This window comes from Lagopus leucura, unplaced genomic scaffold, assembly GCF_019238085.1.
Source record: "Lagopus leucura isolate 7727_CA_CO unplaced genomic scaffold, USGS_WTPT01 Super-Scaffold_100001, whole genome shotgun sequence".
Classification (NCBI taxonomy): Eukaryota; Metazoa; Chordata; class Aves; order Galliformes; family Phasianidae; genus Lagopus; species Lagopus leucura.
The window spans coordinates 37,799,745-37,943,923 of NW_024962262.1; the positions used below are offsets into that span (position 1 = coordinate 37,799,745).

At 38.5% G+C, this 144,179-nt stretch overlaps 6 protein-coding genes across 11 annotated transcripts in view; 4 read left to right on the forward strand and 2 right to left on the reverse strand.

Moving 5' to 3' along the window:
* Positions 1 to 3,149: 3,149 nt before the first annotated feature.
* TEX30 (testis expressed 30) lies at positions 3,150 to 8,603 on the forward strand. Its single transcript, XM_042867740.1, has 5 exons — positions 3,150 to 3,288; positions 4,042 to 4,272; positions 5,795 to 5,846; positions 7,366 to 7,574; positions 8,288 to 8,603. Exons 1-5 carry the CDS (start codon positions 3,271 to 3,273, stop codon positions 8,459 to 8,461), a joined length of 684 nt encoding a protein of 227 aa, XP_042723674.1. The 5' UTR covers positions 3,150 to 3,270; the 3' UTR covers positions 8,462 to 8,603.
* A 1,559-nt stretch (positions 8,604 to 10,162) lies between these two features.
* POGLUT2 (protein O-glucosyltransferase 2) lies at positions 10,163 to 20,060 on the reverse strand. The gene is made up of 10 exons (XM_042867739.1): positions 19,692 to 20,060; positions 17,733 to 17,938; positions 17,085 to 17,290; positions 16,267 to 16,344; positions 14,528 to 14,700; positions 12,623 to 12,860; positions 11,832 to 12,041; positions 11,289 to 11,378; positions 10,645 to 10,749; positions 10,163 to 10,431 (listed from the first exon to the last, which is right to left on the reverse strand). Exons 1-10 carry the CDS (start codon positions 19,868 to 19,870, stop codon positions 10,414 to 10,416), a joined length of 1,503 nt encoding a protein of 500 aa, XP_042723673.1. The 5' UTR covers positions 19,871 to 20,060; the 3' UTR covers positions 10,163 to 10,413.
* A 4,631-nt stretch (positions 20,061 to 24,691) lies between these two features.
* BIVM (basic, immunoglobulin-like variable motif containing) lies at positions 24,692 to 40,155 on the forward strand. Its single transcript, XM_042866393.1, has 10 exons — positions 24,692 to 24,922; positions 25,570 to 26,164; positions 27,668 to 27,794; positions 28,653 to 28,748; positions 28,851 to 28,955; positions 30,748 to 30,842; positions 31,544 to 31,676; positions 35,586 to 35,669; positions 37,481 to 37,577; positions 38,652 to 40,155. Exons 2-10 carry the CDS (start codon positions 25,675 to 25,677, stop codon positions 38,940 to 38,942), a joined length of 1,518 nt encoding a protein of 505 aa, XP_042722327.1. The 5' UTR covers positions 24,692 to 24,922; positions 25,570 to 25,674; the 3' UTR covers positions 38,943 to 40,155.
* A 552-nt stretch (positions 40,156 to 40,707) lies between these two features.
* LOC122177224 (DNA excision repair protein ERCC-5-like) lies at positions 40,708 to 54,468 on the forward strand. Of its 2 annotated transcripts, none has more exons than XM_042866386.1 (16): positions 40,708 to 40,831; positions 41,137 to 41,241; positions 42,261 to 42,436; positions 42,941 to 43,056; positions 43,149 to 43,241; positions 44,398 to 44,458; positions 45,322 to 45,465; positions 46,370 to 46,577; positions 46,842 to 47,774; positions 48,227 to 48,459; positions 48,795 to 48,914; positions 49,191 to 49,404; positions 50,242 to 50,386; positions 51,435 to 51,635; positions 52,427 to 52,511; positions 53,819 to 54,468. In XM_042866386.1, the coding sequence occupies exons 2-16, from the start codon at positions 41,154 to 41,156 to the stop codon at positions 54,350 to 54,352; spliced, it is 3,351 nt and encodes a 1,116-aa protein (XP_042722320.1). In that variant the 5' UTR covers positions 40,708 to 40,831; positions 41,137 to 41,153; the 3' UTR covers positions 54,353 to 54,468. The 2 variants fall into 2 exon arrangements, with proteins under 2 accessions (XP_042722320.1, XP_042722321.1); XM_042866387.1 differs by having other exon boundaries at positions 41,141 to 41,241.
* Positions 54,469 to 54,573: 105 nt separating this feature from the next.
* LOC122177225 (protein-lysine methyltransferase METTL21E-like) lies at positions 54,574 to 74,789 on the forward strand. Of its 5 annotated transcripts, none has more exons than XM_042866389.1 (6): positions 54,574 to 56,682; positions 57,708 to 57,785; positions 58,063 to 58,179; positions 68,887 to 69,044; positions 72,819 to 72,936; positions 73,845 to 74,789. In XM_042866389.1, exons 3-6 carry the CDS (start codon positions 58,110 to 58,112, stop codon positions 74,267 to 74,269), a joined length of 771 nt encoding a protein of 256 aa, XP_042722323.1. In that variant the 5' UTR covers positions 54,574 to 56,682; positions 57,708 to 57,785; positions 58,063 to 58,109; the 3' UTR covers positions 74,270 to 74,789. The 5 variants fall into 5 exon arrangements, with proteins under 5 accessions (XP_042722323.1, XP_042722324.1, XP_042722325.1 ...); XM_042866390.1 differs by having other exon boundaries at positions 58,066 to 58,179; XM_042866391.1 differs by having other exon boundaries at positions 57,708 to 57,730.
* A 62,207-nt stretch (positions 74,790 to 136,996) lies between these two features.
* Positions 136,997 to 144,179, reverse strand: part of SLC10A2 (solute carrier family 10 member 2) — a 9,715-nt gene continuing 2,532 nt past the window's right edge. Inside the window, exons 2-6 of the mRNA XM_042867383.1 lie at positions 142,794 to 142,912; positions 141,578 to 141,666; positions 139,351 to 139,526; positions 138,409 to 138,566; positions 136,997 to 137,344 (exon numbers count right to left, since the gene is read on the reverse strand). Coding sequence (XP_042723317.1) covers positions 137,211 to 137,344; positions 138,409 to 138,566; positions 139,351 to 139,526; positions 141,578 to 141,666; positions 142,794 to 142,912 — 676 coding nt within the window. The 3' untranslated portion in view covers positions 136,997 to 137,210. The remainder of the gene's footprint in view (positions 137,345 to 138,408; positions 138,567 to 139,350; positions 139,527 to 141,577; positions 141,667 to 142,793; positions 142,913 to 144,179) is intronic.

The following is a 144,179-nucleotide window of genomic DNA, read 5'->3' on the forward strand; positions in this document are numbered from 1 at the left end:
GTAGTCATATTCTACTTTCTCGTCTGCTCTCTGCCCTCTCCTCTTCAAACTTGTTGATTATAAATGATCCACACCTACAATGTATTGCTATCTGCAGTATTCCCAAATATCCTCTTCCAGACCACCAAAGACTTTGAAGTTGCTTTAAAAGCCATTTCTATACAATTTTATATCTGCTTTGACCCATTAATCCCAGCTGAGTTCTAGCTGATTGACGCCAGTACAAGATAGAAACAGCACTGTCAGATGACGCGTTTCAGCCTTACCTAAAGAGCATCTTGGACTGGTTACCACATGTTATTCAAATTTCTACTCACCTCTTTCATAAATTTTTCAACTAAAACTACAGAACACAAAGAAGTGGAGCAGTGATCATTGACGCCATACTATTGCTTTGCAAGTAGCTGTTGAAAAATGTGAAGCACGCTTGTAAGAACCAAGTTGATGGTAGAGTTGACAGGTGACATGATACTGAGAGGGTTGATAGAGTACTTTGGATAACAGGGTTGGAATTCAATGGTTTTCATAAATGAAATAAATGATCTGGAGAAATGGTAACTGTAGAAGATATGATAGACATCTGTAGCATGCTCAGGATTACACAGCCATTGCCTATGCTCTGACAATTGAGGAATAAATAAAAGGCTTTATATTCTAATCTAAGTGATTTTGTGTGAGTTAAAGGTAGAGAGTCATACTGTCATTTTCTGTATCTTAGAATGAATCAGTTTATTAATGGAAATGAAATTGGCCTAGGAACATACAGTGGGGAAAAAAATGTACTGAGTTCTCATGTTTAGGGTCTGTAACACTGCTAAAAATTATAAGTAGCAATAACATCTAAATAGGTAACTCATTTAGATTGCTGATGGCAAGACTGCAGGGGGTATTAGATTTTTTTTTTTAGTGAAAATTAAATGTTAAAGGGTCTTATATCTTGATGTTCTTATAATGTTCAAATAAAGGTAATCCTAGTAGTGACAATAGTGCTTGTTACCATTCCTAAATGTGCTTATTTATATGATTAAGAGCAATAGATAGAAACGGAGTGAAATTTCAGAATGAAAACACGTATGGAACAGAGTTTAGCATTTGCAGATTACATGAGCATGCCAAAAGTATTAATTCTTCTGATGCAGCAGTGGGAGCAGATAAGTTTGTTCCACTGTTTCCTAGCCAGGTCAGTTTACTGACAGCCAAGGAAAGAATAGCCAGGATTACCTTCTGCCAGCAATCCCCAGCTCAGTGTACCAATGAATTGTAGTAGCTGCTACTTGAAAACGAAGTGGTTGCATTTGTCAAAAAATAATGAAAGAACACAAAATCCCTCAAAAAGACCAAGAGAAAGGTATAGGGTCCAAAATTTGCGATTCCAGAAGCATATATTTTGATGGCACATCTCTACTCAAAGCATAGACCCTCTGTTTAGCATTACACTTACAAAGCCAAAAGTCTTCCCCAAGAGTTTGGTGTGGCTAATTAATGATAGATGCAATGAGTAAGCTGAGATTGCAATAAAAACAAAAACAATAAAACAGTGATGTATCAGTGTTTAATGAGCAAATCATCCAGTAAGCACAACAGCTTCTTTACTTACAAAATTACCACTAGTAGAAAAGATTTAAGTTCAGCTTGAGTAATTCACCTTCAGATTACTCTCAAATGAATCTCTAACCAAGAAGCTTACTGACTTTGTTGGCAGATGACATTACTAACTGCAGAAGATGAGCATCTGTGTGATGCAGTCACAAAATTTAACAAGTCCCAGGTTTAGATTCTGAATAATATCATTCTTTGATAAACAGCCACTGTTTCTTCAAACCCAGCTGTCCTTGGCATATCAAACCTGTCACGGGTTCCTACAGCTGTGTATATGTTATTATAACACACAACATACATTCTCAGTGACACATGTCAAACCACGTATCTGAAATAATTTTCATATTTGATGATAAACTTATATTATTGTGCATCATACATTGTTTTGAGAATAAACTTCTATTTCCAGAATTGATGTAAGGTTAAAGTTATGAAGTGAAATTCATATTTAAGCATGTAAAGAAAAATAGTCTAATTTTAAAGACCCCTGGTTGTGAACACTTAGATTTCAGAGGAATTACTGTGCATACTTGAAAATCAATCAGAATCTGCTAACATGTTCCCCTAAAAACACTGGAACCTAATCTTGAGTAGCTAGATGAGGAAGAGTTGCCTTATGGCACAAAATTTAATTTAAAACAAAACAAAACCATTAAAATTCTTACATGTGAATGTAAATCTAATCAACACATTCATTAAATATCCAGAAATTCATGAAAACAGAAAGCACCCATTAGAAATATATATTCGCAAGTATGAATCCAATATACATAGTTCTGATTCAAGTTCCTAGCCTCTGAAATATTATCAACCCTTGTGTCATAGTGAAGGATCCTTATCTTTCAGAAGGAAAGCAATTACAGAAAAAAGTGCAGCAAAACCAGCTCAGGATGACTGTACTCCCAAGGACCAGAGGCTACAGAATAGCAGCAGCCCTCCTTCCTCAGCTCGAGTCTGTACTGGATAATAAGCTAGCCTACCTTGAACATTGTGTATATGCAGAGAAGAGTTTTAAGTACTGTAATGAAGATGGGGTTAAGAAAATGATGGAGAAAATCAGAAGTAATCAGATACCAGATATGGAAAGCATAAGAAAACAGTTTTCCAGTGGGAAGGAGTTAAACGTGGAGAGACTTAACGCGATTAGTGTTCCACAAGGACTGCTCTAAAAACAGAAAGTTGAATTATCAAAAGCAGGGTTAAATAAGGTAGGTGGACTGAGAAGCTTAGACCAGTCAGGCTTCCTGCCTGCAGTTACAGGTGGACTTCTCAGGAGGACTAAATACCTGGGTCAACATTTAGTAACACCCAGCCGGCAGCACGGCAGCGGTGTAGAATCACAGAAGTGTTAAGGCTGGAAACGCCCTCTAAGATCATGAAATCAAACCATCTTTCTTTCAACACGAAAAAAACTACGGGGGGCCGTTCCTGCCCGCGGGCCAATCAAACACCACAGAACCACCGATGGGGACGGTGATGGGGGAGGCGAGCTGTCACTCAACGTGGGGCGGGATCACCTCAGGGACTGCTGCGCGCGCGCATGCGCTCTTCCCACTTCAGACGTGCGGCCGTTGGCGCGTGCTGTTGCAGCACAGGGCCGTTGTGCTGCTGTGTGCGGGTTCGTGTCTGTGCTGTAGGTTGGACTCTCCTCCTTTCCCCCATCGGAGAGGAATGAGCGGGCACGCAGAGGTATGGCCGGCCCTCCTCCCTCTCCTCTCCAGCGCCTGAGGCCCGGAGTTGTGGCTCTTGCCTTGACCCTTTGAAATTGGTGGAAAAAATTGAAAGGAGCGGTGTCAGGCTCGCGTATGCAGGAGCTTTGGGAGCAACGTCCCAGCAGAAGCGCTGGGCGTTCAGACCTCTGTCGCTGTCTGTGTATACAAACGTGACCACTGACAACCATGCGGTTCATGCGGCCTGCCCTCCGCTGGCATGCTGTGTATGCGTTCAGGTGATGAGGAAGCCACGTGGGTCACAGCACTGTGAAGCAGCAGGTGGTCACCTTCAGTTGTGGTCCCTCTGTCGCTCTTTGCCAAGGAGCAGTGGGCAGTGGTGATATTATGGCATGCTGTGGTGCAGAACAGGCTTTTCATCCCGGCTCCAGTTTGCTTTCCTTTATTTTTGAGAGTGTTAGTGTATATGGTGGCATGCGTGCTCTCCAGTCCCCTTTTTATCAGCTGGCCTTTCATATCACAGAATCAGAGAATAGCCTGGGTTGAAAAGGACCACAGTGATCATCTAGTTTCAACCCACCTGCTATATGCAGGGTTGCCAACCACCAAACCCGGCTGCCCAGAGCCACATCCAGCCTGGCCTCGAATGCCTCCAGGGATGGGGCATCCAGAACCTCTTTGGACAACCTGTTCCAGTGCATCATCACAATGTGCAGACTGGAAACATAATTTTTACTTCTTATTGAACTTTTTTTTTCTGTTTCATTTGTAGGTTAAAGTGAAAATACCTTTTGGAAACAAACAACTTGATGCTATCTTTAATGTCCCAGAGAAGAAATTAAGATATGGAGTAATTCTTACCCATGGTGCTGGAGGAGATATGAATTTCCCTCAGTTAGTCTCTTTGGCAGCCTACCTTGCATCACAGGGAATTCTGTGCCTGCGGTTTACTTGTAAAGGCCTTAACATTGCTTATAGGACTAAAGCTTACAAAACAGTTGTGGTAAGAAATGACCAAATTCTGCCAAAGATCCATGGATGTAAAGAGTTTACACATATATTTAAATATATAAATATATTTACATTCTTTCTGATTCTGAGTTTCTTAAGTTACCAGGAGAAATTAGTCAAGTAACAATGAGAAGATGAGAAGTGATAGTTAGCTGGTACAGTTAGCTAAACGGAGCAGTGACAATGTGCAAAAAGAGCAGGGACAATTCTCATATGAGCTCAAGGAGAGAAAGACGAGCTTGAGAAAAGTATTTGAAGAGAGCGAAGATGTTCTGTGGGAAAAATGAAAAAAATTGATTAGGGTGGAAATGGGAGGTAGATATTACAGAAAGGTTTGGTTGAGGAGGAGAGTAAATGAAAATATATGGCTTTAGGAGAGGTGTTTCAGAGGAAGGAAGCTGAGCTGGGTATTCTGGATCTCTGAAGGTTTGGGAATGAGAGAAGACTTCAAGGAGACAGATGCAGGAGAATTTGAGGCGAGAGATTGGGTGTAGTTGAGCGTAGCATATGAAATCCCTAAAATCTAAGTAGTCTTTGATTTCCAAATCAATTTAAATTGTTACATGGCCATATTCATCTATTTCTGCTGCTACTACATTATTTAAAATGTTTTTCTATACCTAGATTTTGTTAAAAATGAACAGTATTTTGCTGTATTTATATCAGCCTAGAGTCTCTTGTTCTGGAGCGTGGAGGAGGGAGTGGAAATGCTCCCCTGATTATCTAGCTACTTTTGCTAGGGTGTAAGAAGGTAGCTTGGGCACTTTGTATCTGGCATCAGACACTTCCGTTGTAGAACTAAGTTCAATTAAGGAATTAATTTGCATGATGTCGTTGTAATTATATTACACAGTTACATGTTACCTTGAAGTTGGACTTTGCTAGCTTTAATGTGGGTCTGTTTTCTATTATTATTTTTGTGTGTGTGTGTGTGTAAACAAGGTGTTGTTGTTGAGTTTAATGCTGATGTGTAAAGGTAATTAAAGGACCTCTATTAAGATAACATCCAATTAGTTATCACTTGAAAACAGAAAAAATTGTTGCTTAATTTTTTCTGTTCTGACTGTATCTTAAATGTTTTTTTTTTTTTTTTTTGTTGGAAATATGTTAACTTAAGCCTCAGGGTTGGATATTTGTATTACCTCATTTTTTTTTTTGCATTTTGCTGGACTAAGAGTATGTAGGTAGGTAAGCTGATACACCTAATACTTGAATCACTTAACATTTTGGTAACTTGATGATGTGTCTGAAATTTGCTGAGAGCTGTTTGAAATCTTTTGCTGAGAGCTAGTGTGAAATTGCTTGTTATATTTTTACTGCAAAATATAATGAGGTGATTTTTATGGGGAAAAAAAAAAAAGTAACTTCTAATAACTGTTCCTTGCTTAATCTGCAGTGCTGAAAGTGCTTGCCATTTTTGTGTTTTAGTGTCTGCAAACAAACCAAAATGCTCAACCTCTTAGCTGTCTTAATTTTTACTGTAATATTTCTTTCCTGTCGCATTTTTTTTTTAGGAATACTTAAAGCTTTCTGATGATTATAAGCTTTCAGGTGTCTTCCTTGCAGGTATGGTTTTTGTTATCTGTAATTTTCTTGTATACTGACTGTAATGAAAATGATCTGTAATTCCTCCATTCTTGGAGTCTGTCCTGCCTTGGTAAGAAGTGAAAGAACAGAAGTGGGTGACAGTTTTCAGTTTTCAGGAGGCACTGAGAGCTCGGTGTCTAGCACAGGCGCAAGCTGAAAAAACTGCCTGGTCAGTATTGCTTAGGCAGAGCAGTTCAGCTAGGAGCATCTTCACTTCACACACTCATTCTTCAATTGAATGCTCTGTAATCTTTGTAAATTGACTACAAGTCCACTGATTGCAGTGGGGACACATATGCCAAGGTCATTTAGCAGTCTGGATTTTGGTGTCCTACAAGCTCTTTAACTGATGGATGAGCCCAGTGGGTGTACAGCTTAGCTTGTCTCACGGCTGCTTTGAACACTGTTTCTTGGATCACAGGTGGGAATATCTAGCATTATCCTTTTAAATAATTTTTTTTTTTTTAAGTGTGATCATCTATTCACTGTCCTCATGATACTGGAGATTTCTTAGAAGGATAAGGAAAAATTCAGAAGACTATGTTTTGCAGATAGTTTGGGAGAAAACTTGCTTATCTCTTGTAACTTGCAAGGCTGTTCTCTGATAGAACTCTGAGTTCTCTGATGATCCCCATGGACTTTCCTAATTAAACTTCTTGGAGAATCCTAGTTAACTGGTAAACAGCTGTTTTCCCAAAGCAGATTTTGATGTATAATTCTAGTGGCAGGTAGAATATCAACTACATTGTGTGATAAAAGGAAATAGATGGGGGTAACTAGGAATAACTTGATACTGGAAACTTAGAATGTTGTCCGACTAAGCGAAACCAAATCTGCCCTGATGCAAGTTAATCCCACTGGAATCGACCACTTCTGACACTCAATTATAGAGCATTGTCAGCTCGTATGCTGCTTCTTTGAGCAGATATTTTGATATCCACTCAATGTTATTAACTGACCTCATGTTTACAAGTTCATTCTTTATTTTTATTTTTTAATCCTTTTTGCATTTAAGTTGAAATTTGTTGTGTGCATAGACACTTGTTGGACTAGTTTTGGTAATAAGGAGAATAAAACTTTGTTTTGTTCTATGATATTTAAGGCTGTTTGAAAAAAATCAATGGAAGGTAATTGCATTGTTGTTTGAAATTCCAGGGGTCTGTAGCGTAGGACCTCTTTCTCTCCCTCTCCTCCACCAATAGGAAGGGTTGCTGTTCTTCTCAGTATTACAAAGGATCCCTGTCCATTTATCCTTTTTTTTTTTTTTAATTTCTTTTTAAAATGAAATCATACTACAACCAGACAATTGTCTTCAGCAGAAGTATGTTAAATTTATAATTTGTACTTTTCATAGAGTAGATAAGTATACCTAGCATTTTGTACTACCAGTTCACTAAAATACATTCATTTTGATTGGTTTTATAAGTTGTTAATACTGAGAATGCAGATGAGGTGATAGTGAATATACTTTTTTCCTTTATTTTAACATGGGAGAAAGGCCGTTCCATGGGTTCACGAGCTGCTGCCTCTGTGATACATCAGCTTAGCCAGGAAGGTAATAATGATGACTTCATTCAGGGTCTGGTTTGCTTATCGTACCCTTTGCATCGACCAAAACTGCAGTCCAAGCTCCGGGATGAAGATTTATTATTTATCAGGTGCCCGGTGCTGTTTGTCTCAGGATCAGCAGATGAGATGTGTGAAAAAGTGAGTATCCTTGTAAATCTCTCCGTGACAGGATAGTGTGGAAGAACAGGAATGAATCTGAGTGATGTTTGTAGTGATATCCACAGCTGTAACTTTGATTAGCAATCTTCTCTAAATATACATCTCTGATGGAAGATTTAGGTAGAAAACTTCATCAGATTTTGAGAAACCTGAGCTGATTTCTTTTAACTTTAGCATGTCTGGATCATGCTTGATCATCTGCTTTAGGAAACTTACCTTTTTGTAAATAAATAATTCTGATTTTAATGTTTTGTCCTTTTTTAGTATGATAGATTTTACAAATTAAGCTGCACGTGGAAGGGACAAGTAATTTCCTGTTCTATTTCCACCATTTCAAGTCACTGCAACTGAGTGCTGCTATTGTACTAATCTGCCTTAGTCACATTTTCATGACATTCTTCTAGCAAAGCAGTTCTACCCACAAGTCAGCCATTTATGATAGTATTTTTGTTGAGAACAGGCGTGTAGTGATCAGAATGCAGTGTTTTTCTGTCTTAATTTCTTGCAAGGTAAATATCTTTTGTTCTTGAATACTTCAGCTTGAATTTGGGACAGTGTGTAATGTACATGCAAAACCATTTTGTTTTTAAAAGCTGCCTGCTATGTTTTGCATAGGCTAAGTGAGGGATGAGTGCATTCTACAATTAATAGCAGCTAATTTTCTAAATTTCTCATTCTTATTTGCCCTGTAGCAATTGTTAGAAAGTGTGGCAAGCAAAATGAAAGCCCCTAAAAAAATCCATTGGATTGATAAGGCAAACCATGGGATGGCAGTTAAAGGCCGAACAGAAGATGATGTCATGGAAGAAATAAATGTACAAGTTTTTTCTTGGCTTAGAGAGAATATTGGACTGGAACACAAATGACTTGCAGTGGTTGAGTAATATCTTCAGTTGGCTTTTCCAAAATGCAACACATCAGCTGGAGATGCGTTTTTGAAAGCAAATGTTTTCCAAGGACTAAAATGTAAATATTTTTTTATGAATGTAAAAAATATACAAGACAATAAAGAACATTTTAAAGGAAAGATGGAAAATCTATCTGGACAGTACTGTTTTTAGTAACTCCATTTGAAAAGTATTTAATATTTAATGTTCTGCATTACCAAGTAAATATTGTTGGTGTCTTTTATATATTCAAATATTATTTTGATACCAAATCTTTTGATGCCTTTATCAGCTGAATTAATACCTGTGAGCTGAAATGGCTGGTTGGTCCTGAGAAAAGCATCTTGATGCTGTCTTCTGAGGTGGTTGTCTCAACCCCATTGCTAAGAGTTCCCCAAAACTCCTCTGGTTGTGCAGCATTCTTATGGCTTTCAGCTTGCTGCTACAGTGCGACTGGCTGTGAACTGTGTGAACTGGCAGTTCTAACCTGGAGGTTCTTACAGGCAGATGAAAGTTAAGCATGTGAATCAGCTATAATAGACTTCTATCACGGAATGCCTCAAGAATGCTGATATCCCAACAATAACATGCAGTAAGATGGTACATATCTGAATGTTTATAGCTGATTTCTAAAGGAACATAAAATAGCCTTACAGATTTGAAGGTGGCAATGTTACAGAGAAAATAAATCCTCACTTTTGATGGGGAAGTTGTGTTCAAACTTGAGAACTGGATGAATTTAAACTCGACTTTAGATCTGTCAGAACAGAATTTGGAGATGTGGTTGGTATGTTCATAAGTTGAGCTCCTTAATATCTGTGGAAAAACAGCTCCCTTGGCTATTTTCTGTAGGAGGGGTGCTCCAGCCCTCTGATCATCTTCGTGGTCCTCCAGCACTTGCTCCATGTCCTTATGTTGGGGACCCCAAAGCTGAATCTAAGTATCTATCTCCCATTCACCCCCTTCTATATCCTCTTCCAAGTGATGCAGGAGAGCATGTTATGGAGACTGTCATTAGACCCTAACATTTTGACCCTTTGGCTTTACCACAGTCTCTCTCTGCCCTTGCTCCATGTTGGGTCCCTCCCATGGGATGCCATACTTCCCAAACTGATCCTGAGTGGGTTTCCCACAGGCTGCAGCTCTCCAGGCACTGTTCCAACACAGCTCCATAGCATGGGGCCCACCCTGCAGGCATGGTCTGTGTCAGCATGTGTCCCCACAGATGGCAGCTCCTGCCCCATTGAAGGCTTCTCTCCATGGGCTGCAGTCTGAGGCTGCTCCTGTGGGGACTCTGGTTTATTTTTGCTAGTCAGTACTCCATATTACTACTTTTTTTTTTTTTTACATTGTGGAAGCATCTTTGAAAAATCATGGAACTTAATTTTTGGATCTAATATGCATGTAGTGTTCTAAAGGGCTGTATTTTTCCTTCAGATTAAAAAAATACATTACAAACCATACAGTCATTGTCTTTGGGAATATTGCTTCTCTCAGAAGGAACAAAATGGTAGACTGAGAAAGACCACTTTGGATACATACAGTGGGGAGTAGATTTGCAGGTTTCATCTGGATGTTTTTGCAGAACATATTTGTAACTAACCTCACTATACTGAATATTCTGTCTCAGTTTATTGAGAGTATCTACTTGAAAAGTATTTCAGAAGCGTAACAAATGGCTGTTATAAACATGGTTTTTATTTAAAAAAAATATAAAAATTATAGTGTTTTTTTTTGAACAAGGCTCCATCACTATTGCATGATAAAAAGGAAATAGGTGGTGACTGGTTTTCTTCCATATGTAGATCATGACAGAGTAAACTTCATAATATCCACTGAGGTTTTAATTAAATTTTTCCTTCTTTCCTTAAGAAGTGATTTTGAATGTAGGTAAATACTCAAAAAAAAAAAAAAACCCACAAAACTTTCTGTCAGAGTTCGTCTTTGGTCTGTAATCAAAAAAGAATAAACATTTTTCAGTTAATTGGAAACTCAAATTTCAATTGCGTAGTCCTGAAAATGCAGTAATAAATGTTTCTAAAACATTAACAGCCTGGAAACTGATAGATACTATGTGAATATCGAGCAATGATTGTTCCAGTCTGGTTGAATCTGAACTAAATACATTCAACACTGTATATTTAACAATTTATGTGTTGTACCTTTTTTCTGTGGCAAGTGCAAGGAAAAAGGTCATCCTCAGGCTGCTGCACTTTCTCCATGCCGTCTCTGATTTTTGGCTCGCTCACTTGCAAACTGGAGTATTCCTAAGTTTTAGAAAGAAAAGTGACATCAATTCATAAACTTACTACATTATATACTCAGTTGTAAATAATGCAACAGCTTGGCTGAATAATTCCACAAAAATTCCAGAGCTCCACAGTCTGTTACTCCATCCACACTGTGACACAAAAAGAGTAAGGAGATACATAACTGTTGACAGGAACCCCTTTGGGTGCCTCGCTGCAGTTTCAGTATCTTGGTGCTAATGCACAGATATTTTCAGCTGTGGCTCATGGAGTGTGTGTCTGATGTGGAATTCTTTGATCATTGTAAGCAACATATTATTGCAGATTACATCAAGATTTATAGGATCTGATTGCTTCTCTCACATCATGCCAAAGCTTAAGGAGCTTCGTAGGAAACAACTGCAAACAATGTTTATACACCAACTGAAGTTCTTAATTGTTGCTGCGTGCCTTATGGCTTCAAGTACTGCATTGGCCAATTTTCAGCAGCTGTGTTGTGTGAACTCTCTTTCTGGGATTTCTATTTTTGTAGTGGTAGCAGTTAAAAATATACTTACCTGGAAAAGTTTGAAATAGTAGCAAAAGATGTGATCTCCCATGAGATTGTTTCTTGCAAATTCTTGTCCAGATTTTGCAATCTTTTTTGCCTGTCAAAGATAACAAAGGTTTTTCTTTTCTTGTTTTTGTTTTTAAACAATTCTGTAAAAATAGTTCTTTCGGGGCTCTTGCATTGATTCCAGAGTCATGTATAGCGTTGGCAGTTTAGGGTAACTTATCATTGGTATTTATCTAATGTTTAAAAGTCCCTGCTCTGAATTGTCCATGAAATTATAAATGTAAATCTCTTACTGATGAATGGAAAGCATCAGAAATTTATGCATTCTTAACTTCATAAGTAAAGAAGTCTCCAAAATACAGTATAGTTTCCAAACTAAGTGCAGTATTGTGTACCTTTAAAAAGTACTTTTGTGCAGTTGATGACACTTACTCTGATGTCATTTCAGAAGGAAACGGTAGGGTTTTTAAAAAAAATAAATGCACTTTTACTTCCTTTATTTTGTCAACAAACATTGCTGAGTACTTCTAAACGTGTATTTTACCTCTTCATCATGCTCTTTTGCCCACTGTAGTTTTTCTAGTAGATCGCTCAGGTCACTTTTAAATGGAATGTAGTGTTTCCATGGCTGCAGCTCATTATAAAAATGCTCATAGTAGATGGAGTCTTGCTTTAGCACTACACTGTTTCCTGCTAGTAGGTAAGGCAATCTATATGCTGCCACTGTGCCATCAATATTAATTTGGTATTTGTACTGGAAAAAAAATGACCATATGTTATTAACAGACAAGACTCAAGTAGCTTGGTTAGAGTGTATTAATCTGAGGGCACTGGTATTACTGACTTGCCGAGATTGAGAAATGTAGGATTGGCTAGGCAAGCACCAGTTTTTAAGTAGCTTTTGTTATTTAGTTTGGAATTCATCACAGTGCAGGGTACACAGAGATGCCCTCTTCATCAGTTAAGTTCTCCAGAATTCTTGGACGCTCATCCTCGGATGTGAGGGTAGATGTGCCACTTCATCCACTGATTTTCCCACTATGTTAGTTATGTTAGTAGTCCTGATCGCTGAATCAGGAAAAAGAAATAAAAAGGAACTTGGAGTTATTAGATTACAAAAGGTTCTACAGAACCTTCAGATGTAAATCAAATATAATTATTTGCAATCTTAAGAGCTACACATCAGTTAATCCCAGTGGAGGGATGCTTATTCATGCTTGTCATTGGTGTTGTGCTGAAAAAATAAAATCATTGTATTATAACTAATATTTACAAAGTTATTTGATAATGGGAAACACTGAGAAACTAATTCTACAAAAATGATTACTGGCTTACCTTAAAAAAATCAAAAAATGAAATGTGCTTGACAATGGGGCCATAAAGGTTCTCATCGTGTTTAAAAAAAAAGAAGTTTGTGAAAGCAGCATCTATAATCTCTGGATATTTTCTACTGAGCTTTACAAGTTCAAGCCTCTCTTTGCGGCTGTCACGTCCTCTCCAGAATGCTGTGGTATTCTTGTCTTCCCATGATGGGCCAGTATTTGCTTGAACTGACATCATATCCAGACTGACTCTGAAGGAGAAATAAATGATTTAATGGTGATGCCTCTGGAATTATTTTACATGTGATTTTAATTTATTTAAGTGCAGTTACTTGAAATAACGTAGGAGTACTAATAGGTAAATACCAAACATTTAAATAAGTCGTAAGTACACCCATATGTGTATTGTATCAGTAATTCTTACAGTGATAAAAAAAAGGTAAGGAATGTTCATAGTTCAGAGTTCATAGAATCGTCATAGAATGGCCTGGGTTGAAAAGGATCACAATGATCATGTAGTTTCAACCCCCCTGCTATGTGCAGTGTTGCCAACCACCAGACCAGGCTGCCCAGAGCCACATCAGCCTGGCCTTGAATGCCTCCAGGGATGGGGCATCCACAGCCTCCTTGGACAACCTGTTCCAGTGTGTCACCACCCTTTGTGAGAAGAACTTCCTCCTAATATCTAACCTAAACCTCCCCTGTCTCAGTTTAAAACTATTCCCCCTTGTCCTATCACTATCCACCTATGTGTACAGTCGTTCCCCCTCCTGTTCTTATGCTCTCTTCAAGTACTGGAAGGCCACAGCGAGGTCTCCCTGGAGCCTTCTACTCTCCAAGCTAAACAAGCCCATTCCCTCAACCTTTCCTCATAGGAGAGGTGCTCCAGCCTTCTGAACATCTTAGTGGCCCTCCTCTGGACTTGTTTCAAGAGCTTGGCATCTTTCTTTTGCTGGGGGCCTGAAGCCTGGATGCCATACTCCAGATGGGGTCTCACAAGAACTGATTAGAGGGGCACAATCACCTCCCTCTCTCCCTGCTGGCCACCAAGTTCACAGCTTTGTCCCAAGATGGTATCCAAGACAACACCAATGACAACACTGTGTGTGGAAAGAAGACCCATCAGCTGCCATGGAAAAGAGTGGCTAGAAGTGGATATGATTGCCAGACAGATGGGTGAGGAAGGGTAATGCAGTAACTGATAATGGTGACGAGGCAGCCATGATTAGTCCAAAGCAAAGTTTGTATGTAACTAGCTAAATAGAATATAAATAAATTACTTAAAAACCCCGCTGAATTAAAGCACAAAAACTGTGGGGGTTGGAAGTAAGCAAAGGTTAGAAACCCAATCTTAATGCACTGCTGTGATAAAAAGGCTAAAAATGACTAATGAAAATATCTTAGAAGCTAACTTCGTAGTGTTCCAACAACAGGATTGTTGTGATGGCCAGTTACTATCAGTAATCAGAGCAGGAGATAACAGATCACTTGTTGAGAATTCTGGCTACAAAGAACTATAAAAGACACAGTGTTCTAGAAAAATCAGGGAGAAAGAGTCCTGGCCACTGGTCAGCGTGTTCACTGAGGTGAAACAAAGGAAGCAAACAAAGTTTTCCCCTTAAAAATACACTCTAAGTGCTGTCTACAGTGACTTGAACACATCTAGACAAATGGTTATTTTTGAAATAAAAGTGTAATAATAACATTTTTTGAGTAAAAGAGAATGGTTTCATCCATGTAATTTATATTTTATATTATGCACAAATTGATTAATGCTAAGATAACTGACTACATAGCTACTGCCTAACTACAGTGTGCCAATGTCTCAATGAATAAATAAAACAGTTAATTTACTGAAAAGATGTTTTTGGAAGATCATTCACTATGAGCTTTGTGAACAACTTAAAAGATTTCTTACCGTCCCATAGTCTCCAAAACCGAATCTGTTAAGTCATATGTTGGCATGACAATGTCTTTTGATTCACTTGACCCACACCATGAGAATATAGGGTGCAGGTTCTGTGGGGGTTTCTTTTTCTCCAGAGGCCAATCCCCTAAGTTAACAAAAAACTCTACATCTGGCATTTTCACCTAGACAAAAGTAAAGGAGGTACAAATTCTCAAAATACACATACACATGTAAAAATAGAATTAAAACCTACTGCTGACTCCCCACCACATATACATATCTCAAAGCATTTCTCCTCTAAAAACACCCATGTTCTTCAATGCACAGTGGCTGGTTACAGTCTAACATTTCAAAATTCTTCTTTGACTAGAATAAGTTTCATTAATTTTCTTATTAAATTTACAGAGAAATTAATTGTGTGTTGAATATAAAAACCCTTGAAATGATTGATATTTTTCTCTAATGACTTAGCAGAGACATGCAGAAATTCTAAAGACAAAGACCCAGAACAATACTTCTTGTCTTCAGTACACATCCTGACAGAAAAGGTTTTGCATGCCTTCATTTCAAACGGGGTTGGCTATACTTTCTAATCCTCAGCTCTTAACTTCATTAGTACAGTGCCATCTAATGGTTATAACGGCCATAGAAAAGCGTTGCGTTACATTTCATCTACATCATAGAGTCATTGAATCTTTCATCAACTGACACCCCCAAATCCTTCTCTTCAGAGCAGCAATGGCTGCTCTCAAGCCATTCTCCTCCCAACTTGTATCTGCACTTGGGATTGCCAAATGCACAACCTTGCACTTGGCCTTGTTGAACTTCATGAGGTTGGTATGGGCCCATCTTTCAAACCTGTTCAGGTCCCTCTGGATAGCATCCCTTCCCTCTAGAGTGTCAACTGCACCACTCAGCTTGGTGTCATCTGCAAAACTGCTGAGGGTGCACTCAATCCCACTGTCCATGTTGCCTACAAAGATGTTCAGTAGCACCGGTCCCAGCACCGATCCCTGAGGAATGGTCAGTGACAGAACCATTCAACAGGCTAAATCTTTAGCACAATAGATTTACTGCCTTTCAGTGGCACTGATAGAATACTAGTTCTGAGCATATAGAAAAAATTACATTTCTTTCATTTATTTAGTCTGCTAATGTGTATATTTGTCATAAAAGAAAATTACACAACTTGAAAGAAACGTACTTGATTTTTGGATGATAAACCCAAGTTGTTCCATACCAATTGTCTTATCTTTCAAGGTGCTTTTGAAAACGTTTATTACTTCTGAATATACTTGTAATGATTAATTTTAGGTGAACAACTCTATATTTCAGTAGCTCCTGTCTATTTCTTTCCCTTTAAAGACAAGTGCTTTGTCTTTTTACAGTCAAAAATAATAGATACTGCTCAACTCTGATATCTTGACATTGCTGTTGCTACCCACATTTCTATGTGCTGAAACTTCAGCTCTACCATATTTTGTTAGTATGTACTCAATTATTTTTTTTTTCCAGATATTTCCTAGAAAAGAGTCTGTGCAGTGTTTTTTGCTTGAGTTTCTCCACATGCCACTAATGGGATTTTAGTGCTTTCCAACTTAAAGGAAAATTAATCTGATCTTATCCATTATCAAGAAAATAAGAGCTTTTTAAGGGAAACAGCAACAAATTATACTGAAGTATATTTGTTGAGCAAAAGTCTAATAAACTAGAACATACAGAATAAAGGACTATATCAATATACTCACTTTTCTTGTCAAAGAAAGAAGTATAGCATCCATGAAAATTCTGAAGCCAACATGTTCCCCATACGTCTTTATATAAACCTGAAAATAACCCAAATATTTTACTGATCTGATGTTTTCAACATCAGAGAATGGCTGACACAACTTATAGCTCTTTTAGTAACTTAGTTAACTAGTCAGACTGTACAGTTGATAGATTTATTAATCAGCTGGGATACTTTACAAATCTCTCTCTAATTCATGATGGGAAAGGAGTAGGGTGGAATGTTTTGCTTGTTTTTCTTGTTTTTGTAGACATTTTAGATCTGTCTCATGGGAACAGAAACTGGTTGCTGGTTTCTGTTGTATTCTATTGTTCTCATATCCATAACAAACTACTGAAGTAAGTACAGTTTTATTACAGAGAATTGTAGCTCTGATCTCAGTTGAGCTAGGTGGTATTTCTTCACCTCAGAGTTATGCACAATGTAGTCCACTGATGGATGATCATGACACTCCATGTTAATTGCAGAGAACAGAAAACAGAACTACTGTTTAAGAGACTTAAAGTTCTGTTCCCACTACTCATACTGATTGCTCAGAAAGTAATTTGCCTTCACTGTGCTTCTATTGTTTTAGTTGTAACATGGACAAAAAGCATTTTACAAAGCAGAACATATATTAATAACTTATATACAAACTGCAGGGACAGAGGAGCCATCAAAATAAGTTTCTTAAAGAACAGGTAACAAGAGGCCTTTCAGCTGGAAACAGCCAAAACGCCTGATTGTATCACTTGCCACCAAATCCTCACAAGTACCTCAGATCAACCCATACTGTACCTCATTGTCTTTGATGGTGTAATGACACAAGCTCTGTCTTTGTCCAAACCTCTGTGGGATTTCTATTGCAATCTTATCTGGATCAACAACAGGAAAATTTGCTAGGTCTCTTTGAATCTGTGGAAAGACCTGGGGACAGTTCATCTCTTCCAGCCATACACTGCTCTCTTCCTGAGGACAGTCACAGTTTTCATGGTAAACCGGTCCTGTTAGGAACACATTTAACAGGTTTTTTTCAGTAAGTCACAGTATAAAGCCACTGAGATCAGAAAAGAGAGTCAGGCACTGGGTGCTAGTACTTTAGGGCCAAATCTTCAGCAACTCTAAATAGACATGGGTTGTTGGCTTTTTTTTTTTTTTTTTTTCCTACTACAAGGGAGTCATGCCTATCTACATCAGCCTCTATATGAACCCTCCACATATACTTGCTTGGAATTAGATTCACAGCATTTGTTCCTTTTTACTATAGTGAATAGTACACATAGGACACTTACAAATAGTCCATAATTCCAATGGGATTTGATAGTCCTCAACATTTCCAGAGAAGTGCTGAGGCCCTGCACAATTCTATGTCCTTGAAAACACTCGAGGAGATAGTTTCTGAGAAAAAGCCACAATATGAAATCTAAGCAGTATGCTGCTTCTTACCTTTTAAAATATATGGAGACTTTGCAACATGTTTATCTTTGGTTTTGACTTCTATCTTCAGGCTTTTGTAGCTTGCATACATCCTATATCTCACAATGAAGGAACCATCTTTCCTGTCCAAAACTTGAACACCAACCCGAGTGAACTGTTCATCAGGAGCAGTGATCTTCACCTGGAATGCATTTTCACCTGGTGATGAAGTGAACCTACCAAGAGAATAAGCAAGAGCTTAAATAAGAAGCAAACACACAACAGTTTTCTTATTTTTCTCATTATTTTTAAAGTTGACGGGTTTCCAGTGACTTCACTGAGCACTAGTAAGTCTTTATCAGCACATCCTAATGTTTGCAAAGCAGGCATGATTTTCCTGAAGATAATTTTTGTCAGGTTACCTCAAATGAGTCATGCATTTTAGAAACAACAGGTATCAAAGCACTTCCACTCAGATATTCATGAACATATCTTGAAAACTACTTGGTGCTCTACATACTGAACAGTGTTGGAAATACTGGTCTTTGCTTTGAATACTTGGGAACAGAGTACCTTTAAAAATCCAGTGGAGAGTGGAGCTCTTGGTTAGTAATAGCTCAAATGTAAAATAAGAAGGTAGAGAGCACAGAAATAAATGGATCTTGGTGGATATAATAATATATATATATAATATATATATCAGAACAAGTTTCATTTTACCAGCTTAGCAGTACTGGTTTTGTTGTTGTTGTTGTTGTTTTTTTTCCCCATACAACTAATTCCAGTTTATTCCTTTTCCAGATATTACTTAGAGAAGTAAAGAATGAAGTTAAACATCTAATAAAATTTGCAATCCTTCATCTTTATGGAAGGTTGTGAGGGGAAAAAAGGGATATTCACAAATGCTGGTATTTTGGTAAGGAAAAAAATACTGTAGCAGGACCACATCATTCAATTATGTACTTGTCCAGACCTACAAGAGAGCTGCCAGTTCAATTGGAAATATTTGCTGTCCAAGATAAGTTGAATTGACAGCTGCCAGGCTTGTGAGGTCAGGACTTATCTCCTGCTGGAAGCTGCAGAAGAGGTATGGAGAACCTTGTCACATCCCAATACTGGGCTGAGATGTGGCTGAGGAATCTCTCTAGACCTAGGAATTGAGAAGTCTTGGAGCAATCACTATGGAATCAGAGTAATGTGGAGTCCATTCCTGTAAGGATACCTGGATAAAGCCATGCAGCCCTGCTTAGGAAGAAAATGAGAAGATACACCAATGAAATGGAAAGCCACATGTTTCTTCTGAACACTAAGTTTACCTACTTAATTCCTATGAATCATAGAATTGTTTGAGTTGGAGGGAGTCTTAAAGTCCATTTAGTCCAACTCGCTTGCAGTGCACAGGGATACCTTCAGCTTGATCAGGTTGCTCAGAGCCCTGTCCAGCCTGACTTTCAATGTCTCCAAGGACGGAGCATCCACCACCATGAAGTCACCTAATGATCTACAGCATACACCCTAAATGACTCTACTGATCTGGAGCCACCCTGTGTGAGAGAAACAGTCATATTTATCACAGTGGGATAGGCAGGACGCTCACATAGCTAAATTGTAAATTAAACACCCCAGTTACTGCTGTGTTTGATAAAGCTGATTAAATCGTAAACTGTTGCCTGGACCAAGGATACACTGTTTAGCATTTTAGGTTTTTTCATCTCATCCCATTGCTAGTATACGTGCAAACACATCAGAAGCTGCTTAGCTTGGGGAAGGTCACACCGCCACACGCCTGGTGTGGGGAGGTAAACGCTGGAGGAGGGCAAACAGAAAAACCCAGTTTTTCCCTCCTCGTAATTTATTTCATCATCTTGACCGGCAGCGGGAAGGCGGACGACTCCTCCGAGGTAACAAAGTAACTTTTCGACCCATCTCTCGCGCTTTTCCTCCCATCAGCGAAGAGCAAAGTCTGCGGGGAACAGCTGCCGCACTTACCTCCGCCCCTCGGTGTCCACGGCCTGCAGGTAGAAGTAGCGCGCGGGTAGCACGGCCTCGGCTCGCAGCCCGGGCCCCCATACGGCGCTGCGCTCGGCGCTCAGCCGGCCCCCGCCGCCCCCGGCAGCGCCCAGCGCGAGGACCCCCAGCGCCACGCACCACCGCCAAATGCTACACATTTACAGGTCTACCCCCGACAGAGCTGCACCGCCGAGGAGCCGGGGGAGCGCAGCGACGAGGGGAAGCAGCCGGGAAGGCCGGGACCCTCGTCCTTCCCTCACCGCCGCACCGGGGAGTTCCGCATGGGGGCGGGGAGGGAGCGGGACGCGCGGCTCCTGGTCCCCGCGCGAGTGGCTGCGAGAGCGGCCGGCCGGCTCTGCTCAGCGCAGCATCCCGCAGTGAGCGAAGGAGAGAGGGAGGGGGGCGGACTCCCGCCTCCTCCGGCGGCCACCCGAGCCGCGGGCGAGCAGCACTTCCCTGAGCGGCGCTGCTGGGAGATGTAGTCCTGCGGGGCGGCGGCGGACCGAGCCGGGATAACCCGAAGGTCCCGCAGACCCGCAGCGCCCCGAGCGGCTGAGCAGCTCTGCCGTGTACCCAAAGGTCGTCTCAGCGGAACGAGCCGGCTTTGTCTCTGCTTTTTGCGGTAGGTTCTCGGCATGACATATCGAAGTCGCCCAGAGTTTGTGCTGGCTATCTGGCTGCGGTGTGAGAAGTGAAAGAGTTTAGCGTCCTATAACCGGGCACAGCTAAGGACCGTATGGTTATGGAGTCACAGATTCGCACAGGATTGTAGGGATTGGAGGCCACTCTGGAGATCATCGAATCTGACTTAACCTGGGCAAGGAAGACTGAGCAACAGAGGAAAAAGTCGAAATTTCTCCAAATGGATGAGCTGGTGGATCAGACAAGCATTGGTAAGATGGTAGTGCAAAGGTGTAAGCACTGCTAAGGCACCAGGCACTGTGTATGTCCACTGTGCATAAGGACAGCTGTGCCAGAGAAAGTCACAGAATCATAGAACGGCACAAGTTGGAAGGGACTTCAAGGATCATGAATCTCCAGCCCTCCCACCACAGGCAGGGCCACCAACCTCCACATTTAATATTAGACCCTACCCCATACTTCATAACACAGTAATGAGCCACAAGTAAGACTAGAACGAATGAGATCCCGGTGGATCCCATGTTTGGGTTTCATAGGAATTGTGGATGTGGCATGTACTGCTTACCTGACTGCTGACTGTGTCCTCCATGATCTGGATCCACAAGTTTATCAGTATGAACAGCTAAACAGAGAGAACTTATCACATTCTCCATGTCTGAACAGTACCTTGTCCATTTTTGCCTCTGGAGGTGTTCAAGGCCTGGCTGGCTGGGATCATAGTCATCCTGATCCAGTTGGTGGCAACCCTGTCATCAAGAGGAGGATGGAACTGCATATTCTTTAAAATCCCTTCCAATCCAAGTCATTCTGTGATCCTATGATTCTTTAGAATATTTCTAAACAAACATTGAGTAAGGAAAACCTGGATTTCCAAATTAGGAAGACACCATGGAAAAGGTTAACAGGGTATTTAGCCTATCAGAGAAGTTTTTTTTTAGGGCTTGAAATGAGGCTCGAGAGGTTTAAAAATAATCCTCTGTTTCTTGAAAACGCTCATAGCTAATACCAGACGGAATGCAGAGCAGCTCCATTTGCACAGAAGAGCCAGAAAGAAAGCACGAGACACTGTCATTTTATATATACATATGTAACTGCATATGTATACACATATACTAAAATGATTTTTTTCTTTTGTCATCTAACCACGGTAATATTCTCAGAATGAAAGCTTTGTGGAAGAGCTTCAGTCACAAGAGATACTTACAATTTATCTTCATAGTTTTTCTTGTCTTAAGGCAAGCAATACAGAACACTGAACCTCATCATCAAAGAGTCTTGAATTTTGAAGAAATTTTACATTTTTAAATACTCCAAATATGTTTGTATATAAAAAAACCCATACATAATAAATCAGTTGCTTTGAGGAAATCACAGACCATGATTTTAATAATTTTTAATGAGCATCTTCATCAAAAGATGCCTTAGAAAAATTGTCAAGCTTTAAAAATATAATTTTAACTTCCTGTTGTTCCTATTGGCATGACTTCTCAGGATTGCATTCCATCAGCAGTTAAAGACTTCCAACCCCTAATCTAAAAATTGATGCAGGTTGCATTTTATGCCTGCAGCCATTTAGCTCCTCTCTCTTACCTATCTTTACCTTCCTGATGTATTTTGCAGACAGAAATCACACTCCTCCTCAGCTTATGCTCTGCTGTGTGAAAGAAGCTAACAGCCTTATATTTATTTTAAAATACATTTCATAACTGTAAAAATCAATGTACTGCCTCTTCTTGTAAGGAGGTACTGGTACATTAAGGAAAGCACAGCAGCAGTGTAGCAAAGGTGACACACTTTATCTCTTCCCTCCCTGTCCCCTCCCCTCCCCCTCCATCTTTCTCTCCTCCAGTTTTTCTTCCTCCATACAAATACAGCTCAGGGAGTCTGTGTGCAGATCTGACACTATTTGTCAGCACCCAAACAAGCTGTAAAATAAATCACACAAGCTAATTTTAGTTCTGGCTGGCAAAGCCGACACTGCTGCTATCCATATACTAATGCCTGTAATTTGGCTCAGAGAAAAATGTTTTGGAGGCAGAATTGTTTAACTCCTTCAAAAGCAGTTGGCCAACTGGGGCTCAACAGGCTTCCAGCTGGCAAGGACACAAGGGATTCTGTTCTCCAATCGAGGTACATTGCTTCTGGATGGAGCCACATAAAATCCTGAATTTGATACGGGTTTTGTTGCAAACTTGGATCTGCCAGCAAACATTATAAGACTGCTGCCACTTTGCTCTAATTAATAACTGAAAACCACCAATTAACTCTAGCCTTGGAGATTTGATTCTTAGTTCAGTTATTTGCAGCATTGCTCACAGAAGCTACTGCATGCGTTAGGGCTCTGTGGTTTGGGGGCACTATGTTGTAGTAGCACTGAATCTTGTCTCAGCAAAATGCTGTAACTTATGATCTGTTTTTTTTTGTTATTGTTTTGGTTTTTTTTGTTTTTTAATTATTCTAGTACATAGTAAGCCATGTAAGTGATCATTTAATGGTACTAATATTATTGTAGTATAGATAATTTTAAAGTAGTTGTGGCAGTGCCCCATTTTCTGCTTCCCTCCCCCTGAATTCACATCTTCAGAGTCACTGTATGTTGAAAATACAGTAACTGCTAAGAAGACCAGAGGTATCCTGGGTTGCACGAAAAAAAAAGGAATTAAATTAAGGGAGGTGATTCTCCCCCTCTACCCTGCGCTGGTGAGTCAACATCCAGAGTGCTGTATCCAGTTCCGGGCTCCTCAGTGAAAGAAAGACAAGGAACTTCTGGAGAGAGTCCAGTGGAGGGCCACAAAGATGGTTAGGGGCCTTCAGTATCTCTCTTATGAGGAAAGGCTGAGAGACCTGGGACTGCTCAGCCTGTAGGAGACTGAGAAGGGATCTTATCACTGTTGATAAATATCTGAAGAGCAGCAGTCAAGTGGACAGGACTGGACTCTTTTCAGTGGTGTGCAGCAACAGAACAAGGGGCAATAGGCACAAACTGAAATACAGGAATTTCCATAAGAATACAGGGAAAAACTTTACTGTGAGGATGACAGCGCAATGGAACAGAGTGGTGGTGGAGTGTCCTTCTCTGGAGATAATTCAAGACCCACCCAGATGCTTTCCTGTGTGACCTGCTGTAGGGAACTGCTTTAGCACTGCGTTGGACTTGATGATCTCCATATGTCACAGAATCACAGAATCACAGGGTTGAAAGGAACCTCAAGGATGATGAATCTCCAACCCCCCTGCCACAGGCAAGGCCACCAACCTCCCCATTTAATACTAGACCAGGCTGCCCAGGGCCCCATCCAACCTGGCCTTGAACACCTCCAGGGACGGGGCATCCACAACCTCTCTGTGCAGCCTGTTCCAGCACCTCACCACTCTCTCTGTAAAGAACTTCCCCCTGACATCCAACCTAAATCTTCCCTCCCTCAACTTAAAAACATTTCCCCTTCTTCTGCAGCTATCAACCCTTTCAAAGAGTTGATTGCCCTCCTCTTTGTAGGGTCCTGTCCATTCTACCCCTACAATTCTGTTATGTGAAATATTTCCAGCACCTCCAGACACCGCTTTCTGAAAATCTTTTGTACAGTTTTCTCGAGGCACTGCAGTCACATTTGTGCTGCGCTGATCTCACTGCAGCCAGAGAGAACTAGCAGGAGCTTGGAACAAAAGGACAGACTTGGATGTCTGCACCTGGCTCACAGCAGGAACCCACGGCTGGTTTATGCTCCTACACTTTGAGATGTGAAGATTTGGCTGCTTTGTAAGACTGAGACAAGGGCTCGCCATCAGCATGCTGCACTTCAAACCGATGCTGTCTTAGGGCAGCAGGAGGCCGCGAGGCCGCAACCCAACTTCTGAGCTCAAGCACAGGCGAGCGGCCTCCACCGGACGAGACCACGAGGGCGCAAACCCGGGGGACGGCGGGGGGAAACCGGAGCTGCGGAGGCGCTTCTCTCCGGCACCGAGGCTCTGCCGATGCTCCTCCGGGAAACACGCGGGCGGCTCCGCCGTGCTAGCCTCAAAAGCTCGCGGCATCAGCAGCGAGGACGCCGCAATCTGCCCCCCCGGCGTGATGCGGCAGGTGGTGCCGCCCGACGGCGGCGGCGGCGGTGCGAGGAGGCGAGGGGCGGCGGGGGCGCAGGTGGGCGCTCGCCGTGGTTTCCCCCCCCCCCCCCTCCTCCGCGTCGCGCATTGCGTTTGTTTCCGGCGGGCGCCGCGCAGGTAACGGGCCGGGGCCGCACTGCCGCAGCCTCACGGCCTTTCCCCTCTTTGGCCCTCTGTCCTCTGTGCAGCGGGCGTTTCCGGCGAGCCCCGGCCCCGCGGTGGGCCCGTCCTTTTCCGCTCGCGGCTGTTAGCTCTGGAGCCGAGTGGAGGCGGCGCGGCCTCGCTGCGGTTGTGTCGCTGCCTTCTGCAGGGCAGCGCCGGCGGTTGTTTGCGGGCGCGTTTTGTGGCACGGGAGGGCTCGAACGCTGTCGGCTGCGCTCCGTGACCAGACGTGGGGGTGCGGAGCGGAGCTCAGCTCCTGCCTGATGCAGGGTTTCCGTCTGTGGAGCGTGTTTGTGCTCATACGTGTGAGTTGCTGACATGATGCATAGCAAATGCAACCGACTTGCTTGTTAAAGACTGATAATTGAAAGCCTGATAAATTAGGTTTTGAGAATTCTTAGCTATCAACAAAACCTGGCACTTTTCTTCTGCACTTTTTGAAGAATGACAGGCACGCTGAAAATAAAAGGGAGCCCTTCGTAGTTGTATAAGAAAAGCAGTGAACTGGCTGGTTCCAGTGCTGGCAGTTTGCAATAAGCAGAGGTAATCGGCCATGTAAGCTTAAGCTTTGCTTGCCTGAGAACTATGCAGAATTCTTCCAAATTCAGTGACCTTATGTTTGTTTGTGATTTGTCCATTTGTTTAAGTTGTTTTACGCTATATCCATGAGAGATGTTGTGCCCTTAAAGGAGCAGAAATGATCAGGCACAATTATACGTGTATTTACTCATGATGTTGTCATCATAGCATCACTATAGCATGTGCAGTTGATGCTTCAGCAATAATATAAAAAAAAAAAGTACAATTTCTAGAATTCTGGCGATGTTTAGGAGAAGACACGATGTGTGTTTGGGTGTATCTTGAAAGATGTTTCAGGTTTGTTGGGATATGTGTTTAGAAATAAGCCTGGTGTGCGTTTTTAAGTTGACTGCGACCTCTTGTTTTCTTTCAGATACCTCAGCTTGCAGTAGCAATGGAGGCAGCGTTGCAAACTATGTGGTAATTAAAAATAGACAAAACCATTCCTTGCAGTACAAGACACTTCCAATATTATTCAATGCCTCACATCTCAGAAGATGAAAAGGAGAATGGTTCTGGAAACAATGGAAACACTGAAAAGAAACCTGGGAAGGAATCCTCAGAAGCTTCTCTTCGTGATCCTATAAAGTCGTACTGCATCTCAGATGCCTCAACTGTTTCTTTGGTGTCCAGGGGAGATGGACATTACCCATGGGGATGTCCTGTGACTCATACACGAGAGAAATTTTATACCATTTGCTCAGACTATGCTTTTTTAAACAGAGTAACATCTATTTGTAAAAGCCCAAGTGCTTCAGTTAGTGCCTGCCTGTCAGGCAGTGCTGCCTTAAATGTTGGAAATAACACACCTAGCTTGCTGGGCATTCAAACTGGTGCTTCAGAGATAATCTACAGTGAAGATGCTAACTTGGAAACCTTGTCTGGCAGCCTTGGAAAGCTTCCGCTGGCATGGGAAATTGACAAATCAGAATTCAACAGCGTGACTGCGAATCATAAAAACAAAGCAGGTGAGATGGTGATGTGTGAGTGGTAGAGGAAGAGTTGCTTTTCAGAACTTGCTTGTGAAGGGGCATGGTTGAAACATGTATTTCTTGATGGAATGCTACAGGAGAGCCTGTACATCATTTCAAACAACTTGCTCATCAGCAAAAGAGAGAGTGAGGTAGGAGGAGTGAAAGCCAAATGTAAGTGGCCATCAAACAAGACTGGATTGTTCTTAACTGTGTGTGGTGGCTTTGGTGGCTCTGGTTAGTAGAATCTGATGAATTTTGCAGTGTTTATTTTTGCCTGTTAAATACAATTTTGTCACTTGAATTGTTGCCAGGTACTGCAGAGGTATGCTTGGAAATTAAAGGTGTGCTTTATTCATTATAAGAAGAAAATAAGATCATTATAGGTATCTAGGAGAGCAGTTTGTTTCTGTAACAAAATTGTATATGTTTTGATTCTCTGTATGTATACGGTGTTAAGGAGCCAGTTCCATTACAACTGGCTTTACTGCCACCTGTGTTCTTTCTCTCAGATTGCAGCTGTGAATCAAGCACCCATATCTGCATGGTTTTCTTTGTTTTGTAATCCCTCTGCTTACCTACAGCTGCCTGTAGCTTCTTTTTTTTTCCTTCTGTTTATTTTTTTGTCCTGATGACTAGCTAGTTAAATAGCTGTATTATCCACCTCATTGTGGATATCCACAGTTTAGCAAAACGTGAACATTTTTAGCAAATTTCTGTTGTATTTTAATGTGTACAAGTAGTATCATCAAATAAAATTAAGAAGCAATGATTACATCTTGCCAGATGGTTAATTTAGCCAAAAATAAAATACATGTAGTATGCTTTATTTGGATATGGTGGCTTCAGTTGCTGTTCCACTACCTTAATGGCTTGAACAGGATGTATTATTCTCTCTGACTTTGCCCGTAAGCTTTCATCAGAAAGAGTAGCTGATTGTGAAAAGTAAAGTAAAAAAATATATATATACTTACGGAGATAGAGAGAGATGGAGATATATATATATATATATATATATATATATATATATATATATATATAGATTATATATATATAGATTGGCTGTGAAAAGCAAATGTTTAATTATATTTTCCTATACATTTAATGTTATGTGATGGGAAGTTTGTGTTAGGCTGTCTGTTAGTCTGGCAACATATTTTCAGCTTTCAGAGAATGTGTTTCTGGGACAGCTGATGTAACTCAGAGAGTAATCAGATTGACTGCTTTCTCAGATTAGTTGAGCAGATCATTTTTAATTCTCTTAAAAAAAAAAAAAAAAAAAAAAAAGTTTCTTATGTAGCAAATGGGTTCTTCAGTATTTACAGGCCCTTTGAAAGTCTTGATTGGCTATTTGACCCTTCATCAAAGTGTTTAGTCCCAGTTTGCAATTACACGGCCAGCATCTGTTGTTTGAGGTGCGTGCTATTTCTAACAGTACTTAAGGAATAAGATATAAAAGGTAAGCAAGGTATTAATTTGTTTCTGAAATCTTCTTCACAGGCAACATGAAGAAACAAGTGGCAAAGAAAAAGTCCTCAGACAAAAAAAGCAAACAGTACAAGGAGTGCCCTCAACTCTCTGCTCTTGAAGATGTGAAGGAAAGGAAAGTGTTGGACCTTCGAAGATGGTAGTATTTATGACATGTATTTAAGATTATCCTCATGCAGTTTGTTGGTAAACACTGTTGCTTATTATCTAAAACATCTTAAAAATCTCTTAATTGTATTTTACTAGAAAGACTGCATAGACTGTGTGCGCTAAGCATGTGTACTCTAAATCTCATACTTTCTGAAAGAAGGAAAGAATGAGAGCTTCTCATCTGCAGAAATCCTAAAGCTTTTCTCATTTCTGTAAACAACTTTTTGTTTTAATCTGGAATCAATTTATGTGGAAGTTAAGTGCTTAAAGCAATGGAGGTTCACTGGCAAGGTCAGGCAAAAACTAACTTCAAGTATAGTACTTATTTTTCTTTTAAGTTTGAAATGCTAGGTAAAAATCTGTCAATTCTATACAGTCTTTGTATACTGTGTGAACACAGTTAATTTAATGAATTCATCTGGTTCTTACCATATGTCTCTTACATCAGGGAGTTGGAATTAGACTAGAGAATCTGCAACCCAGAATGTCATTTACTGGCAAATGGTTGGAAATGCAGTTTATTAAAAATCTGTATCTTTAGAAAACGTGTATAGAACTTGTTGTATATCTTACAGGATCATTTGTACAGAACTTCTGTAGGGCTGTTAGAAATTTAGCTACTTTTTATGAGATGGGGTAGTAATATCTGACAAGCATTAGTGAATTTATTAGTTGTTTTTTTTTTTTTTTTCCTGAAAGGATATGCTTTTCTGTAGAAGTGAAGTAAAAGATTTAGTGTAGCCTGGTCCCTCAATGGCATGGCACAAAGCAAAGAAGTTCACGTTGCTCGTATGTGTAACTGGATCAAGAATGTTTACTGATGCATTTGTTGTTGCTGTTGATTTAGGTATTGTATTAGTCGACCTCAGTACAAGACTTCTTGTGGAATTTCTTCATTAGTGTCTTGCTGGAATTTCTTGTATAGTACACTGGGGGCTGGCAGGTGAGTCACACATGGACACCCATTTTCCTCTAGAGAATCTAAAATGTGGTGTCAATTACTTTATTAAATAAAACTTTTTTTTTTTTTTTTTTTTTCCCTCAGTTTACCACCTATTACTCAAGAAGAAGCTTTGCATATATTGGGTTTTCAACCCCCATTTGAGGAGATTAGGTTTGGTCCCTTCACTGGAAATACAACTTTAATGAGGTATGCTCAGTTCTTTTGATGCAGCCAAATAGTTATTACATGGAAAACTAACATGGTATAAACTAAATCACCTAAAACACCTAAAGATATAGAAGCAATTCATTTATTAAGAAAGGAAAGAAGTTGTGACTGGCGTATGTTAGATCATAGAGCAGCAGAGCATACATGGGTGCTCTGGGAATGTGTGAAGAGTTTTTGTAATAGCTGTTATCTATGATGTGATGTTACACAGATCATGAGAACATAAATTAAAATGTTTAATTTTTTTAATTCAGTTTGATTAGTGGATGCGCTTCAGTGAATAAAATTCTCTGGTTAGGAAATTTATTGGCTCTCATTTTCCTGTTTTTGAAAATGCTTGTTAAGTGCTTATTGGTATCATTAAAGCAGCCTGAAATGACACTTGTTTTAATAGTAGCTTTATGTAAAAAAATAAAATTGAGACTTCAAAATGAGCTGAGTTAATTTGTTGCTTTGCTGCAGCAGAACTCTTCAGGATGAGTTTGAGGGGGAAAGATAGGGCTGAAGTCACAGAAGTCCTGGACTTTTAAGTTCTCTTATTTCTGCTCTGCTGCTTTCTGATCTTGAGGAGTAAGGTCTAAAATCTATGCCCTTTCTTTGTTTTATGGAACTCAGAAAATCTTTCACAATTAAATAAGACTATGAGATTTGAACGTCTTGAAAAGGCCTTGGTGTGTTACCCACATGCCAAAGACTGAAAAATTTTTGTGTAAGATTGAAAAATTTTGCAGTTTTCTTAATAGGTCTGTGAATCATATTTCATCTAGTTGATATTCTTTAAAGGCAGTGTGTATGATTTGTCACAGAATGTGGGTGCTGGATTTGAAAACGTGGCAGCAGTCTGTTCTTAAATAGTGGCATACTGTCTAGATTATTGAAGTGTCGTGAGAACTTCCTTCTCTGACTGAGAAGACTCAGACCCAGTTGTTTTTTTTTTTTTTTTTTTAATCTCTTAGGAATATGTCAATCCTTACAGAACAAGCTTAGAGTACATTCTGCCACTTTATGTTAACAGTCTGTACAGCAGAAAGTGTAACTTGGCGTTCTTCTTTCTTTTTGCCTGTGAGTGCCCTAAATGCTACAGAAAAGCACTTTTTTAGTGTTTTTTCCTAGACAAATAATTTTTAAACATATGGCTGACTGGAAAACAGGAGGGCTGAGAGACAAACCCAGCCTAACATAATTTTGTGATTGAGATATTATCTTGGGGGAATATGAATTTGAATCCTCTAGCGTTGCAAGATGAAGTGAATATCTGAGACAGACCTGCTGTCACTTGCTGTTGTGAGGAGTTCTGGCACTGGACTCATGTAATGCTTTGGGAACATGACAGAAGCCCAGTGTGATATGCAGGAAGTCCTATTGAAGTCTCTTGTCTTCTAATGTTTTAGAAGATTCCCACTGTGTGCCTTACAAATCATGGCTGGAACTTGGCAATACAGAGGTTAGGCCTTTCTGAAGGCTGAATAACTGAAAATTAGGTGCAACTGGCATGAACAGAATAGGGCTAACATTCCTAAATCCAACGCTTTGCTGATTATGCGTTCCATAAAGGGTCTGAAAAAGCAAAGGAGAAAGCTCTCAGTATTTATTTACCTTCCTAGAATGATTTGTTTGTGTTGTGGTAATTTGCAGTCCATACACTAGTGTTACAGGTACTTAGTAGCACCCTGTAACTTCTTTTCTAAACTGTCAAGCAGGGAAGTGAGAAAAAATAAAATTGCATTTAATAACTGTTGAGTTACTGCAATCTTTAAACTTATTGTTTCAGATGGTTTAGGCAAATAAATGATCACTTCCATATCAAGGGTTGCTCATATGTTCTTTATAAACCTCATGGAAAGAACAAGACAGCTGGAGAAACCGGTAAGTAGCTAATCCTAAAGCATTCACCTTACTGTATCTAAATTGAAAAAAATCTGCAATGTACTGCATTTGGCAGGGCAAATTATTTAGTGCTTCTGTTTCAGGTAAGCTATCAAATATCCTGTCTGTAGAATTTTAAAGTAGCCAGGTTTCCTGGCTGCGCTTTCTGTAATACTGGAGAAGCAGCAATTTTTTAATTATTATTTCAACATTTTGGAAATCTCTGTATAAAGATTTAGAATGTACAGCATCAGAGTATTAATATAATAATTAAACGTTTTGTGCTTCTAAAAATAATTTTCTGAAGTTGTATTCATTGGTAGTGATGGTTGTATACCATGATAATGATAGGACAAGGGCGAATGGTTTTAAACTAAGACATTGGAAATTTAGGTTAGATATTCTGAAGAGATTTTTCACTCTGAGAGGTGGTATGATTTTGATGTATTTGCAGACTTTATATTCCATTTCCTTAGCACAGTCTGTGGAAGATGTTAACTTTTTTGTGCCAAGACAGAAATAAAACACTAGGTCAAAAGTTTTGAATCAACGTTATTTTGCATGTCCCTGTCAGAGCACATACTTTAATTTAAAATAAGTGATGTAACTATTTTGTAGTAGGAAGTACAGCTTTGTTGTTGCTGAATATGCTATGCTGGATCGAAAGCACTCTGAGCTGTAACATCAACTTTCTTTTGTAGCTGTGGGGGCCCTTGCAAAGCTAACGCGTGGACTGAAAGATGAATCAATGGCCTACATCTACCATTGCCAAAACCACTATTTTTGTCCAATTGGATTTGAAGCAACCCCAGTAAAAGCTAGTAAAGCATATAGGTAAGATTGGATGCTTATACTTATTTTAATGGAGAAATGTACAGGAAAAACTTACTGCAAGTTGATATCAGTTTTCTCCTTTAATGGTATTGTGTATGTTGTGAAAACATTTGTGTCCGAACTAGCAAAACACTCTGTATTCTTAAATAAATGATTTAAAGCTAAAAACAACTGAGCAAGCTAGACTGAGAGAACTTAAACAAAACCCATCAGTGGTAGTTAGAATCACTTAAAGATGTCTATTTGTATGGAGTAGTTATTTACAGGAAGGACAGTTAGCAAGTCTGAAAAAAAAAAAAAAAAAAATCCCAAAAACAACAGACTTAAAAGCAAGGTGAAAGTGCATATATGACTTAGGGACTAGAAGTAAAAAACTTTGAAGTGGTACTAATCCATTTTGGAGCAGACATGATGAAATCTGCAAATGCTGAAACAAATATTTGTTTATTTTGAGAACAGGGGATCTTGTAGTACTGTGCTATTGTGCTTATGTATGTTTGCAGTGTTGACTAAGAACGGTGACAAAATTAGAGTGTAAAACTTAGAAAAATAAGTAAAACTTTCTGAATAATTTGTTACCAAGAATCTTGAAAAGAGGGATGGTGAGAAGCTTGAAGAAATTTCTGTCATAGTATGTTTGGCTTTTATAAATGACTACTGTAGTGCTGAAACACTTCTTGAAGAGAAGGGAAAATGTAATATGACAATTGTTTTAGAATAAAAATATGATTTTAATTTCAGATTTGTCAGTAATTTGACATTGCTCAGGATAAAATAGTGGAACAGTCAGTATGAGTTTCAGTTATATATAGGTTTAAATGGAAAATGATGGCATTGAAATTCATACTTACATTAGGTTAAATTCTGTGTAAAACCACAAATTTCCTCAAGATTGACATTTTTCAGCCCTAGCAAACTTCATCTGAGACTCTGTAATGTTATTAACTTGCTACTTTATGATATACTGAGAGTAGTTTTTCTTCTTTGTGCATCATTTGCAGAATCATACTCAAATTGTTATTCCTGTCTCTAAGTTGTGGTTGTCTCAGGTTGTGAACAGTATGTGTCAGAGGTTTTCTTGATGCACTTTAGCAAGGTTCATCTGCTGATCAGTATTTAGTAATGGTATCAATGGGCATAAGAAAACAATCTCTGACAAAATTAGCAGATCCCAATAGCAGGAAATAAGATGTAATGAAGAGTGTAAGTCACTGGTGTGAGGTGAGCCTCAGTCTTGTACTTGGCTTACCAGCCAGTCTTTGATTTGGCTGTGTTGAAATATGTAGTGTCACGTCAGGAAATGAAGAAATGTTAACTCCGCTTTTAGAATTTAGAGTGGTAGCTGTATGGTGCAATAAAGCATAATCACCCGAATCTAATCTGTTCCCAATGTAAGGCTGTAACCAAGGGATTAATGAAAATTTCTATAGTCATAGAGCTGAAAAAGACCACTGAGATCATCTAGTTCAACTGGTGACCCATCACCATCACGTCCTCTAAACCATGTGCCTCAGGGATGGTGATTCCACCACTGCCCAGGGCAGCCTGTTCCAATGGCTCACCACTTCTTTGGAGAATAAATTTCTCCCAGTATCCAACCTGAAACTTCCTTGGTGTAACTTGAGGCCATTACTTCTCATTCTATCACTGTTACCTAGGAGAAGAGGCCAATCCCCATCTTGCTACACCCTCCTTTCAGGTAACTTTATAGAGTGATGGTGTCTCCCCTGAGCCTCCTCCAGAATAACAATCCCGATTCCCACACATGTTCCTTTCGAGTCTTGATCTCTGTACCCTTCACAGCTTCATTGCCCTTCTCTGGTCATACTCTGGGGTCTCAGATGTCTTCCTTGTAGTGAGGGACCCAAAACTGAACGTAGCACTCGAGGTGTAGCTTCAGTAATGCTGAGTAGAGAGGGACAGCCACCTCCCTAGTCTTGCTGGCTTATCTATTTCTGATGCAAGCCAGGATGCTGTAGGCCTTCTTGGCCACCTGGGAACACTTCTGGCTCATGTTCATCTGGCTATCAACACCCCCAGGTCCATTTCTTCCACACAGCCTTCCAGCCACTCTGCCTCAAGCCCAGAGCGTTGCAGGGGGTTGCTGTGACCAAAGTGCAGGACCCAGCACACGGTCATGTTGAAGCTCATACAATTAGCCTCAGCCTGTTGATCCTGCATTTCTAGATTCCTCTATAGGGCCTTCCTACTCTCGGGTAGATCAACACTTCCTCCCAACTTGCTGCCATTTGCAAGCTTCCTGAGGTTGCATTCAATTCCCTCATCAGTATATGAACAAAAGAATATATAAGGTGGTTGTGGGTTTTTTCCCATGCTTTTATTTTTACTTTTTTTTGAAGTTTCATACACTGACATGCTATGTGGTGACAAGGGTGGCCCAGTTTGAAGTTCAGCACATTAATCTACTTAAGATTACTAAACAGTTAATGACTTGCTTACTCCATCACTTACTAAGAGTATGCACTGGAAGAACAAAGGAGTTAAAGTAATAAATAAAATGTGCAAATTAGATTGAAAGTGCAGTTAAAAAAAAAGTGGTGTGATCCAGTGAGTGGAAATTTCTGATGCCTTGTAAATCTAGTTTGAGTTTACGTTGCTTAGTAGTGAACAAAAGCAGTGATTATAGTATTTTGCCCATGATTGAAATGGATTCTCAGTCACTCCGGTTATTGTTTTTAAGTCAATATCGGATTTCTTTTTCTTAACAACAGATCTCTCCTAAAGATGTAATATGAAGTAATGAATTCAAGGAGCTTTTACAGTCTTATTTTAGGCTGGGGCTCAAACCATAGGAGCATCCTGTTTTCTTTCTGTCTTCTAACATCTTGCTCTGAAAAATCATGTTAGTACCCCAGAGGTGCTGGCATTAGATTTGGTAGTAATTCTTGTATACTTTTTTCTAGTTATATAACTAGAAAAGGTTTTTCTAGTTATAGAAAAACTTTTGATTAACTGTAATACTAAAAGACCTTTAAGCTTCAAGTGAAATGGGTAGATAGATTGCTAGGCTGAGCTTAGAAGACAGTTCTTAGGTCAACCATAGACTTCCTATGATCTTAGGTTGCTGGATTTGGACTCGGGAGACCTGGGTTCAGTTCCCAGTTCAACCACAGACTTCCGTTGTGATTTTAGGTAAGTCAATCTATCCTGTGTCTCAGTTTACCAAGTGTGGGATGATGGAGTACATTGTTACTTTACAGGGAATGTTAGGAATAAGTAAGCAAATAGTTGCAAGCAGTAAGGCCGTATACTGTTTATTACCTAGGCAGGAAAAATGTCAGCTTTTGTTACTGTTGAAACTGAAGTAGCTTTTCATTGGATAATTACACACGGGGAAGTCACAGGGCTATGTATCTCATCTGTCTGCCCTAATGCCTGTCACGAACTTTTCCTGAAACAGTTACTACAGGCCATGAATTTCTGGAAAGTTGCTCGCAAATGTGAATTAGTATCAGTTGAGGGCTTGGTTTGCTTTGTTTTTATAGGTTAGGTGTTCAGGATAAAGTGACTAACATTAGGAGTTATTTTTCTATATGTTGCCCTATTTCTTTTAATAATAACTGTTGAGGGGCTGTAGTTTAAAAATGGTGGAAGGAGCTAATTGATGGCTCTGTCAAAACTGGGGGGTAAAGTGTTTGTTCCCCTCTCACATGGCTCATCACAACTCTTGTATTCTTGTAGGTATGTTTATATTTAGATCTTACACTGGATTGCCTTTCAACTGAGTAAAGCAATTTTGAAAATCTGTCTTTTCTCTGAATAGTAAGCAGTAGTATTTCTGTCTTGCTTAGATATATATAACATTGTAATTTATATGGGTATTTTAATCTTTCTTCCTTTTTAGTATGCACAGTAAGTCTTACTAGCATTATATCTTCTATTGAACAGAGGTCGTGTTTTGCAGCAAGAAGTAGAATACTGGATCTTAATTGGAGAGCCGAGCAGAAAACATCCAACAATACACTGTAAAAGGTATGTTATTTCATAAGAATTTTCAAGTTAGGCATTTTTAAAGAGCAAGCAATTTGTATGTTAGTGGTCCTTAGGAGATACAGACTTTTCTGCTGAATTCATTTCTACTGAATGAATATACTGTAGTTTTAAGTGAAGCGGTTGCTTTAATGGGAAGCTTCATCTTGACTTCGGGGCTAGCTTTGCAATTTTAGATGTGGCAGGACAGAGGAAAACCAAAGTCTGTTTCTCTTAGATGTGACAGCATATTAGTCAGGCAGAGAAGACACGTAGTGTGCCTGCAACCATATCAGATGTGATTTATAGGCTGTGTGAACCTTGACTGAGCACTGGACGTCTCAAGATCTAGTTTAGATGTAGGTACAGCCTGTGATCTGCTGCATCATTAGTTTATGCATACATAAAACCAATATATTCATGGTGAGGTCTCGTTTGTAAGAAGTTGGTGAGTAAACTAGTTGCACAGACTAGGACAGCTAGAGGGTTCTGTATTGAAGTTTCCTTGATTTAATTCATCATGGCAAATGTAACTGTTAAACAGTTTTCTCAGCTTTATTTGATGTTCTATTTTGTAGAGCTTAGTATTAATATCTGGAAGGAGAGAACAGTGCAAAAGAATACTATTTCTCAGGAAAGAAGTTCCTTAGCCAAAACAAAAATTTTAACAAATATGCTCTGCCATGCAGGCCAGTTTATTATGCAGTAGGGTTTATTTAATAAATTAGGAAAAGAACTGCTGGGAGGGCAAGGAAGTCACAGAACTACTTTTTCTTTTCTTTATTCTCTCAGTTATTTTGAAAGAGCTTATCTGATATAGATAGACGGATCAATCTGAGTACCTAAAACTCAGTTTGTCTTTTTCTTGGTTTGTGATGTGACTGTCCACAATTGTGAATAGCTGCATGTTTTGGACTGCTGAGATTAAGTGCAACAAAACAAAAAAATCACACTATGTATGTGTTTCCTTTATTGAGAAGCATAATCCTATGCATCCTACTGACAAACATTGTCCTGTGGTGTATGAACTACAAATGGGAAATGCAAACTCATTTAATACAATAGATGTCACCATGGTAAAAAACCAGTAATTCCTCAGTCCCACCAAGAGCTAGCAAAAAGTTCTGTGTATTAGGTAGGATGGGGAAAAAGGTTGGGACAGAAATCTGTTTTCTGAACTTGGAAGGTGATATAAAAGAGAAATGTGTAATTTGACGTTTGAAGAACTGAAAAAGTGATATATAGACATAAAGATGTGTAAAATACAGGGATAGTTATTTGCACTGGTCTAGAAAGAGCTATGAAATTGTGAAGAGCTGAGTAGATGGGGAATGATTGAATTAGAGGTGGGACTTGAACAGAATGGAAGTGTGGGTTATGGGTAAAACTGTCTAGTAGAAACATTTAATGGATGAGGAAAACAAGGATTTGACTGAAATGCAATGCAACAGCAAAAGGTATGATACAGTAAAAGGAACTTTTCTCTTTGCCAAAAGTACATTTAGCTTCTTCCTTTCAAAAAGTTGGTGAGTTGGCAAGCAACACAACAAATGACTTTTGATGCAATTATTCGTTTTGGAAGCTATTAACTAAGAGCAATACAATATCTGTGAATGCTTCAATTTAAAAAAATTAAGTTTTTATATCTAACTTGATGTCTCTAATACAGAGGTGTTTATATTTTACACATTTGTTTATCTTTAAATTTCTTGTAAGACTGGTTAAAACCTCAGATTTCTATTCTTCTGTGTGTAAAGGAGGAGCATGGTTTTGAGGCTTCAAATTCTCAGCAGAGTAGTAATCTTATTTTGTAGGTGGGCAGATATTGTCACTGACCTAAACACCCAAAATCCAGAGTACCTAGATATTCGACACCTAGAGAGAGGACTGCAGCATCGGAAAACAAAGAAGGTAAGGCAAATGCTATTTAGAAGGAAGAAAATTTGTGATAAATTTTGGCAAACCTGTTCATACTTAAGCAGTTAAAAACTTTTTATGAAGTGATTGCAGAAGGAAAAAGTCAAGTGTGCGTACTCACATGCAGTCATGAATGTTTACTTGCAGAACAAGACATGATTTAACAGTAACCTGGCATATGCTAGGCTGTCTGCCTATACCATATGTTTGGTAAAAATATTTAACCTTTGTTGGCTTAAAATGAAGCTGCAGCAAGTATGGAAATATTCTATAGATAAATTATAGACTGATCCTCTGAATCCTCTTGATGCTCCATGTAGTCTGGAAAGAAAATACGGTAGAGTATCAGACAGAAGAATACATGTGCATCTGTTAACTTTATTTATTGTTATGTATTATTTATGTATCGTAACTATATATATTACTGTATTTCTTTCTATAGATAAGCTTCTATCTTGTGTGTGGGAGAGGGGACTCTTTTTAATTTGCAGGTTGAAAGTCTGACATAATATGCTGGAGAGATTACTTGAAATGTGGTGATATGGAAGATGGTGTCAGCATGATGACAAGAGACCAGAACAGACAATTTGTGTGAAGATGGCTGGAAAATAAAAGCACTAACAGAACATAGGTTGTGTTAGCGATAGTTTGTACTAAACCATGAAGAATGAAGTGGATTATTTAAAAAGATAAGAAAGAAAACAGATGAATCATAGACTGACCAAGGCTGGAATACGCCTCCAGGACCATCTAGTCCAACTGTCCACCTACCACCAATATTTTGGCACTAAAACAGTAATACGTCTAAACATTTCTTGAACACTTCCAGGGATGGTGACTCAACTGCCCATTCCAGCACCTCTGGGAAATTATCAGAATTGATTGAGCAAAGTTTTTTGTTTTGTGGGTATGCTTTTGTGTTGCTATAGTTGTTGGTTTGTTTGTTGCTGATTGATTGATTTATTTTTAAAGAATTCTGTTACCTGAGAATATCTTTATTTCAAATATCTACTTAAGCACAAAAGCACATTTGTAATTTATAACAAAGAACTTTTTAAATTTTGTTAGGTTGGAGGAAATCTTCATTGCATCATCGCCTTTCAGAGACTTAACTGGCAAAGATTTGGTCCTTGGAATATTCCATTTGGAAGTGTCAGACAGGATAAGCAATCCCTAACACAAGGACAAGGTATTGCCAAATCTGAAAGTGAAGACAATATCTCTAAAAAACAACATGGACGACTGGGTCGATCTTTCAGTGCTGGTTTCCATCCAGAGTCTACATGGAAAAAATCTAGTCTTCGTGAGAGAAGGAACAGCGGGTATCAGAGCTATAATGATTATGATGGAGATGATTAGAATGAACTTCAGGTAATAGAGTTTATACATCAAAGTCAGTTTTAATCAACACAGAGTAGGGGTTTATTAGTCCTAGGATACATATGAATAGAAAATATGGTATAAAATACAGCTTTGTAATCCTTAGATCAGTTATGAATTATACGGTTGCAGTGGATGGCATCTGATACATGAACTGACAGATAAGCACAGATTATTGTACTTTTGTAATCAAAAGCAGATATGACAGCTAAATCAATCACTTACTTTGAAATGACTATATTATATCCTGATCTGTGAGAATAAAACAGCAGATTGAAATTAGCCAATGCAACAGATTTCATTGAAAATACTTGATATTCAGAAGCATGAAAATGTACTATATGACTTTATAAAAAGGCTTATACTGCATATGGTATAAGGATAAAAGTAAACATTTGCCTTCCTTTTTAGCATTCCATTTTAAGGCTGCTGATATCCAGTGAAAAGAAAGAAATTACATAGGTTAGAAAACCTTGTCAGATTAACAAAATGAATGTATATTCTCAATCTAGTTGTCAGTAGAATTCTCTGAGTCAGATAATGGTGTTTTGTAGGTAGATCCCAGTTACTTTTCCCATAGTGAGATACCTGTTTTAGACTGAGAAGAATTGCTGGTGGCAAGGAAGGTTTGAAGAGGGTCATTTACTGCTTTTGCTCTGTGGATACAGTAGCAGGTTTCCTATCCTGTGAGCTCTGGTGAGCAGTGACTGCGTAACACAAACTTGTGAAAATCAGTTTTATAAAGCTGCATTTAACCTGAGCCCAATGAGCTGGCTGAACGGAGTGTTCTGCTGGCAATTCTTTTCCTTGTTCAGTCTTAAAACTGCTGCTGTTTTTGTGCTGCTCTCTTAATTTTGTATGAAGGTGATGCAAGTGCCCAAAACTGCTGGCAGCCCTTATGATATACCTCTATGCCAGCAAACAATCCATGTCTTTTCGGGTGTCCACGTGCAGTCTTTTTTTTTTTTTTTTTTTTTTTCCTTTTCTTTCTGGTTTATTCAATTGTTCGCCCAAATGCATCTCGATGGTTGTAACTTTGTGTGCAGACATTCATACCTGCTCAAGGATTTTTATTTTTTACATAAAATGATTTGTCACGTAATGCAGGGTTTTTGTAGGTTGATGCTATTGTTAACCAAAAATGGGAGGGAGACTTTTGGACTTCTGTTCATTCAATAAAATTTGTTTTCTATTTTGTCTTGTTTCTTTTATCTTGGTAAGATACGTTGACGGAAGACTTTCAGGAAAATAGGTAAATGAAGGATTGGATTAGCATACAGAATCATTAAGGTTGGAAAGGACTTGCAAGATCATGAAATCCAACCACCAGCCTGCATGCTGGGAGACACACAGTTCTTGAGCGCCTTCAGGGAGGGTTACTCCACCACCTCCCAGGGCAGCCTGTGCCTGCACCTCAGCACTCTTCCTAAGAGTTTATTCCTTCTTTCCAGCCTGTTTAGCTGACTAACCCTGGGGTCAGGACTGCTTTGCGTGCTCAGAAGGCTGCATACCCTTCTGCTACTTAGCATCCTACAGCTTTCAAGCTGATGGTTGAACAAAGCTCTTGAAAACGTAGGCGCTTTCCAGGTGAAAACTTCTGCATGCTGAATTTAGACGGGGAATTTAACGCTTTAAAAGGTTGAGCTCCCTGTCCTAGCGAGAGCCGTATAGGGCGGTGCCGCCCCGCCCATCGCAGCGCCCTGCTCCACCCCGCCGGCTGCCCTTCCCGGCGGGCAGCGCGGCAGGGCGGTGAGCACGCATGCGCACTCCGCAGAGGGAGGCCGGGAGGCCGTGGGGGGGTTTCTCGGCTTAGATCGTGTTCCCCTCTCGCGTCGGACTCCGCCCCCAGACTCTTCCTGCGCCGCCAGGTGAGCGGTGCTGCGCGCCCTGAAGATTGTCCGTAGGGCGGCTCGGTCTCTCGCTGGGGTCAGACCGGTTGGGGGGTACCGGGCGGCCGCGGGGAGCGCAGACCCGTGTCGCGCTTGACCGACATCTGGGGGTTCTCTGGTGTTAAACCCTGAGGGAGCCATCCGAAGCGATGGGACGGCGTTAGCGGCTTCGGGTTATTTGTGGTAACAATGTTCTTGAGTTTTCGGTGGTAAAACTCCAGCGGTTCATTCGGTTCTTGGGTTTTATGCTTTGAATTGTGCCTCATGGACTCTTCTCTCTCAAGATAGCTAAGAAAGGACAATGGGAGTTCAAGGGCTTTGGAAACTGCTGGAGTGCACTGGAAGACCTATAAACCCACAAATACTGGAAGGAAAAATTCTTGCTGTTGGTATCCTTTAAAGTAAGGCTGAGGAGCCGAATTTGTAAGAGAATTTATTCAAACCACTTCACTTAATTCTATACAAACAAGTTTGTTTTGTTTTGTTTTTTTTTTTTAATTATTTTAAATTGTGACAATACTTTGATATTTTGCCCTTCTACTATGTACTGTTGAGGCCTCACCTGGAGTACTCTGTCCAAATGTGGAGTCCTCAGCACAGGAGAGATATGGACCTGTTCGAGTACATCCAGAGGAGCACCATGAAAATGAACCAAGGGGTGGAACGCCTCTCCTGCGAGGACAGGCTGAGAGAGCTGGAGCTGTTCATGTTCGTGAAAAGAAGGCTCCAGGGAGACCTGAAAGCAGCTCTTTAGGGAGGCTATAAGAAGGAAAGAGATAGACTTTAGCAGTGTCTCCTGCGACAGGACAAGGGGAAGTGGTTTCAAACTAAAACCATTTTCAGTGGGATTTAGATTGGAAATAAAGAAAAAAGTTGTTATGATAGGGGTAGTGAGTGAAGCAGTGGAATAGGTTGCCCAGAGAGGTGGTGGATGCCTCATCCCTGGAGACATTCAAGATCAGTCTGGAAAGGGCTCTGAGCAGCCTGACCTACTGTAAGTGTCCCTGTTCCTTGCAAGGAGTTGGACTAGGTGACCTTTAAAGGTTCCTTCCAACTCAAATTACTCTTTGCTAATCGTTTGTAACTTCTGTATGAGCTTTCCTGTCATATAAACTTGGTTAAATACTGGGAAAATGTGAGAAAGATGTGGAAATAAGTTATTCTTCTTTTATTTATAAACATTGCTGAGGAAATAATGCTTGCTGCACAGCAGTTTCAATTTTGCTTTTTGTCCAGGGCAAGAGAAGCAGGATTTACTCTCTGAAGTTCACAAATATATGGATAACAGTGGGTTCAGTAGGCCAAGCATGGAACAGCAAGCCACTCGGTCAAATTTGCACTTTATAGAAACTGTTAACATGCAATCTTGTGTCTATATCATATTATCTCCTCTTAACCATTCTTTAAGATATCAGTATTTGGTTGAACCAGGCAATAAAGGGAGTCAGAGATCGTCATGGTAATACTATACAAAATGCTCATCTCCTCACTCTTTTTAATCGACTCTGCAAGTTGCTGTTCTTTCGAATTCGGCCTGTCTTTGTTTTTGATGGGGAGGCACCACTTCTGAAGAGACAGACCTTGGTATGTACCTTTTCTGAGTCACTGCAATATAAAATATGGTGCATGTCTGTTGATACTGAGTAGCCATTTTAAAATTCCTTGGATTCTGTTTATACTTCTCAGCCATGAGGGTGGGAGGGCTTGAAGCGCGCTGTTGTCCAGATGTTCTTCATAATCCCAGTCTTTGTCAGCTTTTGGAGCATGCAGCTTCTCCCTTTTGATTGCTATATTTTCAGGTTTGATTTTCACACCTGCCAGATTGTAGAGAGGTGGATGATGGCAAAAGACTGACTTCTACTTCAGAATGGATCTGAACATGACTCTTACAAGCATTTGTACCCAGAACCTGAAAAACACTGCAGTCCCACAGAGGCCACTGACCCAGACTTAGAGGATTTGAAGGCTATGCCTATGTAGAGTGAGTTAGGAGTTGCTCATAGGCTCAGCATGCAGAATTATAAGTGTTGTTCGCTCAATGCATATCTTCAGCATCCAGCAAAATTAACTGGTGTTTTTTGTTCACAGGCAAAGCGAAGGCACAGAAAAGAATTGGCCGTCAGTGATTCCAGGAAAACTGCAGAGAAACTCTTGAAAACATTTCTGAAGAGACAAGCTATCAAAGCTGCTCTTTCTGGCAAAAGGCAGGAATAAAAATTATTTTGCCTTTGTTTATATGTGGCAGCTAAGTTTTATGTAGCTAAAAATCATTGTTGTCCTCTTTTTTTTCCCTAAGCAATGAAGCTTATCCCAGTATTTCACAAGTTCGAAGAGAAGAAATTGATGATATTTATGTATTGCCCTCTTTAGAGGATGAAGAGAAAAACAGGTAGGTAGAGTTAAGAAAAATAGCTTAAATGATTATAGTAAAATGAGATAAGAATATAAGATACTGTTTTTGAAGTTGTTGGAAGATTTTTGACCCATATGATTCCTTAATATGTAACATATCTTCAGTTTGTGTTTCATTTCAATTTCTTTTTGGACAGATTGGATTGTAGCTTGGATCCAGAGGCCTTCTAGTTGTTTATTTTAGGGTAACTAATAGAACAAGCTTTCAGCCTGTAGATTAGATTTCTACCCTGAATTCTTGTTGAGGGCAGAAAGTGCTCCCTCGCTTTCTATGTCTACATCTATGAGAGTAAATGAACCTGACTGTTCAAGTGGGTAGCTGGTGTGTGACAGCTGGATGCTGGTTATTGTCCCCTCATCCAGTGGTGTAGATGCACCAAGCAGAAGTAGACGTATTTGTCAAATATGTGACATCTTAAGTAAGGGCAAGGGAGATGATTGACCACCACTGCTTTGCCTGTGTGAAGCCCCATCTGGAGTACTGTGTCCAGGCCTGGGGTCCCCAGTACAGGAGGGATGTGGAGCTGTTGGAGTGGATCTGGAGGAGGTCCACAAAGATGATCAGAAGGCAGGAGCACCTATCCTGTGAAGAAGGTTTGTAGGAGCTGGGCTTCTTTAGGTTGGAGAAGGCTCTGGAGAGACCTAATTGTGGCCTTCCAGTACTTGAGGAGAGCTTACAAGCAGGAGGGGGCTGACTTTTTAAATGATTTGATAGTAACAGGGTAAGAGGCATGCCTTTAAATCCAAAGGGGATCTAGGTTAGATGTTAAGAAGAAATTTTTTATGCAGAGGATGGTGATGTACAGGAACAGGATGCCTGGGCAGGTTGTCTTATCTGAGGAGGTGTTTGAGACCAGTTTGGATAGGATCCTGGGCAGCCTGATCTAGTGGGTGGCAACGCTGCCCACAGCTGTGGGATTGTAACTAGATGATCTCTGAAGTCCTCTTCAGTCTAAGCTATTTTATTTGTGTGTGTGTACTTTGCTGTTGTGTGTGTGTTTTTTTTTTTTTTTGTTGTTGTTGTTGTTGTTGTTTTTTTCCAAGTGTCAGGGAGGGAAGGCTAATATCCTTTTGCTTAAAATACACATTTCATTTACCTGAGGAAATGTCTTTTTTCTTGCTGTGATTTTTAGCTCAGAGGAGGAAGAAGAAAAAGAATGGGAAGTAAGAATGACCCAGAAAAAGCTACTGCAGGTGAATACATCCTAATTCCCTTGTTATTGTGAACTATCCTGTCATTTAAATGCTATACTTCTTTAAATAAAAAAAAAAGTTTGAGTTTGATGGTATAGGTGTTACTGTAGCATTACTGACCAAGTAAGCAAGGCGATTTTAAGAATGCCATGATTTCCTACAAATCTAAAAGCATAAATGGAATTTTCTTCACTTGAACACAGCAGAATAGGAATTTTTATGGCTTCATTTTGAACTACTTTCTCTGGAATAAGAGTGTGTCTTCTGTAATATAAAAAAAATGAAATGTGTGCATTTTTTCATGTGTTTATGTGCAGATAAGCAGCATATTGAACAGAATTTGCATACTTACCTGAGTACAGAGTGACGTTGAAATGCATTGGTTTTCACAGACAAACTCTGTATTCCTTTCTGATGCACTGATCTTAGAGGAAGAGGAGAAAAGAAACACTTCAGCTAAGCAGAATGTGTAACGAATTGTAAAATTATTTTTTCTTTCAAAAACAAACAAAGAAAACCAACATTAAATAAACTCTCTTGGAAACACTTGTCAGTGTTGGAGGTAGTTTGCAAAAAAAAACCAAAACAACCAAACCTCTTTGGAAGGATAAAGCCAGGCTTGCTGAGGCTCTAAGACTGTCTTCTGTGATTCATGCTGAATATATTTTTATGGAAAGAATGAAACCAAGTTTTAAAGTTGTAGTTTATATAGAGTGCATCAAACAGTATAGGAAATGATAACAAAGATTTTATAAGTGTGTTTTTTTTTTTTTAATTTGAAAGGATGATGAAAATATTTCACTGTTTTTAGGCTGTCATACAAAATTAGTGTATATATTTTTCCTGTTTTTTTTTTTTAATAGGAACAATTATTTGAAAACCCTCATGCTATAGATATAGATTCAGAAGATTTTAACAAGCTGCCTCCAGAAGTAAAGCATGAGATCTTGTCTGATATGAAGGAACTTACTAAACGAAACAGAACATTATTTGAAGCAATGCCAGAGGTAATATTTAAAATAGCGTCAAGCCATTGTGGTGGTTCTATTACAGATGAATCACATCTGGAGAGCTTTACTCACATACTCTATTTAATGAGAAATGTTATGATAAGGGGGAAGGAAAAGCAAGCAAGTAATGACTCCTAACAGATCCTTCCCATGTGTGCATTCAGTGTCCTATCTCTTGGTTTCTACTAAAATTGCTAATTTGGTTTGGCAAGAATGAAAAAAGCATGCTGTGTGTCATCCCTCAGCAGCATTATGCCCAATGTTTCAGTTACAAGGAACCTGCTGCTAATGCGGATAAGTCAGGCAGAATGAGTGCAGCTTGGATTACAAACCCCCAGATTGTTAGGGGAGCTCACAACTGCAAAAAGACCTGCATGTTTGTAACTTAGATGTGATACCAAAGCCATTCTGAGATGAGTGGGGAATCCTACAGTGCTACTTGTAGAATGGCTTTCTGGAGCACAAATATTTTTAAATTACAGTATCAGATGAAATGATAGCTTGTGCCTCAGTGCAAGCTAAGCACCATTTTGTGGTGGACAGCATCTTAAAAACCACCCACATGTGGATTCTGTTATAATTGCATTGTTGTTAAGATGGGGACTAGTTCTGTTAGCCAGCTCGCTTTTGTTGATCACATCATTTAGAGCTCATTGTGTTTAACCAGCACTCAGAACTCCTTAATGGTATCTTTTAGAATTCTGTTGTGTATTGCAGCAGTAATAGCACTGTCACTTGTGAGTGCAGCAGTCAGTAAATGCCAAATGTTGCCTACTTAAAGGAAATAAGAAAATACTTCTATTAAAAGGCTTTCCAGAGCATGGTAATTGTGCTTGCTTTAAAGGTGCAGTTAGTGTCATTTTTTTAAAAATTGACTTGGATTCTTTTTTTTTTTATTAAGGACTCCAGTGACTTTTCCCAGTACCAGCTTAGGGGTTTGCTTAAGAAGAGTCACCTCAGTCGGTGCATAGAAAATGTACAAAAAGAGTTGAATCAGCAGCACTCGGGTCAAATCCAAACACAATATGACAATGAAGGTGGTTTTGTGAAAGAAATGGAATCTAGAAGGATAATCTCTGAAGACTCTTCTCACTATATCTTAATAAAAGGTATGTCAGGTCTTCACTTTATAAAACCTTTTATTCACTGTGTGCAGTCTGCAGCTTTTAATTTTAAGAAAAGACCTGAATATTGTTTACAGGTGTATGTAGTGAAATTTACTGTACTGTTAGACATAATTGACTATGATTGGCAAATGTAGAAAACTGGCTTATTAATCTTCAAATGATGGGTTTTTTTTTTTTTTTTTCTTATGTAGTGTGGAATGCTAGTATAAAACAGCATTTTATCTTAAAAAAACCTATTTTTTTCAGGTTTTCAAGCAAAAGAAGATGCTAGTAAAGACTTGGAAGCTACTGCAGGACCCTCATCAGAAAGGTCTGAATTGAATAAAATAAATGAATCTCCAACTAATGCAGAATTAATTGCATCTGACAAGTTGCAGACAGACAAAGATAACAGTGTAGTCACAGCACCACCCTCTCCCCAAACATTGCTTGCTATCCAGGCAGCAATGGTGGAAAGCAGCTCAGAAGAAGAACTGGATAAAGAACGACTAAACCTGACTCGATCTGTAATGGAAGAAGGCAGTGTGTCTCCAAGAACACTGCGGGCAATTCAGCAAGCTCTGAATGATGATGATGAAAAGGAAGAAGTTGTTACTGTTAGAGCTGATAGAGTGCAAACAGAAAGGTCAAAAGCGAAGGATTTTCTTCTTAGTAGCTCAGATGAGGAAGATCAGATTCCTGAAGTGAAAGAGGATAAAGAAATACTTATATCTACAATTCATTCATCAAACCAAGCAATTGTGCAGGATATTGAATTTGGACAAAGGAGTCAGGAGTTGGGAAAAAATTGTATTACACCCAAGGGCACCAGTATGTCCACAGATAAAAATTACTCTTGTGTTGATGATACTGAAAAAGGGAAAGAAGTTGTAGACACAGAATTAAATGGTTCAAAAATAGACTCAACTTATTTGGAAGACAAGGATGTGAACTTGTGCATTCAGAAGCCAAGCTGTTCCTCTTCACAAGCTAGTACAGGGCCTTCGGTTCACAGTGAAACAGCAGGATTTTCTAAAACCGAGGAAAACTTGAAAATTTGTGAAATTACAGAGGAAGTTCATTCACAAACAGAAGAGAGTATATCTGAGGTACAAAAGGAAACTGAAATTCTTCCACCAACAGAAGGTCCTAAGGAGGGAAGAGAAGGGACATTACAGTCTGAAGACAGTGATTCTGATGGTATGTGCATTTTAATTGAGTAAAAAGATAAAAAGATAAAGCCTTACTGTATTTGAAATCAATTGAATTTAACCTTAACCTTGTAAGAAATGCTTTTAAACAGATCTATTCCTACATGCACTGGAATTGGGAAGAAAATCTGAGCTATATTTTCCCTATAGTGTCGTGCCTGGGTACACAATATGGAAAAGCAGGAAAGATTGTTTTTCTATACCTTGAACTCGATTAACTTAGATGTGGATGGTTAACTACTTTGTTTGTTTGTTTCACAGTTCTTTTATCTGTTTATTTCATATAGCAAAAGCAAAAGAACAACCAAACTAGCAAACCCAACCACAAAACAAAACAAAACAAAAAACATACCAACCCACTGCCCCACTAAAAAATAAGTTGAAACACGTCTTTTTTTAAACAAACAGCAAGAAGCTGAGCTCTTTGTTCTCCCCTTGTAGGAAGCTTCATTGAAGTGGACAATATGATTAGTAACGAGGATGAATTTTCTACTGAATATGATGAGAGACTGGGTGATAAAACAGCACTTTCGGAAAGGGAGGAAGATGGACATGATATAGTCACACAGAACTTGCTGAATGATTCTGATGAAGTGCAACTGGCAAGCAGTCAGAATGCTGAAAAAGAAGATAATATTAGAGATGCAGGAGATGAGTGGCAAGACATCAGTTTGGTAACTTTGATACTTGTCTAAAGCTGATAGTTAAGTGCTATGTCGCGAAATACTTTTGAAGGAAGACCATCATGGAACTTTTTCATAACTGTAATATATTTATTTAAATTCTGTAGGGGCATTTTTTTAAAGATGACAATTAAACAATACCTGAAATCAGGAGAAGTGTCCTGATGAGGAGACTTAGGTATGATCTTATAATTTACCGCATAAGAGAAGCTATGACTGTTTCCCGACATGAATTAATGGAGCTTATACTACTAGTTGTGGACATAGGTATTATTAGATAAAGTATAAAATGGTTGAAATGACCAAAAACTTGTTTTATTTTTCAGGAAGATCTAGAAGAATTAGAAAATGACCTTTCTGCTGAACAGGAAATGCTTCAGTCTCAAAAACAACAGCAGGAGCGTGTTGCTTCTTCTGTAACAGGGCAAATGTTCTTGGAAAGCCAGGTAATTCACTGAATCATTTCAGTTTGATACAATATAAGACATGCCCTCCCACCCCTACAGTCAAATGTTTTCCTTTTCTTCCTACTTAATTTTTTTGTATAATTAAAATAGGAGATTCTCAGTCTCTGTGCCTAGTACTTTTTAGTGGAAATTAGGATTTGCTCTGAAATATTAAATACCTCCTAACTGTGAAATTGGCTTTTTCTGAGTCACGTATTAGTATATTACAATCCATTTTTCAGATGAAGTATTAACTGTTTTGTCTTCATCCTACAGGAGCTTCTCCGCCTATTCGGCATTCCGTACATTGAAGCTCCTATGGAAGCAGAGGCACAGTGTGCTGTATTGGACCTCACTGATCAGACCTCTGGAACAATCACTGATGATAGTGATGTTTGGTTATTTGGTGCACGGCATGTTTATAAAAATTTCTTCAGTCAAAACAAATATGTGGAATATTACCAGTATGTTGATTTTCAAAACCAGCTGGGTAAGGGCCAGTGACTGTAGATACAATCTTTGATAAGACACTTTTTTTTGCCTTTTTTGCCTTTTTTTTTAATCTTTCTGAAGTTGGATTTCCTACAGAAACAGATAACACATGCATAAAATGCAGTGTTCTTTGGAAAGTCTCTAAAGACATTCAGTTGGATTGCTGTTTTTATTGCCAGATGGAAATTTATTTTGGATATGTTGACACATAACAATTAAAAAGGGATCCTATGTACTATGTAAGAAGGTTTTTCAGTTAATATTGACAGCTGTTTCTTCTTATTGTTCTTGAACTTCCTAATCAGATTCTTGCTAATTATGATGAACTGTTGAGCTTTAATGTTATGTAGTATATTGAAGAAAATATGAACTAGTTCTGCATAAACAAGACAATAATAATAATAAAAAAACAACCTATAACTCTTTTTAAAGTCACTCTGATCTTTGAAAGATCACTCTATGATCTTTGAAATCATATTTTAATACCTTCAGTATGGGAAATTCAGCGTGCAGTGGAAAATGTATCTCTGTTTTCTTTTCTCAACAAAGAGAAGGCTATTATTTTACTTATTGTTACTTATCTTAGATATGCCACTGTAGTTTACTTGAGAAGAGTAAAATAGCAAACTGTGCTTAATTAGCAAATGCAGCTATGGTGCTTGAGGTAGCAGTAGTTTATTAACACTGCTCTAGAATATAATTTAGCAAATCTGGATGTTAATGCATGTATATTTCTTTTGTTATTTGTCTTTCAGAAAATACAGTATTTTTAATTTGTAAGGGAACATATGAGGAATGCGGTGGCTGTATTTGGTTTACACTCTTTCTTTCACAGGGTTAGATCGAAACAAGTTAATTAATTTGGCATACTTGCTTGGAAGTGACTACACTGAGGGAATCCCAAATGTTGGCTTTGTAACAGCGATGGAGATCTTAAATGAATTTCCTGGACATGGATTGGAACCTCTTCTAAAATTTGCGTATGCTTTGCTGGATTTTATTGTTTTTCTTTCATATTTTTCTGTATTTTCTGGTCAATATACTTTCTGCTCTTAAGTATACAACAAAATGTGTGACCATCATCAAGGAGGCTAACTGAACTATAAAATATGTAATCCGTTGTATCGGTACTTGAAATGGCAGGTAATCAAAACGATGTGTTGATGCAGCAATTACAGCAAGACTAGTGAAGACAATAGAACAGCTTTAAAACTGTGCAACTGCCTCCAAGTTCATTGCAGAGCTGGATCCCTAGTGGAGCCAAGGTTGTTTCTCCCTGAGCATGTGAGAAGGTGCTGTAGCTTGCCCATAGAGAAAAGAGACTTGATGACCTGGAAAGAGACAGACAGGTAGGCTGTGGGGAAGAACAAAGTTTGAATTGTGCCAAGCCAATTGTATTGGCCGTTGTGAGAATCACAGACTCCTAGAATCTTTTCGTTGGAAGGGACCTTAAAGATAATCCAGATCCAATTCCCCTGCTGTACACAGAAGCACCTTCCATTCCTGGAGACATTCAGGGCCAAGCTGGATGTGGCTCTGGGCAGCCTGGTCTAGTCGTTGGTGGCCCTGCACATAGCAGGGGGGTTGAAACTGAATGATCTTTGAGGTCCTTTTCAACCCAGGCCATTCTATGAATCTGTGATGCCACTAAACCAGGTTGCTCAGAGTGGTTAGAAGTTTGTTTTTTTGTGGTTAGTGTTTGTTTTTTTGATCTCTGGTTTTTATACCAAAAACACTCCAAAGAATGATTGTTACATGTGGGGTGTCCTTCCCTTTGGCTTCTAAAGTGGAATCCAGGTAATGTTTGCTACCTTGGCTGACAATGGCTGTGTTTACTGTATGTCTTGTCCTTTTTACTTTCAGATTCTTATGCCCTTTTGGCCATTATCATTTGAAAATCTCCTATCTCATATCTTGCAGTAGCTGAAGTAGGGAGTCTGATTAAAGCCATTTAAGATAACAAAGTGGCTGTTGGCAATTCAAGTTACATTTTATGGGAACAAGTGAATACTTTTCTCTGTTTTTCAGTGAGTGGTGGAACGAGGCTCAGAAGAATAAGAAAATCAGACCTAATCCACGTGATACCAAAGTCAAGAAGAAATTGCGGGAGCTGCAGCTTTCTTCAGGTTTCCCAAATCCAGCAGTGGCAGAAGCATACCTGAAGCCTGTGGTGGATGAGACAAGGGGCTCATTCACGTGGGGAAAGCCTGATGTAGAGCAGATTAGAGAATATCCTTTTACTATAAGACAGGAATTGCTAGCTAAAAGTACTCAGCTTAAAGTTCATATGGCTAGCTAGTGCCTCAATAACAGAGTGTTAAATTCTTAGCATCTCACTGGTGTGATGGACCTCCTTACCCCCATCTAAATGTACTTTCCTACACTGATACTAACTCTGGAATTGAAAAAAAATGTAGATATATGTACATGGCATTTGAGGCTGTGCTGCCCTTCTGCTTCACTCTGACTTACTGGTCTTACTGCTGAACTGACTAACTTGTGACATTATAATTCTATAACTGTACTGTCACAAGTAGATTTCAAAACCTGTTTATTCACCACATTCTTTGCAATAATGCCATTTCTTGCAGCAGTTGTAGCTTGAGCTGCAGTGAATTGTTGAAAAGTGATGGCAACGCATACAGAGTTAATAGTGTTTTAAACAGTAAACCAAAATTCCAGTGTTTGTAAATGTAAAAATAAGGTTTATTTATAGATGTTGTGTTTTATGACAGTGCTGCATATCCAAAATGCACTTTTTCTTTATGAAGACATGCTTTTGGAAATGCTGATGTTAGAGTTCTGTACCTAACAGAGATGTAATGTCATGATGGAAATACATAGCGTAACATTAGAATCATCCACATAACTTGGCTTTAATAACTTAAGATATTTTCTGTTTTTGTAGTAGTAAAATCTCTGAAGAAACTTTCCTCTAGGCATTGGTTATTTGCGGAATTTCTATTTTTGTGTTTACAAAATAGTAGCAATAGCCATTTTTGTTCCTTAGCTTTCTGCATATTCTGTAAAGATCACTTTGGCTGGACTAGGGCAAAGACAGATGACATCCTTTTGCCTGTGATAAAACAGCTGAACTTGCAACAGGTATGGTACAGAGCAATGTATACCTTAAGGCTAGCTGGAAAAATGTAAGAATCATTTTGAAATGAACAGCAAGGCTATATGTTTCTCAGAAACTGGGATTTGGACATTTTATATCTTAATGTATATTTATATTTTAAAATCTTTAAATGATTCTCTAGATTTTATTTCTTTATGATCGGGTTTATTGTGAGGCATTCTACTTAATTTCAGTGGTTGCAATTTTCATAGTTGATACAAAGCTTTATCACGTACCTACCTCAAATCCAGGTTGCAGGACATAAATAGAACTACAAGTACCTCCAGTACATTTAGTGCTTTTAAAAGACACTATATGGAATCTTAAAATGATTCATAAGAATGCCCCTAAGATTTTAGTGAAGATTTTAAGTGGAATGGACCATTGAATACCACACTCATTCTGTAAGAGGAAGTGCGGAATGAAGCATTTATCAAGAGCCCCTTTATAATATTATTGTTCTTCACCAATAAATGTGCTTTGAACTTTCATACAACTTAAAAGTGAATAGTGGTGCATGCTGTGATACTCTGAAAGTCAGTGATAGAATGGTTTACTCGTATTCTTTTCTTCTGCTATCAATGAGATATAGTCTACACCAATCTTTTAGGCTCTCTCTGTCAGTCAAAGGAGTGAAAAGTACCACAAAACAGGTTAAATCCATATACTTTCAGACTGACTAGAGCAACCTGTGGAAGCATCTGTCTCTTAGCCAATTTTATGGATAATATAGAGGACTAGCATAGTTTGTACAGCAAGCCTAGTTGTAGTTAACAGATTCATTGTGTTTGACTTCTAGTTCTACTCTCAAATCTGTAGCAGCACGTGATACAATTCCATTCAAATGATAGCATTTTGTTGCAGTAGCGTATGCAGATACAAAGTGCACTAACAGTATCCCCTTAATAAACATTCTGTTGTTTTAACAGCTTGCAGCTTAGCACTTTTTTGCAAGGATATACTGAAGAACACTACAGAGATTCTCTGTATCAGGTTTTAAAATAGAACTGTGTTTCTACGTAAAATCACACGTGCAATGTTAATGAAAAAGTTCACTCATTTTGCCCTTAGTTTCTATCAAAGTTCTCATTGCATAATTTATAATAAAGTGCAGTTATTACTGGAATCATGCATCTTATTATCTGTGTGCATTCTGATTTCGTTAGTCTTTATCCTGCTTTAATTTATAATGCTTTGTACTATAACTTAGGTAACAACTAACTTTCTGTCACAAAAGCATCCAAAGCTGTTTCACTGTTTTTGTTGTTGTTGTTGTTTTGTTTTTTAATAGACTCAGCTTCGAATTGATTCGTTCTTCAGATTAGAACAACATGAAAAACAAGCTATTAAAAGTCAGAGACTACGCAGAGCTGTGAGTTGTCTAAAGAGAAAGGAAAATGATGAAGTTTCAGAGGCTACTGCTGCTATGGAGGAAGAACTTAGTCAGCACAAGGAAAAGAAAGGGGAAAGTGCTTCAGGCTGCACAGATCATCAAGGCATAGTGACAGAAATTCAAAGTGGAAAGAAAAGAAGGCATTCAGATTGCAGGAAAGTGCATTTATTTGGAGGTGGTTTTGTTGGGAGTTTGCATCTTTCAGAAACTTCTAGTGACTCCTCAGCAGAAGAATCAGAAAACAGAGATTTAGACAAAAGAAGGAAAATTGCCTCTAAAACAGAGACAGCAGACCACAAAAAGAGCTACAGTAGCTCAAGTGGTGAGGATGAAGAACTGGGAAACATGATTTTGGTGACTGCCAAACCTGTATTTAAGGGCAGAAAACAAAAATCACGGAGTAAGGGAGGAAGAAAGAAGAGGAGGTCTTAAAGGAAAGAAGTCATAAAAAAGCAGATTATGTAAATGGGCTTTATTACTTAAACTCTGTAAGTATTCTGATGATTTTTTTGGTATAAAAACAATAAATTATCCTTATTAATCATGCATTTGTCATGAATTGTCTTTGTGTCCAGAATTTAAATAGGGATTTTAAACAAGAAAAAAAAATACTTTCATCACAATTGCTCATAAAAGCTGTATGCTGGACTTAATGTAACTATAAGTTTAGGCCCAAAATTGTATCTATTCATTTGCATTCTCACTGAGATAAAATAGCTATTAAAATCACATGCAACCTGTTGCACCCTGAACTTCACACTTATATAAAACCTTAATGACTTAATTTATTTCTAGGTATTGAGAGAAAGAAAATAAGTTCTATTAGTCTCGGTTCCCTTATTCTCTGCATCATGCCTGCTCAAAGTATAATGTTGATTATTGAATCATTTATGGTACAACATTAACCATCATAATATGTCATGGAAAATAGTACAGTAGAGTAAATTTGATAAGCAATTATAGATTGTATGTTCTGAATGTAAATTACATGTTAGACGTGGAATTATTTGAGCGTAGCCACAGACAGCATTTGTTTCCAAAAGTGATGCTCAGAAGTAGTATGGAGTTTTTCTTACAAGTCCCTTAGATTTTGCCTTAGAGCATTTATGTGGGCGTGTGTGAAATATTTCCATTTGCTTTCCTGCCCAAACCCTTTGGCATATCAGTTGCTCCTTCTGAAACTGTCTTAATTCAAGCCAGATTTTTTTCTTTATCCTTATATCTCCACACAGCAGGATTCTGTCAGCCTGCACCCCACCCTCTACCCAGCACTTCCCTGCCCACCCTTGCTTTAGTTTCATCCTTGGGGAGGATTTTATTAAAAGTGCAGGGGATTCTTCCTGGAAAACTACTTTCTTGCTAGTGCTTCAACAACCCAGCATACAGATCCACTGGTTGCAGCACTCTTGTCAGATTATTTTATGAGATAAATAATTTGCTAGATCCAGACTTTCTTTTTCTCTCACCTCTCTCTCTGATTATAGAACTTATTTATAGCTCCTGTGGGTTAAGATGGAAAAACAGCGATTGCTGCCAATCACACACATGTTCTTACATTACATTTTAGTCCTTTTTGCTTTTTGATCTCTCAGTTATTATTTTTTTTGTAATTCCTCACTGTTTCATTGCCTGAAAGTCAAAGTCCATGCAGCTAAGTTGTGAAACATCAGCCTTTCCTGGAAGGATGAAGGGTTGAGGTTCACTAGGTAGGATTTGGTCCTTCTAGCTGCAAAGAGTCTAATGTATAATGGAGTGTTTTCTGGGTGAAAAATATCCCTTTTTCTGGGTGAAAAATAGTACTTTCGTAAAAGATTGTCACATTATAAGTATATTCTCAGTCTGGACAGCCAGTTTACAGCTTTATTTTGCAGATTACTTGAGTGTTGCTGTTTTAACTTTAAAGGGTAGATTAGGCCTTGTTTAATAGCTTCTAGATGTAGAAATATGATAAGATACATCTTTGATTTCTGTAAGGCTTGTTCAGTATTCTTGTATAATAAATTATTATTCTATGTCACCAAGAAACATCAGCTGAGGTTAAAATTTGGCTGAAAAGTGGTGAAGTAAAGAGGTAGTTTCTATCCTGAATAGATTGTATTCTAAACAAAGAGAGGTCTTAAAGTTACCTCCATTTGTTCCAGTGGCACTAAGTGATTGCAGTCTGCTGAGGAAATCTACATCTTGTTTATGTGGAAAGAGGAGTGATGCATTTATATTTATGTACGTTGACAGCTGTCTGAATTGAATATTCAACTGTAGGTTTTGTACCTTGCTGCTGCTCTGCATTTTTTTTATGAGTATGTGTTTGCATATGCACAAAATGCACTCCTGTTTTGTAAATTGGCCCTTTGTGCTTGGAAGAAGCCTTTGTCTGTAAAGAATTACTTTTTGTTCTTCAGTTACTTTTTAGTGACAATGAGAAGTTACTAAAACAACCTTGCTACTGTCTTGTTACTGCCAAAACTGTTTGGAAATTGGTTACTTTTTTGGTTGGAGCTCCCCTAACTAGGTACCTACTGCTGTTATGAGATCTTCTGTGCCCTTACATAAAATAGCCATGGTGCCTTGTGCCTACTTTGGGTTCCTGCTGCAGCTGTCAGGATTTATTACTGCTGCTGGTGTGGGGATGTTGGCAATATGTAATGCACACTTCAGAACTTTTCTATCTGGAACTGCCTGGCAGCTAACTGCGAAGCAAACAATTTGACAAACAAGGATTTTTGTTGAGTGTGATCACCAGGAAGATAGAAGCAGAGATTTAGGTAATGTTAACTGAAACACAGTCAATGTGGCTTGCTGTGTGTTTTACTCCAATTATTTTCTATCATTTGCCTTTCACTCTGTAAGTCAGTAACTGAACTGTTCTGCACCTGTGTGTTTTTAGCTGCTGGTAGTACTACTGAATTAATATGCTGAAGTCAGACGGGTTGTGTAGTTCTGTATAACTTAGAGTATTTTTGGAAGGGGAAAAGAGTGCACAGAACTAAAATAAATAAATAAATAAAATAAAAAATTTCCTTTAAGACTGATTGATCTTACAGTACAGCATTGCTTGTACTTCAGAATACTGAAGGACTGATAATCAACCCATTACTTTCATCTTCTAAATAGGAAGAAAAGTTGTCTTTTTCATACTTCTGAAGTAGATGATAAGCAGATGAATGTCTGTAACACTGCTTCACACTCATTTCTAATGCTCCTTGGTGTTCTGAATATAGACTCAATGATTTTCAGTTCTACTCAGCCTACCTTCTCTGTTTCCCACATAATGTTGTTACTATTGCAAAGTTCATAGATAAACATAAATGCAGTAGCAGTTTTTTTGTTGAATGTGCTGCAGTACTGTGTAAAAGCCAGCTAATTTACTTTTCACCTTGAAATAGGTTAATGCCTGCTGGCACTGCTGCGAAAAGTTTTAACCCCTCTGCCTTTTGTAGAGTAACATTAGCAGTGTATCATGTATGCTTTCTAACAAGACAGGGTTGTTCTGTGCTATTCACTCATCCTATGAGTGAATCCTTTTTTGATAATAAAGCACCAAGAATTTGAGAACACTGGTTGTCTGATTTTCTGCAGATGCTGAACATCGAGTTGTTCTTTTTATATCACACTATGCTGCAGCTTCTTGTTTAAACTTTGCCCAGTCATGCTTTCCCTATTACATTTTTCTGTGTATGTTCTGTATCTGTACATTTGCACATACGTGTTCTGTTTTGTGTATTGTTAATAGGTCCTGCTTCCTACTTGTGTACCACTTTTGCTAATTGGTTATTCCCTTCCTTTTCAGGCTAAATCAAACTACATGAGCTGGTACAATTTTTCTTTTCCTTCAGAAATTAGCTGCTACCTTCCCATTCAAATACTCGTAAGCCTTCTAATCTTGATTTGAATTGATTCTAATTTTTAACCACTCATAAAATAATTTTAAACATTTATCAAAGCATTCTTTTTCCCCAATGTATGTTTTTCCCTCTTTGAGAGTAGAAAGCTAAACTTGCTTGCTACTTCTGACTCTTGAATGCTCTGATATTCATATTTGTACATCTTAATACAAGTAACATAGCATATCAAATGCAAACTCTGCATGTTGTTTAGATGTTGCATTGGGAAAGAGGATGTAAAGCAATTTTATCCATTTTTAGCAGGTAGGCAGGCTTGTGCTTATCTGTCGGTGGTCTTCTGGCTTAGTATGGATTTGACATCGTCACAACATAATCATCTGAATAATGAACAGAGAAGAAAATTAGAAAGACAAGCAGGTAAAGTGTGTATTATTCTTTTCTTGTTATGCTCAGGAATTCTGTTAAGTAGAAGGAACAAGGCACCTTGCTGACAGTGAGCTATCTTACTTATTTCTCCTGAAGAATTGTGTTTATGGCACTTGTAGAGAAAATGCAATAGATAGCGCTGTTGTAATATTCTAGCTATGTAGTAAATAACTGCTATGCCAGCAGTCTTTGGTATGGTGATTTCCTACCAGTGTCTGCCAACTTGCCGCAGCTATTTGCCTGTGACTAGTTCCAGGGAATGAAACTGTGGCTATGATTGAGCTATTCAGAATAAGTTTGTTTGTGGAGTGACAGTTAGGCAGGATCAGTTATTACAAGCCCAGTTTCTGTATAGATAGCCTCACAGCTGATCTTAACAAGGACTGTTAGCAACTTTAGTTTTTTTTTTTCCTAAATAGATCTTAAGCTGCTCATTTTCAAGATCCAGAAACATCAGGAATAGAAGAGATTTGATTGAACTGAGATTTAAAGCAAAAATGTCCCCAAAACATTAGTGTTGCCAAAACAACTATGCATGCACATTGCTTTTAAATTTCTTGTATTAAGTCTGAAAAGACTGGGAAGGGCAGAGGAGCAAGAGGGGAATCCCTTTCTTTCAGAAGCTTTCTGTTAGTGTCTGGAGGGGCTTTTTGTTTCCCTTTTTCTAAGTCATCATATACATTACAACTGAAGGGCTAAGAAAATTAAGCACCTAAAATCATAATCTTCTCTAGAAAGCTGATATCACACAAGAAAGCAGCTGATAGAGTTTGGTATCGATTGCAGTTACAAAGTCCCTGTTTTGCATGCCCTAATCTGGAGAATTTCTTTAATACATTTCCCTTTCCTATTATGTAATCCTGACTTCAATGAAAAGCTCAAGTTGATCCCACGTGTGATGAGGCATGATTGGGGTAAGAAATATTTAGAAGTATTAATATTAAATACCAAGCCATTAAAGACTGAAATATTGATGACTCTTATTACACTGTACACAAGAAGACTGAGTTCCAGTTGCACAGGCATTGCTATGCTTCTGCAAGTTTGGCTTTCTAATACTGATACTTTCTTCATGCAGGATTTAGGGCAGGGAGCAGTGAGTCTGCATGTAATTACTTAAGCTTTTGAATTTTTAAAATAAATTGAATTCTGGGACATAAGATTGATTTATGCAAAATTAGTAGGTAGCACAGGATCCTTAAATACAGAAATATATTCCTTTTAGCCAACAAACTTGATAGCAGGTTGCTCACTTCTTTCTAGTAACTCTACTTAAAGAGGACGAAGAGACACCAATAGAAAATGGCACATCTTTGGAGTTTCACAGTTTATCAGCATCAGGCTTTAGCACATCAAGTTCCATTTCATATTCTGGAGGCAAGTGTGTTGAACCTACTGCATGGAGAATTACTGCTTCAGTGCCCTCAGCCTGTACCTTCCTTGTCCTCATTTTCCTCTGCCACATTCTCCATTCCCATTTTATTCACTTCGTCCATCCAGACTCAATCTCTGTTTCTTAGGATTCTTGGTCCGTTTCAGTGTCTGAGCTCTTTGTATTTGCTGTTCCACCACCCTGTTCTCCTTTTATTCACTGTCATTCCTTCACAAGGTTCTGTTATCTCCATTGGCTTGTCACAAGTTCTCTAGATTAGAACTCCTTATCACAGCTCATGATTACCATTACTACCAGGTTCCAATTTACAGGTAGATCCTCACCTGGTCTGATCTTTCCTAGTCCCTTTATCCAATCAGTTCTCCAGCACACCTGCATCATTAATATCTCTTTTCTTTCCTCTCATGACTTCTCTTTTTCACTAGCTTTTACTCTCCTTTGCTGAACTTTTTCTGAGATCAGACTGTACCACTGCTGCCTTTGTTTCTTAGGACCTGAAATTACTTTGCAAGTTTTATATTATTTACATTCACCCCGAAATAATTTTATCTCTGAGACAAAAGGAGAAGAGCAAGTTTGCAACTTGTCCTTGACACTTCATCGTCTCACTTTACTTGGCTGGGGCCCAGTTTTTAATCCAGAAATATCTGAGAAAATGCTGACCTGGTAACCTTCACATATCTTCCAGAGCTTTATAACAGTCATGCTCCTTCTCTTCCCCTGCTCAACAGATGTCCTCATTGATGGTGATTCCTGTCATCATTTCAAGTCTGGGTGAAGTCCAGAAAGATACCTTAAATGGGACATGGTTGGAATTGAGGCAAGTGGGAACCAGCCTAACCCTGTAACTTAGAAGTTAAGAAGTTAAGCTGGGATGAGGGAGTGACTTAGTGTCTTATTTCCATTTCCTGGGTTACTTCTAAGGACGTTTCTTACCTTCATCTTCTCCTTTTGCTGCAGACCCTTTTCCCCTGACTTCAAAGACTTTTCTAGAAAGGAAAAAAAATCCTTGGACTGGACTATAGAGCCCAAGTCAGACTATTCACAACTGAGTGTCCAGTTTCTAGCTTGGCTTTTCCTTGCTTGTTATTCTTCTGGACACAAATCTCATAATTCTTATTTCCTTATGACCCATCTTCAATGGTGGTGGAAGGGAGGGGATCCACTTAATTCTGTAGAATTGATAGATGTGTGCAAGAAGTGAATTTGACTTTTTCTAAAGAAGGCCCAAAACTCAATTTCTCTGCTCTCTGAGTGCTTAAAATGCTAAAAGATTCTTTATAGTGGACGTTGCAATTAGCAGAGCTGGTTAAAAAGCGAACTTACTTCTACTACTGCCACCTGTGTTCTCTTCTCTCATTTTTGACCTGGGCAGGCTGGGAAGTTGTGTAGAGTGGAACCTTATGAAGGCAAGTGTAAAATCCTACACCTGGGGAGGAATAACTACACACATCAGTACAGAGGATGGAGATGGAGAGGATAAAGAGGAACTCTGTAGAAAAGGGCCTGGGTGTTCAGATGGGCTACACATTGGCCATGAGCCAGCAGTAGGGCCTGGTGACCAAGAACATCAGTGGTCAAAGCAGGTCAAAGGAGGTGATCCTCCCACTCTGCTCTGCCCTGGTGAAGCCACATCTGGAGTACTTTGTTCAGTTCTGGGCTTCTCTGTTCAAGAAAGACAGGGAACTTCTGAACAAGGGGGAGCAGACAAACTGGAACACTGTTAAGGACCAGATGGGATGTGACAAACGTAGAAAGCATGAGGAAAGGCTTCTTTACTTTGAGGCTTACAAAACACTAAAAAAAAACTACCCAGAGACTCTGTGTAATCTCTGGAGATATTCAAGACTCACCTGAAATCTTTCCTATACAACCTACTGTAGGGAACCTGCTTTAGTAGAAGGGTTGATGATCCCCAGAGATCCTTTCTAACCCCTTCAATTCTGTGATTCTGTGATTTTTTTTTTTTCCCCTTAGTTTGAGTTATGTTTCTATCTTAAAGAAATCAAAACAAAAAACAAACCCCTAAAACAACAACAATTAAAAAAATACCAAACACAAACAGAAACAAAAAAACTTTTTTCCATTAACTGTTATCTCAGAAATATTTTAAAAAGATATAAAAGCAGTACGTTTGGAAGTCATGTCATTAGTTAACAATATTCTACGGCTTTGCTGCAGGATCAACCCAAAATATCAGAACTCAAATTTTATTCCTCATAGCTGACATAGCTAAATTTCAACAATTAATGAACTATTTCTCTGTGACCTCACAAAAAGCTCAAATATTGTCATGGATTGATGTTGTTGGGTAACTTTCAGGTCCTTTCTTCAAAGAAATATTTTAGAAACTTGAAAATATTGATAGGGAAAATTGGCAGACATTATGTTGGAGTCACTTCTGTTGCATTGTTACATGGATTCTTCTGGCATACTGTTAGAAGAAAATATGAACTTCCAATGACACGAGGCCTTTTTGACCAGGCAAGATAAGAAATGTGGAAGATGATGTTAGTCAGTAGTGTCTAAGTTACTCATCCAGATTACTCCTAATCTATCAGAAAATTTTCAGTCACCCTTTTATAATGCAGAGCAGAGCAAATAACATGGAAAAAAGCCTACTTTTGCAGTCAAAAGGAAATCATTTAGTTATTATTAGAAATTATTATAGGTGCTGAGCACAGGCCTGCAGATATTTTCAATGACAGACAAACATGGTTATGTAATAAGTAATGGGTACATTTGAATTTATTATATGTTCATGAGGTAGTCTGACCACAGTACTTCTATTTTCAGCTTTCTAATGGTTTTAGATGACCCATGACTTATATGAGGCTGCAATATCAGTGACATGAGTTTCATGTTGAGAATGCACCTCTAAAACCTGGATAAATCCATTACTGGAGAGCGTAGCCTTTTCTCATCTCCTTGCACTCTGTACTAAGGGCATTTTGCCTCTTGGCTGAGATTAGGCTGCTCGTGGGTTACAGTTTTGTATTTCTACATTTCCAAGTATGAAGTTTCAAGCATTATATTACACTGATGTAATAAATCAGATTAATCTATATAATATAACTTGTCCTTGCCATCACTTCAGCGGGTACAGCCTGGTCATCACCACCCTCATATGTAGGCATGAAGACAGGAAAAATTAACTTGGTAGTTTAGATTAGTGATTTTTCTTGATTGATATTTTGATTTATGTTCTTAGAAAGGTGCAGGTTTGGAAGGTCAAGGGGATGGTTAAATTTCCCTCCTGTTCCCTTCCTTTCAGGGTCCTTAGGCTGCAGTGGATTGGAATGAAATAGAAATAGATGGATGGAAATGAAATACTGAAGTGATGTCACCTGGAATTTGGGGACTGTTCTGTGATTCAAGATTGAATATGTTTCCATGGAGCTATCTGTAATGTTTACAAGACGAGGACTCTGACTGCGAGACATCAGTAACTCAGTAGAAATTATGAGGCTTCAGTGTCCCTTAGAAGTACAGGCTAATGTAGTTCTGGGATGAAGTTCTTCTGGGCCCTTAGAAATGCCCAGATGAATTTGCAGGGCTACATTTTGAGGTTTTCCATCAGTATAGTAATGTAGCTTTTATCCAGTAAGCTTTTACAGTTACAGAACCAGTTGCAAATCTGCTCCCTTACAGATCTTTCTGTGGGTTTCTTGTCAGCATTGGTCAGCATGGATATACATTGCTATTACATCTATAATATCTATCATGTGTAGTTGTAAAAATATTTCTAAGTACAGATCAAAATGGTAAGTCTTCTGTGATTCTTTACTGTGAGGTTTACAGAGCACTGGAACAAGCTGCCCAAAGAGGTTGTGGAGTCTCCTTTTATGGAGACATTTCGAACTTGCCTGGAGACTTTCCTTTGTAACCTACTTTAAAGCAGAGAACCTGCTTTAGAGGGGGGTTTGGACTAGACGATCTCCTGAGGTCTCTGCCGCCCCCTGTGTATGTCTTATAACTAAACTCTTCAGGTGAGAGTATGTTGCTTCTGAAGAAGAGAGAATGTGTTTGCTGTAGGTCTGAACTTTGTCAGGTCAAGTTCCAAGCTGAAGGCTTGGATTTCATTCTTTTTGCCAATTGGAGAAAATCCATGAATGCAGGAGAGACATAGAAGATGGTTGGGTCTTATTTCTTTTGCATGCTCCCTTATCACCTTGTTCTGTTACACTATTTGACCTTAGAAAATTAAATAGAGTTAGCCCGGCACTTGAAAGAGACTAATCTATGATTTCCCTTCTCCCCCTTCCCCTGCTCCCCATAAATCACTGGGTAAAACTACATTTTTATGTATTAATCATAGAGTCATAGAATTGCTCAGATTGGAGAAGACCTTAAAGATCACCAAGTTCAACCGCAAATGCATTAACAAAATACTTGAAGGATGTTTTGTTACTCAATCTGCTGATTGTGGGTGAGTCAGAAAATGTAGATATTGACTACAGGTATATTCTTCATAGATCCCATGTACAGGGGTTGTTTTCTTCCTTTATCTTAGTCACATCATAATTCTGTTATCAGGATAAATTATCAGTATATTTTAATTTTAATTCACAATCCTTGTCTTTGTCACTTTTCCTGCATTTTAAGTGCTGTTTAGCAGTGTTTGTTCTTTATCAGTTTGGTGAAAAATGCATTAACATAGGAAGTATCAATAGGTGTGTGTTCAGATAATTGGCATGCTAATTACTGATGCACAGTACCCAAGTGAATTTTAAGATTACTGTTTCCTGGTGGAGCTGTGTACTACCCAAGTACAATTTTTATGTAACTCCTGGTGCAAACAGAATAAACAATTACGTAGAATGTTTCAAAACATACTATTCTATTTCTTTCCTAGCAAAAAAAACCCACCAGCATGCAGATAATGTTAGCCTAAGGCCCATTTTTGTAGTTTCCCTTATTGTTAAAGATGTTCTAATTTGTTGCTTGTTTTATCCCAACGTATTCTACGTATTATCTTGCTCTGCCTTCCCCTCCTCACCTCCCTAGCTCTGTCTCAGTAGCACTCAGGTCCTTTTCTTTCTTAAGGTTTTGTTCTCGTATAAAACATTCTGCTTGATGTTTAAATGCATCAGCAGAAAACCTCTAGTTCTCTAAATGAGATTCTGCAGCTTCTTATACATTTCCGTAATCAGCTTGCCACTAACTTCAGGACACTAGTCTTCCACATCATTTATTATCTCTCTTTGGAAAACTATGTTCTTGGTGTTTTTTTTTTTTTTTTTTTAATAATAATAATTGTAATTGCTTTGCCGGTGAGAGTGATGTTTTCACGTTTTCATTGCTTTATTAATTATGTCTTTGGTATAGTGCAAAATTGTATCAACATACAAGACTGTCCTTCTGCCCTTGTATTAACTGAAAATCAGAGGAATTCAAAGAGTATGCTCCAACAACATTAGGTTTTTATGATAAATGAAACTTTACCTGGCATCACAGAAACACAGAATATCCTCATATGGAAGAGACCCACAAGGATCACTGATTGAATCCAACCCAAGTCTCCACACAGGACCTCCCCAAAATTCAAACCCTCTGTTTGAGAGCATTGTCCAAACGCAGCTCAGTGCTCTGACCACTGCTGTGGGGAACATGTTCCAGTGCCCAGCAGCCCTCTGGAGAAGAATTTTTATTTCAAAGGACTCTCCAAGTCATTAACCTGTTAGACAGAAAATCTTATGAAAGTTACATAACTTCAAATTCTATTTTAGGAAGGATTTATGACATCTATAGACAGAAATTTGTTTGTGATCAAGATCAACAATTCAAGGCCAGAGGAGTGCTGTTTTATTAACAAAAATTATCTGAGTCTCTATATGCTAAGTGGGCAGGGTCAAACTATCCCTTCTTGACGTAAATATGTTTTAGCACATGAAATTCCAGTAGTTTCTGTGTTTGCATGCAAATGCAAAGAGATCAGTAAACTGTACGTACATTTCTATGTATATAATGTCTATGTATGTAGATATACTTCTGTGTCTCTCCAAAACATGAAGGAAGAGAAAGTGATAGCCCACTTCATTAAACTCAGGTAAATGAAGAAGGGAGGAACCAGTTCTAGCAGACCTTTATGTTCTGATGGTTTGTTGTGTGTGCTTGAGTAATATTGCTGGAAATACCCAGTATGAAATTCCATTCTTACAAGAACTGATTCAGGTCAGTGAAGCCTCCTCTTCCCTTGTCTGACCCTTTATTAGTGATGGGTCTTTCTATCTTTAAATATCACTGAAATTCTTTCACTGAGTTGTAACTCAACATTGCAACTTGAATAAGGACTAACACAGAGTTGAACACTTATAGGAGAATAACTTCCTATCAGCTTTTTATATCTGGTATCAAGAAAGAAGATTTTGATCAAAGCATAACTAGCAGAACTTTAATACTTTAGCAGGTATTTGAAGACTTTATTTCACTTGGGCTTTGCTTACACAGATAACAATATTCTTCTTGCATTATAGATTTTCTACTTGTTTGTTATTTTTCTGTTCTGACTGCTCTGAAGACTGTAGCAGAAAAAAAAATTTTTGCTTTATTTTTGTTTTTGTGTGTATCTCAGTCACACACGGAGTTTAGTTATTCTGAACAATATAAAGTAGAAAATAGAAGAGTGCTTTTTGGACTGTAAGGAAAGATTTATGTGGAAGTAAGCATGTCTGGCTAAAGGTCTGTGGTCTTTACTTTGTCATTAGTTTCTTGGTCCTGATTAAATTTCTCACTAAGGTGAGTTTTGAAGCCTGTCTTTCATAGACATACAGTGAAACAAAGAGAAGATTGTGTTATGTCAGCTTCTTCATGTATCCCACCTATGGGATTACTGAAGGAGTAAGAGGGCCAGTGATTTAAGTGGTATTAACTAGTAGATTTAGATCTCCTCTTTCAGGAGTATGGATAATTTATCCTAGGCAGGGAGCAGTGGCCTACAAACTTTAATAGTGCAGGTACAACACAAGCTTTGAGTAGAAAGATTACTGACAATATAAAAAAGTAAGTGGGAAATGTTTATTGAACACGAGAGGGGTAGCTGTAATACTTCTGGAGCTTTATAGATCTTTGGGCTGAAGCTTTGTAAGTTAAGACTTTATAAGTTAGGGCTTTTCATCAAAATTGGATCCAAAGCAGTTATCAAAAGAAGAAGAAGAAGAGAAAAATGGCTGTAATTGAGAAGTAATAGAAGGAATAGCTTTTTATTTTGACAGCTAGTGCTAATCACAGAATGAGATCAGACTGCTGTAAGCGGTCTGAGAAGATTAAAAGCAGTCTAGATCTAGTACACTTAGACACAGGATGATAAATTAAATACACTTTACAATATCTGTGATAAGAAATCCTCATATTATTTTTTCATAGGAAAAAATTACTGTGGCCTCAAAGCAGCATTTCTATCGTACGTAACTCCTGTTTGTTTAGAGTTTCCTGCTCATGGGCTCAGTGACATATGTGCCTTCTCTCAACTTTACAACTCCTGCAAGCCTCTAGTGTTATGTGCTGACTGTAAGCTATGACTTAGCATCTGATATTTTAAAATATCATCATTTTAACGTTAAGATTATTCTATTTATGTTACCTTTAATAAATTATACTATTTAACTTTCTTTCTAGTGGTGTATATATATTATTTTATTTTTAATTTAGTTGTGTCATATAATCATAGAATCATAGAATGACTTGGATTGGAAAGGACCTCAAGGATCATGAAGCTCCAACCCCCCTGCCTCAGACAGGGCTGCCAACCTCCATATCTAACTCCAGACCAAGTTGCCCAGGATCCCATCCAAACTGGCCTTGAACACCTCCAAGGATGGAGCATCCACAACCTCTCTGGGCAGCCTGTTCCAGCACCTCACCACTTTCATAGTAAAGAACTTCCCCCTGACATCCAGCCTGAATCTGCCCTTCCTCAACTTAAAACCATTTCCCCTTGTCCATTTACTTTCTGAGCTGCATGGGCACACTGCTGGCTCACAACTAGTATTTTATTTTTTTTCCAATCGATTTGTGAGATACCATCCTTATTTGTAATTATTATTATTATTTTGTTTGTTTGTTTGTAGTTCCAGGAAAGGAGAGAGAGTTGCCTCTCTTGATAGGTTATGGCAATAAAAATACCAATGCATACAGAAGAGCAGTGGCTTGGAGGGGAAGAAAATGTAGGCTCTTCTATAATGCCAACAGCTGCTGTTCTCTTTATATAGATTTACTGAAGGATGGTAGTCAAGTATATTCATTTCTAATGGCCACTGCAGTTTCTGTGCTGTGTCATCCAGTTGTGTGTCATTCTGTGCCATCTTGATGTTTCTGCCTGTGATTTGGATGGCAACTGCAGGCCTGATAGAGAAATTCTGCTTTGGAAAAGATGGTAACCCAGTTACCACAACTTTAACATGCTTTTTAGGAGGTATAGCTTGTAAACATGTTTTGCTTTAGCTAATTTGCCAAGAGATTGTGTCTGGCTGTGAAAGCAAATTTACTATGCAAACTCGGAATGATTCTTGATTTTGCAAAGAAAATGCTCTGGAAAGCTTCATTTACATGTTATCTGCAACACTGTGGTGCGGCTTTGTGTGATGATTGCAAAAGTGACACTGGCTTGGTATTCAGCTAAACGAATGAATCCTTTCTTGTAGAAGGGTTGCCCTGGATTATGTTAGCTATCATAAATATCCTTCACATAGCAGCAAGGATGGCATTCAGGATGTCAAGCCAGCTGGAAAGAATCCCTTTTACAAGGCTCTGTTGGTGTGGGTGGATAAGCTTTCTTGACAACAGTAGTGCTTTCTCTCCTGTCTGTCATAATTTGCGTTGCTAGGATCTGTTTCACAAGTTTTGTGACAGACTTATATATGATATTGTGATTCCTTTTATTTACATGGGGAAAGTGAACATTAAAAGAACATGGAAAACAATAAAAAGTCGAGGCGCAAAAGACCATGAGAATAAATATGAGAGCAGCTGTTCTTGAAGTGAAAAATAATTTTCTGTTGGTTTGGTGAAATGAAAAGTAATATATGGTAACATTCCCCTTTTTTTGAACTTCATTTTTCTAGTAAAGTGGAAAAAATTACTTTATATAGTCATAAAGTGAAAACTTCTATTACAATTCAGGAGACTTTCTATATATCATGCCATTATATATTATATATTTTATTTATTTTACCATTAATGGTAAAATGCATTTTAGGTCACAAACATCATTCCAATTCCTGCTTCAAATCAGCATTTCAACATAAATTGGTGATTTCATTGTCTGCCCTCTCAGCTTATTTAACTTTTTATATTCTTACTTCCAGGGGAAAAAGAAGAAGAACAAATAGTTACTGAAATCATGAGAAGACGTTTTTTTCCTGATGTTATAACTTATAAGGCTTGGGAAGGCTTTCACTTTGCTGGCCATGAGATAAGGATTACAGAAGCCACTGATTGTTATGGGGCAGTTGTCTGGCCATCGGTACAATATTTACATAATATTGTTACTTTCAGTTTTGGAGTCTTCTAACACGTTTAGTTGGTTTTTTAGTGATAAATATTTTTTATTGTGTGTTGTGAAGTTAAGGATAATATTCTATACTTTCTCCATTCTACAGTTCCCAAACCTGAATTTAGCCTAGTTTTCCTATGGCTTCCTGGTTCTCAAAGCTTAAATGATATGCAGGTCACTCCAAAGATATTGCCTCTTATTTATTTCTATGCAATCCACAACAGATACAAAGAGTACAGTGGCACTGTTTGATAGAGCACATTCTCAGTTAAAAAGACTTTTTCAATATAGTCACCACGGTTAGCTATGCATTTTTGCCAGTGATGAACAAGAGCCTGTATGATGAGCTCAGAAAAATCTCCAGCAGCAGAGGTGACCCATTGTTTCACAACTGCCATGACAATGTCAGTGTTAGGAAAACATTGCCTGTGCAGTCCATCTTTCGTCAGCACAAAAAAATGGAATTCAGAAGGCACTAAATCCAGCACTATGTGGTAGAGCAGACCATCCAAGATTGGCAGTGTGCTCCACAGTCTTCGAACTGCTATGGGACCTGGTGCTATTCTGTTGCAAGAAAAAGGCTGTCGTCTTCTCTGCTGTTTATTTGGAAGTTTGAACCTTCAGCTCAGTCAGTGTCATGATGTAGCAGTCAGATTTAATGGTTTTTCAGGTTTCCAGGAAATCCTGAAAGATCTCCACTTATGCCAAAAGACTGCATATCACTTTATCTTCTGAGGGCTACACCCTGAACTTTTTTGTTTGATGGAGAATTCATATGTCACCACTCTGTGGACTGCTGTTTAACTTTGGCTTATAGTGATGACACCACATCTTGTCACTGCTAATGATGTGATCCAAAATACTGTCACCTTTAGCCTCATACAAACTTGACAAAGTTGCGTATGGTGCTCTTTCTGTTCATGTGTGAGAATTTGTGAGGACCACCTGCCATAAACCTTGTGATGTTCCAGCGTTGCTAACGTTTTCAACACATTGAAGCTGATATCCAGCTCCATACACAGTTCTGTGGTTATTATCTGCTGATTCGTGTGGATGAGCCGATTGAGACTCTCTATTTTGAGGTGTGGCAGTTGTGCATGGCTGTCTGGAATTCAGCTTGTCTTTCATGTTGTCACTGCCACTATTGCAACACACTTCCTACCACCTCACTGTGCTCCCATCCACTGGTTGGTCTCTATAAGTGTTCAGGAAGCATCAATGAATATCAAGGGATGCAATTTTTTGTTCATTGAGAAATTAAACTCATCATTTCTTCATATCCACTTCCATGTCAGAAGTCATTTTGTCAAACTGTCCCTCTGCTGCCAATCATCACACAGCAACAAAATGTAACAGAGTATTGGCGAAAGGTTCAACCTCTACTGCCATACCACCAAAATCCATCTCTGATGTCCTAGGCCAACATAATAGAACAGAAGGCATTACTTTTGGAGCAGCTCTCATATTTCTTGTTTGTGCCCCTTCACACAGCATGTATGATGTGATGCCTTCTCCTCTCCAGTTGAAACTTTCTGGTCCTATTGGCCAATTAGAAGCAAATTTTAAAGGAAATGTGGGTCTTATATGAAAATTACGTTACTGTACGTGTTATAAATAAATGACCCTAAAAAAAAGAGAAAGCAGATTCAGAAAGAACTCAATAAGGTGCTGACACTCATAGATGCTACTTAAGCTACTCAAGAGAAAAATTTAGCATGTAAATATGCAGTCATGGGAGAAGATTCACATAGGACTTCCAGTTTCTTAAAAAGACAGAAACGTGTGTGGAAGTGAATCCATGCTCTCAGGAACCATCATTCTTGGCTCTTGATATTACAGAATCACAGGATGGTTCAGATTGGGAAGGATCTCAAAAATATAAGAACTAGCAACGTATCCACCATACAAAGAACTTTCTTCAGTCTTTTGAGTTTGTGCAATGCAGCTAATGGACTGTTTTGAAATAATTAAGAGTGAAAAAACACTGCTGCGGGTGGACAGGTGCCACAATGAACCACTGACACTTGCATTGCTCAAAGAATCTCTCTAAAATAGACAGATTTCCAAGACCTCTTATAGAATCAAGAGGACTAAAAGCCAAGAGGCTCCATTGTTGTCCCAGTATCAGCTTCCTGTGCTGTTTTTAAGAAGCATGACCATAATCCAGCTGAGGAGAGTTAGTGTACTCTCCTGCTTTGGATGCCAAACACTTTTCCTTAGCAGAACTGGAGAAGTTGTTTACACTGTATCTCTTAGCAGCCTCAGTGAATGTCTTCAAGGCAAGGTTGGCTGGCTGTTAATTATTCTCACAAATCAAGGGCTACACTGAAATGCACATTTTTTTCTGTGGAGGTTTAGTCAATTTTTCTGTGAAAGGAAGGAAACCTCCACTGTGTTTCTATATTCTCCCTTCTGTTCCAACCTGCAATACTTGAAATCTTCTGAAAAATATCAGTCACATTTGTCAAGAATGCTGAAAATTTAAGAGAAGTTAAGCTTCTGCATGGAAAGGAAGCTGAGTTTCAAAGGTTCCCTAATTTAAGTCACAGAAGTTTTGAGCCTGCCAGCTGGTTTCAACAGCAGAACATGTCAAGACACCAAGGGACGAAATGATGGGAATGAATGGAGCTAAAAGGAAAACTTGATAGGATTTGTTTTAGAAAGTCAGTTCAATATCACGCACAGTCTTAAAGAACCTGGCTTTTATTAATACAGTGTGCACAAACTTTCTATTTTTAAGTTTTGTTGATTGAGATATCTGTGTGTTCATATGAAAAATCTTGTTTTTTTTGCTCTGATTTAAGAGGTTGAAAGCAAAAACACCGACTTTCTATCTCTTACAAAGTCAACAGTCCTCCTCCGTTCCTTCTATATTTTAATCTGTTGAAGTGAAACCAAGAATAAAATTTTGCAGAGCCAAACTGAATCATTTCTAATTATTTTCCCAAATGGCAATCTGTACTGCAAGATAATGTAGCAACCGATATATGTATTTGTCAGTGTAGACTATATGATTTTCTAAGTGTGGGAAATAATACAGGAGACAGGCTGGAAACTGTCTTTGTGAGAGGAGTAAAAATAGCCATTTGTGTTTCTAGAGTGATCTAAAGAACACTGGTCAGTGTGAGATAGGACAGAAAAGCTGGAGAAGTTTCTTAAGTCATAGTTTATAAATGTATACATAAGGAGTCAATTGTAGAGGGCTATGTAACAAGGTATGGACATTAAAACTAGAAAGAAACTGAACTAAAAGTAAAGGGGTGAATTTATTGGCCCTTTTTGAATCATTATGATCATTAATTATTATTTTAAATAATTACTGCAAGAAACTAGCAGGAGTTGTGGATTTTCTCTCACATGCAGTTCGTATATCAAGATGTCTTTGTGACAGACATGTTTTAACTCAACCAGAAATAAGTGTGGGAATTGCTGACTGGAATTTTACAGCTCATGTTATGCAGTGTGACAGATTAGATAATTGCAGTCATTCCTTCTGGCTGCAATGCTTTGCAAGACCATATCGAAGCATGTGGTGGCATTTGTTTTGTCAGCCTGTAGAGCTCAAAGATAGTGAGTCATGTTCCTTTCAGGACAGTGTTTGAATGGATATTGCTCATTTAAACAGACATGAAATTATAAAACATTTTTTTTTTTTTTGCATGCTTGTAAATGACAATGTGTATTGAGTGAAGGTTTTTATTTAATTTATTTATTCAGTATATTCATGGATTCCCTCTCCTGCAGGCTCTCGTTTTGTGTTATTTTTTGGAAACCAATTCTAAACAGTACAATTTGGTCGACAAAAATGTGATTGAAATTGGAGCTGGAACTGGATTGGTCTCTATAGTAGCCAGTTTACTGGGTGAGTACATACCACTGCTCTTATACTTTTGGAAAAGTATACTGGAAAGCAAAGGAAGTATGTTAGTACTTCTAAAATACAGTTATTTGACATTTTCTAAGAGAAAGAAGAAGTGAGTTCCAACAGGGTTTCTTAGAAATTTGTGTAGTTTTTTCTCTCTCTCTCAAACTGTAAACACAAAGGTGTAGATGCAATAAAGAAGGTCCCTGTGGATGTTGTTACCATTAGCAGTGTTAAACAGGGGACCAACAAATAAGAAATTAGTGTCTAAGAGGATGTCAGTGTCAATAGGGTAAAGTCAGATGCAGGCATGACCAACACATCATCTTCCATTGATCAAATAAATACCTCTTGGATGCCAGGTCACTTCCTTCAGACTTGAGTTCAGCCTTTTCTTTCAGCAACGGATCCTTGACTTTTCTGCTACAGAAACTTGTTTTCTCTCATGGCAGCCTGCCCTTCCTCAAGAGTAATTCAAATCAGTAACCCCTGTATTTGAACAGAATTTAGCTTTCTGCAGTCTGAGAAAGCTTGTTGATATGTTAAAAGGAAAGAACCTGAGGCCATGCCTAAATCTAGTGCTGATTTTCTGCAATTAGTAACTGTTACTCTTCAATTCCCAATCTCTCACTGTGCTTTCATTGAAAATTACATCAAGATGTAGTATTTGATTTATCCCCACCCAAGCCCAGCTGTCTTTAGATTGCAGTCTGTGCAGCAGAACTGCTGCCAGTTACCAAATATTTAAGTACAATGAGTAATAACTATTGGGAGCAATAACAGTGTTCGATTCCCCTAGACAGAAAATTTGCTAAAATCGGTTCCTTGTGCAGTGGCTTTTGCAAGTGGGCTTTTACTCGAGTCTTGAAGTATATTGAAAGATTGTTTTTGTTTTCTTCCTGTCACAGGTGCACTTGTGACTGCCACTGATTTGCCAGAACTGCTGGGAAACCTTCAGCACAATGTTCTCCAAAATACAAAACTGAAATGCAAGCACCAGCCCTGTGTCAAGGAGTTGTCCTGGGGAATTGATCTGGAAAAAAACTTTCCCAGAGCTTCATGTCACTTTGACTACATTATGGCTGCTGATGTAGTTTACCATCATCCCTTCCTGGATGAGCTCCTACTAACTTTTGACCACTTGTGCAAGAATGATACTGTCATTATGTGGGCTATGAAGTTTAGGCTGGACAATGAGAACCAATTTGTGGACAGATTTCAGACACTCTTTGATTTAGAGGTGATTTCTAATTTCCCTAGTTTGAACATAACCCTGTATAAGGCAATGAGGAAAGGCAGGATGAAAGTCAGACCTTCCAAATTGTCTGTCTGAAAAAGAGATATATGGGGGTGATCATCTCAGATGCTTTGTAGCTAGTTCTCTTTGTAATAATTTCTACATAAGTAGTTGCCTGCATCTTTACGAGTGACATTTTTGAAGCAAGTTAGAACAAAACATTGGTTTTCCAGTGCATCCCTACGGAATTCCTGAGTTCAATTTGCTGAAAGTTTTATACATGGAAGAAATGTATTTCTGATGTTTTCTTGGCTTTTATGTGCTAAATTGACGAAACTAATAACTTTCATAATTCTCAATATTATTTTTATGGGATGTGCAATGAATATTTCCTTTCAAATGCAGTTTTAAACAGTGTCTTATGAGATTAACCAATCTTTCAAAGATTTACTACAGTCTTACATTTTGTATTTAACAGGTGTGATGTTAAATCTATTTTTCTTCATTCCCACCATAGCGTTCAAATCCTTCCTTCAAATGGCCCTTTACATGACATTAACTGAAAGGAAAAATGGGAGATATAGTATCACAATAAAGGGAGAGAGACTATTAGTTACTCCTTGATTTAGTGATTGTGTTTTCATAGAATCATAGAATGGTTTATGTGGGAAGGGATCTTTATGATCAACTAGTTCCAACCCCCCTGCAATAGGCAGGGACACTTCCCTCCAGACCAGGTTGCTCAAAGCCCCATCCAGCCCGGCCTTGAATGCCTCCAGCATGGGAGCATCCACACCCTCTTTGGGCAACCTGTTCCAGTGTCTCACCACCCTCACAGTAGTGAATTTCTTCCTAATATCTAGTCTAAATCTACCCGCTTCATGTTTAAAGCCATTTCTTTCCCTTCCACTTTTTATTTAGATTCAGGGATTCTTCAACAGACAGCTGCACATGTGAGGCAACAGGGAGTTAAATATTTTGTTACTTGAACAAAGGTCTGGAATAAGAATAGTACATCATATTCACAGGTCTCCATTGCAAAGACCTTAAATTTTTGGCTATCTGCCCATTCAGAAATAGACTGGTATTTGCACCTCAGGGAACAATGGAAAAACAACAGTGGCATCAGGGTAAGTATTCTGCAGCGTCAGCTGGAGGTAGAAAATGAAACCTGCTTGTCACAGTGTGGCTGAGACATGGACAGACTAGACTTTTTGCAAGGGCAAATGGAGCATTTTTCTCCTAGCCTCTCCTAGTTAACATGTGTTCCCAGTTTTAGTGATCAGATTAGTGTACTTAAGCACATAATTTTTTCCTTTGTTCTTACTCCCAGCATAAAATTTGGTTTTCTGAGATAAAACTTTCTACCGTTAGACATGAAGTGATGCAGACAGGAGAATCCAAGCTGCCAAGATTTTCCAGTGGGATTTGGGGACCCTAAAGCTGAAAGGAAGTAGTGGGAGGATAGGTGAGTATTTGGCAGGAAGGATCTGGATGTAGGAGGGTTGTGGAAAAAAGGTGGATGTAGTGAAAAGGTGAGATGAAGAAAGAGAAGAGGTTGCAACAGTGACACTAACTTCAAAATGTTGGATCCACTGACTGAAAGGGGACATTCTCTGTAACAGCAATTACAACCATCCAATCCACTGCAATTGAAACTAAAATCCTTTCATCCTAAAAAGCATCTCTGTTTACAAATATTTCACAGATAAATGGATTGGCACTGGATAATGAGCAAGACAGCTCTGCTTGCACCAAAATCCTCCAGTGAAAATATCCTGTGAACTACAAAGCAACGCAGGCTAAGGATGAAAAGAGAGAATCCAGCAAAGTAGTAAAGTGGGATCACTTTTAATACCAATGAGCCCTTCTATTTTGTCTGAGGCTGTCCCCCACTGAGCTCCTGCTGAAGTCAACAGGAGCTGTGTTTGTAGAGCAGATTCAGAATTGGGCTCTTCAGGCCTGACAGCATGGTAATGTTTAGTGTAATCTAAAACTGCTCCCCTTTCTCACAAGTTGGTCTAAGCAACACTGTGTGAAGTTTCCTGGGAAAGCTCCAGAGCCTAGCTGCTCTATTGTATGAAGGCCTTTTGTCCTCTGTTATGATAGGCAGGTTATTAGCCATGACCAACGGGTGGTGGAGGTTATATGTGGCATTTGCCTGTGGAGTTTATTTCTGCTCTTTGAGAACAGGTCTCTCAGATGGCTGTCAGATATTGCATTTTCCTAAAGTCGGTTATAGTTCTAGTAATCACTTACCCTTTGGTCTAAAACTTCAAACAAAACTCAAGTTGTTATGCAGAGCACATGGCATTGGCATAAAACTATGGGTGAAAGAATTCCACCTATATGAACGCTAGAGAGACTCTGTAGGTTTACAGGCTTTTACATTATATTATGGAATGTTATGCTAATGATATTAATTGAAGATATGTATTACTTACTTATGTATGTATGTATGTATGTATGTATGTATTACTTACAGTCAATTCCTTGTTTTCCATACTCTCCTCTATCAGTAACTTATTGAACAACAATACCAACAACATGCATAAGCAACTGGACAGCATTTTCTAGGTTTTCCACAAATGTTTTACTAACCACACAACTTTCACATGCTAATATTTATTATTACCATTATTATTATTATTACCAGTGTATATATATAAAAAGATTAAATAAATTTCTTTTGCTGTTAATCATATAATATCTCAATCAAAGTCTTTATAAATCATACTTTTTGCTTCTAAACATTAAAGTAGCAAAAATTTTCAGCATTGTATTTTTTCTATATAACCATACTGAATTTTTGTTTCTGTCTCGTTGAATTGTGATATTGCAGCTCTGGGTGACTGGATTGCATTTTCATTATTAAATTCACTGATTTGTGCTTTTGCCTCTTATAACAGCTGTAAGAAAAAGCTATAGTCATTGAAAAATCATTCATGTGACAGTAGAGATTGTTTGAGCAAAACTCATTTTCATTTAGAAGTAGTAAAAATGGCCCAGACTATGAAATACAACAGCCAGGGAATATCCAAATAAGTATCCATGGCATAAATGGCAGTTGATTAATTGCACAATCACTTGTCAGTATTAGGTGAGCAACAAAGGCTCTAGCTGCCATGGGTGTCTTTAATCGTGATTGATACTGAAGATCTATTGAGTGCATTGATAGATGTGACTATCACCTGAAAAAATACTGCATTTTATAAGCAAAGAATAGAGGATCCTGAGAACAGGATGGGGGTAGAAACACTGAACTGAACCCTTCAAATTTTGGAGATCTGAAAGGTATAAGATACTTTTCTGTTCGTAATTTCTGATACTACACTGGTAACTATGAGGTGACCTGAAATAAATTCAGTGAGAGGAAAATAGTGGCTGTTGAGATGTCATTGCTCCAATGATGTACTTCAGAAATCGATATGTTCATGCTCATAATAGCTCTGTGACGTAAGGGAAATATGGTGACACAGTTATAGAGCAAAGAGGGAACTGAGCTAAATGTCAAGTGATGTAACCATAGTCACAGTACGAAGTACAGTAAAAAGTTATTTCACAGTAAAAACAATATTTCCTGTGTTTTTTTTTTTCTTGTTAGAATTTGCTCACATGGCAGCAATGGAAAATTTAAACTAAATTCATTATTTCCTAAAATAAGACCCCATGCATCTCTGTAAATAAATAAGAAAAACATAGGGAATGTAAGCACTCAGATTTCATGTAGTTATTCCAGTCAACCATGTAATAATACATGGAATGCAGCAGCTACAACAAAATGCTGGAATTGTCCAGGTAGGAAGTTACCTCGTAGTTTGCAGACATACGTACCTGGAAATGTCTTCCAGGTGGGTTCATTGCAGTCTTTCCAGGAACTGAGCTGAAGCAGACTGGACTGTAGCCCTCAGCTAATGTTTTTATCCCACTATGTGCCTCCCTCACTCTTCTCAGGATTTTCAAACCCCATTCCAGGTACACTGTCACATAGAGTTAGAATTTAATCCCTCATCCTCCCTTCCTGTCCTTTATTATTAGCAAAAGCATTGCATTTATGCTGTTTATCTGGGAGAAAAGGCTCTACAATATACCTGTATGACTCTTTTTCTATCTCAGGGAAGATTATTAGTTGGAAATTGAGAGACAAGTAAATCAAGGCATGAGATTCCAGAGAGTTTCTACTGCTACCCAGACATAAGGTTTGGATGCTCTGAAATCCTGAGTTCTCATGTCCCAAGAGGTCTGTAGTTACAGAACTTTTCTACAGAACATTACTCACTGACTATTACAGATGATTAATCTCCACTGTCAGATTATTGCATTATTGGATTATCCGGATTATATGTTATCGGATTGTTGTTATTAGCCATAGGTCATCTGTCCTCTATGCTACTGAATCCACTCACATTCCTTTCAGGCTTGAAGACAGTTCATGAAATCAGAAGAGGCTGTTGCTCTCATGATGCCTGTGATTATTACACCCTGTGTGAGAGACAATGTCTGCTTCTTTCAGCCTTGGCAGCAGAGTAAAAGTATCATTAGATATTGGCTGTGTTCCTGCTAGAAGTTCATCAGATTATAGTAGCATTAGAAGTGCATGGACACTCAGGGTAACAAAATGGATTTTTTTGACAGTGGATGATACCATTTTTATTAGGAACACATGGTTTCTCATGATTTATTCTACTGATCTATCAAAATAAAAATGTTAGCAATATTCTCCAACTGGGGAACAATTGTGAGCAATCACAGAAGTTGCTCTCGATGCCCTGAAAATGAAATCCCAAAAGACTCTGCAGTCATGCTGCTGTAAAAACTAAGAAAATCACACATCTCCCTTCCAGTTTATTGAACTTTGAACAGCACTGCTTTGATTTACAATGTGAGAAAACAGATAGAGGTAGATGGTAAATCTGATTTAGAAGATCACAGCAACTGTAATCTGACAGAGCACTTTCTTGCCTACTTCTACCTGATATGGATGGCTTCAAAATATTTCAAAGTGCACACCTTCAAGACAGTCTGCTCCCTTCCAGACTGAAGTGCTTCATCAAAGAAAGGTAACTTTTGGGAAGCATTTTAATCTGAATTAAGATGAAAAGTCTTCCAGGTTCACCCAAATCATTTGGAGTCTGGGTGATGATAGTGAATGCCTGAGGAGCCCTGTACCCAGTGCTGTAGCACAGGTGCTTGAAAAACTTTATACACACTGGATGGGGAATCGTTAACTTTTGAAATCTGGTTTTTCTTGCAGCACAACAGGTAAATAAATAATTTCGTAGTACACTCATTGTAACTGAGATATTCTATAGAAGCTGTGTTTTGTACTGCAAAATAGGTTTGTCAGATGATTCCTCGCTAATTCTAGTTTGGAAATTTCAATGGGAAGAAACCTGTTGAACAAGTTGTGCAAGAGACTGGAGAGATAAGAAATCACATGGAAATTATTGCTAAGCCATGTAAAATAACACAACAGTATTCACTGCTTTTTTTCAGACTACTGCCCAGTTTTCAGTAAGCTCCCAGTAGGTAGTCTTTATACCAGGCCATAAACAACTGAATAATACAGGTAGGAGAAAGATCATATAGGAAAAACTGTCTGATACTTCGTGTGAAGAGAAATCTGCCTTTTATTAAGTATGTAAGAATCCCCATTTGTAATTTCTATGCTACTTGTATGGAAAAGGTATAGGCTATCCACGGTGTCACTATGATCTAGTCATGGAAAACAAAAATATCTACTGTGTGTCTTTCATCATTGTTCTCACATCAAGAACAGAAATTCTGCTTCTACCCTTTCTCACAAACGCATTTGGTCCCCAAATTTTATTTTTCTCACATACTGTAATGGTTGTGGCAAACAGGGTTGACAGAGTTTAGGAAAGGGGGAACTAATAGGTCTGGGATTCTTTGTCATGCATGTGGCATTGTCCATTTTCCTCCATTTCAAAACAGTTTGATGTAAAATGTATATGCACTTGAAGAGTGATCTGGAGCTCCTTTTATTTTAATCCATTCAAGGTTAAGCTTACTCTTGGGTCTGTGGGATCACTGATCCTGTGACTCCTGTGTTCCCAAACCTGGAGCAGTACAAACTCAGAAAGAAAGTGGAGATTGTTCCCACTAACTAGCTCCAGGATGAGAAGAGAACTTGATCTTCCATCCTTTATCTTCTCGAGGAAGCACTGCAACCTCTAGACCAGTTTGCCACAGGAGATGCAGATTCCTTATGCAGACAAGCATCATCTCTTGAAGCTGTGTCTATCCTAGAAAGATAGAGATACCAACAACTCTGCTGTTAAATCATGCTTGAAACCTGATTTACATTTGGCAGCTAATGCTCCTTATATTAACACAGTTCTTTTTTTTTTTTCTTAGCATAGAGACAATTGTTTTGACTACTAAACAGTGTTTGTCAGTCTTTCACTGCATAGCATATAGGCTTTGTATGTTTGTCAACTGCTGATTAACTAGTATCACATACAGTGTTACAAGCTCCATAAATGCAGCCAACACCTTCAGTACACATATTTTCTCTTACTGTGATAGTTAAGAAATTTCTTATCTGGGTACTTCATGTCTTCCAAGGGAAAGTGTGAAGATAAGCACTCCTTTTTCATTGAATTTTCACATAAAGAAGGCTTGTGCTGCACAGAAAACTTCCACTCAATGTCTGTATCTCCAGTTATTCTTATTTCATTCCAGCTGACCTGATTCCTTGACCACCTTTTTTCTTTACACTTCCTAATGTTTGTCTTCCTCAAACTATAAAGTTCCCACAGAAACTCAAACTGGTGTGTTGCCTGAGCAACAAGTAATCTGAATCAAATCAAACACTTCAACATATCATGAGCTGTGAATATTATCTTCTCACCTCCTTCCTGACAACAGAAACCTCTATGATACATTTTTTCAACACGCAAATGTCTGTGTTTTCCTTTGCCTGAAAGTTATTTATCATAGACAAAAGGCACAGTTGGTACTATCAACTGGTAGTATCTCAGTGTTGCACAGCACTATTTATTTGTGTCTCTGCTGAACCCCAAACCTTCTTCCTCACTGTCTTTTTGCAGGGATTCTTCTTCTGAGAGTTCTCTCCAACAAAAGGGCAATGTGTCCCTTGGTGTGCAAAAACCTCATGCAATCTTGTCTCAGTATTTGGACTTCATGCCACTCTTCTGCTACTCCTTGCTATTTAGGCTGACAGTGGTAGATGACTCTTTCTCTTCAGCCAGAAAGTTGCTTCCAGACAGCTAATGGCTTCTACTTTCCCATGAAGTATGATCCCCACATAAATGTGCTGAAACACTGGGAAGTAAAAGATGGGAGCAGGGTCATCTTTTTAAAGGTTCAGGACCAATTTGTGTCAACAGAGATACACAACACCACTATGCTGTGAGCTATACAAACTGAGAGAAGAACTCCCAGTGAACAGCCCAGCAGGGAAGAATTTGGGAGTTCTGGTGGACAAAAAGCTGAACATGAGACATCAGTGTGCACTTGCAGTCACAGAATTATAGAATCACAGTATCCTTAGAGTTGGAAGGGACTTCTTAAGGCCATCTAGTCCCACTCCCCTGCAATTAACAGGGAAATCCACAGCTGGATCAGTTTGCCCAGGGCCTGATCCAGCCTCACCTTGAAAATCTCCAGGGATGAGGCACCTCACCTCCCTCAGCGTAGAAGATTTTTCCTTATATCTAACCTAAATCTACTCTCTTCAAAGCTTGAAACTGTTGTCTGGAAGGCCAACAGTGTCCTGGACTGCATTGAAAGAGGGATTGCCAGCAGGGAGAAGGAGGTGACTGTCCCCCTCTACCCTGCCCTTGTAAAGCCCCATCTGGAGTAGTGTGTCCAGACATGTGACACCCAATACAGGAGGGATGTGAAGCTGTTGGAGCAGGTCCAGAGTAGAGCCATGAAGATGATCGGAAGTCTGGAGCACCTCTCCTATGAAGAAAGGTTGAGGGAGTTGGGCGTATTGATCTTGGAGAAGAGAAGGTTCTGGGGAGACTTCATGTATTGAAGTATTTGTCCACCAGTATTTGAAGAGAGTTTCTAAGCACCAACTTTTTACATGGTCTGATAGTGATAGGATGAGGGGGAATGGTTTTAAACTAAAAGAAGAGAGATTTATTTTAGATATTAGGTGGAAATTTTTTATTCAAAGGGTGATGAAGCACTGGCACAAGCAGTGCAGAGAAGCTGTGGATGCTCCATCCCTGGAGGTCTTCAAGGCCAGTTTGAATGGTGCCCTGGGCAGCCAGGTCTAATGGGTGGCAATCCTGACCACTGCAGCATTTGGGACTGGATGATCTTTAAGTTCTCTTCCAACTCAAATCATTCTATGACTCCTTCCTGTCTGAGACTGGTAAAGAATGTCTCAAATTAACATGAGGCAATTGACTTATCTTTGTGGATAATTTTAAATTTGGAAGCATCTTTTTGGAGTTGTTTGCCTTCAAAAGGGAAGGCTCAGGAATGTTTACTGGCTGAAGAATTGGCCTGGGAGTAAATGAAACCAGATTGGTACAGAAGACTTGGAGATGATACTGCTGTATCTTTTGAAAGCAAGATGCAAGTTGGCGTCTCCCTTCTTCCTTTTATCTACTAACTTAGATTTGCAAGGCCTGGAAGAAGTTCCTGCTGAGATCCCAAAGCCAGAAGCTGACACTCCAAATGAGCTGGCTAGGCTACTTCAGACTATAAGTAATAGTGCTGTCATCATTAGTTGTTTTCAACTGAACAATACAAGCTAAGATGATCCACCACTGCTAAAGATCAGCACCTGATACCAAGATGTCACTGGATCAGGGAATGTTGAACCACTTTGATTTGCTGTGTTTGTGTCTGTCTGTCTGTCTCTCTTTGCCCATTTTCTATCCTTTCTCTTTATCTTCTATTCTTTTACTCTTTGTAGTAGCTGGTGCCTAAAGTTGTCTTACCTGTAATGCTTATTAATTGTAGTTAGCTGATTATCCAATTTTACCTCCAAGTAGTAGTTGTTGTTGTTAAGAAAGCTCTCGATAAATTGCTGTGTAGTATTCCCCTGAGTCTTGGATGAGTTCCTCATGGTAGCCTCCGCTTGCTGACTAGGAGAGGCACATCTCAGGATACAAAAAACTCACCTTCCTTGAAATCTAGGACAAGACACTTCTCTCAAAGAAGTCAGATATCAGTGTATGTATCTGTCCTCAGTACACTTTCCCAAAGCTGTTAGGCACAATACTGACTGGTGAAAATTACTTCAGTGATGAATCATAGAATCATAGAACGATGTGGGTTGGAAGGGACCCCATGAAGGCAAAGAGTGTCAGAGCATCTAATATATATTGAATATAACATGGGTGTTTAGTAATGATAGGACAAGACTGTCCAGGAAGACTCTGCTTGTACTACTCTACAGCTAAATGGTCTAGAGGATTTATCATTTTGGGACAAAGGTTGGATAAAATCCTTTGGAAACTATAAGGAACAGAATCAGCTGTGAGATTTAGAGGTGGATTCTGTCACAATCTGAACAACTTTGCTGCTTACATTTTGGGGATTTACAAACTACTACTTGGAGCTTTATGGCAACATCAAAATTTCTGTTTGATGCTGTCTCTCTTTTATTTGTCCTTTAGTGCTTTATTCATCCAGGATCTCTTTCATTTCTCAGGTGTGTGTGCTGCTGGGAGTCACCTGCACAATGGATGCACCTGTTGGCAAGCAGAAAGAAACAATATTTATCCCTTTTAAAGATTCTGTGTTTTCTCTGTAGGTGCTTTGCAGCTTCTCCTATCTGTCTTACTGAGGCCTAGTAAGATATCCTGGAAATATGAGATTGAGATGGAAGGACATGAAATAACACTCTCCTGACTGCATGTAATTTTGTGAAGTTAGAGCCTTTGTATGCCCCTGATGTATTGCAAAAGAGAAACATTCCTGTCACTTCTTGTGATCACGTTTGTGAACTCCATAGCACATACATAAATAAAAATCAGGTAGAACTGCTTATGTATGGTTTGATATCTTCTTAAAACTAAGTTTTATTTTTCATTAATGCCTGTCAACAATTAGTTTACTATCTGTATCAATAAATCTCCTTGGAAACCACTAGCCTGACAGTAACATTTGAGTGATTTACCTAGAAAAATGAACGTTGAGTTAGATGATAGCTCTCATCTCAGGCCAAATTTGACGAGGTTGAACCTGCTGCCTTGGCAATGTGTGTTCAGCTATGTGACTCTAAATGGCAGAGGCTATTAGCAGAATAGAATTTGTCATACAGTGGTCTTTATAATGGGCTGTGTTTTTCCTGTTCTCCCATATGGGAAAGTTTCTGCATCTGAGTATAGCTGCTGCACTCATCAGAAGTTGAAATACAAAATACTTTTCAAAATACTTTCTAAATCTAAAGATGCTGAATATGTACTAACATAGACTTGTCTGCATTATTCTTTTGGCATGTATTAGCTGCACATTCTTTTAACTTGAACTTTTCTTCTCCCTGGTTTATAGTTTCAAGATTTATTTGATAACTTTTGATGTTTTTCATCTTTGATAAGGAAATATGAAATTTGTCTCACAAAACTCTACGAGATGCTTCTAGGGAGATTTATAGATTATAGTTAAATAAACTTTGTCAGATTAAAGGCTTACCTGCTAAAGAAGTGGCAACGTTATGACTTCATTACTTCTTTCTTGCTTCTTAATTCGAGATGACATAGTTAATCTTCAGTTTTTACCCAAGAGTACATGGATCTGTCTCAATTTCCAGACCCACCTGCCACGTGTGGACTGTACTCAGGGAGTTACTTCATTCCTACAAGTTTGAAAAGTAAAAATCTCATACTGGCCTCTGGAGGTCACTGTAGCTCTACAAAAAGGAGAGAACCACTAATTAACGACTGACTAGGAAAGGATTTGGAGACAGAGTGTTCTAGAATATGTATGTTTACGGTGTGAAAATCGTGTGATAAAAACAATAAAATCCTTTTGCAGAATGTGACTTTTTTTTTTTTTTTCCTTCCCAAATTGTGCATATTTAAGGTTTATTTTGAGCAAATAGTGTAGGAGTCCACTTCCCACATGTTCCTTTCCTATGTGCTATGGAAATTTCAAGTGTTTGGTGCGCAGGAGGTGGTCTATGCTAGAGCCCATTTTCTCATCTTTGCGTAAAGAAGGAAATTTCCTATGAAGGAGTATTTGTTACTGCTCTGCTTCTCTTAGCTGACCATCTCTCTGGGAGATCCCACAGCTGAGGATGTAGGAAAATAGATTACTGTACTGGGGGGATATTCTGAAATTTTGCATTTTTCCTTCTCTACAGTGAAGTGCACCATCTGCCCTTCAGAAGACATATGATGTGCTCAGCTCACAGCTGAACACTCCCTTGGGCACCCACCCTCCTGGAGCAAGACCAAAGAGCAGCTTTTGCTACTCTTGGTCACTGACACATAAACAAGAGACTAAACTGGCTATAGCTATTCTGTCACTAAACCTTCTTGACTTAAATTTGTTACCTGCATGTATAACAGGGGCACCAGGTAAAGCTGCAAAAACCTGTCTGAATAGATGGTTAGACTGTCTGGCCTTCACACTGTTCTGACACCCAATGCAGTGGCTGCTGCTGCAGTGGCAGTGCTGTCAGCAGTTGAGCTGCCAGCTTGAAGCCAGCTCAGGAATGCTGAAGTGTTGGTGGTAATACATAAAGTGCTTTTCTGCTGCAGAACACTTTAGCATATGCTCATGCTCAGACTTAGCTATGTGTCCCTGACATCAAATGGAGCATAAGAATTGGAGGACATAAAAACTTTTTAAAAGATGTAGAATCTGTTGAGTTCTTATACCAGAGTGCTTACGAAATATCTCATCTCTTGTACTCTAATAGCTGTTCCTTAGAGCTGTTTTACAGTAAGGCACAGATCTTGCCTCCAAAAAGCCTTCAGCTAAAGATAAACAGCATGTGAAAAGTGCAAGTGAGGAAAAATGCAGAGAGACTGACATACATCTCTATCTACCGATACACTTCTATGGAAAGCACTGAGGTTTGGGCTCACCCTACCTAAGCTACAAGCCTGGTTGCTTTAATTTCCTTTCATAATGTGGCAAAAAAATGGCAGGAAAGGTCACAAATGTGGTGTGTCTCAGAGAGAAGCCAGGGTCCCTCAATTACCTTCTTCCGAGGGAGGTCATAACAAGCCAGTTTAATAGAGAAAAAATCCATCTGAGCTTTAAGATCTGCTGTTTATACATACCTTGACATCTGTTTGATAATCTATGCAAATAACCCACATGTCCATCTCTGGACACTGTTAATACAAGTTGTAGCTTATATGTTTTGAAGATGAGTGTGCTGTGAGTTAAGATAAAAGGCAATCAAATCCTAGAGTGAAAGTCTGTAAGTTCATCTGTCTGCATAGATATTTAGTCTTCATGCAATCAGTAAAAATTGGAGTTGTAATGGACTGGTGCAAAGCACAACAACCCTTCAAGGTATCTAGTGTAGGTGTGGACTCTGTTACTATGCTGCAGCTGCTGGTTTTATGTCTGCAACACAGTATATCTCAACAAAGAGGCAAAGAACTTGAGCTTGAGATTTTGACATTTCCTTTTAAAACATGCATTGTCTGATTTTTCCTGATGAAAGAATGTCCACAAAGTGATTAAGCCTCTTTATTTAGAAACACTCGGAATGATTATTAATGGGGATTTCACGAGTGTTTCATTGACCATTCCCTTAAGAGTATTGCCTTGTAGACTACACATTTTTAAGGCTGAAGTTATCTGTTAGAGTTTTTCGGTGTCTTTGGGGAACTCGTAAGAATCTGTCACGACATTAAAATTGACATACTTGACTTCACTATGTGCGTAAATGTGATCGATACATCATTAGAATTGAGTCCTGAGCTAGAGCTTGAAGGAAGATAGACATTTCATTGCATGTGTCCCCTGCACAAAAGGTAGTGTAAAAATGCTTTAGAAGGCATCAGGTGAAAATGGAAAAATAGAGGGATGAGTGTAAGGCTGGTATCATTGCTGGGCGATGGTACCACAAGCCATAAGGATCCTTTGGCGCAAAGGAGGAGGCACAAATTCCTCCCTGTTGCGAGTCTTGTCTCAACAGGATTATAGACAGAAGGGAGAGGCTGGTGCAAAGGACACCATGTGAGGGTCAAGGTATGAGCTCTGCTGCTTCCAGCTGGAAATAACTGGCAAGGCTTAAATGCTGACTTTGAAGGTTGATCTGATTTTCTAGCTTTCTGAGCTTGTCTCTTTGAAAATTAAACGTGGGAACTTATTTGAGGCTGCAATTCCCTTACCTACATTTGAATCCTATAAAAGTAAAGCAGAGGGGCAGTTTTCAGGAGGAGGAGTCTGAGTTGAATATGGAGTAAGCTTGGATGCTGTACTTGGGTTTCTAGATCAGACCTGGAGAAGAAGGGACAAAGAAGCCATGAGGCAGCACCAGGCAGCAGAAGGGCAGCACCAGGCATTTAAGAAAGTCCTGAAGAAAGGTGACTGCTGGTGTGCTTTCTCAATATCGAGGAATCACATTCATTCTTCTTCAGAGACAATATGGGATTCATGCACTTAACAACTCAGCAGCCAAATTGGCTGTTTTCAGAATGTTTTGTGCATGCAATCTTTTCCTACAAATCAATTTGCATATCAGGAAAAAAAAAAAAAAAAAAGATTTTGGAGGAAGAGAAGATAGTTTTCAAGGGATTCACTAAAAAGATTTCACTGTAGAAATGTGTTAAGGGAAATTTTTTTATAATGGCTAACATTTGATCTTGACCTCAGTATAATTTGGAAAATCAGCTCTCTAGCTGCTGATTAGGAAGTGTGGCTGACTCCTGTATAAAAAGCAGCCTTGCTTTAAACAGAAGCTCTAATACCTTAAAGACATTATCAATCGGTGTCTTTAACACCACATCAGACTCTCCAGGAGAAGCAGGGCCAAATGCAGAGTGTCATATCTTGAGCTTGACTTTGCTTATTATTTGTAACTGATTGATTCTGAGCAAACGTCTTCATTCCTGCATCTGTTTTCTGATCCAATATTGTTTTCCTGCTGAGTGCTAAATTTTCTAAGGCATTCCAGTTTTTCCAGTCTTTTTTTAACAGTTCTTTCCTTTTTTTTTTCTCAAAGAACTGTTGCTTGAGCTGTTACCATGTGTTTGGGTTATCTGACAGCCATGGCATAAGCTGCCTTCCCCTTGTATACTGTCCTAAGGAATCTATTACGAGTCTCATTCTATATGCACCTCCTGTTTTACATGGCCCTATGTTCGCCATGGTGGCACATCTGAGAGCAAAACCCAAACTTCCTGATCTGTATTTTCAAGCTGTTCATGTTCTTCTGCACTTTCTGTCAATACAAATCCTATTGAAATAGTAGCTGTAACCTCTACCTAACCTTTAGCTGATGGAGACGAGCAGATTAAAGCAAGCAATCTTTGCATACACTCATGAGCCGTCATGAGCCTTGAGCTTTTATGGACCATGAGACATAAGAGACAGGGTTATGGTGCAAACTGGATGTGTCAACTCATGTCTTCAGTGTCACTATGTTCTGTCTTAGTTCCTTAATATGAGGTTGCTTTCAGAGGAAAAAACTGGTCTCAGGCTTTCTCAGGCTTTCCCCTTTAGTAGGTTAAGTCCTTGTTTTGTTATTACCTTTTATTCCTTTCTAACCTTATGAGGGCTTGCTGTCTCCAACAAGGACAACCCTGAAATACAAGCAGGTTGAGGAGGGTTTCTCTTTTCTGTAGGAGAGGTGATGGTCAGATCCCAGCATTGCTCCAGATGTCAGATTCCACTGCCACACAAGGCTGTGTGATGTTCTCTTCTTGTGTGACCTGATGGCTGCTGCAGATGCCCAAAACATTGCCAGCAACTGCAGGAACATTGTAATACTCTTTACCAGGATGCTTCTGTGAGGAGTGGAGTTGTTTCCATGCTTCATGCAAAGGTGGAAGGATTGTCCTGGCTTTCTGTTAGAATATCCATGTACCAGACAGAGAAAGAAAAAACGTGCCTCCAAGCCTGGCTCCCTTACTGCTGGGATAGATTCTCAGACTTCTTTCCTGGCTGCTAGGGCTGTCCTGAATGGCTGGGATTTCTTTCAGCCAGCAAATGCTCTTTTGTACTTGGACATTGCTCTGCTGGTTACTTTTTCCTGTCATAATCTTGAAGATGTGGCAATTTTCCATTGCAAGTTGAACTTTCTTATCTTTAACATTATCAAACTACAGCAAAACAAAACCATCTCCAAATGGACAATTTTTACTTTTGATCTTGCCATCAGTTGGGACATTTGATCTCCACTCCCTCAATTTAACAGGATTCGATCACAAGTGTTACAAAGGCTTGGAAAGAGGGTAAAAACTGAAAAATACTTTCAGTGATTCATATACCTATGCTGTGCATAGCTCATTGATAACACTCACTTCTCTGGTTTGCCCATCTTCTGAGAGCAGTGGAGATACTCTCTGGTGGCTTATAGTGTGTATGGTCAAGGCACAGAGGGTGGGCAATTAGCAGGGCTTAATTCTAGTGGTTGGAATTCTGGTTGCAGCATGAATGATTTTGGATGTGCTTCCAAAATACTCTCTCTTGGCATTAAAAGACCCCACTAGAATTACATCTTCTGTACTGATTTTTCTCAAAAAACAAACAAATCTTTGTGTTTGGTTAAAAAAGATTGCTGAGGGCTGTATTCTGGACTGCTATGCTCATTTGTCCACAGCAGATACTACAGAAACACATGCTTATACATATCCAGCCCATCTTTTAATACACATTGTACACGGTGAACAATATTGTCTGACCCTGGATCACAGTTTAGAAAACATACAGTTGGGCAATTTGCAGTAAAATTTGGATTTAGACACATTACTGCTAGACTCCATCATTCCCAGTATAACAGACAAAGGAAAAAGGCATTCAAATAATGAATTGTCCACTGAAAAAGCTGTAAATCCAGACTCTGCTCTGAATTTAACACCATAGAACTGCCTTAATGAGCCATAGGCTGCCAGCTACTGACATGATGTTCGGCAGGAGACTGAGGGCAAGAAGGCTGTAATGTAAGAAACATTACAGGATTCACTGGAAAGCTGCAGATGTATGAAGAAATAGGTAAGGAGAAAAATCATTACTTGCTGTTCAGAGCAAGGAATAACAGCTGCAGCTGAGGGAGGTGGTGTTGTCACTCTGCAACTGCTTAAATATCATATAACTCTGTGATTAGATTTTCCTTTAGGATTTATTCACCACTGCTCTTCACCTTGCAAAATGGGCATGACATTTGGTTGGTGCAGTTGCACTGGGAGATAGGGTACTGCAAGGACATCAGGATTAGTTTGGCTCAGTGCAGCTTGAAACAGCTCAAATCTGAGTCGATATACTCAAAAACAGGAAACAAGAAGAGCCACTGTTCTTGTTTATCAGACAAGTCTTAAGATTCTGAGGACTTGATTTAGCACTGCAGAAATCCTCAAATTATCCATACTGTAACTGTTCAAACAATGGAGGTGCAAGCAGAATAGCTTAAGAATTTGTACTCTGAGCAGGAAATCAGAAATGCATGTGTTACTAAGAGAGTTGTTATTATTCAACATTACATGTGATCCTAATATAGGAATAAATCTTTTACAGTATGCAATATCATTTAGATATTAAGCAACACTTGGATTTTCATATGTAACTATTAAAAGAAATGCAAAGTTCCTGTGTTGATGTTACATGGCTGTGTTACATGTAAAGAATTACATTGGTTGTATCATTAGGGAAATTCACCTTCTTCGTGAAAGAAACAAGGTTTTAAGCAGCACAACAAATGGATTTAAAACAAAAACAAAGGTAAATTACCTTTCACTTCCATTTAATGTCTGCCATTATGGAACGCTCTGCAGGAAAGGATTAGATTACTACCTGTGGACCTGGACTGGGATTTATCTTGCCGAGTTTCACACTTTTACATTATCATTTTCTACATTTTCTGCTAGGGAGCAGACTTCTCAAGTCCTTAAAATAGATGCTTGGAAACATAGTTCAACGATCTTGCTTTAAATGCCCACCTGTGGATGATGGGAACCATGTTCCAGAGGTGTCTGCTTCTTTCTCGTGACTGGAGAGGGAACGACACAGCAGGCTCAGGAAAACCCACTCTTTCTATCTTCTGAGTGCCCACACAGCAGATATAGTTGAAAATGACAGCACAACATTTCCCAAAGTACCCTACCATTTTCTCTTGCCCTTTGTTTCTAAAAGCTGTGCAGAAGGAAAGAAGAGGGAGGTTAATTTTTCAGGAAGCACTCCTGTGCAGTTCAGGTGCCGGAGCACTGGCAGCACTGGCACAGGCTGCCCAGAGGCTGTGGGGTCTCCTCCCTGCAGCTCTCCAGAAGCCACCTGGCTGTGGACCTGGGCACCCTGCTCTGGGTGGTGCTGCTGGAGCAGGGGCTGGGACACACAGACACAGAAGGCCCTGCACAGCTCAGTCAGACTGGAGTTCTGGGATAATTTCTCCAGCCATGTTTGCACAGTCTTTGACAAGGGGCTCTGAGAGCATTTGCTAACACAATATGTGCCTTGGCCCTGCAATTGGCTTTCTGGCTCACAGGCTGCAGACTCCGTGTGGTTGGGTCCTGGTGCTGAGCTGCCCTCAGATGGGTCTGCTCTGCTCACTGGGGTGCCCTTCACTTGTCCCTAGGCAGCTTCTGCCTGCAGGGACTTTGGCTCTTGGTTTCACATGGCTGTAAGCCAGCTCACAAAAACAGTGCAGGAATATTTCTTGTTCTTTCAATTCTTGGCTTTTCTGTTGTCAAGGGAATCCAAAAAGAACAACCAGGGTGATTGTTCTTGTGAGGACACACAGTCCTAAGAACTTAAAACAAATAATCATTTCCCAGGTGAGAACATTTCAATGACAAGCTGTGTTAGAATTAGAGAATGACAGGGGCAGAACAGGGGACATTGTCCATCTAGATAAGAACATGCTTAGGAAACATTCAGATTTCAATGAAAAACAGAATAAAATGTAACCTTATTTTTTCTTTCCTACAGTCACCCTCCTCCCCTCACATCTCACAGCTGATCAATAATTTGCTTTGACATCTGAGCTGTGAAAAGAAGAGGGGAAAAAAAGGGAGCTCATGGCAATATGCCACCTAATTATATCTACAACACAAAATCACTGCTTCAGCTGTATCTGACAAACATCAGGGAAGCCTTAAAGCTAACTATGCATGAAATTTCGAACAGACATACTACATGTGTGAAAATTGCCTGCAAAACATAAAAAAGGATAAATTCTATACTTCATTGTGTTCTAATTAAATAGACAATAAGGTACCGTATCTGTTTTTTTGTATTTTTTTTTTAAGCCTTAGATTCTTGCATACCTTATTATAATAATTAACAATACCACTGCATGTGAAAATCAGTTTTGAGGGAGCTGATGCCCAAGTTGTCATGAAAGAGAATGGTGAGGAGAATTGCTTTATACTTGGAGAAAAGGAAGCTGTGAGATTTCAAAAATAATTATCATGACTGTGAAAAATTTGCTTGGCAGTTCATTTCACTTGTGTCTCAGGGCTGCCATTCTTTCTTTTAAGTGATTTCTTGCTAGGTCTAAATACAGGCCTCCAGTGTGAAGCTAATTCCCTACTTCAACTTTTAAACTCGCTTTTGAAGAGAACTGGGAAAGAATTATGTTTGGTGACTTCCATGATATTCAGAGTCTGACTGCACTTCATTTTCACTCTTGGAACGAGACTTCAAAGTGCCACAGAACTATTAATCCATCCTCCAATGTTAGCCATTTATTATTACTGTAAGTTCTTATTTTGCTGTGGTTGGCATCAGAAAACGCAGGCTAGCTTTAGTGGAGGGAATCACGAGCAGCTTGGTTGTCAGTAATATTTGACTTTTCAGAGCTCAGCATGTGTCCAAGGACTTCACAGTCTAAGGTCTTGCTTTTTTGGCTGTTAGTGCAAATGCTTAATTTCACTCACCTTAGCAGTTCCCAATCAATACATTAATTTATATTATTTTTAATAAAAAGGGAAAAATGAGAAACGCTAGTAAACAGTCTCAAATATTGAGCCTGGTTATAAAGAATTCCTTGGTGTCCAATAATGTAGAAACAGTACTCTGTTGATGACATACATACTGTTTACAGTTTGTTTTTAATGCAGTTCTATAGGATGTGTCAAGAGCATTCCTATAAGGGGAAATGGAACAAGAAATGCTTGTTATGCGCTCCTGTTAGCAGTACACACTGCAAATAAAACTAAGCTATGCTCTATTACATTTTGTCTTGGCTCTGTCTCCAAGGAAAAAAAGAACTAAACCAAAACACACAGACACACACACACATACACGAAAACCACAGGTTAGAATCTCTTAAAAAGAATGGCCTTGAATGGAAAAATTACCTGTATTTCTCTAAGCTCATTGAAAATGTATCATTCTGTGACAGACGTGACATTACTTATTTTTTTCCTCCCATGCTGTCTCTTCTGAATGTTACCTTTTAATTCTTGATGCCAAATCTCTTCTGAGAACATGCTTACAAGTATGTTCATGGCTAGGAGCATGGCAAAGGGCCCTCGTAAGGAACCACAAGCAAATGTGAAAGAAGGTCTCTTTTCCCTGAGAGAAGATGTAGGGAGGAAGTACACCTGGGAGGATGTGGTTTTAAAGCAAAAATGGTTACTCTAAGGCTCTGGGTGCAGAACTTTATACTCATCAAAAGAGGGCCTCTTGCTTTTGTTGCATTTCTCAGTCCCTGCTATTTGCTGCCTACATTTGTCTTTCACTACCTTGATGATCTCCTAGCGACAATGACCGACTTCTTGTGCAGATGTGTTTCTTATCACATAAGCAGAGAGGGGTGTGATGTTTTCTGTGTTAGCATAACAGTAATTAATATTGAGATGACTGGCACTCGTGGCAGCAGGGATTCTACTTTAATTTGAAAATGCACAGTGAAATTTTGCATGTATATCTGGATATATTGTGAAATAAATTTGAGAGTAAGAGTGAAAGTCTTTGATTTATTTGATGATAATACATCTGCAAACCTGTCCATGAGTACGTTTTATATTTCTATATTTTTTACTTGTAGAAATGTGCACTGCTTCAGGGTTTTTTTTTTTTTTTTTTTTTTTTTTTTTTTAAGAGATGTGTTACTTATGCTCTTTCTTCCCTTTTGGCTAAAGTTCTGTTTCCATAAGCACAGATAAGGGATTGTGTTCAGTTTTTCCCCTTCTAGGTAGAAGAGCAGAGAAGATACAGATTTGAACTTTCTGGCCTAAAGACCAAATATCCCAGATCATGGGCACTTGGTGAGACCACTAAGAAGCACTACAGTGTGAGAGCAACAGCCCTTCCCCCTTGCCCTGTTGCACTGTGGGCAAGGAATGTGCAGTCTGAGGTTTACTGTCCTCTGCCATGGGGTTTGAACTCCTCCTTGTCCTCCTTGGACTGTTCTGCACCAGGTTATGTGGAAGATGACCCGACAGCTGCTGTTTTGACAAAAAGCAAATTAAATGTCATAGAGAGCAAAAGTCTCCTTGGAGAACTCTTTTTATCCCGATGAACATATTCTAATTGCTTGCCAGTGGCCATGAATGTACTGAAAAGAGACCTCACTTATAACATAGGAAGAATAAAAATCCTCCTTGGTCCTCACAGCACTGAAATACTGTTTTCCTTGCCTACAGCTCTGAACTGCTCTCTTCTCCTGTTACTGCATTTATTGTTTAACTGAAACGAGCCCATTATTTAGCAAAGCAATGTGGGAGACAGTTTTTAATAAAAGATATTAAACAAAGTAAAGTTTATTGTATTATAAAGCTTTATGTTGCAACCAAAATGTTACCACTAGGAAACCAACCACAAAACTCAAGCAATGATTTTTACGTTCTGCTATTCCCATAAGAATATGAATTTTGCTCTTTAGATGTTTCATACTAAATTTCCCTCTCATTTCATGCTAATCAGGAGCAACAAGAAAGGCATTGCCATTACTTTTCCAGGGCATTTGACAAGTCTCTGTGTATCTACATACTTATGTGCAAAGCATATACTGAGGCCTTGATGCCCACTGCACATAATTAACAGATCCCTAGTGACTGAATCTCTCCATTTATGGAAAGCAGAACTGTGTCTATCCCTGTGTCTCCTGTAGCTCTGACTCACCTCTGAGACTTTTTTCACCCCATGGCAATAACTCTTTTTGTCATATGAGTCTGTCCCTTTGGTAAGCACAGGAATATTCTGAAATGATGGAAAATCTCCCACAATGATGTGTACAGAAATCACCTTTTTGTTTTCCAGCTATTTTGAATATATCCTGTATCAATAAAAGTAGAATGATCTGTCTATAGCTGATTGCAATAATTCTTAAACAAAAATGTTCCCAGCACTGTAAACACTTGAAACATGTATGTATTTGTTACATGTACTTTTCAAAATTAATATGAATCTTAGAGCATCGGGAAGAGAGAAGACACCTTTCTCATATTTCTGAAAAAATAAAAATTAAAAGTCTGTGTTTGCTATTTTTAATCTAAGGATTTTACTTTCCTTACAAGCATAGAAACATTGTGAGGCCATCAAGTGCCTGCTTATTGTCTTTATTTCCCCTATTTTGCTGCAGCTGGGTGGATCCTGCTGTCCCTACCTTTGTGACCTCCCCTCGCTTTCCAGTAGCCTGAGCTTCCTGGAGCTCAGCCCATGGCCAGATCTCAGCACAGGCGGCTGCGTTTGTTTTGTGCAGACAGCATGGCTCCCTAAAGATTTCCTCAGCTCTTTTGGCTGTGCTGCTCTCCTCCTGGCTTCTGGAATTTAAGTATTTGTCTTTAAAATGCGTTGTCTTCCAGTCCCTACAGAAACTGGGACAAACAGATGCACAGTTTGGTCCTCGGTTTGACTCTGAAATGATTTTAGAAGTCGAGGCTATAAATCCTTGGGCTGGATGAAGGGAGAGTTTATCAGGGAAAAGATTAAGTTTAAATCCAGCATTTCCACATTGATAGCAGCATTATTATTGCCACCAAGTGCACGCACTGCATATCTCACTAGTAAGTAGCTCCAGCATATCACTCTGCTTCAAGGTCTAGTCAAAGGATTTTTTTTTTTCCTGATCTTGTTAGCTTTGGATTGACCTTGCTTTATTTCTGTTCAGTTTCTGTTTGTTTAAGGGACAAGCTTCAGAATAAATTTATGAGCATTTAAAAAGAAAATCTGTTCAGACTATCTCATATGCACAAATATTCAGTAGAATTAAGGTACATTAGACAGTTTTATATATATATATATATACACATACATATGTATATATGTATAAATATTTATCAGAATGCTATTTCTTAGTAGCTATTTTGTTTTACTCAGGTGTGGCTGCTACAAGAGGAAGAGTATCAGTTTTCCCATCAGCTGAAACTTCTTTGTGGGGAAATACTTATGCATTCTTTCATACTTTCTCTTGGTCTCAGCAGTTAACCTTAGCAGTTGCCCACAGCACTTCTTGGTGGCCAGCCAAAGTCTTGGGGTGTGAAGCTGGGCTTCTGTCCAATGTGTCTGTATGGTTTTTGATGCAAATACAGAGAATATTTGTGAATACTCTTCTTTTTTTTCTTTTCAGATTATACAGTCTGATGTCTTTGGACATTTACATCATGTCCTCTTTTTTGGCCTCCAACTGTGCTGCTCATTCTGAGACTTCTGAGCAATTTCTCACTCTCATCTTCATAAAGGGCAAAGCTTTTTCTTAGCCCCATCTATGACGTCTTTTTTTAAGACCAGTCATGCACCGCAGCTGTTTCTTGTACCACATGCTGAAGGTTGGAGTGACCGGACCTCTACAGACCCATTGTACTTTGGCTGATTCCATAGATTGCATCTGGTCAATGCACAAACGATCTTCTTTCCACTTGTTCAATATCATGCACAAATGATCTTCTGTGCAGCTTGTAAACAAAGCACATTCACCTTCACCAGCTTCATAATGATTGTAGCAACTAAAACATGCTGGAGCACACGCCGATTAATTGAGCCGATTTAAACACACTACACGTGGGTGATATTTTGGTATTGCTGAACACAGAGGAAACAATAGTATGTTTGCATCAGGTATATTAATTAAATAAATTAAATTTCTATTGTCTGGATTCCTAATCAGATTGGTCTCAAAAAAGGATTTGAAGGTTATCAGCACAGATCTCTGCATCTTGAGATTTTATTATCTGGTATCCTGAGGTATCCTGACACAGTACATGCTTTCAAATTATTTATATCCTTGCTTGCTTACAGCTACCCAGCCATTTCCTACAGGTCTTTCAATATTAACACTTCCATTCAGTCTTAATCAGCCTCCCAGTTCCACGGGACAAGGGGTTAACCCGAGATCAAACTTTAGCTATTTAATGTACATGACTAAGTTGCTTCCTGTAAAGGTAAGAGGCAGCTTACCTGTGCAGATGTACCTGGTTTCCAGCTCAGGAATCTGCCCTCAGTTTCTTAAAGTGTACTGTGTTGCAGCAGGATGGAGCAGCTGACTGTATGCTTTGAAATTATTCAGTTGTTAAACGTGCTTAAAGATATGTTATTATCTACTGAGTGTAAATCAGATGAACAGTTGTCAGTCATGAAAATAATCTGTCTAATCTCACACATTCGTTTAAATGAAAACCTGCAATTGTAGTGACAGACCGTTGCATTTTTCTTGGCAAAGTCTTGCTGATAAACTTGGTGGCCACTGTTACAAATGTCATTGCAGTCATATAGAATCGTAAATTGCTACTTGAGTCGAAACTATATTTGCTGAATGATTTTTCTTCAATACATGAGACTTTGGGTGGCTTGAAAAATGGACAGAAATTGCTCTTTTTTGTACAATGACATTGATTCTTGTAAGATGAAAAACCTCTCATATCTCCTTTTAAAAGCCTTGTATGTTGCCATGAAATGAATTATTTCATGTGAATGTCTTAGTTCTATGATTAATGATAAAAATGAAGAATTTTTTATGCTACAGGAAAACATTTAGCTCTATTCAAAAGAAAACCCCAGAAGTGCAAGGGAGAAGTTCAGCAAATGGGTAGAAAAATTTGAGAGAGAAGAATTTTGTGGTGACCAAAAATGATAGTTTTGCAAATACTGCATTTTTGCTTTGGTTACCTGTCTCCCATTAAGTGCAAACTGTATACCTACCAGTGTCAATAGGTATAGAAAGAAAAATGCTGCAGACAAGGGATTTTGTGCACAATTGCAATGCTTTATGACTTCATATATGTTAGGAAAAATTTCACGCAAATAATTTGAAATACAAGCTTTGTAGCTCCAATGTCTGAACAATTACTTGCTAGCATTACAAGTGTCTCATTTAAGATCAACCTGAGCTCCATACTTACAGTTCACTCAGTGATAGCTGAGTGTTTGACTCTCTTTCATGGCTTTAGCATTTGCCACTTCTGTTATCCCTCACTCATGGCTACAGCAGTGCTTCAGAGACCCAGACTTGTCTTTTACAGTTTCAGGTCCTATCTGAAGCACACAAAACTTGTTCAGGTGCAGCCCATACATGTCTGAAGCCTTCTGGGATTCTACAGGACACTTGAGACACCTGGCAGATATGGCACAGGACATATGATAGATCAATGCTCTTCCAAAGAGGCAGGTGGAGGCCAGGTGGGTACTCTGGGGCACCCAAAATAGCCCTGGCTACCAATTCTCAGGCAGCTAAATCACACTCTCAGACTCCTCAATAGTCAAGGGGGACCAATAATGACTATTATAGGATGGTTCAGATTTTGAGTAAGTTGAATCACACTGCTATTTCTTTTTCTATCAACTGTAGAAGACTCTTCAGTTGATAATGCTCCTAATGCTAAGCATTTCAGTTTGATTAGGTCTGGGTTTGTATATCTAGCTGCTGCAGATGACACAGTAACTGCAGAAAAGCATATGCTGATTTTAATTAGTTTCTGATTAGACCGAGGCAAAGTGTTTCTCTCCGAATAACGTATTTACAAAAAGAAAAAAAAAAAAAAAAAACCCCACCAAAAAAACAACCTAGAGATTCAAGCTGGCTGAAAATAATTCATGGCATTTGTCTCAGTTTTGCTGAGAGACTAGCTTACATAAAAATGACAGCAAGCTGTAGAGGAAAGGCAGAGTTTAGTCAGACTTATTTTTAAAATGGTTGTTTCTCACATTTGTTGACTGTGTGAGGTTCCCATATTGATCAGAGCAAAAAAAGGACAACCACCAGATTTCCAGAAGAGATGTGCTGCCTCTTCTTCCTCGTACTTCTTCAGCTTGCTATCTCCTAATCATTTAACGTCTTATTCTCTTTATTCTCCTTCAAATCCTGATGTGAAGCTTCCTAGTCCTACACAGTGGTGAGTTACCAAAGCTGCAGTACATTTTGCAACTTAACACTGTTTCTACTGCTGGTTTGTTTTTATTCTTGCTGCCTTGGAGCAGATGTCGCTCACTGGAGGCGGGGCTGGTCTCTGAGCCGGGTCTGTATCTCTGCTTCTTGCAGGATATTGCCAACAAAGGTACACCTTCTTTCCCTGTCTAAAGATTGTTACTCTTCTTCCTGGGGTTCTGCAGTATACACAAAGATCATCTGGCTGCGTTTCCCCAGCCTCCTCTGCTGAAGCTGTCGCCTTTTGTGCATTTCAGCCAAGGAAGACTTGCTAAATTGAGGTTGGAACTTTTCTCTTACTGAGCCTTAAAGTCATTCTAGTTCAACTTTTAGTATTAGAATATTACAAAAAGCAAATGGAGATCATCAGGAATGGTTGTAGCCTACCGAGAACAGTCAATAGCCCACTTACTAGGAAGCTCTCCTGTCAATCCCTCCTGGGTGAAACATGTAGCCCTTGTGTGGGTTGTGTGCCTGTCACACTGAAGGCCTGCTCTCTCCTTCAGCAGGCTTGCAAGCCTGACCGCTTGTTTTCATTTCCTTTTCCTGTTTTCCTCTGGAAAGCAAATGTCAGGGTGACAGCACATTTTTTCAGGAGCATTTTTTTGCTGGTTTGTTTTGACAAGGATTGGCTCACTGCATGGCTCCATCCCCAGCAGTGTCACTGTGTGTGTGAAATAATGAGTAGCACTCATTGCAAAGCTTTCAAGCCACACTCACAGAAGGCAGAGGTAACCCAAGGTATCTCAGCCTAAGCAGCCAGTGCTGCTGGAGCTTTCATAGCACCTAGTGATCTCCATTAACTACTCAGGGAATAAAGAGTTTCTCTGGGGGAGAAGGACTGCTTCCATCAGTGCTGATCCTGTCTACATACAAGGTTAACATCTGGGGACGGAGGGCCAAATACTCTTCCCGCACCTTTAGTATACACATAAGCAAATGCTAGCAAAAGGCAGATAGTGACATTAAAATACAGTAATAAAATATTACTTAGGTAAGAGACCTTAGGGAATCAGTTCACTGGGGAATGTGACTAAACTGCCTTTTACAGATTTTCTGTGTGTCATCTGGGATTGCCGTAGAGGGGATGTTTAATTTATTTACTTGCCATATTAAATTAGATAATTTACACAAATTACCAGCCATAAATTTGCCATGGAGTAAATCAACCTGATCTCTATGAATTAGTTTATCTGTGACCTGTTTTAAGCTACCTGATAGGATTTTGAAGCACAATTAATTAATTAAACAAGACAAACGTTGTCACTCTGAATGAAGTTCTATCTTATTCATTTCAGGAATCACAGCTGTAGGTGTTCATCTCATTGGCCATGCATTGCTCCGCAATATACTTCTCATCTGAAAGACTGCTGGCTCTCTTCAAAAATCTATAAAATATTCTGTTTGATACCCATCGACCCAGTTGCTTGTTTTTATAGTGCTGAACTCATTTCCTTGGAGGTAATTGAGGCAATCAGTTTCTCATTATTTAGCTGATCCAGCTTTGGCATTTTAATTTTAGATGTTCAATAATTTCTAGTCTATTAGCTACTAACTTTGATGTACACATCTGTTTATAACTATATATTAACAATTTCCTCATTAATTTTGATGTGAATTATATATTATCACTAAGAAACACCTTACCAGTACCTGTGAAATTTTTCTGCTTTGAATTATGTTTGTGCTAGTTTCATTATTAATGGATAAAAATAACTTGAATTATAAAATGCAGACATTTATATTCAAAGTTGTGGATACTATATTTCACTTTGGTGGAAAGTTAAAATAGCTATCTGAAGGTTGTTCTAATTAAAGAAAAATCAGATATTTAAATATCAATATTTCAATAAAAAGAAAACACAAGAAATTTGTTCATTAACTCATTATCAGTTACATAGCATTATTAGCAACTACTGACACTTGAGTTCAGAGTGACAGGTACTTAAAAATATGGTAAGTTATGATATGCACCATTTACTATATAACTTTAGACATAAATTGATAAGCATGTGTGAGAAATTGGTGTGAAAGAGGGAATGGAGTGTGAAGAGAAAAACATCCCTACCATGCACTGCTGTCATTTTTTAAATAAAGTTTCTTTTTTGCCAAGGAACTTCTGCCTCTTTTTTTTTTTTTTTTTCCCCCCATCTACTGAACTGTGGAAAATTTAGATATGGATTCACAGAAAAATCCCTTGCAAAACTGTATAAAGATCACTTTATATGGAGCAGGTCTAGATTGCCACCTTTTGAGTATCCTAGCTTTTGAAAATTTTACATCCTTGTCTTTTAGGATATGCCTGGGATAAATTACCACCAAAACAACAGCCTTTCTAGTGAACCTTGAGCTAGTGCAAGCTCGCTTAGTGAAGCCCTGAAGCTATATGTTGCCACAGATATGCAGAGTTGATGCATTCCAGTTATAAGCTGTTTCCTTGTGACTCATAATATAAACATACTTTTATTTCACAGCACCCCAATCTGGTTGAGGCGAGCAGGGCCCTCTGTGTCCCTGCATCCCAGCTCCTGCTCCAGCAGCACCACCCAGAGCAGGGTGCCCAGGTCCACAACCAGGCGGTTCTGGAGAGCTGCAAGGAGGAGACCCCACAGCCTCTGGACAGCCTGTGCCAGTGCTGCCAGTGCTCCGGCACCCGCACAGCGCAGCACTGCTCCTGGTGTTCGGAGAGAACCTTCTAGGTTGCAGTTTGTGTCCGCTGCATCTTGTCCTGGCACTGGGCACCACTGAGAAGAGCCTGATGCCATTCTCTTTGCATTCTCCCTTCAGGACTTTGAGCACTTTTGTAATGTTTCTGTCTCTAAGTTGAAAGTATCTTTAACTACAGTGCCGCTGGCCATCATGAAACCACAATTCTAACATGTCTGCGCAATAATCAAGAGACACATGTAAATTAATGCTCCTTTATCACTGTCTCCTGAGAAAGGAAACCCCTTGCTGTGCTCTAGCAAGCAGGTTCCTTGTGACTGCAGCGTTCAGGAGTCAAAGCCTTGCCCTCACCTGACATGATCTCAAAATAAAGAGCAATAGGCCTTACCTGCTACCCACACATCTGGCCTCTGCTGCAGAACTGCAAGCAGTTATCATCTTGACTTGACAACCCAATGTTCATACTTTACCCTTCTGTGCTAAGACACTGCTTGTGAGTTTAATGCAGGAGGTGAGTCTGCTTTTAGAATAAGAAACACAGAGAAAAATACAGCTGCAGCATGAAAATCCAGAAAATCCAGGAGTTAGTGACAGGAGGCCAGGTGAGCATTAAGCCAGCTCCAGGAAATGTCAGTAGTCCATAAAAGAGAGGAAGAAACCTTGGGCTAATGAACTCCCATAAATTAACTTTTGGCATTCTATTCCCTCTTGGGACTTTAGACACTGTAACTTATTCAAAATACAGAGAGCTTCTTCAGATCATAAGTCTCTTCATTAAAAAAATAAACAAAGGTGAACTGAGGAAAAGGCCACTTGGGCCACCGGAGTGCATAAAAAGGAAGAGATAATGACTGTTGATCAAAGTAAATCATGAGTTTTGGGTCTACAAACCAACTTTCAGTCAGAGCCTAGAGGTTTGGAGATTTTGGCACTGATTCTAGAGACTGAAGAATTTCTCATTCATATGCACTCTTGTTTTTGTCAGTGAACATAAAATACATCGATTAGCAAGCACTTTCAGAGTTCTGCTCTCCTACCTGTTAAGGAACAAAGCAAATTAAAAGTCGAATTAGGCTTCATGGACTGTGTATTAATAAATCAATTCTCACCTAGTAGACATGAAACAGAGACAGCATTCAGATTGTTTGCTAATGTGTTACTAATATGAGACAGCCCTTGAAATGGAACATCTTATTTAAAAGTTACCTAAAAGCCATTTAGAGAAAATTTCAATTGGATAAAAATGCTGATGAAGTATGTATAAATATTTACATGTTTGCGAAGAAGACAAATCTCAGCACTAATTTCAGCTCTGTGGTAATACCTAAGAGGGATGGACAGTTTTATGGTTATTCTGAACTTTACAATGAATGAACATATGGTAAGAGTCATTGAGCTCTGGATCGCTCACCGTCCTTAGAGAGCAGTATATATAAAGATAAGATCTATGATCCTGTGAAACATGCTGCACTGACAGAATGTATCACTGGCAAATTACTATCCATGCTCCAAAACAAAATGCCCTCCCAAATTATTGTAGTGGTAGTAATGGTGATGAGAGGATGGTTGGACTAGATGATCTTGTAAGTCCTTTCCAACCTTGTGATTCTATGATTTTATGATTTCAAGAATGCTGTCTGTAAGAAGGCAAGAATTACAAACCAAAATGTATAGGCTGTCTTAAACTCTCTACCAAGAGAGAATGAAGTATACATGTGGACTGTGAAGACTTCTAAGTCTGAGTCTTGAGTCAAATTCCTTATCCAGCCAAGGGGAAGGTACAAGCATGGCCAGGCTGCAAGTCGACTCATCCTAACTGAGGTGTCAAACACAGGCCAGGCAAACTATGTCTGAAAATGCATCCACTAACTAGACACTTGAAATGATCAGCTTAGTTGTAAATAGCAGATGCTGGAAAATCTGGGAAGGTTGTAGCTCAGGTGTCTCTGTAGATGAATTCTCATTTTTCAGAGTATGTACCTTACAGCAATTCTTGTTGCACTAGGCATTTTTAATCAGTCCTCAAAGTTATTTGCATCTGGCCCTTTACTTTCTGCAGAGGTAAGGAGGCATGTAGCTTTCCTGCTCTGAATCTGTTTCAACTAAACAAATGTACAGCTCCACTGCTGTCCCTTAATGCATTCAAAGAAGTGACTAACATTTGTCACTTTTCTTGAGGAGAGAACTGAACATACAGTACAGAATTTCATTTCATTATGTTTCCAGAAGTGTTTATCAGCAAAAGCTTGCTTTATAGAGCATACTTTATGCAAAACTGAGGGTCATGATATATGAGATGGTTTAGCATTTCACTGAAAAACATGTACCAAAATCACTATGTTAAAGGAGAATAAGATAAATTTGTTCGTCTTTTTCTTGTTTATCAGGTACATAAGTGCTGAGCTGTGATGCTTTTCTGAATTAGGTGTATGTTTTCACATCCTTAGAGGAAAGGAAGAGTTGAATCTTGTGAAACATTGTTGTTAGGTCAGGTGAAAAGTGAGCTTACAGCAAGCTACAAAAATATAATTAGATGAGGCAATACACTACCCCACTAGGAAGTTTGAATACTTCTGCTACAAAGAAATGCCGTTCTGCTGGAGTTCACCAATGTCTTTGTTACAAAAAGCAGAAGAATATGAAAGCAATTCAGATGAGTTTATGTAGCAGTGAGAGAAAAATTATGTGGCCCAGCCAGCTTTTGTCACATACAAGATATTGGTACGGTTTCACCCAATAAGAAAAAAATGTTGATTCATCTACACCATGCAATCTGTAGTTTTCCTCATCTCATATTTTCCATCACCTGTTATGTCAGGACTCCGAAGCTCAAGTCTAGAGCATTTCTTGACAAGAAGCTTGAGGAGGAAATAAAGAGATCCATTGTGAGCCTATGCAGCTTGCTTCAATTCCTGCTTTATTCTGCACTTAAACAAGAACCTTGAACTCCTAACAGCATTATGACACAGTGCTCATCAGGCCTTTTCTCTGAATAGTGCTTGTTTCACTAACTTGAATCACCTCAGAGTTAAATGCCTGGACTCCCTTTCCTGTTGATGAAGAGAAATAGCAACCTTCACAATGTGATTCGTCTCTCAGCTGCTTTAAACATCCTGTGTGGGGCAAATACTTCACCTGCCTGTTCCCTATGGGATTTGTGATTAAATAAAAGATATTGGTGCACACGTGTGTATGGGGTGACTCTTCTGTAGACTTTCATGTAGAATAAATTGTCACAAGAAAAAGAAAAAAAAAAGAGAAGAAATAGAGGATAATTTTGGTTGAGTGGTAGAAAAAGCACATCCTTTTTAAAAGGGAGAAGAAAAAAGCATGAGAAATCTCTCATACTGATACATAAGAGATAGAGAGAGAAAAAAACAGTGACAGTGTGCAAGAAGTGAATATTGCCTAGTATCCAAAAGCACAATCTCTGTCTCGATCTGCTTTCATTTAATTTAATGGTATAATTCCTGCCCACTTCATGGGATAGGGCAAAGCCAAAGACAACACTGCAAATGAATACATATCCATTAGGGAATTAACAGTCACTGTGGCAGGAGTGTTTAGAAACATCAGATTTTAACTTTAAAATGTAACCTTACTAAACTCATTTATTAACAGCACGCTTTTTGACATTGGCCAAGACTTACACAGTATTAATCATCACCACTGCATATACAAACCTGTTAGTCTTTAACACGTATTCTTAATTAGCTGTGAGTATGCAGTACCACGGAGCTGATGCCAGATAGCACAGATTGCTACAGTTGCTGATGGTCCTCTGGCAAAAAGGCTGAAGTGCTTTGAAAACTCATCCATGAAAGATGTTGTGACTGTCGAGGGCTTTTTATTTTTTATTTTACTTTGCTTCTTCTTCTTCTGCTTTTTCTTTATTTCTTTATTTCTCTCTTTTTTTTTTTTCTTCTGCTATTACCCCTCTTCCTCTCTCCATGAAATGGCCTCCTCTGCTCTTTATTCTGTTCATCTGGGTTTTGATTTTGCCAGTTGTCCTTCTTGTGCATTTGCCAGCTGTGATCCCTTGGGTTTTTCTTGTCCTTTGTCTACCAGCCTTTTGTCACTAACATCCATCCTACATAGAGCAAGAATCATCTTTCCTTGTCTCTGCGGTGATCTCATTGCTTATATATTTAAAGTTAGATGGTTGCTCATTGTGTCTGACTGCCTTCATCATGTTACAAAGTGTTTAAGTTCTGTTGCCCATTACATTTACATAACATAGAATAGAATCATAGAAGAGTTTAGGTTGAAAAAGTGTTCTGAGTTCATCAAGTCCAACCAGTAACTGCTAATTCTAGCACTAAGCTATGTCCCTAAGCACCATATCAAGCAGTTTTTTAACATTTCTGGAGAAGAAGACAGGGCCATTTTCCTAGGCTTCCCATTCCAATGTTTCGCATGATAAAAGCAAATAAATATTCACAGTACCCAGATGAGTATATGTATAATTTGTAGGGACCACAGGTCTCTGTACTGGCTAACAAGGAGTATCTAATAGGCATTCATTACAGTTGGAGATCCTTACTATGCTTTTAAAAGTTTTCAAAGAGATTTAACGGAGATTCAAAGCTGAAGTACAGAGAAATACGTCTTATTGCTTAAAACTACTGAGTGAGCATCTGGGTTCAAAGTAAATGTCAAGAGAACTACAGGAAGACAGTACATATATTAAGACCCTCTAAGGAAGAGAGATGTTTCTGAAATACATTGAAGCTGTTGTTCACACTAGTGCAAAGGAAAACTCAAAGTCCTGTCTCATAAGCAAATCAGAATGAATTGGACACTCTGTAAAGTAGAGATCTCTCTGAAATCTGAAATGTAATCCAAAGTCTGATTTTTCATTTTGAAGGTGTTTTGAAACTTACTTCTACACCTACCAGCTTCTCAGCTAAGGACCAGAGCCAATAGGCAATAACTCTAAAACTGTCATATTGTTTTATATGACCCTTACACAATATTGACCTTCTCACTCATTTTTTAATACTGTATTTAGCTGTTCTTTCTATATACCATCGTGCCTGTAATTAGATGAACTGTGGTTACCCTAGAATCCACAGTCCATCTCCTTTTTCCTTGCTGTGAAGCAACCTGACTTAGGTGTCACATGGAACAAAGCTAATTCATATAACAAACTGATAGCTCTTGTCCCTGGGACTGATAAGTCAAGCTCTAGATCCCATATGAGTGAAAGCCATGCACTGACAACAAATAAGGAGGAACTGCTTGTGTTTCTGTAGCTTGTTTAAAGCATTTTGTGAGGAAAACAGTTGGGTTGTGGTGCTCGTAACAATATGATGTGCATTAAAGTTCAAATAATATTCATATATGTTCTTTAAGTACTCAAAACTGTGAGTGGTATGAACGGATACAGTCCTTAGGATGTTATCTGGCTCAAAAAGGCAATGCCTATAACGTATCTGAGAATGTAAACCTCGGGCAGTTCTGACTTGCAAATTCTCTAAAATCCAATGAACAGTAGCTACAGGAGTATTTTATTTCATGATGCAGTACTCATTTATCTGTGGTTATCTTGAACTTTATCCTTCTAGATTTTATGGAGTTAACAGTTGATGAAATCAGGATTGTACAGTGTAGGCAGGACTGGAACTCATGTAATGATTAGCTTAACACCATACCCTTAAAGTGAACAGCAGAAATCTGTTACAAAATCTATTCCTTCTTTTCATGCATTTGTGAAAGGAACAAGTAAGAAGAAGTACAGAATAATTTTGTTAAATGAAGTTTAAAATTTATGCTGTACTTTCTCAGTGTAATTTCTGAGAAGGCAACATGAAAACATTTCTTGAAACTGAAAGGTGGATTCATGCTTTCTAACTGGATACTGAAGCTTCAGCCTAAGTGAGCAGGCAGCCTCTCCTCTCAGACTAAATATAGACTCCATTTAGAGAGAGACAGGCTGCTGTGGAGGTAATTTAAAGCAGAAATACAATTTTCAGTGCTCTGAGGTCACATACTAGAGTTTGATTCTCTTATGGTGTTACTCCTGCATATTTGGGCTCTGGAGTGAAACTGGCAGAGCTTTAGTGTGGCAATATCACTCCTCCCCATTGTGTGCACAGGGAGCTTAGGAAAACCAAGGTTGGATATAAACTCCAAGTGAGTGCCTGAAAGTAGGTGGTGGGAAATCTTTCCATCATTTTCATTTTGAAAGTGATTTTCCAGAATGAGGAGGAGTTTGTACCATGTCCATTTTTCTCCTGTCTAATGTTTCATGCACCCCTATGCAAGTTTTAAAACAAGTGACAAAATCTGCAGAATAAATCTGCAGATGTTTAGTCACGTGGCTCTCTTTTTTGCTGAAAACTAGATGGCTACATAAGAAGATCCATCTCTGTCACATATGGTATTTTTGTGTGTGATGCAGAGACTACAGGGAGGCAGAAGCATAAACTGATGCAGCAGATGGAGGTTTGCATCTGAACACAGTCACATTGATTTCTTCTTCATAACAGTGGAAAATTTAGGTTGAATCTGGCATATTTTCTCTTTTTTAATACTATTTTTTTAATGTACCAAGGTGTATACTAGTTATACATTAAATGTTAGACTTCATCTTTTGTGCGTTTGATTTGAATATTCTTTCTCAAAAAGTATTATCAAGTTAAAAACTATTTACTACTGTAACCTCTTTAAAGTACTAGAATTAATTACTTGAATGGCTGTCGGACACTTGCTTACTTAAAAATGATCTTTGTATTCAGTTTTGGGGAAAAGTGTGGAGGAAGAGTATTTATGGGAAAACCAGCAGGTTGCACTGAGTCACATGCGAACATCTTTCGATCACACCTGATGTGACGTAAGCAAATTTTAAGGCGTGAGTGACAGAACACTCTTCTATTATCTGGAGATAATGGAAAGATTATGTAAGACCAGGAATCAAAGTGAGATAAAATGCTGGCAATTAGTGGGGTACGTGTGTTTTAATTCATACATATGCAATTTCATCCTCTTGTCATGAGGTAGGAATCTGTGGTGACAGATACCTTTGCTTCTTTCAAAAACAGGTTGCATATATCATCATTGTACCATGAAAAAACAATCCTTTTCTTTCCTGACAAGAATCTTAAAAGGTGCTGTGTGCAAGATTCACTTAGAAATATCAAATGATTTCTTTTGAGACAGCAAGAGGCAGAGTGGCACAGGCATCCCATTGCTCTGCAATGCTGGAGCAAGATCCTAATGCTAACTCCCCCTGGGCTCCTCTTATCCTGTTCCAAATTGTTGAGCGATGCTGTAATACAGAAGTCCCGCATGAATGCCTGGTGGGGATACATCCAGATGGGATCCGGGAGGGCATGGAGTCTCTGGGAGCCACAGGGCCATCAGCTCTGCCCGGAGCAGGTGCGCAGCCTTGCCCACTCCTTGCAGGGAAGTAATTATGGCCTTTACTTAGGGTAAGAAGTTTCACTCTGAGAGTAGCAACTAGAGGAGTTTTCCTTGTAAGGTTTCTCCTTTTTTTTTTTTTTTTTTTTTTTCTTTTTTTTTTTTCCTTCCTCCTCCTCTTATCTCAGCATAATTTTTTAGAATTTTGGCCAGGAATTTGTTATCTAAATCACATGAATGAACGCTTTTAATTGTTGCTGCTTGAACATCCATCTTGCATTTACATGTGTAAATGTCTTGCTGTTGTAATCAGCGTATTTTTAAAATTTGCTAGTGATTTTCAAAGCAACAACATGCCATATCAGTGCCAGCAGTGGAGTGGTAAATATTTTTAGCAACAGAAGAATTGTGGAATTAGACTTGAATAATTATTGGGAATTGTTTTGATACTTGTTTTCACTTTTACAGTTTTTGTCATGAGTTAGCTTTTTAAACTAGTCACAGGTGAGAAGTGAAGAAGGATTTAGAGCAGAAAAAGAGCACAGTTTCTCACAATTCACACTACTCCAAACTATCTTCAAGCCTTCTACACTTCAGCAACTGTTTCTTCATTAAATTAGAAATAAAAGTGAGTGTCTTCTTGCAGTGGACCCAATCTTTTAAAAATATGTGCTAATAGTGAAATTCAGTAGCTATAGAAAAAAGATTTGAAGAAAGTAAGACACAAGTAATATTAATTCCTAGAAAAGATTTTCAAAGTTTTAAGCTGAAGATGGAGAATGATCTCATTGTGTTAATGCTTAGGAGAGTTATTCCAAATGAATGACCAGCAAAGAAGTCTCAAATGTTTTACAGCTTACAGATTTTTTGGACTACACAGGTAAAATGAGGAGAAGATTCTTTGGAAAGCGTTGAGTATATGGTCACAAAATATGAGCATATCTTCTATTTTTCACCGGAAGATAAAAGGAAAGATGTTTCATTCAAGTTGTACATAAAGATAGAAATCAGCTGAAACTGATTTTTTAATAAACAACATAACAGAAAATAAAATGGTGAATTTGATAATTTGGGAAATCTGTTTTTAATTAGTTTAAGACTGGTACAGATCTTCCAGAACTAAAGAATGATCACCTGCAGTGTCATATAGAATTACATGTTTTCCAGCGCACTGAGGAATATATGTTTGCTGACTATACATTGCACTGTGCCTGGTAGAAAATATCTGGTGATTTTGTAATATCTGGGTAACTCATTTGGGAAAAATATTTTAAAATATAATTTAGGCTCATTATTTCAAGGGTACAGTGTGAACAATCAGAATGGCTATTAAACAATTCAGTACAATGCACTTGACTTAAAAATTGTCCTAGAAGATTTAAAAGACCTATTTGTAGCACTGTGAGAGCACTGTAGCACGATTCAGGATGATTTATTAGGATCACAGGTTCTAAGGCTTATGTGCAGAATGATAAAAACTGCAGAACTGACACAATGAAAGCTTTCTGAGAGAGACACAATTAGCTGTGTAGAAATTGAAAAAAAAAAGAAAAGAAAAGAAAATAGGTCAGAAATGGCAAGAATGCTACACAGTCATCTTCTTTTGGAGAGTGAGAATGTGGTCTCTGAAAATGAATGTGCTGACATCTCCTAAGAAAAACTATTATTTCCTCTGCCTTAGGGTTATATGCTATAGCTGTGCTAAAGGACACCATAGCACAAAGTTGGGGAAACAGCTGAACTCATCCAGGAATAACTGCCTGTTTTTCCCTTGAGGTCAATGGGAAAACTTTTGGCAAAGGTAACAAGTTATCCTTTTGGCTACTGGGAATACATGATCCAGAAATCACTTGCAAAGCTTTATTTGGGAACTTTACAGTTAGGAGGAAGAATTCAGTAAGGAAGCAAGGAGAGAAGTAAGAAAACCATAGACAGGTGAATTTTCATAAAAATCAATAGAAGAGGAAACCAAACCTACTGGAGTTTTTTACCCGGATATCCCACAATTATTTATGTGTTCTTTTATTGCTGTGTTCATTTTTACATCTCCTCTATCTCAGTTACTGATAGAATTAATTTCCACTTAAAAGGTAAATAAAACCCCAAACACAATAGGTATCATATCCAAAGAATGACAATGTCTCCTGTACAAGACATATATTTGCACTAGGTCCAGTGGGAAACAATAACAACAACCACAGCAACAACAAAGAACAACAAAAAAGAGGATTAGTTTTGTGAACTGCTGATAGGACAAGATTTGGAGGAATAAAATAGGAATAATTCATGCACAGGCTGGGGCTTGTAATGGTTGGACTTGGTGACCATAGAGGCCTTTTCCAATCTAAATGATTCTATCAATATTCGTGCCTGCAGACTCCTAAGAATGCGGTAGAAATGATACTGTCTACCTGTGAATGAATGTTATCTCAGGGCAACAATTTATGCATAAAAGGTCTGATTTTCAGATATGTTTAACAGAAGCACCTTGCACCACAATCAGTGATAAATGCCAAACTTCTGTTCAGAGAAACCAATGGAAGCTGTAGGTACTCAGTGTCAATTAAAAACTACGTCACTATTCCAAGGGTGCTTATGTATTGATGTGAATCCTTGACTTCAGATATCTAGATTTAAAAATTTTGAGCTTAATAAGATTTACAATGCAAAGCAGCCAAGAAGGAATTTCTCTCTACTCCTCGCTGCCTTTCATTGCTGTTGCTAAAGGAAAGCAGTGCCAGCTATCTCTCTAAGCAGTTAAGATTATGATGAGCTGCAGCAGTTTAGTAAATTTTTTCTCACTCATTTTACAACATACAATAAAGTATGTCTAGCAAAGTTTTACTGCTTTGTTCTCGGGAATATACTTACATAATTTGTATGATAATTTCATTAGGAATGCTACAGGTCAAGGATCATGGTTAAAACTGGCAGAAGTCAATGGACCAAGTTCTTCTGTAAATTGCATGTATGAAAACTTATTAGGTACACTGATATTGCAAGGATGTGGCTGAGATAAAAAAATATATCTATTTGTCTGTCTAACAAATGCTTTTTTTTAAGAGCAAAAAATTTTTATCTTGTATGCAATCAGCTGCAGGTGATTTTGAAAAAGCTCAGAACTCTTGGTGTTTCTACTGAGAGGCCATTGGTCCTAGACCTACTATAATTTATATTATTATTTTTCCATGCATGCATAGACTATGTCTTCAGATAGAGAAAAAAGTTAAATCAGATGTATATCAAGAAAAAGTGTCTTGTTATTTAAACAGCTTCCGCTTAGAACAACTGTTCTGAACCTAAACAAAGTCCCTTTTCTTAGAAGATGTTCACTAAGATGTCTCCAGTTCCATAGTTAAACTGGTGTTTGGGAGCCAGTATCAATATATAAGCCCTCAGCCTCCCATTTCCCAAGCTTTGCACCTGTAACATTGCAGCAGTATCAGTTGCACACAGTTATAGCTGAACACAGGCTCTGTCTGAGCACTAAGAAGAATGACATAAATATTTCTGACAAGTGAGGAATGATGAGACAAAATCCACTGTAAGTGCCTATATGAAACAGCCAGCATCTTCTGGGAGCTCCAGATAGAGTCCTGACACTTGTTGTCCTATTGAGTTAGCCATGTATAAAATATCTTGATACATATCTATTTTAGAGACTGGTGATTCAAGGAGACTAAGGAAATAATATAGGCTTATAGAACTCACAGGCAGTGCAAAGCCTCACTTCACCACAAAAATACAGAAAAACCTAGGTGCTAGTTGACAAGTCCTCATGTCTGATCTGTCCAGTAGAGAACTAAATCTGCAAAATTTTAGGGGATTTTGGAGCTCATACTTGCATGTGTTAATCCCATACTGCTCAAAAAAATTGTAACTGTGGTGAACAGCATCCATTAAAATATTATCATAAAATAGAATACAGTATTAATAAAAATATGATATTGTCATATTGACATATTGACTATGGTAATATCTCTTGTTACAACTTTCCTGCCCAGACAACACCAGACTCACTATAGTATGTTTGTCCCACTCTTTCTTGTAACAGGGATCCTCAGATTGAGCACTATTTTCCTACTGTTGTCAAGTGTCAAAAAGCCCTTTCTTGCACAACTGCTTCCTAAATGGTTGTCTTCTTGCAACCACTGTATTGTTGCATGGAGTTGTCCCATATGAGATTCAGGACTTCATAAGGTTCCTGTTAGCCTGTTTCTCCAGCTTGTCCGGGTCCTTCTGGATTGCCACATTAACTGTCCCTGCCAATTTGGCTTCATGTGCAAAGCTGCAGAGCCTACACTGCTATCCTGGTTGTTAATGAAGGCATTAAGCAGGTTTTGCCCCTGAGTGATGCCACTTTTTAGTCTTGCCAGCTGAACTTTGCACAACTGATCACAACTGAGCCCAGAAGTTCAGCCAACTTCCCGCCCACTTTATTGTTCATTTATCCAGCTCATATCTTCACACAATCACAGAATGGCCAGGGTTGGAAGGGATCTCAAGGATCACGAGTCTCCAACCCCCCTGCCACAGGCAGGGCTACCAATCTCCGCATTTAATATTAGACCAGGTTGCCCAGGGCCCCATGCAACCTGGCCTTGAACTCCTCAAGTGACAGGGCATCCACAACCTCTCTGGGCAGCCTGTTCCAGCACTTCACCATTCTCATAGTAAAGAATTTCCCTCTGACATCCAACCTAAATCTTCCCTCCCTCAGCTTAAAATCATTTCCCCCCGTCCTGCTGTTATCTACCCTTTCAAAGAGTTGATCCATATCTTCATCAATGACCTTGATGAGGGGATAATGGCCACCCTCAGCAAGTTTGCCGATGATACGAAGTTGGGAGGATTGGCTGACACGCCTGAAGGCTGTGTTGCCATTCAGCAAGACCTGGATAGGCTGGAGAGCTGGGCAGAAAAAAACCGGATGAGGTTTAACAAAAGCAAGTGTAGAGTCTTGCATATGGGGAGGAATAATTCCATGCACCAGTACAGGTTGGGGGATGACCTGCTGGAGGGGAGCTCTGCGGAGAGGGACCTGGGTGTCCTGGTGGACGACAGGTTGGCCATGAGCCAGCAGTGTGCCCTTGTGGCCAAAAAGGCCAATGGCTTACTGGGGTGCATTAAAAAGAGCGTGGCCAGCAGGTCAAAGGAGGTGATCCTCCCCCTCTACTCTGCCCTGGTAAGACCTCATCTGGAGTACTGTGTCCAGTTCTGGGCTCCCCAGTACAAAAAAGACAGGGATCTCTTGGAAAGAGTCCAGCGGAGGGCCACAAAGATGGTGAAGGGCCTGGAGCATCTCCCCTATGAAGAAAGGCTGAGTGAACTGGGTCTGTTCAGCCTTGAGAAAAGGAGACTGAGAGGGGACCTGATCCAGGTCTATAAATATCTAAGGTGTGGGGGGCAGAATGGCGAGGCCGGACTCTTTTCAGTGGTGAGTGGAGACAGGACAAGGGGAAACGGCTGGAAACTGCAGCATAGGAAGTTCCGCACAAACATGCGCAAGAACTTCTTTACAGTGAGGTGACGGAGCACTGGAACAGGCTGCCCGGGGAGGTGGTGGAGTCTCCTTCTCTGGAGATGTTCAAGACCTGCCTGGATGCCTACCTGTGCGACCTGGTGTAGGGAACCTGCTTTGGCAGGGGGGTTCGACTCAATGATCTCTGGAGGTCCCTTCCAACCCCTACAATTCTGTGATTCTGTGATTCTGTGATATCATCAAATCTACTGATTTGATGATATGGATAATATGAAGCATGCATACAAGGCCTTGCTAAAGTCAAAATATGTAGCATTCCTCACCCACCTTTTTCCATTGATACAGCCACTTATCACAGAAAACAATCAGACTGATCAGGTGAGACTTTTCCTTGGTACATTCATGTTGGCTGCTTGCAGTCACTTTACTCTTTGTATGACTGCAAGTTTTTTCTAAGAGGAATTGGTCCATTCCCATTGCAGGAGCTGAGGTGAAGCTGACTGTCCTCTAATTCCTGGATCCTGTTTCTTGCCCTAAATGTGAGCCACTTGGCTGTTTGCACTTATTGGGAACAGAATGGCTTGATTGCTGGAGCTTCTTGAAGTCATTAGAGAGATGCCAACTGGTCCCACTGGTCCCACTAACTTGTGAACATCTAAGTGAGATAAGTACTCCCTGCCTCTTTTTCTCCCTACTGCTTCATTACTATGGGCTTTTAGGAGTCTCAAGGAACTGTGAGGCCTGCAGACAAGCCTTGGCAGTGAAAACTGAGATAAGGGGTTTGAGGAAGTCATGCTTTTCCCTGTCACTTGTTACTGGAACTCTGTCCCACTGAGCAAAGGTTAGGATCACAGTCTCCCTGGATTTCTTTCGCTTCTATTGTCCTTACAGAATACTATTTTTTTTTTTCTTACCTCCTTTTTCATACCGTATTTTCTACCTAGATTTTCCATTTAATGACCACATACTGAATCTCTTCTGTCCCGTGCACTACCCTAATGTAAAAAAGGATGTTTAGTTCTTTAGTAGAATTAAGTTCATAGAGTAGAAACATGAATACTAATTGTAACTATGTATCTGATTTTCTACAGGATATAGCAAGTAGCAAATCCCATCTAAGGATGTGTGGGGTTTTCTCAGCCGAGAGAGCTCTTCAGGTAGTGAGCAATTATCACATCTGTATTTCTGCAACTTACCTGACTTAATTCCTGACTTTAACATCACATAACGTAACGCGAGAAGCATAAACTGTGAGTAATGGCCATCAGTGCAATGAACTAGCTGCAAAAAAAAAAACCAAAACAGGAGTGGGAGTTCATGCCAGATGTGGTAGTATTTTATGGAACTGATTATTTTTATGTTATGAGTTGTGCTGAGAACATTCACTTACTTCATATAATCCTGTAACATCAACAAGACTAAACTTCTGTACATAAAAGTTACAACTTCTATATCAGATGCAAGTATTCCTTCTACAATATTGCCCTTCAAATAGTAACCTTTTGTTCTGAGTTTATTGGGTAATAAATTCCAAGTATTATGTTTACAGAATTAAATAGACACCCAACGTTTTGCTTTGCAGTTTCTGTAGATACATCTGCATCAACCCTGTAGAGTGATACAGGCTCCATGCTGTATGGTACAAAATGACTCATGTGCCTCAAGGCTGGCCCAACCCAAGATTTCTGTCTTGCATTTTTCACTGCTTGAACTTAACCCTGGGTATCCAACAGGCTTTATGGTCTTACGCTATTATCATCATCATCTCTGTTTGAATTTTCATTTCAGTGTGTCTGAAATAATGCAAGTGGCTGCATTTCTACATTAAGGTAGTAATATCATAACATGAAATGAAATATGTACGCTTTACGAGCATACAGGACTTCACAGGTTATTTTCATCAAAATTTCCATGACAGTGAGTGACCAGGTTTGAAATTAGTGTGGAAATGTAGTTCCTTAGTGTTAAATATGTTTTTCTTTTGATATCAGAATTTTCTTTTATTTGTGATAATTACAGGATCCTGCTATGTTGCACTTGATACTATTTCCCTTTCAAATGTAGTTTTATGGAATACTTTTACAGCTCTTACTAGTGATGATAGTTTTCAAATGCCATCAGCTGCTTAATATTTAACATGCCTTCTGATGTCTTTAACCTTAGAGGTTATCAGATTATATACTTATTTCCTGCAAAGTGGAGAGAGAAATGGAAAATTTGTTTGGCTGATATTAAGAATGCATTCTGAGTTTTCATTAAGGCATTATCTTTAATTACTTGGGAAATTCGAAAGGTACTATTAACAGTTACTTGCACGTTATTACCAAGGTAAGAATATTTGCAAAATATTATTTTTTTTTCAGAAATGAATACTGCCTTATCTACTGCATACTGCAAAGACATGGCCAGCAAAATTTCTGCCAGTGCAAGACTGGGAAAAATGTCTGTATTAAAATATATAGCTACTCATTTTATGTTAACTTGGTTCTTCATAGCTAAGAATTAATCAAAGCTGCAAAGCTATGTGAGAGCAATAATTTCTTTCCATTTGGAAGTTGAGTAAGGCCTTATGTGTAGTTATATACTGATATATCTGATTGGAGAATTAATGCTCCTGAATATCTGCTTATTTTTTTTTTAATCTTTAATTTCCTTTGTGAGCATTTCATTGTAATATATTTATAAAGAAATTATTTCTACTGAAGCAAGAAACCAGCAGTGCTGACTCTGTGTCTTTCTGTCAGGAAACCAGAATGGCGTATAGCAAACATTTATTTAAGATCTGCATGCATCACCCATGAGGACTTTGCCAAGCAATGGGAACAGATAATTTAGGTCTGCTTTATTTTTAATTTCTTCACAGAAGTCTGAAGCTGTCTAAGTGCATTGTTGACAGAAGTGGATTTCCAGAAGATGCTTGCCTTTGATCTCCTGCCACACAGTGCAGTGGAAGTTATCAAGTGTTCTCAGGGCTGATTGAACAAAATTTGCCCTCTGAATGCTCTTATCCATCAGACCATGTCCCATATCTGTAATAGCTGTCACAGTTTTCTCACCAAGTTATCTCCATTTGAAGGAGAGCAGGTGTTATTTCTAGCATTCCTTCATGGCCTGGCATCAGCAGTCTCTCACTGTCACCGCAGGATTGTGGCAGTGGTCCAATCTGCACATTTCCCACAAACACCGGATGGCAGGGATCTAGGGATTAACAAAAGAGCCCACACCTACTTTGCTGAAACAAAACTATGGCACTCAGGCACTTAGTTTCACCTACCTATGTTCTTTTAAATCTGTTTCTGTTAAAGAAATGTTAGAGTTCAAACGAACACAAACTTTGAGCTTAGTTTTCCCTTGCTTTGGACATAGTGTGGTTGCATGAAAATCCTGTCCATAGCAAAATGAAAAAATGCTCCCTTTTCAATGCTTCTTTCAAAACACTGACAACAGATGGCTCTCTCCATGCTTGAAGGTGTGTTTTTTAATCTTTGGAGCTTCTTAATGGATGTAGACCATTGACTGAGAGATCTTGAGCAGTGCAAATAATGCTTAGTGCATCTAATTGTTTTCAGCAATTAAGTTTGTTTTTTTCTACAGAGTGGAATTTCAAAAAATGCAAAATGCCTAGTAGCATTTCTTCTTTTAAATTAATATAATGGTGAAAAATTTTCCCAGCATTTTATGAAGGAATCTATGTTACTGACTCTTCATCCTGAGTAAGTTATTGTCTTGACATAACTTAAATGGAAATATTCAGCAAAAGTAAGAAAGAAAATTATTACGGAAGTGATTTGTAATTGCAATGCAAATTTGAGGTTTCCAGCAACAATATACTGTTGTACATCAAAACTCAGAAAGAAATGCAGAATCATTATGAGTCACCGTTATGGTTTTGAGATGCAAAAATTAGAAGCAATAAGTGGAGTGCTTTTTATTTATTTCTTTTTCCTTCAGAATTTTCTTCATCCATTTACTTCATGGGCAATTGAACAAAATACTGAAGGAAGAAATTATTTCAGCTACTGTGCAAAAGACAAATAGCAGCAGTATTACCATCACCTTCTTGAGATATGTTTTAAAAATACAGAGAAGTAAATTAATAGAAAAATAAATAACTTTGAAGTCTAACTGTAGGCTGTTTTTTTGTATCTGGGAATCATAGTTCCATAGAGCAGTAATATTAGGTATACTCCTTTCTGCCCTGACTTACAGTTGGTTAGCTAATTTTAACTTGCCACTTCCTTCTACAGTCCAGAAGATTGTTGCCAGGAATCCCATGCTCTGTTGCCTTGCTCTTCCTCTCTGTCACATGTGGAGCTCAGATAGTGACCTTGGCATGCTCATCTTCCTGAGCCATCTCTGGTTTGCTTGTGGGTGTAGTCCTAAAGGATTTGTCATGTAGACAAAGGAAACATTTGACTAAATGGTAGATTAAGCCAGTTTCTAAACCAGCTGCCAAAGTATTTTTCTAATGTTTTCTTGCTGTTGCATAAAATGTCTAAGCAGATCACCTTGCCATATCTTTTTTTTTTTGCAAGGAAGTAATGAATGTCACTGGGATAGGGGTGGTGACACATGAATTAACTCAATAAATCACATGATCTTCTTTGAAATACATGTTTCTATCTGAAGGATTGTGCATTAGAATGAGGGACATCATGGCCTCATGTGCCCACATAAACAAATAATTGATATCTCAAGCTTCCTGTAATTGAGCATTCTACTGATAGTAAGGATTATGAGTGATGATATAAGCAATGCAATAAAACATGATGAAAGGTAGTGAAACCCTGCACTTTGTCTTACTAGATTTACTTGCTCACTTTCTTGGGATGTCTTCAGCAAGACTAGAAGCATAAGCTGCCCAGTCTGATATTTGTAAATTGTGGTATTACTCAAATACGTGGCATCTTAAAACCAGGCAGAAAAGTACCAATCTGGTTTTAAAGAATCCTGTTGATGCTGTATGGTGGGGGAAAAGTTTTCTTGATGATGCTTTCATTGCAGTAAGGAAGTTCATTTCAAAGTAGTTCCTTTTACAGAAATAGAAGCCTGCAGTAATAGAGGACTGCAGTAGAGTTATCAACAGGTAATCCCCATTTCTAACTGAACTGTTTTAGTTGGGAGAAGATGAGGAAGTTAAATTTAGCTTTCTAAACTGATAAAAAAATAAAGGAATGGACCATACTGGGACTGAACACTTTCCAGATAAGAAGTGTACAAGCAGATTTTTTTCTTCAAGAAAATACATTTTTTTTTCTGCCCTTTCATCCATTTCTGCTTTCCTGTATCTCCTTCATTTAAACCAATGCAGAGCAACAACAAAAAAAGTATATCTCTTGTCTATGGTTTTTTTTTTTTTTCATCCTGAAAAGGATGGCTGTTAAGAGAAAAGTGATTCTTTTGAAATCAGATGGTTGAAGTGCTTTAATTTAAACTCAAAATAAGTATGCACAATTTAAAATTTGAGGGTAAATGAGGCTGGCATTCAAGAAAAACTCTATGCAGATAATTTCAGGTTCAATTATTTTCTTATTGTCATCCTAGAGAAGAACACCTGAGTTACCAAAATAACAAATAGCAGAGGAAGTTTGTTGCATACCGTAGGAAAAATTAAAAGATAAGTGAAAGAAAAGATAGCCTCCAGTCTCAGTCATGTCAGTTCTAAAAAAGGATTTACTAAGAAAGATTTAACCCCCCTACCTTTTTTTTCTTTAACCATTTTTGTTGTCATTCCTCTGATGGGTAACAGCTGTATAATGACTAATTTAGCCCCAAAATATGACCTCATCTAATTCTTAATACAGACTCCCATCTATCTGTGAGCAAGGTACCAGGAAGTAGAATATCACTGGAAACGTGTGTTCTTATTATTTGATGATCCATTTGATCCTTAAGTGGACAAAATTTAAAAGAATTACCATTTAACAAAAGCCATAAATCAAAAACATTTATTTTACAACTAACTAGACAATATCTTTTTCTAGAAGCTTTCATTGCACCCTTTTCTCCCTCTCTGAGCTACCTGTGGCATGAGGGCCTTTCCTTAAGAATACTAGTTCCTTCAGGACTAAAAATCTGAGTATACATTACATGTCTGAAGCAGGCAAATTTTACTTAGCTAATGTGAATTTTCAGTGACATCTAGCTTAGGCATATATTTTATGTGAGTGCCTGTATGTCTATATATCTTAATATTATGTACACACATACGGTAATATCTAATTAACATGAAGAACTCTTTAGTAAAGATGTTAAGTCTTATAAAGGTGCAACATATATATCAAGAGCCAAATTAGAAAAGGTTTTTGCCATTTAAATTGCCAAGGTAAATAGAGCACAACTGAAGCAAACCTGTCCCTCTAGGCATTCACGAGCCCATGCCTGGGAGCTCTTAGAAGTGAACTTAGCACCAGTTGTATCTTATTTAACTTGGCCATTTAAAAGACTAACCCCTTAACAACTTGGCTCACATTGACCTTATCACACCTTTAAATGACTGACCTTCCCCTCTCAACTTTCCCTCATTTAGTGCACACTGAATGTTTTTGATCAGATTTGATTTACGTTATTTTGGCCAATTAGTATAAAAGACAAAAACAAGATCTCTGAAGAACATGTCTGAACATAAAATATAATTAGATTGAAGTGGACCCGTTCACATTCCTTTTGCCTTAGTTCAGAATGTGAGCATTAAGTTCTAGACGTCTTTTTTTGCCTGCTCGCTTTGCCACCCCAAAGAGCTTTCCTCAAAGCCTGACAGCTCTCTTATGCAGGGCTTGTACTCTGCTATAAAAGGAGAATCCTCCCTCTGCTTTGGGAGAGGATGTGTGGTCTGTGCAGAGGGAGCAGGCAGCCAGTGTATTACTGAAGATTTCTGCTGTCATATGTCAAGACATGCATGTGGTACAGGCATATGATACTGTTAAAGAAGTGAAGAGATTCAGGCTCTTTTCTTTCTGGTAAATCCATGCCTGAATGAGACTAAAATAGAGCATGTGTATCCCATGGATGCTGCTGCTAATTTGAAGAAAGAAGATTTTTGAAAATGATTTTTTTTTAACATCAAATTGCCGTTGCTGCACAAGACACAAAATTAACTCTTGTTAATTTACTTAATTAACTCCATGTTACACATGATCCTTCACAGATCATGCGTATTTGAAGATATTCCCACATGGAATCCCATTGTTTGAGTCAGCAAAATCAGAATCAATGACAATGGAATTAGATAGAAATTTTGTGTCGCAATCTTTGTAGATTATTACCTATGAGAATTAAATGCTCAGAACTCATAGTAATGACAGCAGTATAAAGGTTTGGACAGATTAGATAGAAAGAATATAAAATTAGTTCCCTGAGGTGCTTATGTCATCATACACATGGGTTCATGCCAACTACTGACTTAGCGTGAGATTCTAACCTATGCAATAAAATCTCTAAAAGAGACTCCATTTAAGATGAAGTGGGGATAGAGATGCCTAAGGAGCAAAGGAAAAGTAGGAAAATAGGCCCCCAAAAGCACAGTGGTGGATAAAGGAAGATTTCTGTGTGTGTGTGGGAGGAGAAGGGAGCAAGTGTCTCATCCACTTCTTGGCTATCCAACACAATCAGTGTGCAGAATGTCCTTATGCCTATATTGCAGCACCTCTTCCTGTAATAGGATGGCTGGGAAAACAAACATGGAATAAGGTCAGCCAGCAAGGACATGTAACTTACAATACATGGAAATAAATTCTGCCTTCTCCAAGCCTCTTGTGTCAATTTAGGCTTTGCTGATGACTTGCTCCACTGCGCAGCTACCAATTGTCCTAAGGCTTTGAGGGTTATCTCTGTTTTTTAAATATGCTGGGTGTAATTTGTGTTAAAATCTCATTCCCTTTCACAATTGCAAGGTTGTTAATAGCTGGGTACAGTTCAAAAATTCATTAGAAATGTGAGGACTATAATAGGAAAAAGCAACTAGTACTGTTCACCTCTTTCTCCTCTTACCCTCTTCTGTTATCTTCCCTGTAATCAAACAAATTTTTTACTGATAATAAGTTGTAAGAGCATAGGGTGAGAATAGACTATCCTTTTATTAATATCTCTTGTGTTCTAAAAAGGGGTGCTTTGTGAAGCACTTGAAGAATATCAGCTTGACTTGTCAGAATGTTTCATTGCACATATAATAAATACATCACAGCAGCAAGCAGAAGAGATGAGAGTACTACTAGTGCTGTAAGTCCCTGTTATAGAGGAAAATCAGCTAATCAAAATTCCAGAAGTACTAAGAAGATACTCTGAGCACTTCAAGGTGAGACAAAAAGTCCAGCAACTCCTTCCAATCTTACCCGGGGTTGGGAGAGAAATAATCTTTCTGTCCTCAAACCTTTAGCTCTGAAAATGTGAAGATGTAGGGACTAACAGGTAAATGAGATCAATACCGCCAATTATTAAGAAGATTCAGTTCTACAATATCTTTTTAGCTACAATACAGGAAAAAAAATGCAGAAGAAAAAAATCCTACAACAGTTATTATTTCATTTGAAGCTGTACTGTCAAGAAGACACAGAACACATTGCACTTCTTGATCTAAGTAGAATCTGAAAACATGATCACTGATCAAATAAGGATGTCTACCATTTAAAAGTACTACATCTGAGCTAAATAGCCTTGACTCCCTTCTGTGGTCAAGGGAGAGATACAGAGATCCCATTATTTTCCCCTTAAAGATGCTTATAATAAATCAGATGAACTATGTTTTAAAAGTTTTCATTTCTTTCCCTTGATAACAAAGGAGATTAGCTCAAATACAGGTTGGAGTTTTCCTTGCATACATATTGTCCATAAGCTGGAAACCTGGGTTTCAGGTTTGAAATGGAAGTGTTTAAGTGGACAGACAGGTAATTATGATCTACACACTGCATTTCAAAGAAGAGAATATTAGTAGTGTGAGCATGAGCTGCTATGTGCTCTGTGTGAAGTCCAAAAATTGCCCCTTTACAGTCAGGTAATGATTTCATTTCCAGCGGAGCCCTAGAAAGTGTTGTCTGATGATGTCTCCTATAAGGAGGACAAGGAAGATTTTCCTTGATGCCAGGGATGTCACCACCCATCAGGACACCTTGCTGCACAGGGTGAGCAGCCTTGAGGCTGTGACTTCTTGCAAGGGCTGGGTGTTTTTGTTCAAAATAAACCAACATGATGGATTGGCCAAGGACGTGTCCAGGAAACTAGTAACACTTTGAATGCTTGTATCCCCTTGGTTTTTGAGCTCGAGTTTTTTATTGGGGAAGGTAAATAAAGATCTTTTAATAGAAGCACATGCAGTCAGAAAATACGCCATCAGCATACCCCGTAGCTATGTTGTTGAGAGCTAAAAATTAAACCAATTAAATTCTGGTCTTAAACTCCACCTTCCTATCTCTGATGTCAGATTTTGAGAACAAGATACACAAAGAAGCAATAACTTTTTCACACATTCTTTGGTAGGTAATATTTCTGTTTTTTTTTTTTTTTTTTTTTTTTTATTATTATTATGTGCTTGTATGTGCTGCTGTGCAATTAAATTCCGATCTCTGGGACAAATTATTAAAAATTAAATTTTGGAGCTCAGTTCTCCTTGTATGATCTCATCATACATAAGGTTAAATGACAATATTTTCATTTTTCTTTGTAAATATTTCACATAATTTCAGAAGTTTAATTTCAGGATATAGAGTGAAAAATAGAAGCAATACAAAATAATTAGGGCTTCTCAGGAGGAAGAAAGAATAAATGCAGTAGGATGGGAAGCTCTCTCTCTTGGAAGAGTAAGCAAAGGTTTGATATCAGCTTAAGTCCACAGTTGTCTCTCCCTCTCTTTTTTTTTTTTAAAGTTTTTCTAGATTTTTTAATTTTGGTAATAAGGGGTGGAATATGGAAATGCAAAAGCCAAAAAAATCCTGTCCTAAAAAGAAATTAAACTGTTATTACAACACTTCAAGCAACAGAGTACTTACTCCCACTGAGGCCAGTATTTCAAGATATTAGTTAGCTTTTAAGATCTAAAACTAGTCTAAAATATGAATTTACAAATTGCCGTCATCTAAGCAGAGCTTTCCCTACACCAAAATAATATCTGTGTAGGTTCAATACCATCATCAGGGATGAAAGAAAAAATCAATTTGTGCAGTCTACAACCTGTGAGAACACAGTAAGATGTTATTAAAATATTTTATATTTGCTTAGGTTGCTTTATAAATGTTGCTCTACAAATACATTTATTACATTTGAAGCAACTGTATTACAGTGCTGCTTAATAACACAGTGACAATGGAGAACAAAATTATTCATCCTTTTTGACAAGTCTATTCCTGAGGAAGTTCAGTCTGCTGCATAAGTTCACTAAAACAGTGCATTAGTTGCAACTATTTAATGTATATCTCAATTCTTCCGACACAAATTAACCAATCAAACTAATGCCATCTGAGCACAGTACTGCAGTCAGTTAAAACATATTCTGCTTGAAAATAACAAACCTGATTGAAATGTTTGCTTGAAAGAACAAAATTAAACAAGTCTTAATATAGTTGAAGGGGTACAGAAAGTAAGGGAAAATAAATTATTTTCCTTTGTTTCTTTACAAGTTAGTACGTGCCCATTGCTCACTTGCTCATCCAAAGTGCATATCTTCTGGCTGAACTGCTGTTTCTTATCTCCTGAAATTAATCTGATAAGAAAACCCCCTTTTATCTTCAGAGTTGTAAAGACAAGACTCTTTGGTAAATGTATATGGCACACCCTATTTGATTTCAGTATGCACTTAAAGACAGAAGGAACATTAAGATCCAAGTTGATCTCTACTTTTAAAGGGTACTCTTTCAAGAAAAAAAATCACGTGGAGGCAGACTAAAAAATATTTCTTCTACAGTTCTCTATATCAGTAAGAAAGAGCGCTACAAAACCTTTTCCTGCTACTAGATCTGATCTCTCAGTCATTTCAGACCTCTTCTTGGCCAGAATGCATTGTTTCAATTTACATTTCTTTTTTTTCTTTAGTGCTACATCCACTTTTTGTCTCTGTCTACTCGTGTTCCTGCTCCAGTGAACATTTACAGTAGTTTCTCAGCTGTTACCGACCCTTCTGTTATCTCTTTCTCATTTATTTTCTTTCTTTACAGTGTCCTGCATGCAAGTATCCACTTATGCACTGAAATGTTTATTCCTGGAAGAGATAAAACCTTTTCATAACAGCACACTGGCAGTGATCTACCCAATCTACATGTACTCAGAACAGAAAAGTACTCTTGTGAGAAGAGTACACCTCTCTGCCCATATCTAGACTTATCATCTGTTGTTGCATGTCACATAATATGTGGTGCTATCTATCAAATGCTGATAAAGGGTTGGTATGTACAATGGTGCCTTTCTGGATGCAGGATGTTTTGTAGAAACCCAAGTAAACATTGTCTGTAATGGGACTAACAGATTTTCAGAAACATCTCAATCTGATAAAAAAAAAAAAGTATGTAATGACAAGGAAGATTCTCCCATTACATATATACTGCTAAATGAAAGAGGACTAGGTTCTGATTCTTGTCTATGTTACCAGGGACTGGGCTCTGCCATTATGGATGGGTATCAGAAAACTAGACAGCCGTATGGATGACTTGCTTCCAGGCTACCTTTCCGTTTAGCAGCATACTCTTATGTGATATGTAACATCCACTGACAAAACTGAGCATTTAAGCAGTAGAAGTGTCAAGTCTTGGGTTGTTGTTGCTGTACATTGCTTTGGGATGAAGCTGTGTTTTGTACTCATTGTCAGTGCGACTTTCTCCATCCATTTGCCAGTCAAGCTGTATTCATCATTACTTCTGCTTCTTCTGTGGCAGCCCTGGGAGTAGAAAATGGTGTCTTCTCTGTCTCTTGAGAATCCTGAAATCCTGCAATACTGCACCACTGATACCAAAGTGCTCTTCTATGTGAATAAAACACATACTCCTATACTAAATGTTGTTATTAAAGTCAAAATCTACATGTTTTTCTGGCTAAGATCAGTTACTTTGGAGGTAGTCTGGAAGCAGTCTTCTGTACAGTGCTCTGTACACTCCGCCTGTGGTCTGCACAATATTTGCAGTGCTCTTGGATAGCATTCATTTCAGGCTTCAATTGAAAGGCAGAGATGTAAGAAGCCGCACCAGCTAAAGGGAAATATATGCTGTTTGGAGGGTTTTGAGACCAGCCATCAAAGATGTGACATGGGGAATCCAGTCAACAGTGGAGCTGTAAGGACCATTTGCGGCACAGTCTATGCGCTGTGAATGTTGAAATATACTGAGCACAAATGAAATGAAATGAATGAAGAGCGTGAACTTCATATAGGGAATTAAGAAATATGGCTTAAATCTCCTTAGACAGAAGGAAAAATGGAACTCTGCTCACTGTACAGCAAAGGTTGATTGGCTAATGTACACTGAAAAGGAGAGGACAAAGGAATAGAAAATAGGTCATCAACAAAAGCTGGAAAGAAAAAAGCAACAAGCAGCCAGAATCTACCTGTTCATCTAGAACTCTGCTAAATTTTATGAGTAAATGACCATTAAGTGAGGTCCTGAGGAAAAGCAGATGTCGGGACTCCTTATTTCTAGGACCTGAGTGGATGCTGGAGTTAACTTGTTTCCAATCCAAATGGCATCATAAAGGACATACTATAAGAGTCTGCATGTATCTGTTTCTTGAAATGCCTGATGAATTCTTTGGTAAAACTGTAAGTTGTTACTGGAGTTCAGATATTTTTGCTGAACAGTTCTGCATTAAGTACAAAGAGTACATAAAGTTCGGAACATTTGCAAAGAAGTTTATGGATCTGAGTAGCCTCACAGCATCAATATTCCTCCTTTCTTTGTGTAGTCAAGATGTCCTTTCTCATTATGTAGAGATGTGATTCCATATCATTTTGTATGTTTGAGCTACACATTTTTGAGAAGCATGCCTGAAGGCAACACATTACCTCTAAACCCTTGTAGTCCTCTGTAGTTAATCTCAAATGAGTCATGCAATACAATTAGTCTTTATAACATAGTAAAAATGGGAAATCTGTCTTTGAAAACTTAATTCCAAGGATCACTTTCCTGTTCATAGCCATTAACTTATTTAAAAGTAAAAATATGTAACATTCAAACACAAACATAAATGGTACCAGGATAAAATAGATAAAAAAAGGAAGATTACATCAAAGATATAATTTACTCATTTTTTTAATAAATGGAGTCTGGGTTCCACAGAGAGAGAAACTGTTTAAACTATTCAGTTAATTAAAGCTTAATTTGTCATTAACATCATGAGTCAGAGCAACTATGGACCTACAAGGAAATAATAGCAGAAAATTCATGGTCTTTACATAGAGTTCTTTGATTCCACTAAAGTGAGATGATTTTGGGTATTTAAAGAAAAAAAGAAATAATTTGAGCATGTACTGCTACATTTATAAGTAAATAAGATCAAGGCAAGTCTCGAGGACTGTCACAAGGCAGATCATATCTGACCAATCTGGTGGCCTTCTATTGTGGAATGATGACATTGTTGGACAAAGGAAGGGCAACTTATGTTGTCTACATGGACTTGTACAAGGTGTTTTCTATGATCCTGCAGTACTTCCTTCTCTCAAAATTGGAGAAATATGGATTTGAAATCTGGACTATTCAGTACAGAAAGAATTGGTTGGATGGCAATAGCCAGAGGGTTGTTGTGAATGACTATGTCCAGATGAAATATGCTCAAGGGTGGTGTCCCCCAAGTGTCCATCTTGGAATCTGCACTCTTTAATATCTTCATCAACAACATAGATGATGGGATCAAGTGCACCCTAAGCAAGATTGCTGATGACACTAAACTGAGTGGTGCAGTTGACACGATAGAGGGAAGGGACACTATTTGCAGGGACCTAAATGGACTTGAAAAGTGGGCATACAAGAATCTAATGAGGTTTAACAAGGCCAAGTGCAAAGTGTTGCAGTTGGATTGAGGTGATCCCAGATATGACTACAGACTGGGAGAAAAACTCACTGAGAGCAGCCCTGTGGAGAAGAACTTGGAGGTCCTGATGGACAAAAACTGGACATGAGCCAGCAGTGTCCTCTTCCAGCCCAGAAAGTGAACAGTATACTTGGCTACATTATTTTTTTTTTTTTCCTATATCCTTGTTGGATATAAGGGAAAAGTCTTTTATAGTGAGGGTGGTGGAGCACTGGAATATGTTGCCTAGAGATATGGTTGATGCCCTATTCCTGGATACTTTCAAGGTAAGCTCAACCTGATCTAGCTGTGGACGTTCCTGTTCATTGCAGAGGAGTTGGACTAGATGACCTTTAAATACCCCTTCCAACACTAAGGATTCTATAATTCTATGATTCTATGAAAATAAGGGTGGCCAGCAGGAACAAGGAGGTGATTGTCCCCCTTTGCTCTTGTGAGGCCCCATCAGGATCACTGTGACCAGGTCCAAGGCCTTAGTAAAGGAAGAATGTGGATCCATAAAAGAAGGCCATAAGGAGTGCCACAGAGATGATCAGAGGGCTGGAGTACCTTTCTTTGGAAGAAAGGTTGAATGAGTTGGAGTTGTTCAGCTTGGAGAAGAAAAGGCTCCAAGAAGACCTCATTGCAGCCTTTCAATACTTGAAGGGAGCTTACAAGCAGGAGAAGGAGCAACATTTCATGTCATTTGATAGTGATAGGACACTGGAGGACGGTTTTAAATTAAAAGAGGAGATATTTATTTTAGAAATTAGGAGGAAATATTTTACTCAGAGGGTGGTGAGGCACTGGCATAGACTGCCCAGAGAAACTGTGGATGCTGCATCTCTACAGGAGTTCAAAGCCAGGTTGGATGGGATTCTAAGCAGTCTGATCTAGTGGTTGACAATGCTGCCCTTGGCAGGGGTGTTGGAACTACATGATGTTTAAGGTCCCCTCCAATCTAAGCCATTCTATTTTTCTATGACTGCCAGTGGTGTTTGCCTGCTTGAATCCTTTTGGGGTCAAGCTGAGAAGAGCATGTGGGAGGAGGCAGATTGAAATGTGATCACCCTGTTTGTCTGCAAAGAGAGTTTAGGTCTGTGCACATGAGAGGAGCAATGCCACTTGACTTTGGGGTCAGAGACTGCTTTCTGGATTATTTTATTTATTATTTATTTATTTTGCAGGGGTGCAGCCTAAAATTACATTTCTGCTGTTGTATTAGCATGCATTTGTGCCTGAGCCCAGCCTACTCTTTCCACAAAAGCTGAAGTGATGGATGGAAATCTGCTTTTCATCTGGAGAAAACTAAGTGTGGAAAACTAAGTGCAAAGTGCAGGATTGGCTGATTTTCTTTGACCAGATCTATCTGACTCCTCACCACCTACTCTGTGCGATTGCATGGCATATTTCTGGTAGGTGCCTGCAAAGACCATGAGGAATATTTGTTATCTCTGAGTGAATGATCTCTAATGGAGAGTCTGATCGTATTCCAGTGGTTCTCTAAATAACATCACTAATTCTGGTATTGCAAATGGTCCAACTGTCCTATGTTTTCTCACTGCAATTGTAGTTTGTATACCAAATGGGTGCTGTGAAAAAAAATCTGGAAAATGAAATGGAGTGGGTGAAGTGATATAGAATAGAAAGGTCATCAGGGTGATGACTTTTACAGACAACTAGGAATGTCTTCATAAAATAGTTTTCTCTGAGCTTTCTCCCGTTACTCCTCCTAATACATTATTCATTTCATAGATGCTATTCTAGTGAATCCCTCTACTCAGCTGTTATTTCCAGACTGAGTGATTTTTCCTTTCCTTTCAATAGGCAAAATATCTGTAAGCAGGTTGTACTTTTCCTCAGATGTATCAGTTTCTGGAAATGATTGCACAGACACAAGAAGTGCAGAACTGTAGCTAGCTCTGTAGTGGCAGAAGCAGGTGCTGAGAAAAAAAGGGTGTAAGAGACAAGGGCTTACATCTCCACAGCTTCCAGAATTTATTTAAGGGTATTCTAAGCTGTGACTTGTACATCAAGCATCATATTAAATTGCCAGCGATGAAATTCTGGTCCACGAATTAGTTTTTCTTTCCTTCTTTACTGTCTATTTTTTTGCACATGAATTTTGTTCATTTTTAAATTGATCCCTGGACATTCTGAAACCTGAAATATGTCTTCACCTCCATAAGCTGTGTGTTTTGCTCTGTTTCCACAGTAGGTGTGCTTTTATGGAAAAGTGGTCCATATCAGCTATGGGATATTTTATGAGTTCTGGGTATATTTTTAAAGAAAGAGCCTATGTGGAAAGAATTTGTGTTCTACCTACAGCAGATTTACTACTGACATTAGAAACACATCAGCAGCACAGCCTGTAACCCTGACATTTTCATTAATCCCTCGTAGTTAATTCCACTTGTGGGGAATTAATTGTACTCTCAAATTATTTAAACAGGGACTTACCATCTTACTATGACCTCCTTACATTTATTTGGAATTCAGATGGAAGAAAGTGGCTTTTAAAAACTGTGATGAAATCTCCCAAATGAGTAATACATAAACTCATTGCAAAAGAAGGAGACAGAAGGTCTGCAGTCATATTTAAAATAATATATCAGATTACCTAAATGATATCTGATCAGCATATGTAATCAGTATATCTGAAGCAATTAAATTACCTCTGTACAATATCAGGCAAAGTTAAATTTGTGTAAGATAGAAACAGCAAGTATGTGATTATAAATATTTCTCACTGTGGTGAACATTTGCAGTGAATAAAAATGTGTGTACTAGCTGTGTGTGCTGTAAAGAAAGGGAACTGCTCTGATTGCCTGGAAAATACTGTACTTTTCCATAAGAAGATCTAAGATATGTCATAACTTGGGGATAGATACACCACTTAAAGGAACTGATCAACTCCCTGTTTTGACCAGTAAGATTTTTCTTCATTATAGAGATTTTTTTTTATCTCTTGGCATTTTAAAGGTGTTTGCTGTTATTGCAATAAATTTCTCAACTGAATAATTTTAGAAAGGCAAAAGTCCAGTCCTCATAGCTAAATCTCCATAAAGTTGATGTCAAAAGGACAAAGATCTTAGTCTCGATTTGCCATTTCTATAGTTGTGTGTTCTTAAATCATTATTTGAGGGAGGAGGTTGATTTATGTCCTTTTGAATGTTATTGGCAACACAGTTTTGTAGTGATTCATTTTAAGTCTTTTATGAGCAAGTAGAGATATCACTAATACATTTTTATATATTATTTGTTTACACACACAGAGCTTTGAGTGTCCTCACAGAATTTTATTCCCAGCCCTTTGTCTTGATTTCAGCTGGGACAGAGTTGACTTTCTTCACAGTGTCAGGTATGTTGGTGTGTTTTGGCTCTGGGAGAAAAACAGTGTTGACAATGCATCAGTGCCTTCATTGTTGCTTTGCTGTTCTTCACAGAGCCAAGGACATTTCAGCTTCTTGTACTGTCCTGTCACTGCAAGGGGATGAGGGGACACAAGGAGCTGAGGGGGGACAGAATCAGAACATCTGAGCTAAACTGGCCAAAGGGATATTTCATGACATATGACATAATTTGAAAAAACTTGGGGAGTTGGTTGGGGAGAGGGGTGCTGCTCAAGGGCTGGCTGGATGTCCATCAGCTGGTGGTGAATAATTGCACAGTGCATACGTTGTTAAGTTGGCATATATTGTCATTTCTATTACTATTTTCATTTTCTGTCTTAGTAGCTTTTATCTCAACCCATGAGTTTTACTTTGTGGCTTTTTTTTATTTTCATTCCCAGTTCTCTGTAATGCCTTTGCTTCCAGAATTCCTCCCGTACTAAGCCAAGTGCCTGAAAGGTGTGAAGGCTTTCTTTCCATATATGCTTATCTTTTTCTACTGACGGTACTGACTCATGTTTTCCAGGAACAGTGAAAGTTGACAATGGAAAATTACTTGTATACAGATAAATTTAATGGAAACTGAAATGAAATAGTGATATAATTCCACAGCACATAGCTACTCATGAAAACATATTCAAACTTCTTCAAGGCTTTCAACTATACCATTCCAGTTTGAAGACTGGCAGATATCATGACAACTAACTGTTTGGTTTTGATTTGATGTTTTCAGTTAATTTAGTGTTCAGCTTAACTGAGATATTAGTGCTTCTGAAAAAATATATATTCCTTAGCAAACAGAAGCAGTTTTTCTTGTGTTGCTCATCAGTTCTGGCTCAGAACATCTAGACAGTCTTGTTTAGTTGCAATTTGGTTGTACTTCTGCATTGTACTTCTGCACAATACTTGTTTTAATTCTGGATGTGAACAACAGATACTGTTAATCTGGGAAGAACAAGAGCATTATTGTGAAGTATTGAGTAGCAAAGGTCTGTGTTTTCAGAGATAGGGAATATTGATTACTGTTTTAGGTTTGCATCAAATGTACAGTATATTGATTGGCTGGACCACAAAAAAATAAGTTCACCTGTCTTTTCATAGACTGACAAAAAACGATAATGATTAGCAGAGTTTATAATTATGTTTCTTGAACATCATAACCTGATTAGTCTGCAGCAACAAACTCATTTAACTTAAATTGCAAATCAATTTACTCGTTAGTTCTATTCAAACTGTACTCTCTTATAACTAAGACAGCAAATTTGTGATAGAATCACTTCTTCCATCTGTCTTTTGGTCAGCTGAAAAATTAGTTGTATGATTAAAATCGTTATATTCTTCTGTCTGATTTTTTTTTTCCTGGTTAAAGGAAATGTACTAAAGGATGCCCAGAGATTTTATGCAGAAAAGAGATGCATTTAATTTCATCTTTCTTGTTAAATCTGATTGTCAAAAAATGATGCATTTAGTCAGACCATTCAAATGTCCTTTATAGGGAGAGAGACAGAGACAGTTCCAGTGAATAATTCATCCTATAACAGATATGGGAGACAGAGGGCTTGATTAATTTTGGTGGTCCTTCCTTTTCTTTGCTGGCTAGAGAACACATCTTTGTTCTCGGATACATAGCTAGGAACTTTGGCTTGGAATATATAATCATTGAATCTTTGCAAACCTTATACCACCAACCATGGGATGAGACAGACAATTAATTCAAATACCTTTTGAATTTTGGGGTAAGCTTGTCCTTAGATATACTTCAGTTCATTTTTCCTGCAATGGTTTGAGATCCTGAATTGCAGCATAGTCAGAACATGACTATGTAGAAGTGGACTCATTGTGTTAACCTAGAACCTGCTAAGACATCAGTGTAACTTTTCAACCTGAATTGATACATGATTATCAGCATGTTTAAGTGTTAACTGGATCTGTTAGACTGAAGATCACTGCTTGATGCTTCTTAATTGCACATCCTGTGATGTCTCATCAACAGGTTGTTTCAATGAATAGAAATAACGTTGTGAAAATGGTACTGCCTTTCTTTGAAAGGAGATGATGCAGAGTGGATTAAACCAATTGACCTCTGTAAACTGGGCTCTTGCTTTTGATGATGTAAAAAAACCCTGCAGCAGTAAGGCTGGAGGCCACCAGCATCCTTTAACAGAGAAATTCACATCTCAGCACTTGTAGGGATGACAGCAAAATGGCATGCATGTGGCAGGGGGGGTTGGAGATTCATGATCCTTGAGGTCCCTTTCAACCCTGGCCATTCTGTGATTCTGTAAAAGAAGTAACATCTTTCTCAAGACCTCTTTCTCTATGGAGAAAGAACACAGCTCCTCCAAAAGTTCTTGTGAGAAAGCCCAGACCAATTGCATCATAGATGGACATTGATGCTTCCCAGCCGCCTGCAGCTGTATATTTAGGAGCTGTCATGTCAACACAACCCTGCCTCTGGCAAAATTAGCAAGACACGGAGATTTTTTTTAAAGTATGTTGTACCCTAGAGCCATAGGTTGGCCAAAACATTTAAGCTGGCTTTACTTCACACAAAACTTGGAACATCCAACTCTCACTAGAATTCATTGTAATGACTGCAGGAACTATAAGCTCCAGGCTTCATCTGGTACCCTCACTGCACAAACACCACGTACATTCAAAAAAAAAAAAAAAAAAAAAAAAAAAAAAAAAAAAAAAAAAAAAAAATCAAATATGGCATCATATGTCTCATAGTCATCTTACACATAATCTGAGATATTTTTGTTACATCTCACAGCCATAAACTTTGTCTGTATGTTAAGATTTAGTCTCAGTTCTTTCCACCACAAATTATTCCAGTGGGCAAAATTATAAATAGTTTCTGACTTTATTCAGTTCAGTGTTTATACAGTTGCTTTAAATACATACACATACATAGTATAAGCAAGACAGACTTCTTCAATACAATTTCAAATTCTCCCTTAAAAATACACAGAAGCTTTGGGGTTCAGCATGGGGAAAGAGTAGCAGTTTGTTCTAAGAATGACTCTACCCTAACTAACATCTGCTGCCCATTTTTAGATGGAAACAGGATAAAGACTTCTTATCACAGATGTTACAAGTAGCAGTTTATTCTTTTCTCATTGAAAGTGGTGTTTCACATCTGTGATTCCTCCATAGAAGAATTCACAACATTTTTCTGTTTATTCTTTATTCTATAGAAAAAAAAAATCACACCTAGCTATGTGCTATCTTCCACTAAGGGTTGAAATCCTCCTTGGAGGTATGACCATTCTGAACTTAACCTGAAGGCAAAACAGCTTCAAGCCTCTCCAAACTCAGGAACATTTTAAGATCCTTTCTCTCACATACGGTATATAAAAATAATTTATCTTTTGTTTAATATTGGGCACGTTTCTGCAGCAGTGGAAAGCTACACGTCTGGAACTTAAATTCCACAATTTCAGTTGTGTTTGTAGAAAAGCTGCCATTTCAACTCATAACACCTCAGAAGGTCCACTTGAATATGACAAAGAGGTGTATAGTTTCCATGTGTTGACAGTTGGCTCACTCTTAAAGTTTTTGGTCAGCCAAGCTCTCACTTATTTCATCTGAAGTTCTCTGGATGTTTTCTTTGCATAAGAGCTACAAGGACTAATGTTACTGAATGTATTCACAAAAAATTACAGCTGCAAAAAATTTACTGTACTATTTCTCTTAAAATTATGCTATTTCTTCACATACTTAGGACAGTTTTCCATATGTGCCCTTGAATTTTCAGACAAATAATGTATATTTACATCCAATTATGTTGGTTTGTGGTTTATATAATTAAAATATCACAGTCATTAACTACATCTTAAACTATGTCTTAAAATCATGAACATGCAAACTTACTGCTTTTGTACAACCACAGAAATTTATGACTCTCAACTACACTTGATAGCACATTTCCCAAAACTCACCTTGCTTTTCTGCATGTAGCTGTCATTCAAATGGCCTTAGACTTATCTCCTAAGCTTTATCTCTCTGCTCATGCTTATAGCACCTAAAGATCAGACTGAAGATGCAAAGCTTTTAGTTTTCATTAACCCAATGAAAAAAAAAATAAAAAAGAGTCTTGACATACAATGTACTATGCATTTGTTAAACTTATAGCTTTAGAAGAAATTAATGCTTCAAGCAATTAGTACAGTGGAATAACTTTAGCCTGCCCAGAGTAACCTAAATGAAACTTTATTTCATTACTAGCTTGTTTCAATTTCATGGTTGATTCATGTTCAGAGGAAGTCCCCCAGCTTTATCAGATCTTCCACATCAACTCCTATTGATGCTCAGGCACTTATAGAAGATTTATCTTTCTTTGGGGCATGGACTGAGGCTAGCAGACTGATTTGCTGGATCATGATTCAGAATCTGCAAAACAAGTATCTGCTTTTTTTTTTAAGCAATGGCTCAACTTTATTTTTTCCTTCTTTACAGAAACCATAATAATACATTAAATATTTTAGGAAATTATATTGAAGAAGAAATGTTAAAATTGTGGTAGCAACCATGTTGAAAATCAAAGCAGAAATTTTTTGTAAGTTAATCATTTTGAAGTCTCACTGTCTGGTATCATCAAAACTCCATCTTTTGCTAAATATTTAGCAAAAATGTAAAGCAACGGCATCTGAAAGCAAGTTTTAAGTAAACCATATATCTTTCATCTCTTCAGCTGGTTGAAACCAGAGAGGGAATTGACTATTTTTTCTCGTCTGATACAAATCCTCCATTTTCTTTAGTACGTGACGAAATTGATTTAGAGTCATCTTTTTCTTCTGTTTTCTCAACATCCGTATTAGTTTTGACACAGTGTTTTAGGTATAAACGGTAGGCTGGAAAATTAATATTAAAAACATTATAACAATGACTGAAAAATACTGCATTTACATATAAGCATACAACCTTTTATTACCTTATGTTGCTAAAATATTCAAATAGCTCAATACAGTTTATTTAAAGTCAGATTTAACTATTCTATGTCAGCAACTCTCATTACTAAAGAAGTATGTTTAGAAAATAATAAGGAAAATGTTTGATTTTTTTTTTAATGCATGACTGCTTTTTGTTCCTGATAAAAGTACTGCCTATCTTTATTGCGAAGCCTTTGGGCAATTGGCTGGATCTGTGGGACTCAGTCTTCTACACAAATCTTATTTGGTAGAAACTAAGCCAAAGTGAAGAAAAACAGTTCTTCCATTGTCATGCAGTTGCCACCTTGGAAAGAAGTGGGGATATAGCTCCCAGGTTGTGTCCCTGGGACAGTGCTTGAGATGCCTGGTAAGTTGGCTCATTTGTGACTGGGAGCTAAAAAGTCCCAGCTAGTTTTGGGGGTGAACAAAAAGGATAAAGTTTCAATCCTCAGTAGGTTAGGTGTGTACTTCTAGTGCAATGCATATGAGGTGTATGTAGAAGTAAAAAGGGAACTTACAACAGAAGATTTCGGTTCTCATATTGGCTGTGAAACTAATCTTTCTCTCGATGTATGTCAAGATGTATGCTTTTCAGGATGGTCCTGGTGTGAAACTGTAAGCTCAGGCACTTTGGAGTGGTAGAGGGCTCAAGAGGAAGGCACATTTGCCTTTCTTCAGGAAAGGGTAATAACAAATCTCTGCCCAAAGTATACTTCTGTATTCAGTTGTAGGTGACAGATTGCTTCCCTTGTTCTGAAAAGTAAAGGGCCTTCCAAATCTTAAACTGATCCTTATATTGTCCCACACAGCACAGTGGTGATGAACAGTGATAATTTGAGCCATTATTAAGTTAACTGTTTTCCATTTGATTATTTTTCTCTCTCAAGTGTATGTTCCTGTTTTCTGCATATTGACAGAAAATGAGGCTGATGATGATAGCAATAATAATAATGTTCTAACAGAAAATATCAATATCTGTACTATACCTCCTAAAATCATTCCTGCAAACGTCAACTGGAAAATGCTGTAGATGAGTGGGAAAGTAAACATCAGTTCAAGTTGTTCAGCGTTGAAGGAGAGCTGTACAATTGTTGAACAGAGCTGAGTGTTTTGCATGCCTGTTTCCAGAGACACCGTACGACATCTAAAGGGAATAACACAATAGCAACTGTGAAATGGCATCCTGTGCATTCCTCTTCTTTACTAGGTGTCTGCAAAGTCAGGATCCACACAGATAAATGAAAAAATAGCACTCCTCAGCTTACAAGTGATAGAATTTTTAGAACCAGAACACATGCATTTTATGCCAATTAAGCAATTGCAGGGGAATATTATATGCTATAGTCAACACTATTGATTGTAGAATCATAGAATATCCTGAGTTGGAAGGGATCCAAAAAGGTTATTAAGTTCAACTCCTGGCCCCGCAAAGGACCACCCAAAATCCAAACCATACATCTGAAATGCTCCTTGAACTCTGTCAGCTTGGGGCTGTGACCACTACTCTGGGAGCCTGTTCCAGTGCCCAGCCACCTTCTCAATGAAGAACCTTTTCCTGGTATCCAATCTGAAACTTTATTCTCCCTCTCTTTTGAAACAGTACTCTAAATTATAGGCTGCTGTTTCTTCATTAGAAGTTTTACTTGCCACAACCCATTTGTTTGTTAGGTCTATTCTGCTCACTTTCTTTGAAGTCCAAGACATGGGCACACATGAGAAAGACAGGAGGAAATACTAGTCATAATCCATAGATAAAAATGTAAACATTATAAGTTTTATTTACATGCTGTACATTAGAAACATGGTTGGGGAACGAGTGATCTGTTGCAAAACGAATATTTAGGAATCATTCTCAGCATTGATTATTTCTTAAATAAAAGCTTCCTTCACAGATGAAATAAGACTATAAGTCAGAGAGAAATCTATACCTGCTCCAAGACAGACCAGCGAGACGAGCCAGAAAGAATCCCAAACAATAGCCAGCTGCTGGAAATATGGTACCAATGATCCATAGCTTAGGTGTGATAACCCACGAGCCTTTGTAGAGTATTCCCCCAACCACAGCAATGATGACAATGAGAACTGCTCCTGCTATGGAACCAACCTGTGAGAAAAAAGAGGAAAGACGGTGTGAATAAGAGACTTCACTGAAATTTTGTGACAACAAACACAATGTCAAACACACATTTGAATGTCTTTAGCCGAGCCACTGAAACATCTTATTAAACATAAAGCTAAATGTTTACTGCCATCTAATTCATGGGAATTACACAGATTAGATCACTGCCATTTTCCCAAAAATAGAGCTGTAAAATGTACTTCAAAGTGTGACTACAGACAGATCAAAGCTCAGCTAAAATTAAACATTAAAAACTTCAGAGCTGTAACATAGATGAAGAACAACTTGGATATTAGATTTTTCCCAGCATTACTGGGAAAATAGTAGTCTAATAGCTAGAATAATGCACTTTTCCTTCCCACTCTTTGAACAGTCACAGTTTGGGGCTTAGCACAGTATATGCTAATTAGATGCTAGATTGTTGGTGCTAGGAAATTATTTGTCAAGTGAAGGAATAAATATTTGTTGTGGCTGAAAATATTGCGTATGAGAACTGGCTGTGAGTTCATACGCATTTCTATACGGACATAGTCACAGAGTTAATCTTATTTTCTGTGGCTGAACATACTGAGATCCTCACTGCTTCTTGCCAAGGTAAAGGATAACACATTCTCTTGTAAATATTCAATTTATCTCAATATCTCAATTGTGGTATATGTTGCAAGATGTCTCACCAGATATCTATGGTTAAGTGAAGAGGTAATACATTTTTTTAACTAAAAGGTGTATTCTCTTTGAACTGGCTTCATCAATCTTTGACTGAATCTTTTTAAGGGCACTGAGTCAACAAGTGCTTTTGTTTGACTGAGATATTAACCACATGCATCTAGGAAAAAGTAACAGGGTCTAGCCATGACAAGCTATTCTGTTTCACATTGTGCTCTTATCTCCATTTCTCACTATCTGGACTTTAATCTGACAGCTACAGTTCAGTCTTTGCTTGATGCTTCATTGTCCAATATCAAGCAAACTGGCAGTGGAATCTACTGTGGGTTGCTCGCCCACTCAGTACAAATAATGATAAAATTGTGTTTTGCTGAAAGAGTAACTAGATTATCTTCTCATGTGAGCTCAAGTCCATGACTTTCCCTTAACTGAACATGCAGGAACAGCACTGTTTTGAAATCTTCTCTCACTACTATTCATGTTCTTAAGTAAGGTATGGATACATTTAGAAACATAACAGGATAAATAAAAATTTCATGAAAATTACTGGGAGTTAAAAGGAGTTATTTGCATTCTGTAATTTCTGAGCTGATAGCAGAAAAGGAATAATAAAATATAGGTAACCACTTGTCAGGTTACGTTTGTTTAAGAAAATGTAGAAAATGTTTATATTAACTTAGGGTAGTCAAGAAAGGCCAAGGATTCTCAGCACATCTGAGAATCACTTTGAACTGAGCAGGAAAATATTCAGAATGATTAATTTTCTGTTAACATAAAATGCAGATAAGCTGTTACTATTACTATTTTGGTAAGGTCTGTTTTTGCCAAAAATCATAGATTCAATGCTTCTGAATCTATCTTGCAAATATAGTTGAACTTTCTGAATAGTTTTCTTATAATTTTTAAATATTGGAACATTTTCAACACATGCACATATATATATGCATATTTAAATCAACTTCACACTCAAAATTGCCAAAAAATGATAAATTGGTTTAAAAGTGGAAATATTTTTGTTTGACCCAGAATGTCTTCATTTTGTACTATTTTGAAGGAAAAGTTCCATTTGACCTGACTGATTTTCCTTCCAATTTTCAGTTTACATTATAAACTGAACTCAGTTGCTAGCATAGTTCTAGCCAAAAAAAAAAAAGTATGCTCTTTGATGATAGCTTCTAATAACATGTACGACTAATGCACGTTTGTGCAGGGGGAAAGCAATACATTTCTGCAGTATTTCATTTGCTTTCTGCTGAAAACTCCAAGGCTCTCAGATACGAATACTATGAATAGTAATATGCTGCTTCAGTTGTGCTACAGATTTCATAATTTGTCTATAATTACCAATGCTTCAGCAGTACAAATCCTACCTTAAGTATTATTTTTGCTTTACTGGGCCATTTGTGATTAACAAATACTCCAACTGAAACAGGAACTACAAGAGCTACCAGTGAAATTCCTGTAAAAAAGAAAAGAAAAAAGATAAACCCACATATCATGTAGAAGTTCATGATGGGAGCATGCACTGTGTGGAGCAGCCAGAGGTATAGAGCAAGCCTACGGTGGATGTTTCTGATATGCACACCCCAACACATGCACACTGTACCAGCACCTGCCCATTTGCTTTTCTACAGTCTGTTATCTTTGGCAACCTGTTGAAGTAATTGCAATTCAGCTGAGCTACATGCTCATTCACCTGAATCAAAAAGGCAGACAGAAATTTGAGTGCACTAATCACCGCTATCCTGTGATGTGTGTAGCTATATTAAATGTTCACTTTGTCTGCAGGTGTTTCACCACTGTATCAAATCAACAAATGGTTTAGAGCTTCTTTTGTTCCGGCCTTCTTTCTCCAGCATGTTTTTTGAAAGCACAAGCAATATATGTGATTTTTTTTTTTTACCCAGGACAATGGGAATTGAAATTGAAGAATATGAAAGTGATCTGCTGGCTTTGTAAGATAACCACAACATGGGACTGAACGTGATAAGCAACAGGGCTACAGTTCTGCAAAGCACTGGAGCATATATTTCTAAATACTTTGACTATTTTCTCTTTGTAACTGGATGAGATTTCTGACAGGAAGTCAAATGAAGCCACTCCTGGTGGTGTAGATTGCAGCTTTTCAATGAGACTCAGCAGTTTTAATCGCTTGCTTAATTATCCACATGTGCTTAAGTACTTTGCCAGATACGGCCTCAGCTCTTAGCTCTTTGCAGGATTGTGCCTTAAAGCTGTTACCAACGCTTTCATCCAGGGAAAGCAGCTATTTCTGTATGAATTACTCTTATCCCAGTACCACGCAGGTTTCTAAACTATTTAAAAAGAAAAGAATGCACGAACTTGTGAAAAATAACTGTACTGTGTTTATAATAAAATATTTGATCTGAAGAGCTGTGGATGACTTGAGGTGATCTAGGTACCTAATTCCCACCAAAATCACTGAAAAGTAGGGAAATACATATTTTTAAAATGTCTGAGGTAATTTCTTTATGCTTCTGCAGGATGGTGATAGTGTAAGAGTGTTTGTTACAAGAAGGAAAATAAAGGAGAGTCAGAAGGGAAAGTGTGGTTTGCTTGACTTACCAATGCTGTCATAGGGGAGTACAATTGCATCGGAATCGGTCCACATCTTAGTATAAATAAAAAGACAGAGTGGCATCATCCCCATTGCGAGAATTGTGGAGCACGTTGTCATGCTGATGCTGCAAAGAAATTGGTTTAAGTGACAATTTGTCTCATGCTAGACTATGCTCTCTTCATTTCCTTATTATGACTTAGCAGCTTATGTAAAGATATGCAAGAAATGCTGCTGGCTACAGCCAATTTATCCATATGTCAAGTTAGAAAAAAAGCTAAATGCAAAGAATGGTTCTGCTGAAAAAATAAAAGAAAAAAAACACATAAATACCAACATGTTCTGCAGACATTAAACAATACGTTACAGTGCAGAGCACAGTACAATAAATTTCAGTACAAACAAAGAAGCAGAGTGGCAATCATCAGGAAGGACTGTTGGCAAGTCTGTACACACGCTGACTGGCTGGCCTCTGAAAGGTCAGCAACATGGATCAACAGCCACTTTCCATTTCACTATCAGTTCTGGACTATTTTAGAATTTCTCTCCAAGGCCAAAAAGCAAACAATATCAACAACAACAAACAAACAAATAAATAAACAACAACAAAAACCACATTAATCATATAGGAAGTACAAGATAATAAATTTCCCTTTTCTGACTTTTCCTGCTCTAGGCCAAAGAGCAGGTACTGATAATTACACTTTGAAACTGAGCGTAAGTATTGTTGCTTCCTTGGTTTGTTCAAAGATGTTTTTGTGTTAAAATACAAAGTTTTAGAATCATAGAATCACAGAATGGTTTGGGTTGGAAGAGACATCTAACATCATCTAGTTCCACCCCCCTACTATAGACAGAGACATCTCCCTGTAGATCCAGTTGCTCAAAGTCTTGTCCAGCCTGGCCTTGAATGCTTCCAGGGTTGGAGCACTTTGCTGGGTAACCCGTTCCAAATCTTGAATCTCTTGAGCCTGGTATACTTTGTTGAAAAATGAGCGTTCTGCTGGACAATGGAAGACACAGTGAGACAGGGAAAAAGATTGAAATGGAGGATATAGTTAGATTTTTCTTTGTAGTGTAGATAAAATGTTGCCTTCATATCATTCTCCTATGAGGTAAAAATAATGACAGAAGGCTTTACTTGAGAGACTTCGGAAACTTCCTCATGAGCCTCACTTTTGACAGATCTTTGATGTAGTTTACTCTCATAACAGAAGCTACAGATACACAAACTGGATACATTCAGAGATATCTGGAAGAATTCATACAGAAACAACAGAAATATTAGTTTTGATTTCTTTGACTCTGATTCAGTGTTGTTGGATATAATTACGTGGGAGACTCTGGAAAGAGAATTCTTACACATAACGGAAAAAGAGCAATGGTCTTTTACT

Coding starts and splice junctions, on each gene's coding strand:
- BIVM (XM_042866393.1), top strand. CDS start 25,675: ATGCCTCACATCTCAGAAGATGAAAAGGAGAATGGTTCTGGAAACAAT. Junction 27,795..28,652: donor GTGTTGGACCTTCGAAGATG/GTAGTATTTATG, acceptor CTGTTGATTTAG/GTATTGTATTAGTCGACCTC. Junction 28,956..30,747: donor GGAAATACAACTTTAATGAG/GTATGCTCAGTT, acceptor TTATTGTTTCAG/ATGGTTTAGGCAAATAAATG.
- LOC122177224 (XM_042866386.1), top strand. CDS start 41,154: ATGGGAGTTCAAGGGCTTTGGAAACTGCTGGAGTGCACTGGAAGACCT. Junction 41,242..42,260: donor AGGAAAAATTCTTGCTGTTG/GTATCCTTTAAA, acceptor CCATTCTTTAAG/ATATCAGTATTTGGTTGAAC. Junction 50,387..51,434: donor GAACCTCTTCTAAAATTTGC/GTATGCTTTGCT, acceptor TCTGTTTTTCAG/TGAGTGGTGGAACGAGGCTC.
- LOC122177225 (XM_042866388.1), top strand. CDS start 68,241: ATGTTAGCTATCATAAATATCCTTCACATAGCAGCAAGGATGGCATTC. Junction 68,338..68,886: donor TTTTACAAGGCTCTGTTGGT/GTGGGTGGATAA, acceptor TCTTACTTCCAG/GGGAAAAAGAAGAAGAACAA. Junction 72,937..73,844: donor TATAGTAGCCAGTTTACTGG/GTGAGTACATAC, acceptor TTCCTGTCACAG/GTGCACTTGTGACTGCCACT.
- TEX30 (XM_042867740.1), top strand. Junction 5,847..7,365: donor TTCAGGTGTCTTCCTTGCAG/GTATGGTTTTTG, acceptor CATGGGAGAAAG/GCCGTTCCATGGGTTCACGA. Junction 7,575..8,287: donor CAGATGAGATGTGTGAAAAA/GTGAGTATCCTT, acceptor TTTGCCCTGTAG/CAATTGTTAGAAAGTGTGGC.
- POGLUT2 (XM_042867739.1), bottom strand. CDS start 19,870: ATGTGTAGCATTTGGCGGTGGTGCGTGGCGCTGGGGGTCCTCGCGCTG. Junction 17,939..19,691: donor GTGGACACCGAGGGGCGGAG/GTAAGTGCGGCA, acceptor TTCTCTTGGTAG/GTTCACTTCATCACCAGGTG. Junction 10,750..11,288: donor ACTATTTCAAACTTTTCCAG/GTAAGTATATTT, acceptor TCTAAAACTTAG/GAATACTCCAGTTTGCAAGT.